The sequence below is a fragment of the Dermacentor variabilis genome, chromosome 2, assembly GCF_050947875.1.
Source record: "Dermacentor variabilis isolate Ectoservices chromosome 2, ASM5094787v1, whole genome shotgun sequence".
Classification (NCBI taxonomy): domain Eukaryota; kingdom Metazoa; phylum Arthropoda; class Arachnida; order Ixodida; family Ixodidae; genus Dermacentor; species Dermacentor variabilis.
This window is the reverse complement of record NC_134569.1, coordinates 118,821,567-118,946,995: the sequence shown is the minus strand read 5'-3', so window position 1 is coordinate 118,946,995 and position 125,429 is coordinate 118,821,567. Positions and strand designations below refer to the sequence as shown.

Sequence of the window (125,429 nt, the reverse complement as noted above, 5' to 3'; positions counted from 1 at the left end):
GACATGAACTGTTAGCCGGCATCACGCACATTAAAAGAAAAACAGAGTAGAGAATCTCTTTTTGCGAGTAGATATAAAACGTGAACTACCACCGAACGTATTCGTCAAGTCACCGCTGCCAAGACAGCATTTACGCAACATTCATAACTGTATCGAACGTGTGCTTTCGTTATTTGCTTCTATCGAATGATCGCGTATGGTAGCACCTGCGAACAGGTGCTTTTGTTTGGCGTGTTCGCCTTACTTTTCGGCCTTGACAAATATTTGTTCACATTGCGGCGTACGGGTAGTAAGCGTGAGTTGAGGTTATTTGTATCTAGTCATATTGGCGTGAACGACGTTGTTCTAGGCTTTCTACTATGCAGGCCGATACAAATAACATTCTTCTCTTCGTCTACCCTTTTTAATGAGCTTGTAATAGAGTGACTATGGGATGGCGGGCCGATTTCTTGACACACTGCTAGACCGACTTACATCGGTACCAAGATACAAACACCGCCACTTCTCGTGTATTCTAACCGTGAAAGTGACAGCATTTCTATCCGTATCGTATACTTAAAGACTGAAATGGGAATGTCTTCTTTTCAATTATTTACAGCACTAAGATAAACGTCCATGCGCGTGAATAAATCTTCAGAACACGTTGATGATGTTTGAGCAGCATTCTAACAGTGCTATGTCATGAGAGGATAACAGCGAGCGACCACTTCTTAAGTGGTCTTATAGGGATGACGTCGGAAGATTGCAGCTTTAGCTGCATTCACCTGCAGCGTTTAACGCATCTAAAAAGTGGGTAAAGAAAGCAAACCCTCCACCCTCCCCCCCTTCTGTTTTATAGGAACCTCGATAAAAAGAAATGCGGAAACGTATAACTTATAATGCCTTGATACTGGCATTTCTGTTCGGAAGCGCCTTCATTTATAAGCAGAATATTTCTTTGATTACTCCGAAATAGTGTCGCCTTCGGTCATCAAGTACCGGCGCGATATTACAGGACGTGCTGCGAGGGCACCAACGAATGACATCAAACAGACTGACTTCTCCGAACGGAAATGATGTAACTTTTTCTGTTATGTAGCGAGGCCTGTGTTGGATCAAGAGAAGTTGCGGTTTTGGCTAGTTTTCAGTTGCGCAGCGTCCGATGTAGATGCACAGACTCGTGCATAGTGCTATAACCGTGTTGGTTTTTTTTTTCATTTATTATTATTATTATTATTTTATACACGTAAGCACAGTATGGTCCACAGTAAAACTACTAAATAGAACGCAAGGGGCAAGGGGCGTCGGGATCAGGTCCCCGGGAAGGTCGGCGATGGTGAGATGAGGTCCCCTGTAAAATCTGTAAACTGTAAAAAAACTGATCGACAAGAGAAAAATAACTGACATTCGAAATCTCCGCAGTGGAAAGATCGAGGCAGCATGTAAGGCCGGGCCACCGTGTAACATAGGCAGGAGCGCCGGCTCACCTAATAAGGCGTTCCCTCTAGTTTCTCGGTGAGCCAGGTGTTTTGCGGCGCAAATAGGGTGTCTACGAACGCATTTTGCGGCATTTTAAAAGCTCCCTCGGTGAATGTCTTAAAATTGTGCCCGAGTCACCTAGACAGCAAGAAGAGAGAAAAAGGGGAAATTATGAAGGCGCAGGGCCAACTTATAGCAGTCAGTGGAAAAGTAGAAGACATCAAACTAATGCTCACGAAAAAGTAGGCTTTAGAATACGAATGAGAAGTTGGCAGAGATAAGAAGCGAGAGCTTAGCGGAAATCATTTGAGCGTCGTAATATAATCCGAAGGTGAGGCAGCAATATTGGAAGCAGGCAAGCTCGCCGAACATATGAAGAACCCAATAAAGAAACTGCAGGGCATGGAAATCTCAAGCACCAGAGATCCGGTCGAATTGAATGAAATATCAGAAATGACCAACAAGAGGAAAATAACTGACATTCGAAATTACACTGGAAAGATTAAGGAAGCATATGTAAGGCCGGGAAAAGCATGAAACCAACATAAAAGAGATTGACAATGGCATATAGAAAAAAAAGCGGTCAGAGAAAAATAGGCCGCGTCATCAGCAATTTAGACCACATTGCCAAGTGGCTGTGACGGCGCTCAGACAGGCAAGCAGGAATAAACATTAAACAATTTACTGGACGGTTTTGTGCTCTCCGAACAGTTCGGCAGCGGCATAGTCAACAAGTGCAGTGGTCTAATCGAATGATGGCCGCATGCGTTTGGCCGGTTTTATACGAGTGTCCTCATATATTCCAAATGGGCTCATACGTGGCGACGAGAGAAATTCTAAAGCGTGCCACACCTATCTAACGCACCTAAACACAAAATACCAACGGGCCTATCTTTCTGAAAAGTATTGTACTACATTCAAGGACCATGCGTCTAATATCGTGAGCTGGACCATATCTAATATCGTGAGGTGGTTCTCGCGCGCGAGCAGAAGTGTCATAAAAAAGCTGTGCATAGCGAGATCGAATGAAACTCACGTGGCAGTGCACGAATTTCACGTTCCGCCAGGTAATACGCACTGCCCCCTCCATTCTTCCTCCTTTTTAAATAAAAACATATCGTCCCGATGTTGCAAACAAAAAAAATTCACCGACGATTACGATACTCCGTAATAAGAATTTAGCGCAGCCATTTAGGTGTTTTGAATTCGCGTTATATTATGGCAAAGAATTTGATTCTGAAAAACACGGTGCTCTCGGCGGCGGCGCTGAGCCTCTGCTCGGGCAGCTAATTTAGCAACGACGGCCAACGAAGCATCTCTACCGGTTGCGTCGCTCATCGTTCAGAAAGAAAGCGTGAACACGGGAACGCACGGCTCGCGCGGAGCGTATTCTCTAGTGGCATGCGCAGTGGGTCCGAAGCCCACACCAGCGCTTTGTTTCTGCGCTAACCGCAACCCTGGTCGTGCCGGCACTCCGCTTTCCTTCTCACCCTTTTCGCCATACCCTCCTCCGCTTTCGTTCTCGCGTCTTTCATCCCCCCGCTGCGCTCCGCGTTCGCTTTCAGCTTTCGCTGTACTCGTTCACTCGGTTACGCCGCCAAGGCCGACGCTCGCCGCAGGAACCGGCGCCTAAGAGCTGCGCACTAAAATCACACGGCGGTTGCGGATTTGTAACACGAATGTCCAAGCGTTAGCTGCGGTGTGGGATTGTAGTTTTCGCTCGTGATCTCGAGCCCGCCGAATCACTTGGAGGTCTGAAGGTTCTGTTTCCTCCATGACATTTCGGTGAAAAAGATGGTATATAGCATTCTAGGTTAAACTATTACGCTCCTCTGCCATGCCCGAATGCTCGCCGGTTTCCTGAGCATACACTAGCGCACGCCGTCATGTTAAACACCATCTATAGGTGGCACGGTGGCAAACGCCCGCGCCGCCACGAAGGGTAAAGCGAAGCGCGACCGTGCCACTGCAAAACGCGGCAACCGGTGGATGCAGCCGCCCATGATGCGTGTAGCGCAACACTGGTAATATTGCAGGAAATCGAGTTTTGCTTCACGTCACCAGAATCTCCTCTTTAACTAATGTAAGTGCACGCGGCTTCCTTCAATGTACGTAAGCACCTTCTACTCGCATAGACGATGTCGCTGGGCGGTGGCAGTGTACGTAGTGTATCTGGGCATCTTGTAACCACTTCCAGAAAAATAATACGCCCATTTAGCACCTCCAGAACATCTTAACAACACAAAAAGCGAGAATTAGTCGCAGAGTAGGTAAGGTAATGGTACGGGCGTAGTTAGCGCCAACATAGTAAAAAATGAACCACATTATACACCTGTAAAGAGTGCATCGCTGTGCACACAGACATATTGAGGCAAAGCCGCTGTACGGCCCACTTTAGCAATCGGGGCGCGTTCGCTTGGACAAGCAAGGCTCGCGCTTGGCAGCGTTGTCTGAAAGGCGGCTTCACCGGTGATCACATGAAGCGAGAATTAGTCACAGAAAAGGTAAAATTAACGGTGTGGGTGTAATAAGCGCCAGATTTGCGGTGTGGGGCACTTCATTACATTCCCACTACATTCCGGAGACTGGAAATCCCATTAAATCCACTCCTTTTAACTCCTCGGAATGGTAAGAGTTGAACCATTCCAACTCCTAGAGCGGCTGAACTGAACCATGCAATTCCTCAAATCCGCATTTTCCACTTTTCTATGCTGACCTCTGCCGCATGCTACTGTAAGTGTTTTGGAAGGGTGCCAGGGCTTTCGCCGGTTGACTTGTGTACCTGCAACCCCTGTTGAGTGTGCGTCGGTTGAGTATTTCGTGGATCGCGATTAATTAATAATGGCTTCTCCGGGGCAGCATGTCGTTCCTGGAAGTCATGTAACGCTCACCGATTGCTGAGTAAGCAGGCCTCAGCGCGCTGTTGTGCGAACAGTGCCGCCGATAAAGACCCGCTGTGTTTCGTCTGCCGACGCGACTGCCTTGTACTTTGTTGTCGGTGATCTCTACACTTGCACTTCGCTTTTTGTATTCCTTTTACACATTCTTTAGAGATTTCGCATATTCAAGATTTCTTCGAGTGCAGCCTTCCTCGTCGGATTTATCAAAGCGATGAATTTGTCTACATCGACATATACAGCCACAGATCGTTGTTAGCTTCAGATATTGTGGAAACGGTGCATCGCTGATATTAAATAATGCCAAACGTAGCAAAACACACATAACTGCATATATGAGCGGCGTCGTTCCACCCTGAGGCGAGCCAGCGTGAACGGCTGATTTCGTGCACCTGGTAGCGGGTGCACGAACATGAGGGCGCCAGGCATAACCTTCGCTGACCAAGATCAACAATGGCTCGAACTTCATGGGCACGGCTTGAGAGGGCTGAAAGTTGCGAATTTAAATTTTGACGACATGTTTTCGATTCTATCTTGAGCGCGATTAATTATATATGCAAGCGAAGGCGCTACGGCTATCGCGTTGTCGACTTGACGGCCGATCGCGAAGGGATCGGTCGAACGATTGTCGGCACACTGATTCTTGCGGTGGCTTCCACAAGCCCGTCGCACTACGACAACTCATGCTCATCGGTTGCTTCGTCGTCGGCCTGATATGATAAAATGGTCTCAGCGACACACTGTGCTGAATAGTTAGTCAATCGTTAGCGTGACCAACCTCTTGTCGGTCGTCTTGTTCTCGTATAGACCCAGTGTTACAGCGCCTCAATCAAGCACGTGAAGTCAGGCATGCGCTGCCATTAAGTGAAGGCCGACGTCTTGATATCCATATTTCGAGTATAGGGGACGCGATAAAGAGGTGCAGGCAGGGAACAGCGCATCTACTATTGCGAAAGGTAGTGCTTTTCTAGAAAAATTAAAGATATGCTCCATGCTGAAACGAACTTTTAAAGAACGGCACGTCTCAACGACCGCTTTAAGAAAGTCTCAAGAGGCATCTGGTACATTCGCAAAGGTAGGTGTCACTACTAGGTGGAGAAAGTATTGGACAAATTGAAGCTACAACATCTTTCGCAAGAACGGATGCTCAACATTACGTAGGAAAAAGGGTACGGAACTCCGTGGCGCTAGGATAACACAACCAGAATTGCCGTGGTTGAACGCGGTTAAAACAAGTTTGTTGAGCGATAGCACGGTTTTGCTTGCTTTGGGAAAGGACACAGGCGCTGCTCGGCGCTGCAGCAGCAGCGAGTGAATTGACCTTCATGCTGTGTCTCGCTTCAACGCGTACTAAGCGTAAGCTCTAGGACATTGGTCCAGACGGGCTTCGGCACTCAAGGCCTTAAGGGCTTTGTTGAAGTTTTTAAGGAACTGCGAATTGTGCGACCGTCTTTGAACGTTGTAGCGCGTAGTTTCGCGTTACTGTGTGAATTTTCTCTTTTTTTTCCATTTTTTTCCCTCTTCTTCTTTCTCCTTTTATTCCCTTTACCCCTTTCCCCAGCACAGGGTAGCCAGCCGGTACTTACACTGGCTAACCTCCCTGTCTTTCCTCTCCTTTGTCTCCTCCTCCTCCTTCAACGCGTACTATAGGCATCGAAAGCAGAGCGCATACTGCCAGCACTCGGCGCAATTTGTACACATCGCAGATCGTTTTGAAGATGAGGCCCGCGCGACACATCGCAGATCGCATTCAAGATATGGGCGTCCACGCGGCCTACGCAGCAGCCGACGGTAGTGGCAGGCTAAGTCCCAGTTTGACTTTAGCTGAGCTTGAAGGTCGGATTTACGGAACCAGGCATTTTCCGAGTTTGTACCTGGAGTAGCAGAGCAATCGCTCTAAAATATGCGGGAGACCAGCTGCCTTAAAGAAAGGTGGACCAGGCTTAGACCACCACGATCGAAGATTATCCCGTCCCATTGCAATCGCGCGTGCACTTCTATCATGCCAACGCCAACTAGCGCTTTTGAGATGATTGCCGCATGGGTCACATTGCGCAGCTCGAGTGTGAAAGAACACATGCGCAGGCGCCTGTTCCCTTTATACCGAAGACGCAGGAATGATATGGGCAGATTTATACTATTTGATTACCTGCTCCACATACATTCCTAGATGGGTGTTGGATTATAATTTTTTTTTAAGAAGCGTTTTGTGAATTTTGGTTTCTGCTGTGAAAAGGTTCATCAGCCTTCAAAAGAAGCATTGCGTAAACACTCAGATGGCAGAGCACATGCTTATGGTCAATAAAGTGCCCATACATAAGGAACCGTATTTAGAAAATACATCCATTCCCATTCCATCTGTCCGACTGGTGCCATCATTTCATCCCCATTCCATTTAGGGTGTTTAAAATTGTGGAATGATTCCGGAATCAATTCAACTCCGGAGTCGCCACTCCGCAACTCTGATGAACGCCGATATACTCGAAAATGAACCACATTCCACCATGGACTGCACTATCTCCGGGATCGGCCCACCTGGCCTCTTGGTAAGGAAAGGTTAATCAAGTCTCGAAACTAAAGACAAGGTCGACGTGATGGCGGGCGAGATGCGATGCGAATAAGATATGAAACGAGTGAATAATGAACAAGCGTCGAGCCACACGCCAAGGGGGCGGCGTTTTTCTTGTTGAAGCATTGGCATTCAATCTAATCTTGAATTTTTTTTTTTGGCGCAGCATTAACTGCTGGGCATCTCAAAGTTATCATCGGCGTATGCTATCGACCTCCGTCCGCTACAATCACTTTCCAGGCCAACTTCACAATGCCATTGATTCCGTTCATACCCGTTTTCCTTCATCGCCTTTGTTATTACTTGGCGACTTCAATTTCACCAAACATACCATGGAATGCTCAGCCACCATGCTTATCCCCATCCTCCACTGATGCCATAACGTTTTGAGATTTGTGTTCTATACTTTCACTAAAACAGCTCGTGATTGAACCTATAATAATATTAACCAACGTAACATGCAGGACTTAATCTTGACCACTTGACTTGCACTGACTTCTCCGATTACACACCTACCCTGCATTAGTGATCATGCATTGCTCTCGCTTTCCAATTCCGCAACTACAGTAAAGACAAAGTGAAGAAGATCATTCTTGACTGCAAGAGAGCTAACTTTAATGACATACATTGTGAATTCAATCTGAGTTTATTGATGTTTCTTCCAAGCTTTGGAAGAACTCACCATTCAATCTAACTGGAGAATGTTAATAGATGAAGTCGAACGATTAACAAAGGAAGCACATCGCTATTCGTGCCATCACTTCTATCCTCGGGCACCATGGTATAACACCAGCATCAAGCGTTTACCTAATAAAAAAAGCGTATTTATCGTTTAGATAACTAAGCATCAAGCGAATCACGATGGGCAAAATACATGCCAGTGTTTTGACAGTGAGCGCCCGTGGCCAAGAGCGAGATGTGTTTATGTTTGCCTGTGCGTGCTTGACACCATGCTTGTTAAGTTATTAAAATTTTTACAAGTTTATATGGCCGATAAAGCTACTATCCTTACTTTGCATAGGCATCTAATAATTTTCTGTCGCAATCAATGCATCACCTTTAGGGCAAAACTCCGACATTTTTCAATAAACCATAACCATGCCTTTAACCAAGCATTAACTGATACTGTATAAGCAGTGATTCGTACTACCCATTGTACATCGCTTATTAATCTGTTCAATACTTTTTCATTTGCTTTAAGCTTACATTTCTAGTTATTAGAAATTATAGAGCTTTGTATTAGCAGCCAAGCTTTTTGTATATACTTTAGAGAGAGAGAGAGAGAGGAAAGGGGAAAGGCAGGGAGGTTAAACAGAGAAAAAGATCCGGTTTGCTACCCTACGCTGGGGAGAGAGGGGATGGCAAGGTAAAGTGGTAACAAAGTAGAGATAAGGAAAGAAAGGAACGTAGACACACAATGACAGTCGGTAACTGTCACCGCATACTGTCACCGCACAGCAGAGTAACACTTGCAGCACTACCAACATCTGTTCAGGCTACAGCCGCTTGTCCAATTCTGTCGGCCTCAAAAACCGCAACAGTGCCCTCGTCGCCCTCTGCTGGGATGGCTTGTGATGGCGGCATTTTAAAATAAGTTCATCTGTGAGAGGTCTTTGGTCAAAGCGCGCTATCGCGATTGCGAGTGATTGTCTCTGTAAATTATAGCGAGGACAGTCACAAAGAAGGTGTTGAAGAGTCTCCTCGTTACCACAGTCCTCACACGAGGCGTCGTCGGCCCATCCAACTCGGTAAGCAAAAGACTTGGTGAAAGCCACCCCTAGCCATATTCGACAAAGCAGGGTAGCTTCGCGACGGCAGAGTCTAGCTGGAATGCAAAGGCGTAGAGAGCAGTCAAGATTGTGGAGTCGGTTGTTTTGAAAACTTCCTGCGTTCCACAAGGAGAACTTGATGTCACGGCCGAGCATTCGGAGCTTTCTAGCGGCATCTATCCTTGATAACGGTATCGGCTCCTCTTCGTCCCCTTGAAGAGCCGACCGAGCAGCGTTATCGCGTGTTCGTTCCCTATGACTCCGCAGTGACTTGGAAGCCACTGAAATGTCACGTGGTGTCCTTTCTCAGTTAAGGTGTGGATTAGTTCTCTAATCTCAAATACCAGTTGTTCGTGTGGTCCGCACCGCAGGGCTGATAGCAAAGATTGCAGTGCTGCCTTAGAGTCACTGAATATTGACCATCTTCGAGGTTGTTCTTGGCTGACGAGACGAAGGGCAGCGCGAAGAGCTGTAAGTTCCGCAGCCATGGGTGTCGTTGGGTGACATGTCTTGAAACTGATGGCGGTGGCTTTCGCTGGGAAGACCACGGCTCCAGAGGAACACTGGAGAGTTGCCGATCCATCAGTATAAATATGTACGTGTTCGGCGTACCTCTCGTGCAAAAGAAGCAGAGTTAGTTGTTTAAGAGCAGGTGATGACAGCTCAGATTTTTTCCTGATTCCTGGTACGGTGAGGTGTACTGCGGGTCGAGCCAAACACCATGGAGGAATTGATGGCTTAGTTGCGGGAGTGAAGCCAGATGGAAGGCAGGTGTAATACTCCGAAATCGTAGTACAAAATGATGCCTGCGGCCTTTCTGACGGTAGTGTTGCCAGATGGTGGGAACGGGCACGGGCAACGTGCCTAATGTGCACTCTCAACACTTCTACCGCAATGTGTGTTTGTATAGGTTGGTCCCGGGTCCCGTGTATAGGTTGGTCCCAATCGCAATAGTCGCTGCTGTCGATGTGCATTTTGGCAAACCAAGACAAACCCTGAGAGCCCGAGCTTGAATAGCCTGTAGAGCACGAAGATTTGTCTGGCAGGTGTTGGTCAGTACGGGCAAACTGTATCTCAAGAAGCCCAGAAAAAGAGCCGTGTACAATTCCAACGTTGCATGCACTGACATTCCCCAAGTCTTTCCTCCCAGAAACTTGAAAAGTTGGGAGATTGCTGTCAGACGCTGTTTCAAGTAGGTCACGTGCGGGCTCCATGAGAGATCTCTATCAATGATTATGCCAAGAAATTTGTGAGTCTTCTCATAAGAAATTATCTGGCCATTTATTGAGATGGCGTAGGGTGTCATTGGTTTGCGAGTGAACGCCATCAGTGCACATTTGTCTGACGAGATTTCAAGACCTTGGTTGCGGAGGTATATAGCTGTTAGAGTGGCAGCTTTTTGAAGTCTTGCACGTATCTGAGGACGTGTCACACCTGAGGTCCGTATACATATGTCGTTGGCGTACATTGATATCTTGATTGCTGCTGGCAGATGATCAACGAGACCAATGAGCGTGAGGTTGAATAGGGTAGGGCTTAGTACACCGCCCTGAGGAACACCTCGGTACGTGTAGTGTCGTGCGGTTTTACCATCACCGGTACAGACAAAGAACGATCTCATAAAAAGGTAATGAGAAATCCATTGGAAAACTTGACCACCTAGGCCAACCATCTCAAGAGCATCGAGGATAGCCTCGTGAGATACGTTATCGTATGCCCCATTGACATCCAAGAACAAAGCTGCAGATAATCTTTTGCGTGACTTTTGAAGTTGGACGTACGTAGCGAGATCAACAACACTGTCTACTGAAGAGCGATCTCGACGAAAACCAGCCATGCAATTTGGTAACATGTTGTAGTGTTCCAGGTACCACTCCAAGCTGGCAAGGATCATGTTTTCCATTATTTTTCCCACACAGCTGGCCAGCGCTATTGGGCGGTATGAGGTGAGTTCAATTGGGGACTTGCCTTGCTTCAGGAGAGGAACCAAGCGGCTTATCTTCCATTCTTCGAGAACCATGCCATCCTGCCAAGATAAGTTGTAGAGATGTAACAGTTCTCTCCGTGTGCCATCACTCGGGTTGTTCAAGGCGCGGTGGCATATTCCATCTGGTCTCGCGGATGAAGAACGCCTGCATAGAGCAAGAGCCGCTTCTAGTTTCTCCATTATGAAAGGAAGATCCATGCGGCCGTCAAGTGAAACAGTGATGCGACTGGGGGCTAGAAAGCCTGGACCGGTTGCTTGGCCAGCGATCCTAGCACAAAAGTCTTCTGCAACATCAGCCTCTAGCCGCCCCTGGAAGAGCGCCAGCGCTTTGAATGGGAAGCGTTGTTCAGGGAGGGAACGTAGACCACGTATGGTTCTCCAGGTGTGGGAAAGTGGCTTTCGGGGGTCTAGTGACTGGCAAAACTTTGTCCAACGTCGAGATGCCAATCTATCCATGCGACGTTGAAGTTTCTTTTGTAGTCGTCTGGCTGTCCTAAGGTCTTCGATGGATTTTGTACGCCGGTAACGCCGCTCCGCACGACGACGGAGTGCACGAAGTCGCTCCAACTCTATATCCAATTCCGTGTGCTTCGATGAAACTGTGACCGTGCGCGCGGCGTGTAGCATTGCAGACTTGATTGTTTCCTCTAATCCAGAGGACAAGCCCTCTCGACAAGCGTCTTCCATGGTGGAAGTAAAATTGGTCCATTCAATTAATCGAATGGTGTTCCGTGGGATGGGCCTGGACATCCCTTTGATGACAAGGTACGTGGGAATGTGATCACTCCCGTGTGTCTCGATATCCGAAATCCATTTAACATATCTTGTGAGAGAGCTGGAGACGAAAGCTAGGTCAAGACAGCTGCCATAATTCACGCCTCGTATAAACGTTGTGCTGCCGTCATTCAGGAGTGAAAGGCCGTGGTTGCAGGCGAAGTTTGCACGCCTTTGCCCTCTTGCATTTGTCCTTGCGCTTCCCCATGCTATATGGTGCGCATTAATATCTCCGATGATGACATATGGAGCAGGGCACACAGACAAGATGTTCGTTAATCGTTTGGGATCAAAAATACTTGAAGGCGATATATAAACGCCGACAAGTGTAAACATGAGTTTGCTCTTTTTAATTGTTAGGCAAACGTATTGATTCTTATCATGAGGCGCAATCGGCTGGCGAACATAGGTCAGTTCTCGACGAATAAAAACGATGACTTTGCTGCATGCATCAGTTGTTCCGGATATAACAGCTTCGTATCCCGATAATCTGACTGGTTTTGACACATTAGGCTCACATATGACAATGATTGGGAACAAATTAGCATATATATATATATATATATATATATATATATATATATATATATATATATATATATATATATATATACTGACGAAAGTCTGAAAGGCGTGATTTTAGTTGCTTCCATTGTAGCACCCACATTCTCCAATCAGGCCAAAAAGAGGCTGAACAGCACAAGAAAGTCGCCTGAAAGGAATTTGTCTCAAGAAGAATGGCCTGCACTTCCGAGCCAGCAATCTCCCACAGAACTACAAGTTGTCAAGCCCGCTCCGGAGCCTACTCCTGCCGCTGATGACACGCCCAAAGCAGATCGTCAAGTCCTTTCAATGCTGCGTCCCCTCATAGATGCCATTCGAGTGATTCTGTCGAACCTTGGAACTACGTCTGCTCGAAGTGCACTGAAAGTACTGGATGCCTTAAGCCCAGTACTTCAGTCCCTCGAATAGAGACATGGAAACCATCGCCCATCGTTTCGAGAAGAAGCCAAGGCAGCGTCAATCATACAGTGTATATACTTTAGGTAGTGACTACAGTGACAGGGCCCGGTGCTTTAACATCTGCACTACAGTGACGGGCCCGGTACTTTAACATCTACACTACAGAGACGGAGTCCGGCTCTTTAACCACATTGACATATGACAAAAATACGAACATATATATGGACATGTTGATATAAGAACGGCAATCGAGGTCCCATGACCATGATCGTATACGACAAAAGGTGGAGAATAGCGTTATTGCGATTTCGTTATGTTCCATGTTTGGGGCCCTCCTACATACACAATACATTTTTGTTGCGCATGAATATTTTCTCAGCGATCAGTGATCAAATCTCGATACATCTTGCGTGAAGGTTAGGCTGAAAAGTGGCTTCTTCGTAGCGCGTAGCTCGTGGAGAAATCTTTAGGAATCTTTCCCAGAATAAGAAGACAACAAAAGAAATATTACTTAGTGTTTGAAACAATACAAGTTGTTAGGCTTACATGAGAAAATACACAAGCTTGACAAAAAAAAACTGTGCCTCCAGGAGGGCCCTAGACTTGGAACTTTGCGAAATCGCAAAAATAGCATGCTCCATTTCTTGTCATATAAGACGTTTTCCCAAGAAAACTAGAGCGTTTCATGCAGAGCTAAGGGTTATTCCTTTGTATCAACATATTCGCCCATCACATATAAAATTCTATAGAAAACAAAAAGAAATGGTAATGGAACTTTCATTAGCGTAATCAGAACACGCCCATATTAAGAAAACTTTGCATAATTTCGAAAATTTCAAACAATTCCGACAAAACCACACCTTACTTTTTGGCGCAGATGTGACAGACACACATTTAAAGTGCAGCCACTTCAGGCACATGTCACACCCAATGGCGTTATCATAAACCCTTTGCCGACATTCACTACATGTCCACAAACTATGATTACGCTTCTGAGTAATTGTTGCAGTGAGCGCGGCCCACCCATCATCGGTGAAATAGTTCCAGATTTCACCTATCTCAACTCTGTCATCCAGAACTGCTGAAGGAACTTTCTCAGGGGCGACTTAATTTCTTTTTCACCAATCTTGTGTCCCCTGATAGCCTTTGGAGACATGGAACAACATACCCTCCAAAAAAAGCACAAAATTTCGGCAAAGCACTACAATCATATTTATTAGCTATAAACCACTGATTTGGTGCCTGTATTCTTGCTTAGCGTTCTCTTCTTTGCGGTTTGATAATTTATGTAACTGGTGATAATTTTTATGCATGCTGTAAAAAAATCTTTTTTTTCTGTTTTTAATGTGCTAATGTGTTGCATTCATCCTCTGCATTGATCCCCCTATGCTTGTACCGAATGTGTATTATATTTAGCATCCGGACCCATCCACTAGCCTGCGGCTATTGGGTCCAACAGTCTTTTGCGTATGCACTGTGACACCTATGATGATGATAATAAAGAAAGAAAGAAAGAAAGAAAGAAAGAAAGAAAGAAAGAAAGTTTACTGTAATGGAAAGGGAACGGCACAAAGCGCGTTAAAAGAAAGGCATGGCACATGTTGATGCTTGTGTAGCACCAGACAATGAATACTGTACTGGATTAAGAAAAAGAAGCAGCGGGTAATTGCTCACTTAGAAGACCGATAAGCATCCAGTGTGATGCTACTTGAGAAATAATGATATTGAAGCTTCGAAAACTTTAGAAGAAAAGAAAAAGAACAGACTGAATCATCGCGACGGCACAGCACAAGTCCCTAGATATAACGACATTATTTTTGAACAGCTCTGATAGTGTACATGCAACAATGGTTGCTTGCGTACGGTCAAATGCTCATTTACTGCGGCATAAAGCTCACGGCACGGTGCGAAAACGCTCTCGCAGCGAAATCGAAACATTGTGTGCGGATATGCATGCAGACGCGCAGTCGGTCACCGCGAACCCGTGCGATCGCTGCATTGAAGCTTCATCTATGATGCTCCATTTAGTTACACAGACGGCCCACTATAAGAACATATTTAACATAGTTTTCTCTCAGCTATTGCTACCTTTAACGCAAGAAACCGGTACGGGAAAATCGATCGCGGTGGCCGCGCACAGTGTTCCAGCTTACCGCACGTACCGTAGTAGGTAGAGAGATAGCGTCTGTAAACCATTCTATGCCTTCTGTTTGACCAAGATTATTATTTTAAAGGTAAGATGCTTCTGTCATTTCGAGAGCACTTGCAAAAATGTCCAGGAGAGCTCCCGCGTAGTATGTTTATTTAGCGCTGATAGCCAAACCTATGCGGAGCGCGCCGCGTTATCCCTCAGACTACGCAAGTGAGGCGCTTCCGACAGATGGCGACTCCAGGTAAGTCCTCGCCCCCAATACCGACATCGTTATAGTGACGGCCCCGTCGCTACAGTGTTGTTAAAGTACCGGGCCCCGTCACTGTAGTCACTATACCTATACGGTAACCTACTGTGCATTTCATTGTTTCTTGTGATTGTACTATAACCACTCCTCTCTGTAATGTCAAATAAATAGATACCAAATAAATAAAGAAAGAGGCAGAGGGAGAGAATGTAATAACTATAATCAACATGTATACCTGAATAATTTTAACCACCATAAATGTCATCCTTTGTCTTCTTCAGAGTCAATACTTGACTGACCCTCTCTTTTTTTTTAATCCAGCAGCCATGTTGGTAGAGAGAGAGAGAGAGTAAAACTTTATTCAATGTAAATAAAATAAGGCACGATGGTTGGAGCCCCTATTCCAGGGCCCCACTGGCACGAGCGGCTCGCTGGGCTTGGTCCAGAAGAGCCAACTGGCTCTCCCGACCCTCGTCCGCAAGCCATGCCACGCCATGCCTCCCACTGCCTATTCCTCATTAGTGGATGTTGGTGTAATATGGGACTCTCTATGTGCGGAGGCCTCCTGGGGCACTCCCATGTGATGTGTTTTAGTGTGGGTGTGTCTGTGCACCACGGGCACTCGTCAGTGAACCTCGTGGGGTGTATTCTGTGTAGGTGGTGCAGGTTGGGGTATGTATTCGTCTGAATACGACGCCAGTCCCTTTCCTGTTCGCTGTTTAAATCAGAGTGAGGATGTCCAAAACGTCTCCGCTCCTGCCTTTGCTGTAGGAGGATGTCACGAGAATTCGGTGGAAGGACGTCGCTAGGCCATGCCGTTGCTCGGACGTTCAAACCTCGAGCAATACGGTCTGCCCTAGCGTTTCCTGCCAGTCGCTCGTGTGCCGGACACCAGACGATAGTGTGGTGCCCCTCTAGTTGAGTGCCTAAAATTTTGATTATTGATTTGGGTGCCGTTCCTTGTAAAAACAGGCGGCAAGCCGCTTGTGAGTCGGATAATATGACAGCCGAATTGGTTTGGCGCTCGGCGTCCTGAATGGCCAAGGCGATGGCTGCAGCCTCTGCCACGCATGCCGAGGAGGTTTTGAAGGATGCCGTTGTTATGTTGTTGTTGCATGTAGAGACTATGCTGAAAGTGTCTGAGCTGGCTCGACTGGCATCCGTATAATACACCCCCGGTCCCATGCCGAAACGTTTGTGAAGGGTCTTTGCCCTTGCTCTGCGTCGTCCGGGATGGTACTTGGGGTGCATGTTTTGGGGAATTGGGGCCACCGCGATGTGCGATCGAACATTGCGGTAACGCCTGTGAACGGTAGGCCCGTAGAGTAGTAGGCCTGGCTATTCACTTTCATTACAAGTACAGTAGCACAAGATAAGACGACGACAAGGAAGGAAACGGGAAGGACACTAGTCTGATTGTCAGTGTAATTATGTTCGATGGTTTCTGCATGAATTTTGGTAAAGGAAAGCTTTCTGCTTGAGCCCTCTGGCATTACACTAACCGTGGCTGCAGCTGTCTTGAGGAATAGGCTCAGAGGACAGCATTCATATATTTAATTAGCTTTTCTTTTGTCTCCATAAATTAAAGCTTGCCCTGCGCCATACAGATATGGTGTTTGCCGGCTCTATTCTCTAAAGAACTGCGCAATGAAAAAAACACAACCTAAATATCCTCACTGCAACAAACATATGCATTCAAGCCCATGATTATATTATTAAAGGGCCCCTCATCAGGTCTGGCCATTTTGAGCTGACAAGCGCAGAGCATACATTGCGCGATAACAATCGTGTCTGCAAAGTATTACATCGCTACGCGCCGCGGAAAGATCTGAAATTTCGAACCTAACGCCGATTTTCCTTGTCCTCAGGGCCGCCGCGCTCCAAGCCGGACAATGACGTACGTGTGTGCCTGCGCCTACGTACTGGTGTCCGCAGTGTAACGTCGCTCGTAGTGACACGTGACTTCGAGAATTATTCAACACATCTGTTATCTGTGCGATCTGTTGCTTGAATTGACGAATTGAAGTTTAAAGAAATATTAAAACACAGGGAATGTCTGCGTGTTTTTTTTTTGTTTTACTTCGCACCGAAGCAAGAGAGATGTACTTCCGCTTCGTCGGCTTGTTCCCACGGTAGTACGGTCACGTGCGCAGGTGCCGAAAATGCCATTTTCTACCGTGTTCCAGCGTTTGATCATGCTCTGCGATCCGCTTGTTCTGCCTCAGTATTCGTGTAGCACTGAATTATACCGCTAGTCATGTTTCCTTGTGCACAGCCCGCAAAATCGTGCGCTGCGCGAACGAGACAACAGCTCGCGCGCGACGCCGTCAGCATAAGTGCCTAGCGCTGAAAAAAAAAAAAAAACGGAGAAAAAAATGAAGGCGGGGCCTGTGACGTATGCGTCAAGCGATCCTCGAGGTCATGTATGGGAGAACGCAGGGAAGGAATTTCGCTTGCAGAAGCTAGACGGGGCGAGTAGAGAGAGCGTCTTGCTTGGCACTGGAGCCCGCCTGCTGAAATCATGGGTTCACAGCACTGAAGTATTTCTCTCAGCTATTAATGAACCGATTTGAAAAAAATTTTGCGGCAGAACGCTCCCTAGAGGACACGTAACAACTTACAGGGTATAACCAAAATTTGCTATGGCACCTGGTGAGGACCCCTTTAAAGAAAAACTTTCTGCCTTGTTTCCTGAGGGTTGGCACATCTGCTTGCTCAGTCTCTCGCAGAAGAAGTGGGCCAATTTTGGAGATAAGTGCAATAGCAAAGTGGGCTGATCCAAGAGACAGTTTCATAGTAAAGTGAGCTGAACCAGAAGAGAGTGTATTCCGTGGTCGCGTAGTGGAGGTCTCCACGTCTTGGTGTCACGCATCTAGTTACTGTGATGCAAGATTCTGTGCTGAAGATGAACATTTGTGTAGCATTTAACTGCTTCATGAACGCTTTGCTTCAAGTGCCCCTCAGCAGAACCTACTGAAAATTTTGGTTATAAATTGTAAGTTGTAGGGTGCCATCCAGGATGCGTTTTACCACAAGAATTTATCAAGTTGGCCAATTATTAGATAGGATAGGAGAAATTGAATTGCTGCATTGCCATGGCTGCCAGGAGGTGAGCTTCACTGTCAATGTAGCAGCTCTTCCCCTTTGCCCTGATTATAACGTCCACAAGACATTCCTTGCCTGCCTTTGCCCATACTGTCACTGAGGGACCGCACTCCATTTACTTTATGAGCACCGCCTCCTTTTTTGCTGCATAGTGCACCGTACACATGTCCAGATGTTGCATTGGTTGTATTGCGCGTCCTGTATCAGATGACTTACCAAAGTCATGTGCTATATTCAGTGATATTGCCGGCACTGCATCTTATGCAGAAGCATTTGCGTGTGTGTGACTTTGACACTGGCTGGAAGCGTGGCTCTCTTTGGAAGAAGGGCGCGCAGGCTTATATGAAATTCTAGCTTTCTGAGCCATGCAGGCAGTCTACCATTTGCAGATCTGACTTCCACCGTGTGATCTATTCATTGCGCTTGTCTGTCTGCAATGCACAAACCTAGTGAAGGGCCCTTTCACATTGATTCGAAAATGTGCGTTGGTTCTGCATATTTTATTTATTTTTTTTTTGCTCTGGAGTCTCTGGTAGGGAATTGACGGGTATGTTCTTTGTCGTGCTTCGAAAGGTTAACTGGTGCACCAAATGAGTGCCTAGACAGCTGGCTGATGCGGCGTATATGTCACCGAGAGCTCAGGAAATTTCACTGCAACTGAGCGATGCCGACTCTTGCACCACGGTTGGCATGACATCATCACAACATACGTGGAGGAGACACACAGGGATCTTCTACGGGTTACATAGGCGCATGCGCCAACAAATCCCGAAGCTGTCACCAACAGCTGAGGAATTGTTTAGTAAGGCAATGAACGGGGCTAGTTGATAGACATTCATGATTGTATTGCGCTTAGTGTTACACTGACGAACATAAGGGACAAGATGTGGACGTACGTGGTGCAAACTACCAACTGTTTAATACTGTTAAAAAACAAGCTTACACACAAGGAGACGACATGTGATGATACTTTGGGCTGGAAATACATCGCTCACTTGCACCTGTCCGCCCTGGCAAACTCGACCTAAGCTTCGATAAGTGCGATGAACACAGTGATTAAGCACATCTATTTTTCTTTTGCTATCGCAAGCGCCTCCCATATTTCTCGCTCCGTCTTGGTTTTGATGTGCCAATGCAAATGGGAGGCACTTGCAATAGCAAAAGGAAGAGGGATGTGCATAAGCACTCCGTCCATCACGCTTATCGAAGCTGAGGTCGAGTTTTCCAGGGCGAATGGGTGCAAGTGAATGATGTATTTCCGGCCCAATATATCATCACATGTCATCACCTTGCCATATCTTTTTCTATCTCCTCCACCCCCACCTCCCCACCCCCCTGCACACCACTTCTCTGTGTATGTAAGCGTGTTCTTCAACAGTATTAAACAGCTGGTAGTTTGCGCTACGTACGTCCGTGTCTTGTCCCCTATGTTCGTCAGTGTAACACTATGCACAATACAATCATGAATGACAAATTTTTACTGCAGTCATGTGGCACCGCCGCTCATGCCACAGCTGACATAGCCTGTATAGCAGCTGCGCATTGGTACTGGCTTTCCACTCGTAACGTCACCATGCGTCCAGCCAATCCTGGTACGGATTTCTCCACACTAGTGTTACCCTCTCCACTCACATCCCTCCTTCTTTTACTGCGTTACTCTCTCCCTAACCTCTACTCATTCTCCCCTCCCCACTCTTGCAGGCCAGAATGACTGCAATAATCCGGGGCAGTACCCAACAATATCTATTGCCGTAAAACGTTTTGCCGTAAACTTTTAAGTGAGCCCCTAAATCACCCTGCCTTTCTTTCTCCCTTTTCTTGCATGTTGTAGAAGCCAAGTGATATGGTCAAAAATAAATTAAAAGGGTGCAATAAAGACATGGAAAACACAGGGAACAAACAGTACAAGGGGCATCTGTGCTGTTCCGTCCATGTCCTTTCTTTGTGCTATTTTAATTTATCCCATATCATGAACTTACAACACATCCAACAACACATATTGAGAAATGGTACTATCCAGCCAGGTAAGAGGAGCAGCTAATGCTGCTTAACCCCTGAACTGCCACAAATATATTTTTTCAAATTGATGAAATGTGCAAAGCTTTCAAAATCCACATTTATTTTGCCATTGGTTTCTAAAGGTATCATACCAAGAAAGCCTAATGCTCTTGTAGGAAAAAAAACAGTAAAAGACATGGCGTATAATTCATGCATAAAAATTAGAAGGTAGTACATAAACCTTTGTCATGACGAATTAACTCATCATTAGAAGGGGTTTAAAAGAACTCTTGTGAAGGCGCACACCGATCTTAGCAGCACCACCAAAGAGGGTGCAACAGCAGTTGAAAGCCTTTGAGAAATTCAACAGTTCAGACTGCTTTTGTTTGCCCACAGGAAAGTACCAACATAAGTATTCCAAAACGTTTCATTTTGACCTGAAGGATGGGCAAAGAAAAAAAAGGAAGTGACTACAGCACTAGTGCCAGGCGCGAGAGAAATAGAGAAAAATTTATGGAAAGGCCTGAGCTATAGCTTGCTCTGGCATGCTACTCTACACTGGGGAAAAGGGACGAGGAGGAAAAGGACTGATTAATGATGATGATGATATGAAGAGAAGGCGCGCATATACAAGTCCATAACGTTGTGGCATCTCTAACACCATGCATCTAGCCCAGTGGCTTGTAGAAAGCCTATAGCAGTACAGTTTAACCTCGATATAAAGAAGTTCAATATAATGAAGTCTGTCCGTATGTGATTTCAATATAACAAAATTTCACTTCCGCAGCAAAGGAATGCAGAAACAATAAACGGAAGCTTCAGTGGACGCAGATGGCCAAATAATTGAATTTCAAGCGACTGCTTGCAAACGCACCTCTTAAATCATGCGCGGCGTGACAAAAGCGACCGCAGAAGTGAAGTCGCACAGTGTTACATATAAAGTCGAAGTGTGATAAGAACCTATCGCGCCCCGCGCACTTTGTGTATTAGGTGCGAGTGAAAATGTGCGACGGTGAAAAATAAAGATGGCGATTTCATACACGAGTGCCACCTGCCCGCGCGAGCAAAGGGAAAGAGGGGGAGGGGGAGCGAGTGCGCGGCAAAACGATCAAGCGTGCATGAAGGGCGGGGCGAGAAAGGAGGGAAGGGGGAGTAAGTTGGCATGCGTCTCGGCCGTGGCTGCGCATAGCTATAAACATCACTGTGTGCATACGCAGCTGCGCACCCTGGTTTAGAGGTACATCTGCTGTGTGTGCAAAGAGTGGGCGCGCCGAGATGGCGTGGCATCACGTAAACTGTCTTCCCACGCGCTTAGTATTGAAGGTTGCTTAATCTTGAATTTCGGTGATTCGTTGGAGTGAGAGGCAGATGAAGCATTTGCTCCCTGCTGCTGGCACTTTTCATGATAGCGTTGCCCCAGTGCGGGCGATGCTATCAGCTGCAGGGACAGAGTGCATACGAAAGCGTGGCTGGCTTTGCTTAATTCGTACTACCTATGTGAAGATATCATAGACGTCGCATGAAACTGTATCATTCGTCGCCGACTCCCAAATTCATCAAAATTAATTGTTTTCTCATTCTAATTTGCTTTCTTCAATTGACCGATAATTCGAAAAATTCTGCGGCACCTTTCCGTGCAAGAAAAATCGATCGGTGACTGTACTTATTTGCATAAAAAGGTCAAATTTCAATACAAAGAAATTTCGATACCACGAAGCAAATTGCCGATTTATCTACTTCGTTACATCGGGGTTTAACTGTACTTGTAATCAAGGCTGCGCTGTTGACATTAGGTCAATGGCCCAAAAAAAACTTGTCTGATAGCGGCCTCTTATCCACACAAGCAATGTAAGCTGTTGGAAAAATGTGCTTGGAGGTTGGTGCTGTAACCCCAATTAACGCCAGCTCATCATTAAAATCTTCAATTATGGTGACTGCTCATTTATAGCACTTCTGTTAAACGTACCACCATGCACTGTTGACCAAAGACAAATTATTTCAGTACTGTGAGTCAAGTGTCCCATACAAAGTATGGAAAGATGATGCATTTATTCTGTGAAACTGATGAGAAAAGGAAACTATACACATAATATTCTGGTAGTTTACAATGGGTACGACAGCATGACATCCTGCCTTGCAAGCTCCAGCAACATAGGGTCGTCGAAGAACTTGTTGATGCTGACATCCTCACTCAGCCCCTATAGAAAAAGACCAAGGAGTTTGGTGCACATATTTCAGAATACAAAAAGTACACACTGGAGTATGAAAATGCAGTAAAGAAGCAAGTCTGGAAACCTTCAAATATACGATTCTACATATAGCAAGTGTTGGCAGGGGCACACGACTCTTCCAGATAAACTGATGGCGGGTTTCTGATCAAATTTTGCACAGAGGTAGCATTTTGCGGGGCTCACTATTTAATTAATATACTAATATGTTTGTTTGCGCGTTGCTTGTTCTTTTTGCAATAAAGCCGAAGTGGGTGTCATCTGTGGCGACACCACAGGTGATTTGGTGGAGCTATCTGACACTGGTATGGTGGAATGAGCTTTTGGCTGTAGCAGTTCCAGATGGCACACTGTTCAACTCCATCAAAATCAACACTTTTTTTTTTAGAAACGCCCAGTACTTCCAGAAAGCACTGACAGAACTGCAAGCCAAACACAGTGAATGTGTAGTGCATATTTGTGCTGCTATGTCAGAAATACAATCGAGTTTATTTTAAGGGGGGATGCGGGTCTTAAAAACTGAAAATTATGAAAAAAAAAATTTTTTTGGAACTACTTGTTTCGGCATTTGTAATGTTTAATCTACACCGTATCAAAACGATTTGCCCCGAAACGCACCCTAAGTGTCCGAAAAACATTTCTGTCAGTGGGGATGGTGAGAACTCCAAAATCGTGCAGAAACACCGCAGTTGATGAACAGGGTGTCTACCAAGTTGACATTTCCAAATTCCCTGAGTTTTCCAGGTTTTCCCTGAGTGCCTTTGCCCATTTCCCTGAGTGATGCAGAACTATGTTTTATGTCAAGACGTGCTGAAACCATATCGCCTGATGCTGTCACTCTCGAGTAAGCACATGAAAAAAATTTAAAAGCGACTTAATCCAATTTGAATACTAAGGAATAATGTTTATGTTATTCAAAAAGAGGATAGAAGGCAGGGGTTAGTAAAATGCACAGCAAATAAAGTGTCTTCGAAAAAAATTGCGAGTAAGTCGGACATTCACAAATACGAATAAAAAGGAGACGCACATAGAAGCAAATACATTCGAATAGGAGCTATTTCTATCAACTGGTAGCAAGCTCAGTGGTATGAGACCCGAACTCAGTCACCAATTGAGATTCTCCCTCAACCGCTCGTAAGTCAACCTCAACTGTCCTGACATACTTTCAGCCTGCGCACGACGCCAGAGTGTTGTGTTTCACTGCTTTAAAGAGTTTATTTTGGTTTGGATGCGGGACACCTGCATCTCGGCATCAGTCAAAACTTTGTTTTTTGAGCTCAAGCTCCTTCAAAACGGCGGCAGCAAGCTTCCTTTCCCGTTTATTCCTCAATGCGTACATCATTTCTGTTCTTATCCTCCTTCTGCCACTCATTCGCCCCAATGACCATTTGAAGCATCTTGGTCGGTTGCACAGTCCATGGCCGATTTTTAGAACTCCCTAGGGGTCGCGAAAACATTCGAAAAATCGGCCAGTTGGAAAAAAATAAATGCGTGTCATTTACTGCCCTTAGGGGCTCAAACCGCCACAGGCACGTTCGAAAACGCTCTGATGGACTGTCGGTACACATATTAGGCACATCTGCGCTCGTAGTGTGACAGGAAATACCGGATGCACGTGTGTATAATTAAGGAATACATACTGTTTTCTGTGGCAATAGCCCCTTCCCACGCTTGTTATGCTTCACTGCAATACTTTGGCGTATGTTTCACCATGTAACATTTCTGTACAGAGGCGAAGCTGACTTTCGGGACCCGGCATTATGCAACGCACCGTGTTTTCTAAGTTTCTAAGCCAATCGCGAGTACCACAAAAGCGGAGTCCGTGCCATTGCTGACAGCAGCTAATTCTTTCAATAAAAACTCGGGACCTAAACGGCAAGAAGCTTCATAGCGAACGTCGAAGCAGCTAGGCCTACAGTTGCCGCAGTGGTGGCAACGGCTGCCAGCGGATCTGCGTGCGAGAGTGCCGGTTCGAGGTGGCGAAGTAATCAAAACGGCAGCGGTGGTGCCTTTGATTATTGGCGTTTCGGACATGCGGTCACGGAAAACGTCCGGAAAATCCGACGGCGAAGGGTTCTTGCGTGTGAAATTTCACACGTTCTGATACGTTGACTCTATGGGGTACGTGGCGGTGCCGCGAAGCCGTCCAAATTATCGGGAATCCGGAAAGTCGGTCGTTGACTGCACACTGGCAGCTCATCCAGCCGACGACAGGGCTTCAAAGACAATTCATTGCGATTCCTGTCTGTTGCTCGAGCCAGCCTTACCGCGACTTTCGACCCTTCCAATAAAATTGCCACTAATTTTCCCTGATAGAGGCCCAAATTCCCTGAGTTTTTCCTGACTTTTTCCAGACTACTCAAAATCCCTGAGAATTCCCGGTTTTCCCGGTTGGTAGACACCCTGATAGAGCTATTCCTTGTCTTTCCCGCTACTGAGCTCCACCATCTCGATATTGTTCGAAAGCTCAAAGTTCCACCTTTTAGTTTGCCTCATCGTCGCCGACAATGGCCGCGTAGAAAAAGCGCAAACATAAGACAATCGGGGGCCGGTCTGACGAAGCTCGTGATGAGCGCCTGCTATTGGCTCAGTGCGCCAACGCGCTGAGAGGCACCTTCTGAATGGCTGTTGCTATGGCAACTAGGCCTAGCAGACGAGCTTGTCTGCTAGGCCTGGCAGTGAGTCGCTTCGAAAACCACTGATGCGCCGTTTCTTTGTTCACCGTATTACGAACTTAAGCGACAAATCGACTCTTCCTTTAAAAAAAAAAGAAAATTGAAACTGCACATGAATCCACGAAAAGTGACGTGCAAGCTGTCTGCTTCCTACGGCAAGAAAGAAGAGGCGATTACCCCAAGGTTCAGACTAGCCGACAAGATCGTGCCGGAGATAAGTTACTGCACTGCGCAATCTCATACTGCATTGGCAACAATGCAGCCGTCAAAGCTAACCATTGCCACAAGTCACATTGCAAGTCGCATGTCAAATTTTTAACACAGGAAGAATTGTAACTATTTTTTTTATTGGCTTTAGAAAAAACTTAATTGCATGTTTGTAAGCAGCACACAAGATTAGATGTGTCCTGAAAGTTTGATGTTTCAAGAGCATTGCATGAATACAAAACCAACCAATCATGAAGCTCGTGTTCTATTCAGGCAGCAGTTCCATTTAAGGGGCGACGCTTGAAAGTGAAAACTTGCAAGTGACTTGCTGGATGTGTTTTCTCGTCAAATGTCTCTGCCTTATGAAAGGTGTGATAATGTTTTCATGAATCGATTTCAGTAAATTTGGTGTTATTGTGCTCAGCAACATCTGGGACACAAGCTAGAGCCTAAAGGTTCTCCCTATGTTCAAGAGACAAAAGAGGTAGTGGCAGTAAAACTTTAAATGCAATTTTATCAACCTTCTTTTTTCTGTCAAGTGCTTTTGCCTTACGGAAGTTTTGATAATGTTTACATCAACTGATTTCAGTGAACTAGGTATAATTTTTTTTAGTAATATCACAGCTGGAACCTAAAGCTTTCCATTCTTTCTTAAATATGATAGATTATTAATTAGATCAAATGTAAGCTAGGTAATTACTGCTACATTGCTTTTCCTTCCCAACTTTGGTATCTATTTGTGATAATCACAATTACTTTATTGGTATTTGCTTAGCTTTAGGATGTGCAGTGGGCCTTTGGAAATGTCTGCATATTCTTAAGAACATTTTTTTAATGAGAAATTACTACAAAGTCTCGTAAGAAATGACCTGATTAGGACTATTCTATTCTGTCATATCTTTTCTTCCAAGTGAGATATTTGAAATCTAAATACATATTTGAAATCAGCATTCTACAATATATCTGTGCACAAAAATTAAGCAACATATGTTGAAAAATGAAAAATAAAATGCTTTCATGACCTTCATCCCCCTTAATTGTAATGGCATTGGTTTTCTGATACAGGAACCAAAATCTATGTCAACCACTTTGAGAATTGGTTTTATCTTGTTCAGTGTTCCTGCCTGTGCGTTCCTGTAACGTTGCTGGGACAGATATTTACAATGACAAGACACAGAGCACTGAAACAGGTGCAAGGCAACACATACCTTCCTCCTGCGTGTCTTGATCATGAACTCTCTTGCAAGGTGAGGAGCTGGTTGGGGCTCAAGGGGACGGATCACAATACTTTTGTCCAAGGGATCACCAGGCACAATCTGATAAGAGCGCAAGCAAAAGTATCATTACTGATCGGCCCCATAAAGCTTTGCTTGAGATATACTTGACTCCTTTAGAAACTTAGAAAACACAAACCTCCATTTTGGCAGTGGAGGTTTGTGAGTGGTGGCACTGGCTAGCACTCCTAGGGTTAGTTCTCGTAGTAACACATAAATACCCCAGAAAGTGGATGGGAAAATGGTGCCACGGTAGCTCAATTGATAAAGCATCGCACGCGTTATGTGAAGACGTGGGATCGTTTCCCACCTGCAGAAAGTTGTTTTTTCATCCACTTTCACTTCCATTAATTTGTCATTTCTTTAATTCAATTATTAAGAGGAAGCTTTAGCTCGGGCCCAACTCTGACGCGGTTTAGTCAAATACATGTAAAACGTGAAAATGTTTTTCTGAAGTAACCCCTGAACCGATCTTAATGAAATTTGTTGCATTTGAGAGAGAAAGTTAAATTCTAGCGACTGTTGGAAGCGGAATTTTGATTTAGGGCCTGAATTTTGTTAAAAAGATTTTCAAGTATTTGGAAGTTTGAACAAAATAGAAGCACGAAGTTTACAAGTTAATAGCTCTGCATCAAGAACAGATATTGTGGTTCTGCAAACGGCATCTGTTAGGTAATTTAAAGCGGACAAATTGGATATGTCAATTTATATCTTACGTGAATTCGTTAAGTTGTGTACAAGGGTTCTGCAAAAGCTGTATTTACATATTACAAATTTTTTTTAGATTCATGTGTGACTTGTCAATTTTGTCCACTTTAAATGTATTATGATATGCAATTCACATAATTGTGATATCATTTTTCATTGCTGAGTTACAGAGTTGTAAACTTGATAGTTTCGTTTTCTGAAAATTTTTGATTTTTGCCAATTTTTTATAAAAAATTGACGATCTAAATCGAAAATTCAACACCAAGAGTCACTATACTTCAAGTTTTTCTTTTAAGTACAACAAACCTTGTCAAATTCGGTGCAGTGGTTGGGGAGAAAAACAAATTCTCCTTTCACATGTATTTATATAGGAGCACCTGAGCTAAAGCTTCCTCTTAAGTACAAATAATTTTCCCTGTGTTGTCTTTATTTGTTGGCCTTTTATTGTATTGCTTTGAATACCGTATTTATTCGCGTATAACCCGCACCAAAATGTGAAAAAACGCGTTTAAAAAGTGGGGGTGCGGGTTATCTGCGAATTTTTTCCTTGGGAGGGGGGGGGTCGGCTTCACCGCAATGTGCGGTGGCCTCCCCGTGTAGTCCGCCATCCCCATCGTCATCGACGCTTGTCAAGCCGATGAAGGGCCAACGAAAGGCCAGCATTGTTGAGCCTCGCGTTAGGCGCTGTTTAGTGTACTTACCCCAGTTTGCACTGTTTGCCTGCTTTGTTTTGGCATCATGAGTGCGACTCGACGGCAGTGTTTCACAGCGAAAGAGAAGCTAAAGATTATAGCCGCTGCCGAAGAAATCGGCAACAGAGCTGCTGCAAGACAGCATGACGTCGACGAGTCGTGCATTCGCGACTGGAGGAAGAAAAAAAAGAGAGTCTCGAAGCAACGAACCGGAACAGGCGAGCGTTTCGGGGTCCGAAGACTGGCGCGTACCCCCACCTCGAGACGCAGCTTGCGAAGTTCATTGAGGAGCAGAGAAGTCGTGGCCACGCTGTTTCGACTGAGATGGCGCAAATGGAAGCCCTGAAGTTGGCCCGGGAATTGAACATTCCACGTGAGTTTCGTGCAAGCCGTGGATGGCTTCAGCGCTTCATGCGAAGACATGGATTTTCTATGCGGCGGCGAACAACCATGTGCCAGCGGCTTCCTGAAGCCTACGAGGAAAAGTTGTTGAACTTTCAACGATATGTGATCGCACTTCGGAAGGAGCACAGCTATTTGCTGTCTCAGGTGGGAAATGCTGATCAAACACCTGTGTACTTTGAGATGCCGATGGACACGACCATGGAAAAGAAGGGCTCCAAATCAGTCAGCGTGCTGACCGGCGGAAATGCCAAGCTGCGCTGCACAGTCATGCTATGCGCTTTGGCTGACGGCACGAAACTGCGCCCGTATGTGATTTTCAAACGCAAGACGCTACCTAGCATTCCACTGCCCCCAGGAATCGTTGTGCGTGCGGAAGAAAATTCGTGGATGAACAGTGGCCTAGTCGGTGACTGGCTTCGAGTAATCTGGGAGCGAAGACCAGGTGCCTTGCTGGCACGCCGGTCGATGCTCGTACTAGATTCCTTCAGAGGCCACTGCACTGATGTGGTGAAGGCTCGCCTTGCCGAGACCAGCACCGACCTCGTCATAATACCTGGCGGCATGACGTCCATGCTACAGCCACTCGACGTGTGCCTGAACAAGCCGTTCAAGGCACACGTGAAGCGGCTGTATGCCCAGTGGATGGCCGACGGCATGTACGCCCTCACACCGACGGGACGCGTGCGAAGGCCTGATATTCCATTGCTGTGCCAGTGGATCGTGGATGCGTGGAAAGCGATACCGGCCGATTTGGTGCGCAAAAGCTTTAAAAAAGGTGCGATCAGTAATAGTCTGGATGGTTCCGAGGACGACTACGTCTTTGAGAGTGGCGATGAAGCCTCGGATGGCAGTAGTGAGAGCGGCGTCGATTAAGAATCGGATAACCAGTGACGTGGTGGCGGTCGTTTGAATAAATGTTCTGAAAACGAAATGATCACTGAGTGTGAGTTGCATCTTTCTAGCGCTCATTTTTTTTTTTTTTTCAGGTAAACGTGCGGGTTATACGCGAGTTTTTTTTTTTTTTTTCCCGCCGAGTTCAAAGTTAGGGGTGCGGGTTATACGCAGGGGCGGGTTATACGCGGGTAAATACGGTAGTTACTTCGCAGTTAAGCTGGCTACTCTACAAACAACTGTTAAAGAGATGAAGTGCTCTCTCACCTGCCAATGGTGAAACATCGAGAGGCAGAAGGCTTGGCCTTGGGTGTGTGTCCGGAGGTCAGTCTCAAACCCAAATGAGTCAATGGCTGGAATGAAAGCCTTGATTGTGTATAGTGGAGACCCAGGGACAGGCGCATCCTGTGTGACGTGACCTCTGCAAACCAGAAAAAAAAAAACATTTACAATGTGCCTTGTACGTCAAGTCAAAGTTCATAACTGTCAGCAAATGACGAAAGATATCAATACAGATAGCACTACACTATGTATTAAAGGGACCCTGAAACGATTTTAACTATGTATGAATGTAGTCTTAGGGGAGGTCGTTCCGATCATTAAGTGACATATTTAGGCGCCCTGCATAAAGTGTGTAATGTATTATAAGGATTTGAAATGTGCATCACTACCGATCGCAGCGGCGCTCCCCTGGGTTTTTAGTTGCCCTGTTACAACCCATGTAGCTGGTGGGCGCGATGTTAGTTGGATGAGTTATCTGATTGGCTACCTATGTTGCGTCACCAATAAATTTTCCAACTTTATGGTGAACAAATGTTTGTAAAATAGTCAATGTTTGATTTTTTGGACTCCCTAGAGGCTTTGAGAAGTCCGAAAAATTGGACATTCCAAAAACAAGAATGCAAGCCTTTTACTGCTCCCAAGGGCTCAAGTTGACACAGGCACGTCCGAAATAGCTCTGAAGGCCTGCCAGTACTCTTATCGGTGCTTGTGCTATGACAGGAGATGGCGGGTGCACACGTGTATAGTTAAGGAATACATAATGTGTCCCGTGACAATTGCCCCTTTACACATTTGGTATGCTTCACCGCAATAGTTTGCGTATGCTTAACCGCGAAACAACTGTATTCAGGCGAAGCTGACTTTCGGGAACCACAAGCGCGTCTTGCTTTCCGTGCTTCGAAACCATTAGCAAGGATTACCAAGGCGGAGTCAGCGCCATTGCTGACAGTGACGAATTCTTTAAATGAAAAAATTTCACCGACGATTACAATACTCCGTAATGCGAATTTTGAGTGCAGGTGTTTGGGTGTTTTCAATTTACGATATATTATGGCGAAGAATTTGATTCTAAAGTACAAGGTGCTCGGCGGCAGCGCTGAGCCTCTGCTCGGGCAGTTTGTTCAGCCGCAGCGGCAGACAAAGCATTTCTTTCGGTTGCGTCGCTCGCTGTTCAGAAAGAGAGCTTGAACATGGGAATGCATGGCTTGCGCATTTTCTAGTGGCGGCAGTGCAGCAGATGAAGTAGCGGATGCACAGTGGGTCTGAAGCACATGCCAACACTTTGTTTCCGCACTGGCTGCATGCCTGGTCGTGCCGGCACTCCTTTCCTCCTCACCCTTTTTGCCATACACTCCTCCGCTTTCCACCTCCTGGTTGCACTGCACCTTCCTCTCCGCTTCCTTCCACACATCTTTCATCCCCCGATGCGCTTCGCATTCGCTTTCATCTTTCGCTACACACGTTCACTCGGTTACGCTGACGCCAAGGCCGATGCTCCCCACAGGACCAGGCACTTAAAAGCTGCGCTCTAAAACAAGGCATCGAACAGCAGGAAGCTTGATAACAAACACCGAAGCAGGTAGGGCTAGCGTTGCCGTGGTGGTGGCTACGGCTGCAAGCGGATCTGCATGAGAGTGTGTCGTTTCAAGGTGGCGAGATAATAAAAAAAGCCGGTGGTGGCTTCAATCGATGCCGTTTTGGACTTGCAGTCATGGCAAAAAGTCCTGAAAATCGGACAGCGAACAGTTCTTGCATCCGAAATTTCAGACATTCTTATACATTGACTCTTTGGGGTACGTGGTGGTGCCGTGAAGGCATCTGAATTATCGGGCATGTCCTAAAAACCCATTGTCTGAAAAATCGGTCATTGACTGTAGTTGGACTGTTATTTAATTTGATTATATACCACAAAAAAAGTAACAGAAATAGAACACACAACAAGAATTGTGGTGTGAACCTTTCTTCTTCTTTTGTGACTAGTTTTTTCCTTCAAGAATTTATCACTACCCTCAAGCACTTCCGGCATACAGCAAGTGTATTCTGTTTGAGTTAGAACATTCTCCGTGTTCATGTGAGCTGCGCAGTCAGTGGTGGTCTCAAAGTTTCCTTTCGCGAGTACCATGAATCGCCCTTGTTGCATTGTGGGCTGCAAATCTAGCGGATGGCGACATGTCAAGCAGCAGCATCGTGTCCAACCGCAAGGCAACAGGTGACTAGAGTGGCTGCAGTGCCATTGGCTAGACTGGCATTGTCTGCATCACTCCGCGGCCGCTGCACACACACTATTCATGCCAACGAGTTTTCCTACGCTCACAGCGATGTCAACCTCGACTTCGAAGTCTACTACAAAGTTCGAATATGGAAAAAAAAGGAAGAGGAAGTCGGCGAACAACTTCGAGAAACGGCGCTCTGCCGTGTTGCTTCCCGATGACATCGATAACGGCCCGCTCCCGCAGTCCAGCGAGACCGGAGATCCCAATGGCATGTTAGGACTAGTCCCCCAAAGCGCTCCTAACAATGCCCACGTTTCATAGACATTTCAGCACGACACTACTGTTCTGCAGCTGGAAGTTTTGCGGCGTATTGACAGTGAAGCTCAAGGAAGACTTCAAGCATTAGCGTCAACTCCTGCTACTGACTGAAAAGTGGAACTACTAGATCGCGTTGACAACACTGCTGCCGGGACAAATGAGCTGGCTATGCCTGCCGAGCATGTGTCTGCTGAATACTTGGAACGGGTGCTCAGATGTCATCACCGTAGTGACTCTAGCCAGACAGACTATATTCCTGGAGACTACTAATGCAATAGCACATGTAAATATTGAAATATTTTGTGGTGTACTGTTATAAAAATAGGCTCATTTTGTTTCTTCAAGTTTTCTCAGAATCTCATTTTTGGTGTTTCTTAAGCTTGCTGAAGTGCTATCTCGGTTTTCAGGGCACATAGAACCATAATTTTAGCAGCGGCATGTAGCTACATGTGTGTACTACACGGCGCTAGAATCACATTATTTTATTTAACTTTTGTAAATTTTAAATTGTGGCTACTAATAGGACCGCACGTTAGGCATGCCTGGAGATTGAATTTCAAGTTGCTGTAAAATTGGTAATACCTGCAATGTAAAAAAGTAGTTGTACATTTGTGTTCTTAACAATTTGCAGTACCCAGCCATATGTCTTTATAAACATTCTAGCTGATACTCTTCTTGCAATTGTTCCGATAAACAATAAGTGATTAATTTTAATTATATCTGGAACCTCAGTCAATCTTAAAAGTAATTATATTTTTGAAATGAACATGAAAAACTCTGTCTTGGTAACAATTTTTATTAAATTTAGTAAAAAAAATTTAAAAAAAGTTCGTGCTGTCTTCCTGCTGTCTTGCTTCAACGCAATGTAAACGTCAAAAGCACAGTGCATACGAAGCTGGGTACACTTTTTCCACATCGCAAATCGCTTTCAAGATACGGCGCCCGTGTGGGCAAGCACTTTATTCACATTGCAGGTCGCTTTCCAAATACGGCGGCTGCGCCGTAAGCAGCAGCCACCGGAATAGAACCCCCTTTGTCTCGCCTCCCCCTCGCCTCGTGATCTAAAGGAGACGGCGCATTTTCACCTTGTCTTCCTCTCTTGTGCGTGCAATATTGAGCTGCAATCGTCGGCTGGCCCTCGCAAGTCAGTTGTCAACCCGTGTCGACAAAGCAAAAGTATGTTTTATATGCCAGATTTTGAAAAAGATTGCCACTAATTTCATCCGCTGTAGCCGATAGTCCATTGTAGCAAAGTCCATTAAAAGCAAACTTCGTTGCATTAAAAAAATATGGAGAATAAACTAAAGCTGAAATATGGTCTGTTATATAGGAAAGTCTGTTGTACACTGGTTTGTTGTAACGAGCGTAGACTGTATTACAATTCTTAAATGTTCCTTTTGTCATATGCTCGCAACTTGCCAACTCAGTTGACATTCATAATAATTTGGCACTAAGGATTGCAAGTTTACAGCCACTTGGCAATCAAATAAAATGTGGTCACTTATAAGCAAAGCACTTTTCAGTATATGACCTGCCTTCGCATGCAAGCTGTGGGCCTAGTTACAATCGACAAAAAAGAAAAAAAAGGAGCATCTCCATGCACAACCCAAGTGACTGACTGCATGCAAGGAATTTCAAATTTTTAGAAAAGCAACCCAGCAGTTTCGGAAACACTCCTGCACTGCGTGTCTAGTCACCACAACTTCCGTCACTGCTCTCTGCTCAAGCACAGTAAGGCTTTAGGGAAAGTTGCGGTGCATTGCTGTGAAATCACACATAAAAGCAATGTTTACTTATGACCTGCAGAAATGTTAAAATTCTGGTTACAGTGCAAACAAAAATGTGCCAACCTGCCTGGCATGAAGCCACCATGTAGAATCAAAACACAATTAGGTTTCACAATCTCTGCACAGCTCTGTGTGAAAGCCTAACACCAGCCACAAAGGATCAATAGTGTTCAAACAAGAGGCGTCACTGAAGCCAACGCTTCGACAAGGGGACTTGTCTTTGCCAGGGTCTTCATTAACAAATTCACTAGTTGAAACGTCAGCGCCAATGACATCCCTTGTTTGGACAGTGTCGATCACTTGAAGTCTCCATCTTCTGTGATCCTCATTTTTTTTTTAACCACGAGAGAAAAGTACTACAAAAAGCAGAGGAAAGCACAATGCAATTATAGTGAATTGTTAGTCAAATACTTGAATGAAGCATGTGACTGACCAAGGTCAAAAATATACAATGACTTCATGGGACCCCTAAGGATCCCAGAACATTGTTTTATCTTTACTCTCACCTTTTTCAGTGGCCTGCTTCATTTTTAACGATGCTTGCACCTGACCAGACAGTATTCTGTCAAACTCTTGACTACAACTATAGCGAATGCAGCAACCAAACATGGGCACCAACCTCCTCCTAGCGAGAACTGTGTAGACAGCCGAGACACAGTCAGCAGGGGCCTGCACTTCCACAAAGTAATATGGCTCCATGAGTCGCGGAGTAGCCATCAAGAATGCAGAATATGCCACACGTCGAGCTGTTGGGATGATTTGGCCACCTCCACGGTGAATTGGCTCATTTGCTATTACAGCATCCAAGATCTTGAACTTGCAGTTACGGATGGCTGTGACAAAAGTGTCAGCAAATTAGCACAGTGCAGGTTGCTAGCACCCAGAAACACAGTCCTGTCTACTGGAACATGTTAGAGAAATGGTATGAGCAAAATAATGTCTCTAATCTTGACGGCAGAGTTGCAGATGGAACATCAGAAGGCCCCACATATTGTAACGCTTTGGCAGACCTTGCAACAAAGACAGCGTAAAATCTATTAGATGTAATGGAAAAGCTCCTAAGATGGCCAGCACTGCACAAGAAAAAAATTTAAAAATTAATGGCAAAGCTCATGAACCTAGCCCTGATGCTTTGATGTTCCCAGGGAAACCATAGATGATGTATGCAGTACAATGATACACCAGGTATCACGTGACATTTATCATCTTCTGTTGAAAATCCCTTCGGAGGGAGTAAATAACAATACAAGAAGACAGTAACAGCTTACGTTCTTCACAAAGAGGCCCTTCTCGTGTGGCCCACTGAAAACCTTGGACGATGCTGTCTTTCACCATACTGAGAAGCCCTTTGTCAACCTGGAAAAGGAAAACAGCAATGTGCACTATAGTGTTTAGCAATGAAGAGATAAACGATTACTATACATGTCAAATCAACACTTTTGGCAATAAAGTTTGCCCAGAAAAGTGATACTGCTTAGCCAAAATGGTTAAACTGAAAACATGCATGGACAACACTGTTCACTTTTCTTGCCTTCGTTCTATGTTTTGGTATCTACGTGTCTAAACAGGGAGTTCCATTGGTGGAAATCTTATTTGCCCCATGCAAATTTCAATATTCCGGCCTTTGTAGACTTCTACATTTCTGTCTTAATCACTGTATCAATTTGCTGAGAAAAAAAAATTATTGAAAGAAAGGTTTCTTAAGTTGCTGACCAGCTCGAGACAATGCTTGGTGCCACCGTTAAGCATATCTCTTTCCTTACCACGGCACTAGGCATCGTTCAGTGGTGAACGTAGTTTTTGAGCGTGCACTAAAAAAAACTGCTGCGCCCCTGGACTCGTGGCGCCATCTCGGTGATTGTACACAAATTAGAGTTTCCGTTTCTGCACGCTTAACTTTTTCACCGTGCGGCGGCGATTTTTAAAGGGCACGCAAGCTCAAGGGTTGACGCGCACTTGAGTGGCGCGATGGCGTCGACATCCAGAACCGTGCGCGCTCGAAAGATAGCAGTTTCGCTCGATTCCAATGATCCGGCAAGTGATCTTTTAGACTCATTGAGCACAGATGACCCACACATCGATATCGAGTCGTCGGAGTTCCGCTGAGGTGAGAAAGATGCAGCCGATCAGCTGTGACCCGCACGTGACTTTCGGATTCGCCGTCCACTTTGTGTATGGATATGTAGAGCCGGTTCAATTGCCCTGTTGGTGTCCAAACTATTATTTTCTTTATGTATAGGGTGTCCACTTCATTTAGGCAAGACGTGCTTCCACCAGCTCAAAGAAGCGTGGAGTTTCGACCCCAGAGAGATCCGGGCATTGACCGCGGAATGACGCTCAGTATCGGTCCGAAGCGGCTATCGTTATTATTATTGAGCTATGACTTTCAATTTTGCTGTGATATTCTGCTATGGAGTGTTAACTATTTTGTATCTGTCATAAGCTTTGTAGTATTTTTCGCTCTGAAAATATGAGTTAATCATTAGGAAAGCTTGCAGTGAATTTCATTAATTATTTGTGTTTGATAATTTTTATTATGCATTTTGTTATTACTGCTCCTTTTTTCGAATGTGCTTTTGCAATGTGCATTTAGTACACGCTTTTTGGTATATAATGTTGTGCTATCAGTCAATTTTTTCCTTGAAAAAAAAAAAATCGTAAGTAGGACCAATCAAGAACTTGGATACTTCATTATGCGTCTTGTAATTTTTCGTAACTCAAAGAGTACTTAATATACGGGTATAATTTTTAAAGAAATGTTGCCTAGTGATATATCCACAATTTGTATACTTTGGAATTCCACTAAAAAAAAATTTTCCCAGAGGTATTACACCTTACTCAAAATTTTTTTGTTTTGTTTTGTTCAAGAAATTTTTTATGTGACTAAATTTTTTGTAATTTTTAAATATAAACACTATTTGAAAGCATGTTCATTTACCTTCACTTTTATGTACTGCATGACACTAAACTTAGTAGCTGTTGCACAAAAAATTCCTAACTAAACCATACAAAAAACAGCCAATTTCCCCCTGGTAAAGAAAGAGATATGGACATGGGAGCTATATGGTACAGTAAACCCTTGTTATAACGAAATAATTTACTATGATTATCACTTTGTTCAACATTTCTCCCAGTCCCAACACAAACACATGCATTTTAAACCGGATTACTCGAAGCATATCAATAAGCCGCTCCACTTAGAGCGAATAAGTAAGGGGTGTGTGTGCAATCATGGCAGCACTCAGTGTGTTTTGCACCGGGAGAGCGAGTGACCCTCTCAGTCTGCAGCTATCGCCATCACGGTGCCTGCGCCCCTTTTTTCTTCAAGCTGTGCTGGTGTGCGATGATGCTTATTGGCATCCTTTGTTGAAATGGGACGGGCGATAAATCGTTTCCGAGCCTGCTTGGTTTTACTACATCTATTACTATCTAGCCGCTTGTCTATCTGATCTCAATCTTGACTTTGTATTTAAAACCTCTATAACTATACTGTACCATTACTTACACTTGCAATGACTCCGATTCTATCAATCTCTTGACTGTTTTTCTTCCACCGATACTCTAATCATCTCTTTCTTATCTCGACTACAGACCAGTTAATCCTTCCATATTCTTTGAATCCCAATGCTTCTGGGAGATGGACACTCCCTATAGGTCTCGCTGGATGAATATCTTGACATTTCATTACAATGTGCCGAGTCATTTCCATGCTTTGTTTTGTGTTTTTTTTAAGCATGCACATGCCTCATTTTGTGGTGCATGTTCTTGTATGTACTTGTGGTGCATGTTCCAGTATGTTCCTGTCCTCAAGCGGCCAGCTTGGACATCAAATAGCAAGGCACTCCCCATTGTGCTTTCATATAGATTTTCCTTCCTGATTTCTTTCTTTCCGTTTTCGTAAATCTCCACTGTCTTTCTTTGCTTACGTCCTTTGCATCCAATTTACTGTTTAACCGTATTGCAATGGTTTCGGTATCCATACCAGACAGCTGGCTGAAAAGCACCTGGCTATAGCAGTATTAGACATTAGATGTTTAATAAGAGCAAAGTGAGCAAATCTGAAACCTGTGTCAAGCCAAACACAAAGATCCAAGTTACCTCAGAGGGCAAGGTGTCATCCACAAGAATATTGGGGCCTGTAGCATCTGGTCCAAATGCCCAGATGGAACGAGCTGCAAGCAGATCCCAGTCGTATTTTGTCTGGAAGAACTCTCCTAGGCGCTTCCGGTTCCACGTGATCTGCACTACCTCGTTCTCAATGTCCTCTGCCAAGCCTTTTTCCAGCGGCTCAGCAATCATGGTGATTTTGTTCCTGCCAAGAATAATGATATACACAGAAGCACATAACACAGTAAATATATACTCAGTTTCATACACAGCAGGCAACGCTACAAAGACTGGAGAGGCTTCCCTCACTGTTTGCATCTGAGGCCAAGAAGTAGTGTGTCACACATGAAATAAAAATATTATTAGGTATGCACCACATTATTGGATGTAAGATTAAGTTTTGCACTTGTACACCACAAAATATGACATATGTATTATATGAGAGGCATTGAAGATCCAAATCTATTTACCACCAAATGAGCAGAGTAAGATGTTTCTGCAACCAGTGGTCACAGCGCATCACTTGCATTCGTGATGAAAACATAGTATGTTGCCTATTAGAAGCACAAATATGCACAAGTAATACCGTATTTATTCAAATATAAGGCAAGGCTTTGTTCTCCAGAATCTTCAGCCTCGAAACAAACAATCGCCATAAGATTACACGCCCGTTGGCGGTTGAACAACGGAAGGAGCGTCAGCAGAGGAGGAATGACACATGGGTAGAGCGACGAAGAAGAGAGGGTAGTAGCAGACAGGCGTGCCCGAGGTTATTCGAGTACAAATCACAATGGCAGACAGACCTGTGCTGACAACATGGCTGCCAATGGAAGTGCATGCTGTTATCCAGTGTGAATGGGAACATGTTCCTTGCATTGATAGCTGCACTTTTGGGACGTCACTTGAAAAACAATGCCGAGGTGGAGTAGGTTGTGCAACAATTCCTTGCATCGTAGGGCACCGAGTTTTACCGGAGTGGTTTCTTCAAACTGATTGCACGCTACAACAAATGTCTCAATATTGGTGGTGACTACGTGGAAAAATTGTGCAAGGCGTATAGTTCATGATGACATGGTGTATTTTCTTTTTTTTTTTCAATAAAGATTCGGTGCCAAATAAATGGCGCAACTTACTTTCGGAATGTCCCTCATATAGTAAAATAAACCGCTTACTACAACGCTCCCATGTCATGTTATCGGTTATAACAATGAAGTCTGGCTACTGGGTGTGCGCCAAGAGAAAAATACAAAATCCTCTGGGGGAAGAAAAGTGATATGCTTTGTTACACCTGCTGCTGTGCCGGACACGCCCACTTTGTCGCATTTTTTCGAAAAAAAGAAACAAAAAAACACGAGCAGCTTCGCTTTTTTTTTTTTTCTTGTGCTGCGCACCCTGCAAGGCATGCCTTCATCCAATTGCATAGCCAGCCTTGCACACCCCTTTCCTGTGTCTCTTCCACCCTCTCACTGAGATCGGGAGGTTGGAAGGGGGACCAGAGAGGGGCAACTAAGGCATGCACTGTGGGGTGTGGGGCACAAAGGTGGGTGTATTAAGTGGGTCGCATATTTTTTTTTCAGCTTCCTAGATGTTGTGATTTCTTTCTCTTTGGCGCCGATATCATAGCCAATAATGCAGCATGGGAACATTGTAGCAAGTGGTTTATTTTACCACAGAACACATAGTTCGGGGTGGGGCAGCTGCTCATTGTTACATTCGAGTAATGTTAACACCAGTAATGCTATAAGTGGGACTGTGCTTCTGTCTAAAAAAAAAGTTTGAATGTTTGTCCCCTCAGCTTTTTTTCATGCAACCCGGTTATAACAATGGGCGTTTGTTGGTGCATGAATATTGTTACAGTCGACTTCTGTTCATTATACCCTGACGTGACCGACGAAAGCAACAAAACAGATCTAATTAGCTGGTGGGTCGAATTAAACAAAAGGTGGAAAAAAACGCCGAAACACGTTGATTCACTTGGCAGTATTTGCTTCTAAAGTTAGCTTCGCTGCAAAACACAGCTATATTGCGGCGAAATATACTTGGTGCAGAAAAGGGGCCATTGTTACACGACACAGAACGAGCTCCTTAATTTTCACACGCACATGCGCCATCTCCGGTCGCAGTGCGAGCACCTCATCATCATCATCATCATAAGCCTGGTTACGCCCACTGCAGGGCAAAGGCCTCTCCCATACTTCTCCAACAACCCCGGTCATGTACTAATTGTGGCCATGCCGTCCCTGCAAACTTCCGCGAGCACCTAGACGCCTTATAAGACAGCAGCAGGCCTGCAGATTTATAGAAAGACCCCCGCTATTTTATTGCATTTACAACGTCCTCTCCGAGTTTTTTCGTCTGATCCTCTTTCTTTTCACTTGATTTTCAAAAATACTGATGGTCTTTCTCTGCTTTTAGGTGCACGGCATATGCGTGCGCGTGTAATCAGGGAATGCGCCCTAGGCCCTGTTAACAGTCTCTTATACGAGACATGCATGGCGAGCAAAACGAGGGCTCAAATCACCACAGCAACGTCAGAAACAGCTCTGAATGGCTTCCAGTATGCTTATTAGACGTCTAGATCAGGATTCGTACAGGCTTTGAAGGCACAAATTCAAGGGTTTTTAAGGACTTTCAAGGCCCCCAAAAGTTTTTTTCATGGACTCATTTCAATACTCAATTTAGTACCCTTTATAGTAAAACAACTTTTTCAAACACGCTGCAAGAAATTTATTGAACACTAAGAAAAAGACGCACTTACAGACTAGACTAGTTTAATAGTAAACTAAGACAGGTCGTAACTAGCGCTCATGAAAGCTCCTGAAGCTCTGTGATTATTTCTTGCTTGATGTTTAGAAGTTCTTCTGTCTTGCTTTTTGCCGTTTTCCCAAGGCAATTCGACTTCACAATGTGCACGACGTCGCCTGTCTCTTCTACTTTCTCAGCCAAGTTGTCTGCTGAAGCTGTCAGATCAGCAACGGTTGCTTCAAGTCTTGCTTTCTTTCGCTTTAAGGTATCAATTTCTTCCTCAACAAGGCGTCTCTTTGACTCCGTTGCTTCTTCAAGTTGCTCCTTCTTCTACGCCTCCAGATATGCATGATAACGATGCCTTACAGCTGAAACGGAGGTCCTCAACTCCTTTGTTATAGAAATGTTAAGGATGCCACCTGCCTTATCAATGGCGTCACATATAACACGTTGTGAGACATATGACAGACTTTTCAGGTTTTCCACACAGACCTGCCGGTTGACACTAAATCCTCTTTCCACAGTTGCCTAGCCGTGGCTGAGCCCAAGCAAAAGTTGGACTATTGTCCAGAGCTCAGCATAGGATGAATTGAACTTTAAAAGTTCTAAGAAAAAAATGTCTAGCCTGTCAGAGCTCTTTTCAAACAATCGCAGCTTGTGCTTCTCCATCTGCAGCATTTCGGCGTACTCAGAGAGAGCAGAGTCCCGTTGGTGATCGCTCAACCTTTTTGCAGCGATGAGGGCATTCAAAACATTCTTGAGTCCTGCTAGGCACTGGTCTGGCTTGGTGCACATTTGACGAGGATCCAGTGAGCAAAGGCCTCTAACCAAAGGGAATCTTAAAGGACTCTTCTCAATAACTTTTTTAAACACACTGACAAGGAACTGCTTGCATTCCATTTTAAATGCAAATGCATCTTTTGCACTGACCTTGTAATTTTTCAAAATTTGTTCAGTTGCATAACCAATGTCCACTTTCTCAAGTGCTGTGTGACTGTTCACGTCTTCAATGTTTATTTTCAACAGGCCTGTAGTCCCAACTGACGCAGAGAGAACTGAACACTTCACAAACTTTGTGAGAAGCTTCCTGACAATCGTTTCGAGGTCCCATGCCAGAAAAAACACAAGTGATTGGTCTGCCTGATAGTCCGTCAGGAAAGGTTTCAGAATTAGTGCAATCCCAAGGGCAAAGTTAAGCTTTGCTGGGACTAGTGGGTCACTGGAGAAACTGAGCAAGTTCTGAAAGGAGGCACATTTCGGCTGGTTCACTTCTTTCTTTCTTGCAGACTCAATGTAAATTCGCACACCAGGCCACAGCGAAGGGCTCGTTCAATTACCGGAACGTTTTCAACCCAGCGATGGGCGACATACTTAAGGGGAAATGTAGCCTGACCAGTCACCGCTACGAAGTCCTCTCGCCTCGCCGGGGAATCTTCAAACAATGCACTTAGACTAGACAACAGAATGTCCACTCCCCACTTGCTGGCAGTTACACCCGCCCTGTAGGCGTTGTGCACAACGTGCAGACCGCAAGTGCCTAAATCTAGGCATTGTACTTGATAGTTTTTTTGCAGGTGCTCCTGAAAGCTTCTGAAAAATTTCAAGTTGACATTCGGTCCGTCCATGGACACTTGTAGGATCTTAACAAGTGGTAATGGCTCCAGTGCCTTCAACAATTTATCCTCGATGTCATCTGCGATCGCGTGGCCCATAAAAACGGATGTGAAGTACCTTGTTATTTTTTTAGATGCATCCCAGTACCTGACGTGTATATCCATCTGCTTCTGATGGAGGTAATCATTTGCGGATTCATCAAACAGAACGATGTAATAGTCTCACTTATCTATCGCCCGATGAATGGATGATAGAAAGAACAATCCAAGACCATGACACGCCAGGTACGCACACTTTTTCTCTCCACATGTGAAGACCTTCGCCACTTCGCTATCAGGAAACATTCTCTTGAACAGACTGCTTGTGTGGGCGGATGAGCTGTACGAGTAATGACATGTGACAACTTTCAAAGCCCACAATATTTCTGCTTCTGTCACTGAATCGTGAGCCTTGCTTGCGGCATTCAAATTCGAGGACTGCGTTTCGACCACACGAACGGATTCGCCACACTTGCGCGATGTGACGTAGTTCAACATGGAGTGACCTGCTGCATTCTTCATGCTCGCGCTGTGTTTCGAACTCCTCTTGCGGCTCTTCAACGCAGACTCTCCCATCGACGAGATGTCAAACACTTTTCCACACGGTCTGCATCTAGCACGATGCGAACTTGCGGTGTCCGGCGCAATCCAGTCTTTGTGCTCATCATGGCTAGGCCACGATCGCTGGAAATTGCACTTCCCGGGCATTGCGCACACGCACAATTACGTCCACGTCCAGCGCGTGCTGCAATACACGTGCTCTGAATAAGTCAATGGGAGGCGATTAACAAGCGGTATGAGGACAGCAACTATAAAAAGTGCGTGACCGCAGCGAAAAAACAAAAACAAAACAAAACATGAAGAACGAACGCCAAAAACGGACTGGATTTTCTTGGCTTGGATCGGAAGGCAACCCTCGCTTTCAATGTGGCCAGTTGATCAACGGGCAATCGCTGAACAGCGCCAATGACTATCATCACGGAATTCAAGGGTTTTTCAGGCACCACTAAATATTTCAAGGTTTTCAAGGCCTTGGAAATCACATTTTCAAATTCAAGGGTTTTCAAGGACTCGTGCGAACCCTGCTAGATGCTCGTGCTGTGGCCGAAGATTCGTTGAATGCCAAGTGGTGCAAGGAGTAATCTTGGGCTAACTCTATGATGAATGCCAGAAATGATTGCCAAATGTACAGTGTGGTGCACTGTCTGTTATGTAAGAACTACTGGCAGATGTAGTTTGCAGGAATGGTACTGAGGACTTGTGATTTGGAGCAATTCTTGGAGTAGCGAAATTTTCATTTTGGGGCACCTTGGAGCAGCTAATTTTGCATCTCCGAATACTTCGGAGCAATAAATTTTACATTTTGGAGAAATTAGAGCAGCCAATTTTTCATTTCAGAGCACTTCGGAGGAGCAAGTTGCATTTTACACGTTTTTAGCTACCTTAAAATTTATTATGCAGCACTTAGGTTGAGCTAAATAAAACACTTCCAGCCAAAGCAGACCTCACGGAGAAAATGTTCTCGAGTAGGAGTAGTAGCACTCCATTTTATTTCGCCCCAATACTGTTGAAAATGGGGAAATCCAGTCATACAGTTGATGGTTGTGGATTAACCTTGTCAGCCATTTTCTCAACACAAATAAGTAAGCCGAAGATACTGACTCAAAGAACAAATATATTTAAAGAATACTGTACTTTCAAGGTACAGGCATGGCCACTGCTAGTGGGAACACTGGAACCCGTGACAGTGCTCCGCGGCGTGGCACCACCGCCGCTTCGTGAAGTCTTGGCAGACGACTCACCGGGATTTTCACCAATCAATTAGATTGCGGCTGCGTCGCAAGACCTTATGAGGCGCCGGGGTGGCGCGCTCCCATGTTCCCGCTAGCAGTGGCCGTGCCTGTACACACTATGTGGTCGTCAACATCCAGAGATCTTGCCCCAAGCTATTAGATTTATGATCCCAATAAGATATTGCACCCAGTATCGCTTAGCCATCACATAAAGTTCACATGTAGAACTTCTGCCACAAAGTTCTAATGTTGCTACAGCTTTTGGTTCATGTACCTGAGGCTAGTAATGCTCTCAGCCAGAAGCACTTGGCCAAGTTCCATCTCCTCGACGGAAGTAGTGTTACGTCACTTAGCTAGCCTCTCTTGGAAGTGTAAATGAGCTGTGGTTCAGGGGAATGATTATCTTCCATGGTTGCCAGACCGTTTAGAAGGCTGGAAGCTACCGATCGCCTACAATGTGAAGAAGGCCTATTTCTCCTTTATATTTTTTATGATTAGGATCGTCACACGATGCTCCCTCCTAGCTTTTGCTTCCTCTGCGGTGTCTACGGAGCTGTTGGCAACATTGAAAAAAAGCTGGGCAACACTGTTGATCGCCCATTACAAGAAAATGGCCGTTAGCATCATCATCATCAACAGTTCTGTGCAGTGCAGAAAAACCAGGTCATGCCAGCCACCTGAGCGCTAGAATGGGCTGCGCATTATTTTGAGACTGGAGGAAGGCTTTTACATCATCCACTGTCAATACAGTAAACCCAGTCAACTCGAAGCTGTAAAAAACTGGAAGAAATTTCAGATAAGTGGAGTTTCGAGATAAATGAAGTCGTGAAAATAGAAGCCCCACTGGACATACATGTACAACGTAGAGCCTTTCCAAAGTGCTGCTGGTAATAATCTCGGTAACTTTTGCATGCATTGGCAATGGACACGTCGGCATCTATGGGCAACGGCATTACTAGCACTGTGCCAAGACAGCGTGCTTGGGACAGAATAAAGGTGATTGATCATAAAGCAATATTTGAAGCCAATCGTCCAAGCATAACCACCTCCAGAGATCAAAAAAAGATGACACAGCTACTTTCTGCACTGTAATGAATTCCAGCCAATTTCGCTTTGAAAACTGAAACTGAAATGTGAAAAAACGAAAATGCCATGCATTTATCAGACAGGCATGAGTGATGCAGCATTTACATTTCCCTATAGCACAAGGTTGAACATGGCATCCTTATCAAGCCCCAATCTTGCTGAAACACTGTGAGATTGCATGCTGGCTTCTTTTGGGCAAGCTACATGGGCTGATTGTGCCTGCTCGAAAGTGCCAATCATCTTACTCAAGGTCCTTATTATTAAGCTCTGACCACATTTATGCATCAGTGACAGCGTCCTAAATAAGTGAGAGAAAAAAAAAAAACCTTTTGAGTCTCAGCTCACCTCTTCTGTGTGAGGCCACAACAAAGTGGCATAGAGCAGATGAGTAAGTATGCGAGTGGTGAGAGATGGAAAGGGGAAAATATCAGCATAAAGTGTGGCACGGCGGGGCTAGTGACCTACCGCGGGGTGAAAAGGGAGTGTAAGCAATGCTGCTGACACTGCCGTATACCTTTTTCCCTGGTATTTTCGAAGTCAAGCTCTTAAGGTATCTAGAATCTGGTGCAAAAACTTTCAAGATAAGCTTTAAAAAACACAGTTGTCCTCACGGCCGTACAAAAAATTTGATTTAGGGTAACCAATATTTCGAGATGCCAGAGTTCGAGTTAATGAGGGTTTACTGTTATTTCGTGACCATTGTCTAGCGCTACCAGCTACAAAGAAATTAGGATTTCAGGCGGCATGAGGAGGATCAACAAAAACACACAGTACAAAGCTGGTCAGGCTGTGCCGGTTTTATCACAGTGGTGGTAGAGTTGCCGGCAGTAGAGGCCATCAAATTCTGAGACTTGTTTTGGCTCAGTTTGGTGCAATTGTGGTCTACTTCTTTTTATTTGGTACAATTAGCCCAGGAGTGGAGTCGTTTTCAGTGGAAGTGGCCCACCCCTGTTTCCAAGAAGGCATTCCAAAATGCACTGTAACAACGACAGCAGATTTATAACAATCTTGAAAAGGCCGTAGGGATTCCCCTATTTCAATCGAAGTTCGCTGCCTATTTATCAGAAAGAAACCAATTAAAGATCCCCAAAACTATTTCACATATTCAAAAATTCGGAAGATGACACTTCATCTTAAGGTCAGTTTAGAGTAAATAAATAAGGACAAGAGAGTTCAATTTACAAGAATAAATCCAGCTCACTTTTTGTTGGGAGTTTCTGCAAAACACTTCAGCGATGAAGTTTCCACAACTGTCTCACAGAAGCAGACTACTGGGTCAGCAACCTTGATATCTGCAAGTTAAATGTGAGAAGAAAAAGGCCAATTTGTCATGACAGTCACGAAGAACAAATGAGAAAATGTGAACAACATGAAAATAAAGTGCTTTTGCTAACCTGCACATCGAAAAGAAAGAACAAGAACGAATGAAAAAATAAACAGCTTCTTTATCTAGAGCAACCGAAAGATTCAATATGATACTACCACTGTATCTCAACGAATGCTTGCTCCACTAGTAAGAATGAAGTTTTCGGTTCATGACTTAGCCACAAAACCCAATTGATCAGAACAAAAAGTTCTTATGTGCTAAAGCACCATGTAAAAATTACACTAAAAATTTTGTTGCAGTGTTTGTTGCACCCTTAGAAACAATGAGACGATTTAATAAATCAAGACAGACTGCCGTCACATATACATGCTATTTAAATAAGCAAAAGAAGAAAAAAACACAATCCATGCATGAGCTGCTACCCAATATTAACATGAAAAAAGCTCTGTAGAGAACCAAAATATCCTACCAATTTCTGAATACATCTTCCTCAAGTCGTGCATCACACAGTCGAGATACAGTTCTCCTGTCCCGAAGATGACATGTTCGCCAGATTCTTCCACCTGCAATCGGCACGTTCAAGTTTAAAAACAAAATCTAATTAATTAGAATAAACAAGAAACCTTAGTTAATGAAGTTTGAGCACAACTGGAACAAGCATATTGTCACTCGCTTCTGTTTCTTTGCTTTCAAGAAGCACCGCATGAACACTGAACAATAATAACCAAAGTGATTCATACTACAATTACTTCTGGTTAAGCCACAACCTCACAAATCTATGTTACCTAATGCCCTTAGTTCCATTAAATATAAGAGAAAGAAATCCAAGTGTTTCATTAAATTTGGAAGTGTGTGCAAGTTGAAGGGGAAGAGAAATATGAAGAGAAGCTGGCTTGGTAAGAAAGAGAAGGTACAAAATCAGGAAGCAGGTGCTGACATAGCCTGGAAATATGTGCACGAGCTTTTTATAACGTCATAGATTTTGAGAGCACCTGCTGTGCACCTAATTTAGCTTTTATCAATAACGAATTCATTACCTCACCTGAGCCTGCAAGCACTCAGCCTGGCAAGTTTCAGAAACTTTGGTGTGAAAACTTTCGAAAACATGTAACAGAGTCTATGACATCAGAGATTCCTTCAGCACCACGGCTTTGCCATACAATTTAGAAAGCCAATGCAAGTTTGACCTTCATTCTCTATGCTATAATAACAATTGTTCTGCCAAATTTGAAAAATTGGATAATTCAGACTCATCCTTAGGTCACGGCAGGTGTTTGCATTATTTAATGGAATGAAACTCGTGTTAATTCAGATGTATTTGGCCACACATCGGTTAATTCAGACAACTCTTGCAGAGCGGCAAGCGTGGAGCACCACAAATGTGCAACGCTAAAGGGCAAAAGCAGCACTAATGTCTAAATGAAACAAAGCAGCAAAGTCCGCATCACCATAGTCATCAGCGGAAATCATAAGAGGGACGCTTCGTGCCTATCTGTGTAATACTGTATTTACTCGCATAATGATCCCACTTTTTCGTCAAAAAATATTGACACAAATTCAAGGGTGCGATCATTACACAGGTTAAATTTCCCGTAAAAAGAAAAATTTTTTTTTTCATCCCGCATTTGCTGCGGGATGACAACAGGTCAACAAACAGTCAGTTGCCACTTTATGTAGTGCGGGACACCAAAACAAAAATGGCGGTCGGTGGAGCAAGCCAAACGCGCAGAACACAATTCTTTTTCTTCTCGTGAGTACATTACGTGCATTGAAACAGTTTCTTCCATATCAGTAATAAATAATATTATTAATACCGGCAAGTTTGCGGCAATAACGTAGCCATGTCCACTTTGCGGGGACAGAAACAGATGGGCGCGCTTAGCTGCCAGTGACATAGAAACACACAGTGGGCATGCTGTGGAAACAGCGGCATTTGTCTTCACTACTATCCTAACACGGCACATTTCCGCTAAGGGTGGGCGAATATCTTAGCTGTGTTACAAGCGTCGGCGTATGAATAGGGTACACTTCTAACGTATCAGTGTAAAACGTGGCTATTATCGTTGGCACTCGCGATTTGTTGCGTGCCCATGAGTGCAGACGAGAAGAATCGAAAGGGGCCTTTTTTGTTGTTGTTGTTGACCACAACCATTATAAAGCCCACAAATAATAAAGCTAAGGCAAGTTTGGTGGTAGCTTTTCTTTTCTTTTTTTGTCATGGAAGTGTGGAAAGTGATGAAAGGAATGAAATGAGGCATTTTCATAAGAATTTTGGTGCATGCAGACCACTTGGTTTGTCTTGAAGAGTCGTTCGTTTAGTATTCGACAGATGGTAAGCCCGATCATTATTAGCTAGACTTGGCACACCGCGTATCGCTTCGGCAAGTTCGGGGTGCGATCATTACACGGGAAATATAAAAAAATCAAATTTTGACGACAAAATTCAGGGGTGCGATCATTACGCGAGTGCGATCATTATGCGAGTAAATATGGTATATTGCTTAGTGAGGAGGTAAAATGAGGTTTGTACGTATCAAGTCTAAAGCAAATTCGTTAAAAATGCTGTAGATGTGTTTTGGAGGAAGTGAAAATACAGTCGAACGAACTTATAACAACATTCAAGTGCCACGAAAATTCCATTGTTATGACCGGGTTGCCTGAAAAAATCAAAATAAGGGGATAGCAGAACTGACGTGAGAAAACTATAATGGCGGGGAGGCTAGTGCCCCTCCCCGCCACCTTCCTCCTCACGGCTGCTGATGTGTTCCCTCATTTAACTGCTTCCTGGTCGCTCCGATTGCGTGTAACAAGGTGCGGCTGTCGGCGTTAAAGAATGGCACTGCCAGAACTGCAAGAACTGAGGACTGCAAAGAGGTGTCACGGGTGGCAAGTGATATGCGAGCACCGCAAAGGCATCGCTTTGGTGGCCCCAAAAGGGGCCTTTTAAGAATTGCGAGAAGGCTGCGGCAGCAGCCTGTCAGCTTAAGAAATCCAAAATAAACGCTGAGGAGAGATCGCCACAAGCATCTCACCACATACTTCTCACTGGCTTGCACGAGAAAAGTCTATGTCCGTTAGCCTTGCATGCTTTATGCAAAGCTTGTCGACATCCTCCTCCAAGGCATCCAAGTGCTCCACATAGTGCAGCAGAAGGTTCCTTGCGAAAACAAAGCCCCAGAGGAGCTGAATCATCTGCCGAGCCTCCTGTGAGGACAATGTTGAGGCAGCCTGCCCTGCGCCATTGCTGCCGCCGTTGCTATTTGATGCAAGCACATTCGCGACGATCGTCTCATCGGTCAGAAGCACTTAGTTTCCGAATCTACAGTTGTGCGCTTTCTTTTTACCGGCAACGTTGTGCATTGCTGATGGTCGGTGGGAGGATCAGCCATCTTCCGTTTTGTCGGTGAGTCAAGCGAGGGTGAGAAACCACCTGGCCAGGAACGACCTCGACGCAACCAACAAAGACGAACAATTAAGCTGTTTGCTGAACTGTGCTAAATGAGCAGCCAGCGAGCAACATGCAAGCAATCTGCTTGAGGCGCAGCTGGCGCGGTCTATTCGTGTTCGGAGAGGTGAATGGGCGATGAGAGAGAGCCGCGCCGAGATGGCTGGAAAATGAGCGCGCGGCGGCTGTTGGAGCAGCGGCCCATCGTGCAGTGGCTCGAATTTCTCGTTTTCTTTTCAAGGATTTCTCATTTCACTGCATTTCGGCTTGGAGACCCAGCAGCCGCACTTCATCGTTATAACCTATAATGCGGCAACGGGGCATTGTAGTAAGTGTGTTATTTCACCATGGAAAACATACAAAAGTCGACGGTGCAGCAGGTTCTCACTGTTATAATCGATATAGAGTCGAACCTCGTTATATTGAACACAGTGATCGCTAAATAGTTCGATATATAAAATCACGTAAAAAATGCATCAGAAACTTCTGCAAATCAATCGATGAACCAAGGGCGCAATAGGGGATCGTTGTTCGGAGCATGTGTTTGGTTGCGCCGCACGCAATTGGCCTAGGCCGTGCCAACTTCGGCAGCCGGGAGCGCGCGGTCGAGTGCGCCGTATGCAATTAGTGTAGGCCATGCCTATTTCGTCAGCCATGCGAAGTCGGCGCGGTCTATGCCAATCGCACCCCAATCGTGGCGCAGTAAGTACTCCCATAAAGCTTCACGCAAAGTCTTCTTATTCGCCTGAAAGTGCTGCAACAGTGTAGCCTGCTTCTTATTGGCAGCCGGTGCTTAAACACGAAGCCCTCAACATAGCCTTAAAAGATACACAAGCGATAAGACTGCAGCAGCATAGAAGGGCCAAAAACGCTACACCCTCAGTTGAAGTCGGAAGCGGGGCAACATCAGCGCTTGCGAGATCAACCTCGGCAGCCCCTTCGTTTGGCCGATATTTCTGCTGCGATCTCCACGTCCGTCAATCGAAGCATTTTGAAACACTGTCAATAACAAAGTGTGAAGTGGCAGCTGCCAAGGTGCGTGTGAGTGAGCCCAGTGAGGCCGCACTGTTGCACGTTTTTGCAGATGCAAATCGCCATTCCTCGTGAGGCATGGCAGGTGCAGAGTATGGCACCAAGGAGGAGTCAGTACAGCAAATGCAACACGTGGTTGCCATTGTCGAACTAGCCAAGCCACCACGTGTGTATGCCATTACGTTCAAATGGCACCCTCGGCGCCATCAATGTGTGCAGCTATAGTCCACAGCAGTCGACTGCGCCACCACTATCTTTGAGAGTATTGCGGGAAAGCTCACCTTCTGTCAACAGAGCGCACGTGGTCTAGTGTGGCGGAGTTCAATATCTCCATTTTACGTCAGATCCCGTTCGAAGTAAAAAATTAAATATACATGCGATTTTCCAGGTAATACAGAAAGTGTTCAATACATGTATATGCAATAATGGTTTCCTTTAGGGCACCTTTAACCCCTTACCAGCCAACACATCTGGGAGAATACAAAATGTGCCAATGTGGGCTCAAAGATTTATGTCTCTAAGCAATGAATTTTGTCTCCACAGCTTCCTTTATGGGCTGGCCCAAGCTAGACATGTATGGACTTGCGCTACCATCTGTTGCATTCAATGGTAACTATGAAGCTATTCAAAGTGCTCAATTGATCAAAAGTACTGAAACCAGCTCCAAAATAAACTTGACAAGGCAGACTCACCAAAAGCCTAAAAAGTAGCTTTGGGCAGAAACGAACTGAGCTTGCCTAAGGTCTTTAAATGGTTAAACTAAAACCAACGTAACGATGCTTGTGCTAAGTCCCAAGAGGAGAGAAGAAAGGTTTAAAGTGCCACAATGCTCACTTGCCTTGGTGTTCACAAGGGGATATGATTTGTTGACTTTCCGTAAGCCGTCCAGCATTTTCGGCAGCTCGGATGGGTTCACAGGCTCCACAGCAATTTTTATGACAGAATGCGTGCAGAAGCGTAAGGGATGAAAGATGAAAAGCTCCTCTTGAATGCCAATGTCTACTATGGTTGAGGTCTTCACCACTGGTTGGTCGATGCCTTCCATGAGCACCCAGTTGCCAGCTGGAACCCTGTTCACTTCAACCTTGTACCTAGAACAAACACAGGAAGGATGCACATATAGTAACAGAAAGCACACACATTCAGTGTCTGTCAAGCTGCGAACGTAGCATACTTTGTCAATTTAAACCCACCCAACATCTCAGAACAATGATGTCTAAGCAGAATGAGGCTTCTGTGCAGTTTGAATGCATTACCATTAGAAGTGTCAAAGTGGAAGAAAGTGTATGTATGCTAAGAGTGTGTTAAGCGTGTCAAGCTGGTTTGAGGTGTCTGAAGCCAGTCATGCAGTAGAGGTAGAGAGGGGATGGGAGACCTTAGAAGAGCGTGGGCGATCCAGCAGCCAGTCATAGCTGGGAAGGAGGAAGGGAGAAGGCAGCTGCAAATGGGAGCTCAAGAGAAGGAAAGGGGGGTGGCACTGAAGCATCGTCGCCTCAGTCTGCTCTGAACCACTGTCAGTTGCACTTTACTCCTCGAAGACGTAGGGCTTGTTTCAAGCGAGCTAAAATTATCTACAAAGCTAAAGAGGTGCGATGTGATGCCTAATGCATTTCTCTCACATTTACCGCTATATTGTCACTTACCTTTTGTTCTTTTAGGTCCACTAATGCAGTATCCTATTCCAATGCTATTATTCCTTTTATTGCTTAGTAAGTGGTTAAAGTGACCGGCCATTAATGGTGGATGGGAGGAAAGTAATAGAAGTGAGCGAGAGGAATGCTTGCGTTATACCAGCCCCAAGCTCGTAACCCTGGCAGCACACCAAGAGATCATTTCCCATTATCCATGCCTTTTTTTATAGGGGTGTGTGAATACGGAATAGTAGATTTCGAATCGAATGTTGCATAGAATTATGGAAAAAGAAAGCCAAATATTGAATTGAATATCCACAAATGTTTGGCAAGAAACTATGGTGCTGCAAGTACTTGAGAGTCTCCTAGCACTGCAGAACAATGTTGCAACCTATCGGTAACTTAGGTACATAGAAATCAAAGTGTACAGTACGATCGAACTTTATTAACACCAAGTTAGTATGCCAGTATTTATTACAGCTCAATCCTAGAATATGAAGGTCTAGAAAACATTTTTTTTTCAATAGAATTGTTAAATGCAAAGCCCAGGCTCGGTGATTGGTGGGACTAGGTTGAAAGTATTTGGTCACACTGAGACACAAGACGTCAACACTAGAACTGCTCGATGAATGTTGACATTACTCAGTGTAGAAACTGGCAATGCCGGCAAAGATATTGTGCAAAATCATATGTTAATGAAGCGTGCATGTGTTAACTGGGAGGCAAAAAATGAGTGCTACTGCTACTTTGGACATTGATGTGGGCCTCCATTGCCCAGAGAGGTGTAGAAGACTGGTGCACCTGGATCAGCACAAGAGCTAATGAGAGCAGAGGCAACTTCAGAGGGCATCCTTCAATGCTTCGCATTGAAAGGCATCACCTCACGAATCTTTTCCAATAAGCACTTTAATCCAATCTGTATGGGCAGAGTTTAAAAAAGCAAACAATCTTGCCCCATTTTTGTATCACTTCCTACCTTTTGTTGTTTCAGGTAAAAAAGTGTGTGCGTGTGTGTGTGTGCGTGTGTGTGCGTGCGTGTGCATGCGTGCATATATACAGTTGATTCCGGATATATCCAACTCGAAGGGGATCGCGAAATAGTTCGACATATCGATAATTCGAAATATAAAATATGCATCTCAAAAGCTTCTCTAACAACTCCATACATCTCAAGGCAGTTTCCAGATGTCGTGACTAACGGGAACTTACCGATCTGTGCCTCCAAGGCGCGTAAAAAAACAAAAACACAGCGCGATGACCCAGAGCACTTTACCTCGGAAGAAAAAAATCTGTGACCTCTGCTTGCTTTTTCTTCTGCACCATTAAGTTCATTAAGCTGTCCTCAAGCTTGTTGACAGTGTCTAAATGAGAAAAGCCAGCTCCTTCCATTGTGCCACAACAGTGGCGAATGACACTGAAAGCTGGCGCAAGTTCAGCTGCAGTGCATGGTGCTTGGTCCTCTTCATCGGAACCTTCACCGCTGCTCGAGTCTGCGTCCTCGTCACCCATGATGTCAGCCACAATCTCCGCATCAGCGTGATCCGCTACAGCTTGCACGCTGTCATCAGCGCTGACGAAATCGCGTGTTGTAACGCGAGTTCGGCATCCCACGCCTGTAGCCACTCAACGAAAAAAATCGCGTGTCATCCAAGCTTTCTTATTGGACGCGTATCGAACCGGGTGACCTTTCACATTCTTAAAGCAGTGTGGTGACCTGCTCCTTCTGATAACAAACGGCCGTAGTTTGCATGACCCATCCATATTTGCAGCAAGCAAAATCGATACACGCACTTTGCTGTTCTTTCCACCATGGCATGCAGTGCCCTTCAGATGCAGAGTCTTGTTTGGCAGCATTTGCCAAAACAGTGCTGTCTCATCTGCGTTGAATATTTGTGACGGCGGAAAGCTGTCGGAAATATTTGGCCACTCTTCGGACAACCACTTTTTTATGTGAATTGTGCTAGTCGCCTCGCTTTCGCCCGAAAGGGTCTTTCTGACGATGCTGTAGCGACTCTTAAATCGCTGCTGCCAACCAGTGCCACCAGTGAAGCTTTCTTCTCCGAAGGCCACAGTAAACCATTAGGTCTTCTCCATGAGCATTGGGCCATCAACAGGTATGTTCTTGGCACATGTCTCCAAAAACGAGGTGTACAATGCCTTCTCGACCTTGTCAAAGGTTGGGACGCGCACACGACACACTCCAGGGCAACTGCCTTCAGCTTAACATCGGCTTTGTTCTTGAGGATCGTACTCAGGGTGTTGCGAGGAATTTCAAGTGCCGCGGTAACCGGTGACTTTTTCTCGCCAGCCTCCACCTGTCAAATGATGTCCGCCTTTGCCCGAAAAATCCAAATTATTGCGTTTTCGTGAGGTGAAACGCACTTGCGGGGGTGGGATGCGATGGGAGAAGCGCCCTTGCAGGGATGGGGTATGATGGGAGAAGCGCACTTGCCGGGGCGCAGCTCAGCATAGAATTTGATACATCGATATGCTGGTGCATGGGAATTCTGTATAAGCAAACAATAGCGCTATACTTTTGCATGGGATTCCCAAGGGGATTTTTCAACTGTTCAATATAGGCAATAATTCGATATATCTGGGTTCTATATATTCGGGATCTACTGTATATATTATATATTGTCACGTAGTAGTGACAGCAAAGAAGGTAGCAATACCTTGAATGACGAAACTGACTTTTATTGGGCGAACTTGCGCCCTCAAAAGCAGGCTACACTCAAAGAACGATAATGGCGAACACAGTCAGCGATCGGCGAAAATCTGATCAGCGTGTCAAGCGCATCGGCTTTTATACGTCAATCGTCAAATATGCAGAGTCATCGCTGGGACCCACGTGTCTTCCACAAAGTTCTACACCATTCGCGTCGTGCGATTAAATCAGATTACACAAGGTTTGGTGACAACAGACAGCGGATAGAACCATCGATAACTTTTGAGAAACTTCCAATACATGCAGGCGCGTCCTGCGCTGCTCCACAACATTTGTAAGGTGGTGAAATGTGGGCACCCCATAAAGATAAAGTGGTACACGTGTCAATATTGCACTTGAAGAAGCTTCGTGTGACCTCGAACAATTGAGCACTAAACTGGTGGCTTTTGTGAAAGTTTTAACAATATATAGATTACAACAATGAGAAGCAGCTGCACCGTCGACTTTTGTGTGTTTTCCATGGTGAAATGACCTGTTTACTACAATGACCCGACCACGCATTATCGATTATAACGATGAAGTCTGGCTGTTGGGTGTCTGAGCCAAAAGGTAGCAAAATGCGAAATCCTTGAAAAGAAAAAAAAAGGAAACGAGAAATTCGAGCCACTGCACGATGGGCCGCTGCTCCAACAGCCGCTGTGCGCTCATTTTCCAGCCATCTCCGCGCGGCTCTCTCCCGCCCTTCCACCCCTCCGAACACAAATGGGCTGCGCCCATAGCGCTACGCCGCCCCACACTCAGAAACACAAACGGACCGCGCCAACTGTGCCGCAAGCAGATCGCTCGCATGTTGCTCGTTGGCTCCTCATTCAGTGCAGTTCTGCAAAGAGCTTAATCCCTCGCATTCATTTTTGTTGGTTGTGTCGAAGTCGTTCCTGGCCAAATGGTTTCTCAACTTCGCTTGACTCGCCGCTGAAACGGAAGATGGCTGATCCGCCCGCTGATCATCGGCAATGCACGCCGTTGCCATTGAAAAGAAAATGCACGGCTATAGATTTGGAAACTAAGTGCTTTTAACCGATGAGACGATCGTCGTGAGCGTGCTTGCATCGGCTAGCGACGGCGACGACAGTAGCGATGACACAGTAGGGCAGGCTGCCTCAACATTGTCCTCACAGGAGGCCCGGCCTGATTCAGTCCCTCTGGGGCTTCTTTTTAATGAGGAACCTTCCGTTGCACTACATGGAGCGCTTTGATGCCTTGGAGAAGGATGTCGGCAAGCTTCGCGTAACGCATTCATGGCTGATGGACAGAGGCTTTTCTCGTGCGAGCCAGTGAGAAATACGTGGCGAGATGCCACGTATTTGCCACGTATGCACTGCCTGTCGAAAAAACCGAAGAGACGGCGCATCACCTTGATAAGGGTACGAAGGAGCACCAACAGCAGGTTTCACGGCTTCGCAGCTTTTCATTCCTCTTAATTCTACGTCACACTTATTTTCTGTCTCTCAAGGCAGACTGATCACATTAATAACAAAAGCCCCTTGATAAAGTGGCCGAAATGCCGCTTTGACCACGCATGAAATGCGAAAAGCAATGTAACAGGGATAGAATGCTTCAAAATCTTGGCTTTGCTCGCACTGCATCGAAATAGTGCGCACAGAGCTATATTTCATGCCAGAAACTTCCTTTGCACCAAAGCCAAATTAAAATGACCATTTTATTTTTGATGAAAGTGTATACATACTGTAAAAACAGGTTCATGTAAAAAAATAAAAGTGAAATAAACAGACCGGGAAGCGACCAATGTGTAGAGAAAAGGCACAACCGATGCGCTCAAGAAAGTAAATATACCACCCATAAATGAGCTGAATCGGCAATCAGAATGTCTGCAAAAAAAAAAAAAAAAAAAAAAAAAAAAAACAGATTTCAGTGTGGCCTTATTAACTATGAATTCATAAGCTCCGTTGAACACCAGCTGCTGCCGAGAAGACATGTTCGAATAGATCTCCTTTTGCAGTTACACAGTACTGAGTCCGCTTTATCCCATATTCAGTGGCTTTCTTGATGACTGACGCCAGAATTCTATGGCAGACATCCGTTATCCTTGCCTTGAACTAAGCTGACTTCCGTCTCGATCATGTAAGCACAATATTTCACATAACCTCAAAGAAAGAAATCGAGTGGCGAGAGGTCAGGTGGCCTAGCTGGCCAATTCACACGCCTGTGCCTTCTAATCTAATGCTCATGGAAAATCGCATCCAGCCAGTTTCGTGCTCGGCTGCTGCTTTGTGCGGGTGCCCCATCTTGCTGATACCACAGAAGTGGAACATGTGACAGCAGGACTTCGCTGAGAAACTTATCCACCATTTATTCAAGGATTTCCTTCACATGACGCTGTCTAATTAATGTGTGATTGAAGAAAATGGGACCGATTATAGCACCGGCGTAAATTCCGAACTGCACATTGAGCGACCACTGGTACTACTGGTGTTGAATGCACTTTAGCCAGTGTGGATTGGAGTCACTCCAATAGTGTGGATTGTGCAAATTTGCCCAGGCGTTTCTTCGAAAATTGGCTGCATCTGTGCACATGATGCTGCTCAAAAAGTCCGGTGACTCATTGGCTTTTGTGAGGGACCAATCTGAGAAATCTAGCCGATTCTACGGGTCCCTATTTTTTAAGAATCGGTGCTGGTTAAGGTGGTACGAGTGAAAGGCCGTTGTTTACAATTCTCCAAACTGATGCCTTGGAAATTGGTGTATGGCTGTCTGTAATTTGTAAATACCTGTGAATAAATCTTGTGGAACTTCCCACTGATGTGTTAGCTCAGTGCACATGTGCCACTGCAGGTAAGTCCTCCATTCAATTAGCTTCTTTTAATTCAAAAACATTTTTGGGCCCCTTCGAGTTCAAATTATCGAGATTTAACGGTATTAGAATTCGGGCCGCACATATAAACATTGCCTCCATAGAAAATGTGCGACATTGGACAGTAGAAAAATTTTTCGTCAACAGGAATTGTGATGGTAGCACCACTGCATATTTTAAAAATAATCAATGTGAAATCTTTTAAATCTAAGTAAAAGTGAACAGTAAAAGCTTTTCCTAGGATATCTTAGCCCTTTTTAGAAGCCCTAGCTGTGACGTTTAAAGAAATCTAGCCAGTAGCCAGCATGTTTCCATGACTGTCATAGTAAGGGTGAAAAATGTTGAGGTTTTAAGAGAGTTGTAGGGGAGTGCAGGCAGCCTTTTCGAGCAAAACTACAGGCTCGATGATAAAATGTGGCAACGGTATCTACAACAGCATGCGTGTACCTTGATTCATGGACCCAGAGTCTGCCGACAGCCAACACACGGGAGTCCTCTTCATCTGTGGAGGTATAATTCTCACCAAGGATGCGTACATCTTGATTGGCATTAAGCGTGCCACTCATTACACGCCCAAACACATGAAAACTCGTGGCATCCTGAGTTGAGTATTGCTTCGTGGTGTGCACAATCAGTGGGCCCTGTTGACAGAAGACAAAAATGTTCTCATTATGCTTACAGTTGTCATAGCACGTGGGCTTGCAGGAAGATTAAAGAACATAGAGCCCATGAAACAGTAGCAATTTCCCACAGTATCTGACTCCGAATCAAGGAGTACCTTCAGTTCGCAAGCTGAGTAAGTTGGAAAATATTCATGGTCATAGAGCAAGAAGACAGACAGGAAACCTAGACAAATGAGCATCATGGGTACACTTCATGGTCATCCATGGGGCCCATGTAGGTGTGGCGTCTCTCAATCTCAGGCTAGACACCCATAGTGCAAGGAACTTCAGTGTTCTTACGGCTTCCATCTTTGAAAGCACTTCTTTTAGCAACTGTACTATGATGTGCAAAGCCTGCTTGATTGCTTTGTGCTCAGAGAAAGGCAGTCGGTTTTTAGAAATAGTGATTTGGTTCAAATTGTCCAATGTTCAAACAGCTGCCTCTTGCTATGTGTTACCAGGTAGCATGGTATGTCAGTGACTTAAAATGTAGTAAGCAGTGACCTATTGTCACATATTAATAGCTATTAATTCTCTCTATGAGAATTGAGGATATTACAATATTTTTAAGGGGGTACACTGCTACTGAAATAATGTTCATCATCTTTTCATCAATATTTATGAAACTTTCCAGTATTATTAAGATTTTTGTGCTGATTTCAAATATGTAATTAGTTTTGTTGTAAGTCAATTAGTTTCTAGAATAATTAACATTTCACTTCCGTTGTTTATTGTTTAAGGCCACAATGGAAAATAAATGGCACAATAAAAAATTATTTGTAAGGCATGTTTAGATAGCATAAAGACTAAGGAATGAAAGATAGCAAGCACATTTTTTATCTGACCCTTAAATAGATATTTTACAGCCCATTGAATACAAGCCCACAAAATATGGCAACCATGCGGCACAAGTTGTAGCAAAATAATCAATTTTTAAAGTGAAAAAAAAAAAGTGCTTGCTATACTGCATAGTGTTACGTTAGGCTCCATTCTGCAAAAAAAAAAAAAAAAAAGCTAGTTCTATCTGTTCTTGGTGTTCAGATATCGAGGCCTGGATATTACATGGAGCCCAAAATTTGTGTTTTGAGAAAAGTACAAAAAACAAACAGTATTAAATATGAGGGGACATGGCAACCAGAACAACCATTTTCGATAGGTACTTGCTATAGACACATGAAACTTTCAGGACACATTCAATCTTGTTGGCTGCTTATAAATATCCAATTAGATTTTTTCTGAGGCCAATAACAAAAAGTACTGTATTTTAGCGATTCTAAGCCCCCCCTCTATTTTCGCGAAAGAGTTAGGAAAAAAGTTTGCATGCGAATCTAAGCACCCCCCTATTTGTTAGGAAGAGCGTGTAGCCAAGGCCACCAAACGCGCTTGCTCACTCTGGAGCCGCTATTTTGTAGCAATGCCTTATGCCTTATTCTATGCTATTCTTATCGTCCACCACACACGGCCGCCTGATCGCGTTGATAATGTGGGCAGACCGTCGCTCTGACCAGTGGCCAAGCGCGAAAAGCCTGAAAAAGCATAGAATAGGAAAAGGCATCGCTACAAAATACCGGCCTGGAATCATTGCTGGGCGGACCTGCAGGCACATGGTCGATGCTTTTGTTGGACGCGTTTCGCAGCCAGCTGACCCCGGAGGTAAATACAAAGCTTCGGAACATCAATAGCGACGTGGTTGGGATTCTGGGTGGCATGACGCCAGTGCTGCAACCCTTCGACATTTCAGTCAACAAGGCCTTCAAAGTCAATCTCCGGCAGGAGTACGAAGAGTGGGTGCGAAACCCTGACCGGAAGATGCCGACGGGAAAGCTGCAGAAAGCGTCCCCATCAACCATCGCAAAGTGGATTTCGGACGCGTGGAAGAGGGTCCTAGTGGACGTTGTGGTCAAATCATTTAAGAAGTGCTCGATCACAAACAAGTTCGACGGATCGGAAGACGACCTGCTGTGGGATACTGACAGCAGCGGTTCAAGCGGTGCGACGAACTCGAGTGGCAGTGATAGTGACTGAGCAGCCTAAACAAGCGGTGGGTTTACTGTCTGCACTGATTTTCTTTTTTGAATGTTTGCAAATTAAAATGTTGTTTCTCGCACCCATCTCCTCGTGATGTCGCAGCGAAAAGAGGGAGGGTGGGGTCATTCTAGATTTTTTTGTGTCTAAGCACCCCCCCTCACTTTGGGCATCGCGATCGTGAAAAAAAGGGGGTGCTTAGAATCGAGTACTAAATACGGTAGTTACAATTCTTCTTGTGTTAAAAACTTGGGACATGAGTTGCAAAAAAATGTACTACAACAACGTAGCTAAAATGAAGCAGGTATATCCCTGGATGTTCACATACTGCAAGTTAGCACTTGGATGTTTGTATCTATACTTTAGCCAAAGTTACGAAATTCTAAAGTTGCAGCTTTACAAATGTGGGTTCTTGTTGGTGATTTTATACAGGATTTCAAAATATTTCAGTGTCCTAAGATTATATATTATAGCTTTTGTATACTCTCTGACTCGCCTGCATTCAGGGAAGAAAAGCATGACGAGAACTGAAGGAGTAGAACGGACACAGTGCTGATCCCAAAATTTGAGACTAAAAAAGTTATACTAGAGAAAAAAAAAAAAAAACTAATGAAACTGGGAAAATATAAACTTCAAGCTTCAAAACCGAGAAATAATAAATACAATATAATTAAAAATGCAAAATTCTTCCACTGATGCAGACATTAGGCTCACGAGAGGCTCGTAACAGAATCTGGAATGCAACAACCCGAACCCACATACGCGCGAGGGGCACGGGAATAGGCATTGGCACATTGGCTGCGGCCTCCAAAGTAAACCTACACGTGGGGATAAAGGGCAATGGTTAGCTTCGCTGCTATGTTATTGCCGATGCAGTATGAGGTAGTGCGACGCAGCGACTAATCTCTGGCGCGATCTTGTCAGCTTGGCTGAACCTTGGGATAACCGCCTCCTCTAAGGGAAGGTCGATTTGCCGCTTAAGTTTGCAATATGATGAACAAAGAAACAGCATATCAGCGGTTTTCAGAGCAACCCACTGCCACGCCTAGCAGACGAACTCGTCTGCTAGGTTTAGTCGCCATAGCAACAGCCAGTCAGAAGACACCTCTCAGCGCGCAGCACACTGAGCCAATAGGAGGGCAGCGTGCATCCCGTCAGACCGGCCCATCGTCGGCGAGGATGCGGGGAACTGAAAAGTGGAACTTTGAGCTTTCGAACGATATCAAGATGGCGGCGCTCACCAGCGGGAAAGATGACATATAGCTCCGTGAACTCCAGTGTTCTGCACGATTTTGGGGTCGTTTCACGGTGTCCGCGCTGACAAAATAACTTCTTTAGGGCACCTAGGGTGCATTTTGGGGTAAATTGTTTTTGAAATGGCGTAGATTAGGCATTACAGATGCCGAAACAAGAAGTTCCCAATTATTGATTTTTTTTTCGATTTTCGATTCTTAAGACTCATGTCCCCCTTAAGTACAAAGATCAGGCAGCAATAGGTACATCACCTTTTCTTCCTCAGTTAGGCAATTGCATCAAGTGTGGCCTCGCATGGCTCTGGTGTCAAATGAAAGGGCTCCCCCTTGTGACCTGTGCTGCTTAAGGGCTATGTAGCCTGCCTCGTGTAGAATCACTGGCACCATGAGAGCATACAAATGAGCAAGCAGTGCTCTTCTCACATTCTAGGTGTTTGGCACGCCATTGGTGCTATAGATGACCAACTGCACAGCTCCGAGTAATCTTTGAACTTTTGACAAGAATGGTACTTCACTGCAACAATTAACCCTCCAATGACGAGACAAAAATACCTGAAGGAAATGTTTACAATAGAGCCTCATTGATACAATCCCGTTACATACAATTTCTCGGCGACAACGTTCGTGATTGAAAAAAAAAAAATCCAATTGAGTTGCACTTATTTTTTACTGGTTCATACGTTCCAGGAAAACACAACATTTGGCACCATCGTTCAATATATTGGTAAAGTTGCTGGAGGTATTGGAGTTGCTGTGCCGGTAATGTGGACGGGCCCTTACACGTTGAGTGTAACACTAGCCGGCCGACTCCGAAAGGGACCAGGATATGCGGAGTTCGTGTTGTCCGCCTCTCTCCTCTTGTGTCCGTGACTGAACGCAATTGCACCTTAATTTGCATTATGAATCCTAACCAACTAGCTCAGCTTCCTGTCATCCTAAAAATCCTTTCTCTATGCTGCAGGCTTCTAGAACACTGTAACCGAGCTAACCCTGGCCCCTGGCTAACCGAGACATGCACAGTGCTGTCGCAGAGAGCAGTTGATGTAGCGTCTGCCAGTTGCATAGTTTGGCAGCTCGGAGCGGTCTCTCATTCGCTTGGCCTTTCTCAGTGTAAAGGCCCGTCCACGTTATCGGCACGGAAACTTGCCGCACGCCGTTTGCCATTCGCAGGCCCCCTGCAACAGCGGTTTTGCTCGCGAACGGCGAGATTTCCTTGCTGTAGAGAGGATGGGCCCGGGACCCATTTGTGCAGCAGCCGTACGGTGAAGCGGCAAATCAGAGACCGAGGAGTGGTCACTCTGGCACCGACGACAGCCTCACCGCCTCTGATCGTTCGGCACCGCCGATATCGTTGCTAGGCCTTTTCCGGTTCACTTCGCAGCTAGAGCTTACAGCGCTTCAGAATGAATCACCGACTCTCACAAGCCGCAATATTTTCTTACCGTTGTTGTCGCTCTTCGCAATATTTATAATAATCGCAACATGCACTTCGAATCGCCAGTTGTTTACCTCTACTGGCAGAGCACACGTATGCGCGAGCAGACGACGCAGCATAGTTTTACGTCACTATTTTTTTGACCCACTTGACCAAGCCGTGTTGCGTTTCCTCTCCTATGACGTCATAGCATCACCCGGAGCCCATAAACTGAAACCGAAATCGCTCGGTATAATACATAATGCTATTATTAAATTATTTATCAGGTATATGTGAATCCTGTGGTGTGTATCGTGCTTCCTGAAGCAGTACGCAACGCTTGAATTGAAGAACGCCTGAACGAAAATTTTGATGTCTCCACCCCTTTAAGCCCAAAACGCTGCACTCAAAACTGAAATTCGGCAAGAACAAAAAAATTCTTTTTGGTTTGATGCCCGTAGGCAACAGTCGCCCATAAAAGGTTAATATAAGCACAATGCACAACTGCTTTCGACAAAGGCTCACCTCAGGGTCACACTTAAGCATGGCCTCCCCAAGCTCGGATTCCAGAGGGCCCGTATAGATGCATTCAATCTTCTCTCGAGTGACGTGAGCAGGTGACGGCACATGATTGACACACATGTCAACAAAGCCTGTTGAAAATGGAGGCAAAGAGATAAAGTTTTTTGCCATAAATTGCCAACTCTCCCAAGCTTCCACTCTTGTATGCTAGACCAAGCCCGAGAGCAAGAGCAGCTTGTGTGTGTGTGTGGACAATATAAACATCTATACAAACCACCGATTCTGAAAATTTTGCACTGCACAGGGCACGCCACACAAGAACAGGACCAACAGAGCCCTCTTTTGCTGCGTGTGTTTGTCCTTTGCACTCCGAAATTTTCAGAATATGTGATAGCTCACTATAATCCATGTGCAAATGAAATGGCAAGAAAAATTAAAACACACAGCAGTGCCGTGTGGTGCCCTCGCATTTACAAAATTCATTGGTGCACGCTTCACGTGAACTCAGCATGAATTTTAAATGGTAGACTATGCAAGTAAACTCCCACAATGAATTTTTTTTTTCCCACTTTCTACCAGTTCTCACTATAATGTAAACACTCTTCAAAGCTTCTGTGCCTGGATTTTAATGCAACCAATAAAAGCAGTGAGAGAGCATTTATCACACGGGAGTGTAATATCATGAAGCTGTCTATGACTGTTCTGCCATAGATGGCCTTCAAAAACAAACAGACCCTTTTCGTGGCGATTCCGTGGGCGACACCATGCATGATCACATGGTGGTGCGTCCACGGCTTGCCTCAGCTGCCTTCATTGCCTCTGTTTACAATGGATGTGCATGATGGCAATGGGGCTCCGCAAACCTGTTTTGGCATATATCGTGGACGGTGATCGAGTAGACGACACGAAACTTTGGCCACAGCTTCAGAGAACATGTAAGTGCTCTTGGATCTCAATGTGCCTTGTCCAAATGCCACAAACAGCGTACAGGGTGCTTGTCCTAGAAGCGGGACCAAATGTTTATTCCCCAAGCTGTCCAAATTTCCCACTTGTGAACTAAATCAGGAGTGTATTTTGCTCTTTGTTCTTTATTTGGCTAACACTATAATGCTTTGAAGGAGTGGACTGTCATAATTCTGACTCAGTAGAGTTTCTCGGTGCAGTCATTATCTAATCATTTACTTTCTGCCTACTTGCTCACAGTTGTGCTCAGTTGTGATAGATTTGTTCTTGCGGCATACAAGGCTTGAGACACAGATTTTCTGTATGTTGTTATCGCTTGTAGCAAGCAATTATTATCGCTAGTCACTTGCTTACTCTGCGACCGTCGCATTCAAACATTTGTGTTATTAGTGCAGTCACTGTCAAGTATGCTTCGGTGCATTGATTCAAGCCTGCGGACATTCACTTATTCTTGAAGCATTAGCGATAGAGTTAGCGTAAGTTTGCATGCAAGTTGGAGTGGATATGTGTAGATAACATGCAAGAAACTTATTATGCTATGCAGTGGCGCTATTCCTTTTGTCACTATGCAACGAACGGTATGCTCACTCTTTCTGACATTCCGGAGTTAAAGGTTTTTCTATGGAGGCTAGCGATACAATGCTAGTGGATCAGTGAATGTTTTTATCCTCGAGAAAAGCCAAGCATCACAAAGAGCTGGCAACACGGACATTCTTTAAGTAGCAGTTTTCTGCGGCCTTTGTCACACAAATTCATTTTATTTCTTAATATACCAGTCACTATTCTTGCAGCAAATTACTGCACTTCTCCCCTCTACCATTCCACATTTATCAGCGTGAATGCAACACAGTGTGTTAATGAACATCCAATTGCATTTGCAGCAGCTGATTGCACAGTAGCAGAGCAGGAGTGGTAATGGTTTTGTATTCATGCACTTTTGCTTAAGGCAACGTGTGGTACGCTGGCAAAAATGCCATGTCATTCCTCTAAAGCAAACTGCTCCGCGAAAAGGGTCTGTAGAACTATAGTGCTCAAGTTCTATAGCATGACACAACCCAGAGTGTTTGTAACTGCTTGTAGAGCAAGGATGGAGTGCAAATACAGGGAGTCAACCAACCAGCAAATTCCCCAACGAAACGGGAGCATATGAGACGCAGCAGAGGTCTGACGTTCAGCTTCATCTCCGTCTTGGACAGCTTGACTCCCAACTCATCAAGGAGCTTGGGCAGACACTCATCCACATCGCCAACCACCTACAAGCAGTGTACCACAGCAATTATGACAAGGCACGGTATCCAATAGTTTTTCACAACTGCTTCATAACACAGTGGCAGACACTATAGCTTCGGCACTCCAATTTTTTGTGAGAAGCAGACATGATCGAAATATTTAGCCACTAAATTTTGTAGCATTTCTGACCTGAGGTGTCAAGTTCCCTCTATCTATACACTATGTATGCTTCCAAGCTTGGCAATTTTTTTTTTTTAATTTCATAAATTTGCAAAACATGCTCTTACCTGGGCAAAAAGCTTGTACAAAGGCTCCAGAATGAACTCCACAAAGCTCCTCTGCGCTGAGCTGTGAGGGGGCTTCCTTGTAAACTTCCGTCTGCAGTTTGATATAGAAACCAGCAAAATTTATGGCTTATGTAAATGTTTCAGTCAACACATGAAAGAGCATTAGGACAGAAGTTTCATGCCAACACATTTAATACAGCAACACAACCGAGAATTTTCGTTATTTGTGATACACCCTTACGTTTTGTTGCTGAAGTAGATGTCTCCCCAGAGCCGCCTTGCAAATTCTGTAACATTTACTCCACCAAAGGTTTGTGAGTACATGCAGGCAAATGAACGCAGTGTGAAACAGAGGCTGTAGAGAGAGCTGGCAAAGCAAACATTGCCCAAAAGTGGTGACACCTGCTGCTGTTCAGGGTCCTCAGAGTATAGCCTGGAAAGAAAATTCATGAAAATGCTCAAGAATCTTAGGCTTAGGGGCACATTCAAAAGCACAAGGTCATTAAAATTATAGCCGCCCACTACAGTGACGCTCAAAGGCCGATGTTTAGCGTATGGGTGTATATGTGACATTCATCACGTAATCAAGCACTCAAATTTTTCTTTCTTTTCTTTTTAATTTTTTTTTACCCAAAACACATCGATAGGTCGTAGCCCCTCTCTCCAGTGAAGAGTCTTGAGGCTTCTATAGTAAGTATACAAGTGAGGACTGTAGCTACAATAAATGTAATTAAATAAATAAGTAGTTCCTTGCAACAACCAATTCACCTTTCTCTCAACTCATCAAAGTCTGAAGCACATTTTGAAGCGAGAGATCGACTGATTCAAAACAGTTTTCAATTCTCATTCATAAGATTAGCACTAGCTTCTGGCAATGTTGTAAGCTAATTATTTCGCAGATGCTCTGTCTATGTTGCGAGTTTGACTGACCTTGAGTAAAGTTCCTGGCTTTGCCACTGAACACTTAATTTAATCGCACAATGCATGCTAGGTAAAGATAGGTTCAAATGAATGCAACAGCAGCGATATAGTGGTGTGACTCACGTGATCAAAGAATTGATTTCGTCAATGACGTTCCTCAGCTTGTAATAAGCATCTTGGGGCGGCAATTTTAGCTCAAGCATGAGCCTGTCAATCTTGTTGATGCAAATGCAGATGGCCAACTTCTCTTGCACAGCATGCTTGAGCAGCTGTTCTGTGTTTAGACAGACCTGAATGAAGAAGGCATAATCTTAAGATTGTTTCTCTTATTCTAGGCCAGCTCACGCCTACTAGCTCACTCAAGCCAAAACAGAGCAGAAGGCAGACGCTCGTGAGAGACCATCATGCACTAGGTTCCAGCAAGGTCGCAATCTCAAGTCATGTTGTCACCCCTTATCACACCGGTCAACTCGTCTCTGACGATGCCCTCGAGATACTGGCTATGACGAGAGGACACATCACCATGGTATGCGATAGCATGATTGCCCCTTCAAAGTAATACAAAAACTCCTGTGTTCCCACAAAGCATTTTTTCTTAAATATAGAATTACTAGGCACACTTGTTAAAAGGAGGGGGCAAGTGTGTTGTTACATCGTCGGTGTTGTGACAATGTCACAGCATGGTACTTAAGCAAATTAACTTAATACGTTGGAGCAAATCTCTCTTTGAACAGAGGCACGAATACCATGCCCTCTGTTACACCTACTAGTTATTTTAACAGCAGCTCCAAGTGCCGCCTTCTTACGACGCTGATGCGTAATGCAAAAGACTTCTCTTTACACCAACAATACAGAGTATTTAGGACCAGTTAACAAAGCATAAGACAGCCCTACAAACCTTACTTTTCTTGTGCATGCTTGAAACAAGCCCTGCTAATTGAATAAACAGAAAGATCATGTTATCGATTGCCTGGCATTCAAAGTGACACCACTCGGGAATAAAAATGATATACATATGCTGACAGCCTTAAACTTCTAATGACCCACTCTCTTTTCTTTCTTTTTTTTTTGTCAGTAGAAAAAAAACAATTGGATTGCATTTAACAATGCTTTTAAATGCGTGGTGAGAGTATCCAAAATTAATTGCACACCATTTCTGGCCCAGGGCAAAGTTTGTAGGCTCATTACAAAGGAAAAGAATGGGTGCCTATTACAAGAGAATAGAGAGCTTTAGATTATGGTTCCCAAGCATTGGGGGATGCAAACCACTGGGCGTATAAAGGAATACAAAGACAGCACAAAAGAACACAGACGGCCTACAATGGAGTGCACACGCTACAGAATTCAGAGGCCCATTAACCAGCAAATACATCTTCTACACTGCCATCTACACTTTTCCCTCAGTACTAGAAAATAAACATAGAAAGGTATTTCTGAAAATTGAACAATTTGGAAGGTATCACTGCACACCAACTGCAATGAGGATTCATCCAACTCACTCCTTCAGCTGCATCAATGAAGATCACAACACCATCACACAGCCTAATAGCTGCAGTCACCTCATCAGAAAAATTGACATGACCTGAAAGAGAAGCGAGATGGAGCATTATATGTGACAACTCTATTAATGGAGCACTGAAAAGCAATTCTGGAAATTTTTTAGCTGTACAGATCCAGATAACAAAAATTGTAAGTACTCTATTGTACTTTAGTCATATGCGCTAAATGGTGCAGCTCAGTGTTGTGTGGTTTTGTTACCAAATTAATGTTAAACCCAAGCATGCACACTGCCTATTCGTGCCATCAAATGGAATATTTCTTTTGGCCACTCCGCCCATTCCAGTTATGGCATCAGCATGGGAGGTGCAGTAAGGTCTTGCAAAAGTTTTACTAAGCAAAGCATGTTAGGCTCTTTGCCACAAATGACAGTGTACTACATAATCAATGGAATATAAACCTGGCAGGCAGATAAGATGTTATTACGATTATTATTATTACATAAGAATGTCTGTTTCTTTGCCAAGAAGAATAGCGTGACACAAGAATGTTTAGAATTCATAGTAGCAGTTAAACACACTGTCCCAGAATGTTGCTACTAACTCTCTGTGGGATGCCCAGTACACCTTCAGTTTCAGACTAGCGTTCTTCTGCTTGACGATCAAGGAATTCATTGACTACTGTATGTAAAATGTGAACGAACCTGGTGTGTCAAAGACGTTCAAAATAAAAGATTTCTGTTTGAGGTCTTGCAGCAGAAGTGTGACAGGGCTGGCTTTGATGCTCACTCCTCTCTACAAGAAAAAAACCAAAAACACAATGCTGACATTTAAAGTCCTTTGGTTTGAGGCAAGTATAACATGCATGAGATGCAAAAGCAGGGAGCAGCCTAAAAAACAACAAAGGTGCAAAACTTGCCTCTTGCTCTGTGTACAGCGTGTCAGTGTACCTGAGCTGTAAAGGAATGTTTGATAAATTGATTAGAAATAAGAAAACCACATGTCACTGAATATACCAGAAAAAGTAAAAGCACTGAACTTACATTTTTGCACTCCTTTGCTCGCAAGTGAGGATGCGTTTGCTCTATCAGGCAGTCAACAAATGAAGTCTAAAAGAAAGAAAAATGTCGCAGATCCACGAAACCATATTCAAATAAGCATTCTGACCAGGTTCAGAAAGCTCAGCAGGATCGTTAAATGTTATGCCACAGAGCCTAAGCTCACTCTAAAGGTTTCCTCATAGCTAAAGCAAACACATGGAATATAACCAGAGGGATACTTACAAAAGTTGTTGTAAGATAAATGTTGAGGAAAGAAAATCAATTCATAGTCATTCGTGTTTAAAAACACAACATTCCGACATGGTTTTACATTGCCATGTGCCAACAAAAGTTTTACAATTTTAGCCCTAAATATGTACCCCTGGTTTGCATAACAGCTTCACACAAGAACTTGCTAAGCACTTTAGGCAACACAGTGAAAAGAAAAGCTCTCTATGCATAATGTGACTGACTGATGAATGCAGTTGTGAGACAGATGAACTGTTATCTGTGCTAGCCGCAAGAAAATGAGCACCCATGCATTTCCCATATACATTAGCAGTGCGTCGAAACAAAACGAAAATCAAAACGAAAAAAAAAATTTTTACCAGTACGAAAACGTAACCGAAACATTATTATTTTGTTTCAAAGTGAAACAAAAACACTTTTTATCCATTTTCAGTTCAAGGGGAAAGTTGGCAATCTGAAACAACTGATGTCAGGCAACTTCAGCATTAGCGCATACCTCAGGCATCTGCATTGGCATGTATCTCAGGCAGGAATAGTGCAAGCAATAGCCGGTCAAGCGCTCCATTAAACTAAGCCTGCCACTCGGTGCACTAGCACATCGGCATTGTAGCAGAACTGAGGGCTTGTGAACTGAAGAGCTTATTTCATTTTCTACAGGTACTACAATGGTTTGTTACTGAAGTTTTATCATTCGTTTATGTTCGGTCAAGTTCGTTTTATCAGAGCAGCAATCTCGCATTTCGGCGAGTACACTCGACGACATGCTACGTCTGAGATTATGCTCTTATCGAGAAAAATTAATACTGTTTTTATTGTTACTTTGCTTCGACAATTTTTGCATGCAAACTAAAACTGACATGAACTGTATCGGATCCCCCTTTCTTTTGTTCCTAGAGCAGAACTGGAACAGAACTTTTTTCAGTAGAATGAAACTAAAACCAGAATGAAAAACATTTCGTTCCGACACCCTGCACATGAGCACCAACACCACTGCAAAGCACATTCTTAACGTAGAAGTGCGCCAATGTTCCCTGTCAACTCAATTTAGCAGTTGTCATGTTGCTGAAGCCCGGTCTCCGTGATAACACCATGTTAGCATAACACATATTCCCAGCTACTACGTTACACTGCTGCAATATCATAAAAATAGATTAAAGGGATATTGTTACGAGTAGATCGAAGCGTGAGTGGGAGACATGGACGACAGAGCAGACATGGACAAGTGCTATTGTTCGTGTCTGTCCAGTCATCACCGTCTCTGAAGTTCCTCCACATACAAAAACATTTGTCTTGCATTGGTGTCATAAGTACAAGGAGCGCACAGGATTGGCATTTCTTGAATAGAATGTGGTGAACACAATGGGAATGTGTAGAGCTGTGCAACTGATGTCCTTAGGATTCAAAAGTCATGAAAAGAAGTTTTTCTTTGTAAACAGGAATACAGAGCCTGGAATTGCAGGAGGCAGTGGCCATACTCCATCTCACCAATTTCATGTTGTGCAATGAAAGTAACGAGTAGCGTCAGCCAATTGCAAACAAGAGCCAATCATGTATCTCATTCACTGTGCACCACTAATCCTACCATGCATGATGTATGAACGGAACACTCATGAGAGAATCAGCAACAGCAAATAGGCGAGTCCTTCTTCCTCCCTCAGCATATGCAGGTAGTTTTTGATCTATATCTAGACTGGCTGACACAAACCGCTCATTTCACTGTTCATCAGAGAGTTGGTAAGACAGCACATAGCTTTGCGATGGCATGCACAAAATAACCCTTGAGTTTTTTTCTTTTCTTTTTGCTGTATGGTCAGACAAGAAAAAAGCTTTTTTGTAGCAAATGCATTCCAAATGCTTTTGTGGACCGGTATGCATCAGCTAATGCCGTGAGGAATTACGCTGGAACAGGAAATGAATAGAAAACAATATATCTCAAAGTAGCTAATGCCACTGAGAGGTCAGTTCACTGTATGCAATCAACAGTGAATTCGCAAGTTTTTAATTAAAATTTAGCAAAGTGATTGAAGCACTTTCAAAGGGAGCCCAGTTGTTGTCCCTACCTTGCCATGGTGAAGGTGCCCAACAAGAGCCACATTACGTATCAGTTCAGAGTTGTCCATCAGATCAGTCAGGAACCTAAATGCAACAAATAAGAAGTTCCTTATCAGTGAACAAGCTGTTACACAACAAACAAGGCTCTTACTCAAGATCGTAGGTTGTCAAGGGCAGGTCCTGCTCCACAAAGGAAAACTTTCGGTGCTTTATGGGAGCAATGATGGGCTCTGAAAGGCAACACAAAGCTCATATGTGTACACCTACTTTATTCCCTTGAGCAAAGAATACTATGAAATGTCTTTTATGCATCTATATTTGAAAGCTTGCCCTGAGAACACACCTTTTGTGGGATACATACAAAGCTTAATTATGATAAGGGTGGGCAAATATTCAAAGTTTCAAATATGAATCAGATCATGAGAAGCCAACAAACAAGGACACCAAGGAAAACATAGGGGAAATTAGTTGTACATATTAATTGAATTAAAGAAATGATAAATTAATGGCAATGAAAGTGGATGAAAAAACAACTTGCCACAGGTGGGGAACGATCTCACGTCTTTGCATTACGCCTGCGATTGGAATTGCAGGAAGCGGTGGCCATACTCCATCTCACCAATTTCATGTTGTGCAATGAAAGGTAATGCGAAGACAGGGGATCATTCCCCACCTCCGGCAAGCTGTTTCTTCATCCACTTTTATGCCATTAATTTACTATTTTCCTCATTTAATTATTAAGTACAAGTGATTACCCCTATGTTTTCCTTGTGTCTTTGTTTGTTGGCTTCTCGTGATACCATTAATAAAAATCGGACCCCTCGATTAACCCCCTTTCTTCTAGTTCTTAAATATGAATAAAATATTGTACGCAAATGATTTGTATTCGAAAAGAAAATATTCAGTATGTTAGAATATTCAAAACAAACCAAATATTTGGTAACAACTGACTGCTAAAGTCTGGTTACTGTTCTTCATCTGCTAAACAAAGTTGCACAAGTTATAAGAAGTGAAACAACAACAAACACTTTCGAAGCAATGCAGACACAAAATTGATAATACAAGCTTCGTTTTTGGTTTTACGGTGCAAGCCTGCATGACAAGATGTGATTTTTGCTTTTTGTGTTTTTGGCCATCTAGTCATGTAGCAGTTTTCTTTCATGTTACAACCAGTAATACTTCTGCCACATGGGGACAAAAACAGACATTGGTTTGTTAATGCCTTCAGTTCGCTAATGACATTTTTTTCGGACGAGCTGCCACACGTCTAAATTTAATCAGACTTGATGTGGTGATGTCGATGACGACGTTTTCTGAAGTGAGCAATTTTAAGGCACTAAATAAAAAATAAATATGCATTCACAAAGTTTCCTTTGCACCTTCATGAACAGTGAATCATAAACGCAAGCATACTATAGAGTCGTTAGCTTGAGTTTGTTGCTATCTTTTGCAATGTTGCAACTGACAATTGCAGCTTCAGCCATTCCAAGTCAAATCCGAAAACCCAAAATAAAGATGGCACTTGGCACCTCGAAGTTGTTTCAACGCTGACCTCGGAATGTTCACCAAGTACAACTCCTTGCAGGAACGTTTTGGTTGAAAGTTATGTATAAATTATTTTTTACATGGTAGAGACTGTTTCAAACACTTCAATTATACTGCACTGAGCAAGCTATGAAGTCGAGGGCATGCATTTTTCCGTCAAATGGGTTCTATTGAATGCATCAGATAATGAACGACATTACGGCAAATGCCATTCACATTTAAGGCATTAGCAAGTTAACGTCATTTTAAGCTTTCTTTGCAAAGGGCCCATTTAGATGTGCCTACAGCACGCAAGTCCTTTAGCATCTTTTTTCGGCAACCATTCATTTAGTGTTTGGAAAGCGTCATACAGCAGCCATTAATTCCTGGAAAGCGTGTTTGTTACTGGACACTATAAAGATGTTGAAAGACTACTTGGGTAGCTTTTTTAATTACAATTAGTGGTACTGTGTTTAAAACTGATCCTCTGTCACTGATGGCTTTCTACATTGGCCAGTGTAGGCGTGGTACTTAATTACATTGAAATAAACATCCCTGTGGTAAATATATGCGTCTGCGTTTGACTATTCTATATTCAATACTTACTATTAATATTCGAAAAAGCTGACATTCGCCCACCTCTAATTTGTTATGATTTACCTTTAGATGCAACACAAGAGCAACAGCAAACTAGCAACAGTAGAGACTGAGCTTTTTTAGATCACAGTGACTTTCTCAGTTATTAACAAGGGTTGAACAAGGATTGTCACAAAGGCAACATTTCAACATGGGACTTTTCTTCATTTGGGCTTTTTCAGAAACACTGATGTTGCTGATTTCGTCTGCTTCAGGAATGTGTCAAAATAAACTTGCTCAAAGCAAGTAGGTATATGGATTCATGTGCTGTTACAAAAAAGGTATCAGGTGTTATCTCAATTTCTTTTTTGCAAGCACTTTTTGCAATCTTGGGCCATCGCATCCTATAACACCTTCAAAACTTTTCTCATGAAGAGGATCTCAATCTATCTTTTGCGAGACGTTTCCATAAAATTTTTTGTAAACTTTCTAAAATTGCAGTATGAGCCCAAATTTGTAAATTATACTAAACATTTTGGAGTAGGCTGATATGGCATTGCAGGATCTATATTTTCACAAACCATAACACTCCAGAAGCATCTGACAACTGTATACAGAAGAGGTTGTGAACAAATGTGTGTCTCGATTTGGCAATGTTTCTTTCAACAACCAGGAACTTGTCTATCCATATCGTATACTTTTACACAATCGTGTAGTTGACTGTAATTTGGACGTGCTGCGTTAGGACTGTATTAGAAACAAATTCACTGTAACGAACAGTGTACACAAATAAGAAGTCACCTGTCAATGGTTGGGCGTCTTCTTCTTGCACAATTGTTTCAACATCAGGTCCATACACTTCCACTGCAGAAGGGTAGTACTTTTTATCTTCATGCAACACAACCTGCATGTCTCCCATGTCGTCGTCATCTCTGCCGCCATCCATATCATCATCCTACATACACAAAGCAATTTCAAGCATTATCAAACTCCACCACGATTTATGACACACAAACATTATAAAGTCAAGGTCATTACCTCTTGCATCTCTTGAGCATCAGCATCTTGGCGCTCGTACCGATCTGTTTCATCATCGTCTGAATCGCTTTCAAGCTCCGGTCCTATGTAATTGCCGAACTCGTCATACAAGTCGGCATCCATGGTGCCTAGGTACGACAAGCAAGCAATTAATACATTAGTCATGCTACATTCATATTTGCTTCAATCCGACGAAATGCCCATGAATGCTGACACTGTGGGTTACTGTCATGTGCTTCCCGTCTTTACAGACACACCACAGTGCTGCGATGTCTGTACTGTTACGCCATTGGTTTTCGCTCTTGTTAAAACTACGCACGGCTTCAGCTGAGATTTCATGTGTCCTGCGTGTTCGTTATTCTTGATTGTTAGCATTGTTCTCTAGCATCAATAAAGGGCCACAACATAATGTGCTGACTGGTTCCGTAAGAAGTAGATCACATAAAGTTAGGCGGCTCTTCCGAGACGTCATCGCTGGCTCAGGTGCTGCACGTGCAGAAATCGCTACAACATCCAGAATAATTCAGCACGTAAACACATTTTGCTAGTTATTTACACACAACATTACAAGAAGGAGTATATTTCAACATACGTGTTCAGCAAATGCCGACGAATGCCAAACAGCGCAAACTAAAAATTCGACAGGCGTGCGTTGCCCAGTGTTGACACTAAAGTAGGTGCCACCACCCTATTGCCGCTAAAACAAGATAATTTCAATTTATCCTGAATATGTTACCACTATTAATTTTAACACACATTAAAAATAAGTTTATTGCTCTTAAAAAGAACATTAGTTGTATAAGTATTTTTACAGAAATCAAAATGAGGATAAGAGCGGACTTGACCAAGCCTGAGGTCCCAAGGCAAGCCATACCATACTTAGCGTCATCAAGCGAAGCGCGGGCGGACGTTGGAACCCGGCATCCACCCGGGGGCGGGCAATGCTAGGGTCGATAGTTAATAATTACGTATGTGTTGTACTGCTGTGTTTTTTTCCCTTTTCCTCGTAACTAGCTTTCGTATCAATAAGAAACATTTCCGGTGACAGCTTGAACTTGCGTTGCGCAGTTAAAATATATAACATTGTAGGACGTTGCCACATTCGGAACCCGTTGGCGCGAAACTGTATCTTCGAACGAACGTAACATGTCTCGTGCGTGCGCTATAAATCGGACTTTTCGTCACCTTGAGAGATAGCAACTCATAAATGGGGATCGCAATGTGAAACCTCCGCAAGCCTCGGCCATCTGCGAGCTCGTTATGTCTTCTCGTACTGAAGCTCGCCGGATCCTGTGAGTCTCCTTTACGGGTTAACATTCCTTTTTTATTTTTGGTCGTGTGTTTTGATCGTATGGAAGTGGCGCGAAGTTCTGCGGCATAATTGAAGAAAATTTCTGCTCTGTTCTGCAGTGCAGTGAGCAAAAAGAAAACAGATGGCCAGCGGTACTCCAGGCCACTCGAGAACAAAAAGTTCTATCTTCACTTCAAGAACCGTCGACCTCCTCCCCAACTCGGCCAAGACCTCTCGAGTCTGGGAGCTGTAAGTCATGTTCGAATAAAACTAATTTATTTAAACGTGGCTCGATCTCTTAATAATTGGCGTGTGTGTTTCTTTCAGAGGGTAGAGCCATTTTTCGGGAAGGATGTCTCGTGCGTCATTACTGATCAGCAGGATCTCAGGCCTGCTTCAACACCGCCGAAGCCAAATTCGGTGGACTCCAGTGGCCCATCCACTAGTCCGTCTGTTTTTGCCGGGTACGCACTGTTAGCTTTCTGTTTGAATCTTTTGGTCCATCTATTTCTTTCTGAACCGCACTTCATTTTCTGCACACTACAATTGCAACTCCTTTTCAGACCTTCTACATCAACGGGGCGATCGAGTGATCTGAAGAGTAGTCGTCACACAGTAAGCACGAAAATGAAGCGTCGTGGTTATAGCCTTAAATGAGCTAAATGAGAACTGCTGTGTTCTCTTAGCTGCAGTTTTGTAGAAAGCTCATGTTTAATTTGTTCTCTCCTGTAGGGTCGTGGACAAGCTCTTGTCCAAAAGGCGATGCAAAATGCGGTAAGTATCGCTCAGTCTGCTTTAGCAGACCAGTTATTTCAAGATGTTACAAGTGCATTATTCTGCATTTGTCCATGTTGCAGTCTGGCTCAACAGATGTTCTGGAATTGTGTCGACAGTGGCAGATAGAGGTCTGTTACATTAAAAGCTTCCTTCCGTGGCTGCAGAAGCTCAAGGAGAAAGCCCTGCTGGAAAGTGCAAAGCATGGGAAAGAAAATGCAAAAACAAAAAAATCTGACCTTCCACAAAAAATTGTACCACCTTTCATCAAGATAGAGGACATGCGGTGGTTAGTACTCATTTCCTTATGTAGTTCAGGGAGTCATTTGAATTGAGATGGGAAATAGCCAGGCAATTCTTTGCCTTTAGGTGTGGCCCCTAAGACAATTTGAATATTGTATTAAATAAATCAATAAAGATGCCTGGCTTATTTTTGAAAAGTTCAGTGTCACTAACACTAGGCACAGTAAATTATAGTGTTCATGGAATGAAATGTGTCAAGTTAGGGCTAAAGAACGCACATACTTTTATTGCCACCATATTTAATTTGTGTGACATTAGCATAATTTTTACTCCACTAAGAGCCCACATCACTTTAGTGATGATTCATGGCGACATGATATTGCGTAATTTCACATACGGAGCGCTCCAGTTGAAATTTCCCTGTTCCCTTTCAATCGTTGAGCACTGTACGTGCAGTCACAGACAGTTGTAGTATGCTGGTATTGTTTCAATTTCTGCATGTCTTGCGTAACATAACTAGTCTGTGTACCCTTTTCCACTAGTAATTCATTGCTTCCCCCTTGCTAAGTACATCGATACACACATCACTGAAGCCTGCAAATGATGAAACATTGACTGCAACATCGTGTGAGGCCCATAGTTTTGTATATGGGCTTGTCTCATCAGCAAGATTTGCCAAAGTTATTTTAGTACATGTACATGGAGTTGGTTATTGCCTACCTCGTGATAGCCCATTGAAGTAGTTTCAGTGCAGTAATTTTGAATCGAAGGCAGAACTTCATTTATGTGGCCTTATGTCATGCACAACAGACATTTGAACTATTCGATCCTTTATTTCTTGATAAAGTTGTTGTCCAGTAAAACATTGCCCATTACAGTGTCTATGGCATCTTGCTGCTGAGCATTTCGATGCAGTCGAAATGCCAAACTCTCATATACATAGATATAGGTGCACAATAAAGCACTCCAGGTGGTCAAAGTTAATCCAGAGCCCTCTGCTATACCTTCTCTCATAGCTTCAGTGTTGCTTTGGGACATTAAACCGATGTAAGGTCAGTGGGCTGTTATGTTCATTATGTCACATTGACTTGCTCAACGACATTTAGAAAATGCTAATTAATCTGAACAAACATTGCAGGAATAACTAAGTAAATTTCCTGGCCAAGTTGTCACGAGAGTACGCAGGTGCACCAAGTGACCAGTGTTCAAACATTCTGAAACTGGAAGTTGCATCTTCTAACATGCTGGAACTAATAATATCTTGCTACTGGCAACTGCCCAGTGATTTGTAGCAGTTTTCCGGCCTTTTGTAATTGGGCTCTCTCTTCTCTTGGAACCGAAGACGCTAGGCAGCAACAAGTATCTCGGGCTCTAAAGATGGTGTTCATTCTCTTCCCTTTCCAGCGTGTTCAAGCCACTTTATCGGAGCCTTAAACAGTGGCCAGACGTCACTGCTGAACGTTGCCAACAGAGGGTACCTAAGACCAAGGAATCTGCCCCTGTGCCCAAGGAACCTGCACCTTTACCCAAGGAACCTGCTGAACCTGTTGCTGACAGTCATCTAAAAGGGGTTCCGCTGAGGTGCATTCTTACTTTATTTTTATTACTTTATTTTTACATATTTTTACTTTATGCTAAAAACAGTAGTCATTCAGGCATTCCGGAGACACATATGTGCTTTTTAGCTTTACTGCAAAACACAACTGTACTGCAGCGAAGCTGGCTTTAAAATCTGCGTCGTGAAGCTCTTTAAAAAAAGACGGCTACCATTGTGCCGTTTATATCAGACCATTACCCATTTTGTATTGATAAATAATCGGGTGTGCCATAGATTTTTACTTTGTTTAAAAGCTTTAATATCATTTATGTTAGTTTTCTGCCTTGGAATAAAGAAAGTGTGTGCATGCTCGACTCGGGAGCATGTTAGAATTTGTCAAATTTTCCAAAGGGTCGAATTAAACAAGATGCTGCAGAATCACCAATTCAATGCTGCCAAAGGAATTGGTGATGTGTTTTGATGTTTTTTCTGCATCTTGTCTAGTTCGACCCGCCAGATAACTTGATTAATATTGTTGGTCCCGCCAGCATTGAATTAAGAAAAGTCAAATGGATCAGTCTTGGCAAAGCCGCAGGGCTGGCAGTTGTCTGATATTTCTAGCAGCCTTTATATAGCACCTAATCAGGCGACGCGTGCACCATGTGATTAGCAGATATAACGAAAATCCTAGCATGTAACCTCAGAGATATTTCAGCGTGCTGTGGGCGGCACCTGATCTCAACAGGCAGGCCGAGGAGTCATTTTCAATGTCGTACGTCATTTCTGGCTAGTGATGATGCTGTCTTTATGCAGTTTGGGTATCAAAAATGTCTACTTCTATCAGTCTTCTGTAACATTTCCACTTGTATTTTAAAGTAAAATTTCTCACAGAGGCTGCTCTATACCTGCACTATCTGAATCTAGGCTTCTTGCGTTGCCCAAAATTTTGTTGCTGTTGGTCTTTAAGATGTGTTCTGTCTAAACTATTCCTGAGACAGGCCAGCGATAACCATTGCAAAATAAAAAAGTAAATGGGACATCTGATGAGGCCTTTACTGCAACCTTTGTGTGCCACTTGACCAGCTTCAGTTCAGATGAAGTTTTTAAGAATCAGTAAACTTCAGCGATTCCCTCCAGCTCCGCACTTCTTTACTGTGACAGCAGCAGGCTCTCACAGTGGACATTGCCATCATGCTTGCTTGCTCCTGCTATGACGACACTGTCTTCTCAATTATTTGCAATGCATGCGTCATCTTCGTCTGCTACAGGATATTGCTTACTGTGCTCTCCAAAGTACAGTAAGTACAGTATGAAGATGCCAGCGCTCTGTATCGAACTGTATGGCACACAGAACCCTGCACAAATAGCCTAATGTTAACGCCGACTTAGGCTCAAACCACATGGGTGCGGTCATGCGGAAACTACACCTGTGTGTAACATGTGCAGTTGTTCGCATGACCGCACACGTTTAACAAGTGTGCAGCTTGAGCGTAAGTTGGCCCTTAGCACTGCGTGATAACGCATTCATTTCCCAACTGTACTATTCGATAGGATCATGACTGAGATCCCCGTTCTTGGCAGTGGCCAAATTTCTATTTTTCACCATGCAGTGAGGGTAAAGCTGATTATGTGGAGGTGGCATAATGATGCAAGCACATTAACAACAATGGCTATTTTAATACAAAGGTCAGGCAGATACAGCTAAATTAGTTTCGAGTGTTTAGTAATGTAGTAAAAACAAATATTTTTGAGCAAGCTTTAATAGAACCTGACATGGAAGTTGGCTTCCTGTACGCAAGGTACAAAGCACCTAAATTGCAGTACTGACACTAAAATTTTGTGTCTTGCTTAAAGTGGCACAAAAGGCAAATACTAAGTTGAGCTAGATCGATAAAATGTTCGTTTAAAAGTCTGTTGTCCTTTTCTGTATGCCAATATATCACTTTGTTGCATACAAAATTGTCACTGATGGTCTCGCTGCTGCTCTTCAATATGAACCGCCCGAGCCAAAACTGAGGAGCTGACGTAATCTCCATGTGACCTCTCTATGCCACAGTTATGTCCTTTAGAAACTCTTTATTTAGCTCTGTATATGAAACTTGGTGGCTGCAGGTATTCTGCTTGGGTTGAGAATACCAGATACGGTCGCTTGAATCTTGGCACCGGAGTGTGCGAGGGCAGTTCTGCATTGGCGGTTATAAGCAGAGAAAGCAGTGCTGCTCACAGTGGTGGTAAATAGCAGCTGCTTTCTGTGAATCGAGTAACTGATGTAACATACAAGAAGTACCATAGTCTACAATAGGCGGCACCACTCTGATTTCTTTATTTGCATCATTTTATTGCTTACAAAAGCTCAGTTATTGTTAGGAATGATGAATTCATTATTACAGAAGCGTAGTCTTTCAGTGTAGCTCAATTTAATATTTTCCCTTAGTGCCGCTTTAAGTCTTGGAACAGTGTGCAACAAAACCTGACATGGAACCTGGCTTCCTGCATGCAATACAAAAAGCACTGTCATTAATATTTTATGTCCCACTTTTCTTGCTTCTTTAGGTATCTGCTGGTTCCATAATTACAGTATGAAACCTCAATTTCTCGAGAGTGCCGCAAATAATTCATTGCGTCGCCTTTTATGGAAACACTCCAAAACTTAGGCAAAGTGCAGCATGGCTTCAGATGTGAAGCAGGCGACTACAGTTGAGCCCACATATAACAGCCCCACTTAAGGCGAACTTTCGCTTAAAATGAACGAGAGCCATGCGACCATCAAAATATACATTATATCAATGGCATAAAATTCTACATATAACGAACGTATCTGAACCGTGCCGATCGGTTACAGCGAACGAACGGTATAGACCCGCCACAATGATGCGAAATAACGGTGACCTCCGACCTTTTTGCATGCACATTCTGTTTTCCCAGGCCTCCTTGGAGGCGAACTATCCATTTCGTGCCCTTCTACCCCCTCCCCGCCGTCACACGCTGCCCATGAGTGTCGGCGTGTGGCTTCCAAAATCACCCTCCCACCCATCCTCGCGACTCTGCTCGCCTCTCCTCACTCTTCCTTGCAACACCCTCGCTGTCTCAGTGCGTGCGCTACGGCGCCAACTACAGTTCAGAAGTTTTGTTTCTTGGCCGTTACCGGCGAAGCAGGCCTCTCCACACTAATCTCCATGCTTCCGCGCTTCATTCTAGTCGGGACCAAGTTGTAATTCAGGGTGGTGGACAAGAATGTCGTGCCTACAGCAGTCACGAAACGACAAGTGCTGAACATGGCAACAAAGCGAGCAATATTTAAGGAAGTGTGTCAAGGTGTTAAAAACTATGAGTTGGTGAAGAAGTACCATGTCCAAACCAACCATCTCGATGATTCTAAAGAACAAGGAAAAGATCGCCAGCTCTGCCGCCGAGTTGACGAACAGAAAGCACCTGCGGAAGGCCACCTGTGTGAATGTAGACGCCGCGCTGCTTAACCCTTTCAGGGCCGCCTGTATGCAACCGCCCAGGGTCGATTTTTTTTATTGCAGATTCCAATTCTTCTTAGGGACTTATTTTGAAAAAAATTTACCGTCATTTTTCTATGGTGACCGTAAAGTGGCAAAAAAATATTTTGCATCGGTATATATGTACTCTTCATTCATGAATAACAATAAAAAAGAAAAAAACACTTATAAGAATTAAAAATTTGATGCACTCTTATACACATAGTTCAAGGCTTTGAAAATGCGCACGCGAGAATATTTTGCAACTCTTACCTGTTCCTGCTGTTACACTATTTACGTCCATAGCATAATTGAACTGCGTAGGTGCGCGCACTCAAGAAAACTGTGTGGTTATGTGCCTGTCAAAAAAGCAAAACGGGTCACAAACTTCCGCTAATCTTCATCTTATCACCAACCAGAGGCAATTAGTTTTCGCGAGTGCCAAAAAAGAAAAAGAGAAGCTACGGAAGCGCATGCACGGCGGCATCCTTCCTATGCGCAGCCTTGTGAGCACTAAACAAGCGAGAAACAAGTGGTCGCCCTTTGAGCGATTAGTAACGAGATAGCCATCAGTTTTGCAAGCGCGCGAAGCCAAAACTGCCCGCGGAACAAAACCCCAACCGCCGCCTGCCCACGCGCCAATGCGCGAGCGGTAGTATATAGACGCGCGGGAGCAAACTAGTTCTAAAACAAACCATGCAACGAAAACTGAGAGAGGAGGTGCGCTGAAAAAATTCCCTGTATTCCCACATAGTGGCAGCACATGATAGAAAAGAAAAAGTTAGGAAATTGGTGCGATTTTTAAACATAGAGACGGCAGTGTAACTATATGTTGTTGACCCTCAAAGGTTTAAGGGGTTCACCAACGCACGGGCTCGCAACATTCCAATAAGTGGACCATTGATGCTGGGCAAAGCCAAAAACTTTGCGTTCCTGCTAGATTTTCCTGACTTCTGCCCAGGCAAGGGCTGGCTACATAGATTCAAAGTGCGGCATGGGATTGTTCTTAAATCGATTGTCGGTGAGGTGGCTTCGGTAAGTGACCAAGACGTTGCCACTTGTAAGAAACCGAGCCATTAATGCAAGCTACACGGAGCAGGACACGTATAACACAGACGAACCTGCATTATCAGATGCTCCCGGACAAGACACACGACATGAAAGGCGACTCGTGCTGGTGGCAAGCACAGTAAAGTGCGCGTTACAGTGCTTCTGTGCACTAATATGGATGGGAGTGACTGCCATGTGCCCATGGAGCTGTGCACCTCTGCACTACAGGCCTGATACTAAAGCATGGATGACGCATAATTTATTCGCAGAGTGGCTGGACGGGTTTGACCGCGACATGCAGAGGCAAGGAAGGCGCCTGCTGCTCATGCTCAACAACTGCTCAGCGCACAACGTCCAAACTTCTCTGACAGCAGTTACTCTACTTTTCCTGCCACCCAATACCACTTCGAAGGTGCAGTCGCTTGATTTGGGCTTAATGCGCACATTTAAGGTATCATATAGGCACCGCATTGTGGAGTGCTTGCTGTTGTATCATACTACAAGCACCATGTGGCTACCACGAGGCGACGGGAGATCCTACTTCTCCGCGACAAATCAAGAATTTGACACGGGAGGCGACTTCAAGAAGCGCCCAGCCATCTCCACGACGAATAAAAAATTCGACGCGGGCGACGTCATCGCCCTGCCCCGCTTGGTTCCTGCTGACGAGGGGTTGCCGGAGGGATTTAAGGGAGAACCGGCACATTGTGAGAAGAGAGAGTTGCTTCCAGCCACCCAGTCGGTCTGATGCGCTCTTACTACTACCTGTACGCTATCATCCACTATCTGTAAATATTGAATAAAGTTTTTTCTTCGTCTACGGAACGAGTCAGTCTTTCGTCCTCCACCCCGAAGTCACACCATCGCTCATCGCTGTTGACCGCCTGGCTGCCAACCTGCCGCTTCGAGTTTCACTGTATGCAGCCATTTGACATGGCGAAAGCGGCCTGGGCGGAGGTGATGGCTGCTTGCATGCGGAACTGTTTCCACAAGGCCAGCTTCATCGATGCACTGCCTGATGCCGAGCCTGATGCTTTCGAAGATGATCGCTCCGGCGGCGGTTTGTGGCAGCGCATTGTCGACTCCGACATAGGGGCTACGACACTGGTTGGGATGACTATTTCTGCTGATGAAGACGCTGATATTGCAGAACCATGCATGGATGAGGACATCGCTTGCGAAGTGCGGGCGTAGGGTGACTCGGACGAATCGGATGACGATGAAACTTCAGAGCCACCACCCATAAGCATGCCTGTAGCAATGGGCTACATAGAGAGCCTCAGGCAACTTGTCTCTGCCAAGGGCCTCGGCAAAGAGCACGCTTCTGCTTTAAATAAACTGGAGATCGCCCGCATCGAATCTGCACTGTGGAAACAGATGAGCATCACAAACTTCTTTGCAAAGAAGTAACTTTTGTGTTTTGATTAGCCACTTTTTTTCTTTTTAAGCTGTCGTCCACTTACTACGAACTTCGGGGTATAACAGACGCCGCGTAATGCTCAGCTTTGTTATAAGTGGGCTCAATTGTATTTACATCACTGAAACCAAAGATAGAAGTCACATAGTATTACAGGCAACTCAAACATGTGCCAGGTAATCTGGTGCAGTGGTTCAAGGCTCTACAATGACCGTGTTGCCGAAAGCTGCCAAGTTGGCCCTTCTGATTGTCTGTGCACTTCTCTTGGAAATGCAGGGATTTCCTGTCTTTCCTGTTATATTGTGTGCTCAATGGTCATTGCTTTCAGCAGCATGGTCATGTAGTATGCCTGTACATTTCACTGTTTTATGGCACTGCAAAACTGGCACACATTAGGTTTTGGTGACATGAATAGCCTTCTGCTTCATGTCAGAATGTGTACTGTACTTGGTGGTCATTTTCAAGACTGTGCTTAACATAATTATTCGTTGCACTCTTGAGGAATTGAGGCTCCATAGCTTAAGCACTGGGTCAACAGTCATTCATCATTGATATAAACTATGAGACAAAATTTTCCAGTAATTCTTGAAAACCTAATGCCCAAAGACTGAGATATGCTATTCTATACAGTATTAGTTTCTGTGACCACAAAATGTGAATGATTTTTCTTTAACTCGTTAACTGCGGCACGACTTTTTGAAGTCCGTAGGAGTACTTGTTGAGCTTGTCGCTGATGCATAGCTGTCAGGTGAGGGGTGCAAATTAACAGACTCCTGTCCTGTCTCCTTCTTCCATGCATGTGTTAATTTGCACCCTTAAACTCGCTATTCCTGTACGTGATGACCCATCGGTGAGTCACCAGGGAGTTGTGCCCTTTTGAAACTTCTCATGACCCATGTCACAGTGAACGTGTTAAAGAATGAACTTACTCAAAAATATCCTAACGTGAATAAGCCCTTGACTAATTCCCACTTGATTAAAAGACCCCTCACCAGGCCCCATCAGAAATGTTTATCATATACGCTCAAGGCAAAGGGTGCACAGGCCTTTGTTCAAAATTTCAGCTATTTTCGTGCTGTGTAGTGGTTTGAAACCTTAAAGACACCATCGTCAATGCAGGATCTACACACCGTGCTTGTCTGTTTCCAATGCCCAAACCTGGTGAGGGGCCCTTTAAGAACCCTGTGACAACTAAACATTTCAGAAGCACCGAGTACGGTACTCCTGAATTTCACTGACATTACATGTGTACTGCATTCCAGTTCCGAATCTCTGAAGTCAAACTGCAGTAAAGGCTCAGCACTATGATAACTATTGCTGTGAATATGTACACAGGTTGATTTGTAGTACAGTAAATGTATTTATCTGCATATGTTTTGCATACATTTTGCCTTGCTACTCTGTCGTGCCATGTAATTGATGTTGTATTTGATCTTGCTATGGATCTAGTTTCGGAATATACAGTTGAGCCCAGTTATAATGATACTGGTTTTAACAATATATTGGGTACTATAACAATGAGCAGCTGATGCACTGTTAGCTTTTGTATGTGCTCTATGGTGAAATAAACCGCTTACTACAATGCTCCTATGCAGTGTTATTGGTTATAACAATGAAATATGTTTACTGAGTGTGTGCGCCAAAACAAAAAAAGGAAAATCCTTGAAAAGGGAATGTGAGCCTTGCCCCCACACCTTCACCACACCCTTCGTGCTACTCACGCAGCATGGTCGTCGCATCACCCTACCCATTGTGAGCCTCGCGCACCTCTCTCCTGTCTCCCTTCCACTTCTTCGATGTCAGCGAACTCGACTCGTGTACTGTGGCGAAGGTGTGAGGCACGCAGACCAACGTGATAGCTCGCACTTTCTTCTTTTTTATCTTTCTTTTTTTCCTGGATTTCACATTCCTTTTCTTTTTGGCACTGACACCAAACTTAATTGTTATAGCCAATAATGCAGCATGGACATAGGGCTGTGCAAACAAAGGAAACTTTCGAATAATGGATCGAATAATATCCTATGTGGTTTGGTCTTCGAATGGAATAGTCATTATTCGTAAATGTGAATCTTTTTGAATACTTTTTGAGTATTTCAGAATGTCAACTGTGCCCAAATAAACATACAATTGGAGCAAAAGTGGTAAATTATCCCCCGCAAAATAATCTTACAGCATTTAGGTTTTGTCCGATCTATAAAACTGTGTGTGTACATGGGTTATCAATCGTTAATGGAATTCTGGAGCTGTGTTCAACTGTACACTTAATGGCAGCCTTATATAAATCATTTTGGGCACTCAATTAAGTAGTATATTTTTGTTGCGCAATCGACTTCTGTTAATTCGACCTTGACAGGACCGACAAAATTGATCAAATGATCTGGCGAGTCGGAACTACTCAAGATGTTTAAAAAACCCCCAAACACACAGCTGATTCATTTGGTAGTATTTTCCCAATTCTAACATGCCCCCGAATCAAACGCGCTCCACTCCAAAGTAACTAACATAGATATAACATTGCAGCTCTTAAACAAAGTAGAGATCTAAGGCGCATCCGACTTTTTGGCAAGAAAAATGGGCAAGTATCAAATATATGCTGCGCAAGGGCGATCTGCATTTTAAAGTTGGCTTCGCCGCAATAGAGACATGTCATGCGGCAAAACACGAACGCGGTTTCCGTTCAATGTTGGGGGGGGGGAGAAGAGTGCACATTATAATCGACCAAACACTGTAACCGGGCATTGTGAGCTACCATTATTGCTTGCAAAGCTTCCTAGGGCAGGATGAAAATAAGCATTTTCAGTGGGATATGACATTTGATAAATGATTTCACTATCCCCTAAGTTCTGCCGAGACAGATGCTGCCACTAAAGGGGTCATCATAGGGGATAGGCATGCTCACTAGTCAAGTTCGAATTATCCGGGGAAGACCAGTTTTAGGATCGAAGTAATGATGGTTTTGCCCATATAAATAAACGCATGGGGGCTGGTACCTTTGGTCAGAATCGAATTAAGGGAAGTCTACTATATGCGACGATTGCAAAGGAGTTCACGCTATTGTCTGGATCTGTTTTATTCTATTGTTGTAACCGTCAGTCTTTATTCTCTTTTCTGCCTACAGGCCAGGCACTTCAAAAGTAGCACCCCGGGTCAAGGTCACTGAGCAGAAGAAGCTAAATTGTGAAATTTGTGGTTGTTCCTATATGTGCCTACAGAAAGTGAGCTATGTTTAATTTTTTTCTCTCGTTAGGTAAGTTTCCAAAGTGTTGTTTTGCTTATACTCTTTCTTTTTGTGATGTCGCAGCACTTGGAATCTGAGAAGCACCAGAAGTTCATGCAAAATGCTAACAACTTCAGCATCGTCAGTGACATAATTTCTACGCTCCCATGCACCTTGCCAAATCGTCTGGCTCATCCTTTGTCGGAGATAAATGGTCAAGACTGGTCATTGGCAGGCCCTGCCTTCCCATCGACCTCCGGTGACGAAGAAAATGTGCTCGGTCTTACTGCAGGTCGGCCCTGGTCGTCTCCTCCTCAAGCGGTATCTGTCATGAAGGGCCATCCTGGTGCAGTCAAGCAGTCTGGATTTTCTGGCACCATCTCTGCCCTCCGGCATCTGAAAGTTACGCGCAAGAAATCTGTCCCCATTGCTGAAAATCCAGAAGAGGTGTCTGCTGCTGGTGGCTCACGTCTGAGGAAAAGGCCCGCAACGTTTTCTGATTTTGAGACTCAGGCCGTCGTGAAGGACGCCCGTATGTTTTTGTGTTGCAGTGACTCGTGCAGCAAGAAAGAGGAATGTGTCCCTCCCAGCTTCTCATCCGAACCCAGTGGAACAACTAACAATCTCTTGGTTGGCTTCAACATTGTGAGAGGTCATCCAGGATGCACATCTGTCAATAGTGCTGGAAACTTCGTCCACGGCATGAGTGAAGTTTTTGACAAAGCATCGGAAAGCTTATTCAGTGACAGTTCCACAATGGAATATTCGTGGACCGATGTTGTGAGTGGTGTAATTCCCGAGCCAACCCTTTCCAGAAGACAGTGTGATGCAGCATCAGATCCAGACAGTGATGACAGTTTTTTGCAGTTTGTGTCTCGTGCCATCACTGAAGAACAGCCACAAACTAGTTGTGCTGCAGGAGAAGATACACACAAATCAAGCACAGCCAACAATGAGGGCTTGTGTTTGGGAAATGATGTACATACTGCTGTTGAACCAGAGCCCGTGACAATGCGTTTTTAATGCATGTAGAGTTAACTGCTGTGCAAGTGCATGATTAACTTAAATTGGTTTGGTGCAATTCGGTTAGAAGTAGAACTTGCACAGATGTGGGTTGATGTAAGGAATCTTTTTTTACCTTTTGAACTTGTGAAGTGTGCACTTGTGAAGCTCCAAAAGGAGCAACTGTTTTTCATTCAGTCAGATTATTTGTAACTTATTCCTTATTTTCATAATGTATGAAACCATCTCTGTACATAAATTCATGGGCAATAAAGTATTTTTCATGATGTGATTGGTACAAACCTTGTACAAGTCGCTCAACTATTGACCATTTTGGACGCTTTTAGAGTGCCAGAGTACTGTTTCATAATTCTATTTTCGTTACAATTTCATGATGACGATTAAGAGGGGCAGACGAAGGTCAAACTACAGTATTTTAAAGTTTTTGTGTCTGTACATCTGTGGGAAACCACTGATCTCAGAGCACTTATTTTGTCACATCTGGACCATTATGGAATACTAAACATTCTCGAAACTTTGTACATTCAGTGTTCAGCTCCTTTAAAATACAGTGTGCTAGTCTATTTTTACCACCTGCTGTGGTTGCTTAGTTGCTTGGCAATGCGCTGCTAAGCACGAGGTCGCGGGATCGAACCTCAGCTCTATTTTAATGGGGGTGAAATGTAAAAGCACCTGTGGTACTGTACGTTGATTGCATGTTAAAGAAACCCAGGTGATCTAAATTCGTCTGGAGTCCCCCACAACGGCATGCCTCCTAATTACATCATGGTTTTGGCATGTGAAACCTTCAGAATTTAATTTGTCTGTATTTACCTATAAACTACTGTACTCAATCAAATGCTCACCAATTGTCGTTGCTTAGTGGCTATGGTTCTGGGCTGCTAAGCACGAGGTCACGGGATCGAATCCCGGCCATGGCGGCCACAATTCGATAGGGGCAAAATGCGAAAACGCCTATGTGCTTAGATTTAGGTGCATGTTAAAGATCCCCAGATGGTCCAAATTATTCTGGAGTCCCTCAATACACCGTGCCCCATAATCAGATGGTGGTTTGGCATGTAAAACAACAATTTTTTAAATCAAATGCTGTCCAAATTTATGACATCACAGAGAGTTCACACAGGAGCTTCAAGGCATAGTCGGCTACCCTCTCATTTTTGTCTTTTCTGACTTGTCAAGCACCCTCGCATGACAGAGAAGGCTTTGTTTTTTTTTTTTTTTTAATCGTAGATAAGCAACTTACTCATGCTGGTGAGCTTACGTTTCTCTTTAGTGTCACTTTATAGGATGTTGCTGCTGGCTTATGGGAGCACAAGTGCTCGTTTCTAATTACTAGATCTATGGTTTTCACCACATGAACTGCTGCCACAGTCAATGGCATCTAGTGGTGGCAGTGACCATTGAAGTGAACAAGGTTAAAGAAATACATGTGTCGAAAAATCAAATTTTTCTTTAAGACTTCATTTCTTAGATTCTGGTTGAAAAATTACCCCAATTCACGGCCAGGGGTGGGACTCCTGCGCTGATTGTGCCATTTTGATACAAGCGCAAGTTGTCGCACCTTCGGCATGTGTGCTCCGGCATTGTCCGCGAACAGCGAGCGGATTCGTTCTTTGAAAAAGTGTGCAGTCGTTCACATTCCTCACATCGCGCGATCGCGCCTCTCGCACAGTTTGTTGTGATTTTCGCAATGGGAAGTGGTCGGCGTGGCCACTCCCGGCTGTCGTCGCTGCCTTCGGAATGGTCAGGATGGCTGTATTTATAGTGTACTAGAATACGGTTGGGGGGGGGGGGGGGAGCGACTCGAGTGGTGCAATGCTCCCTAGCTGAGGCACTGCAAGCAAACGGGAGGCATGCACTGCAGTGGCTTCAGCAGGCGGGTGTTGCTGTCCCAAGGCCGGTATAGCATAAAATTATTCCAACCTGTTTTTACCCTCGTTATGAGGCACAGAACAAATCAATGAAGACAAGTGGCCCTCCGCTATCAAGAGCCCCGATGCCGGGGTGCAACTATGGGCTGTCCAGAGGGCCCACGATGCGGCGGTCGGGCATGGCCTGACTGTCCCAACGTGGGAGCGGCCCGCAGCGCGCTGAGTCGCGTACCTCGGGACCTTTATTAAAGTTTTGCATCCATCCATCCATCAACCTGTTTTTATGCCCATACAGGCAAGGCCTGAGCCATTCTGACCTATCACGAAGGGCTAATGGCGGATCTGAAGTAAAAGAGATTGGAATACTTTTACGTTAAACGAGAAAGTTAAGCAAATTTTTCATCAGAATTGCCCCAGTTTATTATGTAGAAAGAGCTTTCAGAAAAAGTTGCGATAGCAAATTAGTAGGCAGCTATACGGAGTAAGGATAGCAATTTTACTGGCCATATTAACTTGTATAAGCATTCGCTTACTAAATTACAAACATGCATAGTGTCATGCATACACAAGCGGACAGGAACACGTTTCACTCTATCACCACACTGACTCGCTATCAAAACGCTGGAGGAAGCACGGCAGCAGCAGTGAGTGAAGTGACCCTCGTGCTACCTCTTGCTTCAACGTGATCTAAGCGACGAAAACGCAGCACACATGAAGCTATCAGCATTCAGCGTATGCACTGTCCCCATCACAGATCGCTTTCAAGATGGGGCCCGTGCAGCCACGCCATACGCAGCAGCTGCAGGAGTAGAACGCCTCTTCCACCCGATGACTTATGCGTGACGGAAAACGGTGCGCTTTCTTCCTGCTTTCTTTTCTTGTGGGCGTGAGATTGAGCCGCCATCTTCGGATCACCCTCGCACGATTTCACTTTTTTTACAGCATACGGCGCGCAACTACAATGTTCCCAGCCGTGGACTTTATTCAGAACACCATGGTGATGATGATGGCAGAAATGCACCTGAAATATCCATATAATTGGCATTGCGATAGCTACCGTACTTCATGCTCTGGCTTCTTCGTACACTGTTGGTGAAGATCATTTCCAGGCACTTCACCCATACTGTCGAGACATGCAAAAAAATTTATGAAAAATGTCATGGGCTACTTTTCGAAATTTTGTAACCACTATTGCAGAAAGCATGTTTTTGTGATTGTCACCACAAATTAAAAGATCTACAGGCACTACTACCAAAATTTGCATGTACTTGACGGTTTCAGTATCTGAATAATCTGCTTCAAAATTCAGCTTAAGACAGTGTCAGTACAGCGCTGGTGTTGCGTGCTGCCATATGTCTTATTCTATTATTCTACCAAAAATTCTGATTGGCCTGCTCCAGGCTACTCCAAAATGCAATTTGGCCGCTCTAAACTGCTCCAAAACACAATTTTACTTGCTCCAAAAATTGCTCCCAAGTGACTTTCGGCACCCACATCCCTGCACAAGTAAAAAGATTGAGGTGTTTTTTCTTTTAGCCAAAAGACTGAAAAATAGGTTCTACTCAAGGAATAGTAGCTATAGGGGCCCTATTTCTCCATGCCTACTGAAGGGGCTCGCAACCACAAGTTTTGCCCAAATGGTGAGTTTTCCTCGTGAAAGTACATGCGAGCACTAGCCCAGGCTCTGCTGGCACTGGCTCACTCCACAATTTTCACTAATGCTCATGAAAAGGCCATGCTTTCTACATAGAGACTGACAAAGAAAAAGCTGTTGTTTCAGGGTAAAGCCTAAAATATGGCTGCTCTCGACATAAAAAGTTGGTTGCTGTGCGCCAAAACAGTAGTTGCTTTACACGTTGTGGAGATAGCCACTCAACATAGCCATATCCTTCAGTAGATTATATAGAAGTCAGGTGTCCTTCCAGCTCGGAAGTTGATAGCTCTGAGCAACCACGGAAGGATGAAAGGAATGCCTGGAAAAAGAGACAGTTGAAGCCAAATCTTGTTGCAGTGCATAGAAGAAAGCCCAGATAGAGGAAGGCGCTTGGAAGGCTCCACGAGTATCGCCTGTATAGGCAGCAGAAGGATTTTGAAGTTTTACACTTCCATAAAAACTGGTCAAATTTCATGCAAATTGATCATGTGCAATATTCACAAGCAAATTTGCGAATGTTCAATTCTGCTTTCCTCTTTGTCAGTTTTAGGCTATTTTTAGTGTGCGTGGAAATCCTTGTATTAGTATGTTGTGTGTGATTGTGGAAAAAGCGAGTGTTATCTGTACTTGCTGGAAGAATTTTAAGAGCGCAACTCTCTTGGCCACACAGATGATGGTTGACGCCTAGATCTAGATACAAGAGCAGTGGGGGGTGCGATAAAGAGGGACCAGAATAAGGGAATGTGAAGACTGAGAAGAAAAATAATGAGGGCATATATGGCATATGTGAAGTATTTACAATAGCGACTAATAGCGCAATTTACTCAAATCATGAGTACATACCAGCTAGCAGGGGGGTATGCCATCCTCCCGCAATGGGTCATCATGAGATTCCAGAAATTTGCAAGGTCGCCATGTTTTGTTCGCGGGCCAGTGTGGAGGCGTTTTTGAAGTGGCGACACAAGTTATACCCTGTTCACCCTTAACTCCCACGCATGTACAGATATGGGCACCACTCACGCACTGATTCAGGCAGAGAGAGAGAACTTTATTGCATGAATTGGTTCGGTTCCAGAAGCTGCTTGTCTAGAAGTAATAAACCTCGACTAAGTGGCTGGGCCTGCTGAGAGTGTCCTCATTGTTAAAATTTTTCTTTTTGCGGTCGCATCACCGCGCTGCTGTGCATTGTCTCTACAAATGTCAAGTGCATTGCACCCATCAGCAACAATATCTTCTGCAACATCAAGCTTGAAGTATACAGCAATGCAATACAAAAGAAGCCACCATGCCTAGAAAGCGTGAAACAAGAGTAAGTACTGTTTGTTTATTTATTTTCGATGTGACGCACACTCATGTCATTCCTGGGTGGTGGTCATATTTTTGGTAGGTGAATCTGTATGCAAGCAATAATTCTTACAGCGAAGCTGTTTATCACTAGGTTCTGGCAGATCTCGTTTCTGTGGACATAGACCAACAATTTTCCTGAATTTAGTGCAATGCCGGCCTGACCCGCGACAGAAGTGAAGCCGGCGTTAAGCACTCCCCATATGTGGACCGATCCCAAAGATAGTGCAATGTCAGCAAGGCCGGATTAACAAAAATGGGGGCCCTGGGCTAATGCGCATACTGATACCCCCCCCACCCCCCCATCCCCACTGTCGCCTGCTACGCTACTGGAAGTATGCCATGTTTCATTTTAATTTCACCAAATTAAAAAGAACGAAGTGCAATCAACACAATTACTATTATTGTTATTATTATAAGGAAAACAACAAAAATTGCTTGAAATGCGTGCTGTTGTAAACACCAACACATATGTTCACTTTGTGGTTAATCTGCATTCTGTTTTCAGCAAAAGCTAGGCTTTAAGGAAAAGTTTAGTGCACTCAAACGAACAGGAACGTAGAAAAGACAACAGAGTTCAGATGTCAATCCTTCTGAAGCTTGGCTTTGTTTGCATCACTAAGTTTAATCCCGTGAGGAGACGCATGGTTGCATCCAAAACATTCTTTAATAAAATTCAAGCATCGGACTGCAGTAATCATTATACACGTTACTCTATATATATGCAATAGATATATACAATACTTAAGGCAATACAAACACCATAAAAATGGACTAGAATACAGATGAAAATTACCAAATGTAATTACAAAATATTATTTGAAAATATTTTCATTAAAGGTAAGACAAGCAAGGACGACACCAAATAAACGTGGGACTATCAAAAACAACATAAATACAGTTCTTTATAAGCACGCTAAATATCACAAGAAGAACAAACAAGAGACGAACAACGAAAATTTGCATATCTTGAATTACACTGCTCAGCGTTTCATTGGAAACGTGGAGGCTGGGAGGCGACACAACGAACTTATAGGAACTATTCATGTATAGCGCAAACAGTCCTCTTTTAAAATGGCATCTTTCGCGCCTTCGCTTTGGCGAAATCAGATATAGTCTGCTCGAAGGATAGATCGCGGAGGAGGTCACTTTCAATGGACATGATAGCAAGCGAGTTCACCTTGTCGTCAAGGAGGCTCGAACGAAGGCGATTTTTTATCAGCGACAACTTGGAAAATGATCGTTCAGTCTCACAGTTTGTCACAGGTATGCTTAAGTACATTCACAAAGCAATAGAAAGGTTTGGTAACACATCGATAAGCTTTCTTTCGTGCAGCAACTTCATTATTCCCAGGGGATTCATGTCCTGAAAGTTGGCAAACTGCATGATTTCAGCGGGAAATGCTGGCTCCAAATCATTTTTGTAGGTTTTCACCAACTTCTCAGCCTACTGTGCCAGAAAGGCCTCGCTCCCAACTTCTGTCAGCAATTTTAAGAATCCGAACCTTTTGCAGAGCTCAGTGTAGGCAGCCTTTCGCAGTCGCAAAGCAGAGCCTAGACTGTCAAGTACAACATTGTACGTCTCTACTATAAACTTTTTTCTACCTTGTAGGGCACTATCGCTTTTTCTGTCTGGGTGCTTACTTAAAACGATGCATTTGCCCTCATCCTGATAACATTGATTGGTACTTAGCATGCGTGCTCTCTCTTCAAAGGTATCGAAGAGAGGTCGCAAAGAATTAACAAAGCCTTCTAGAGAGCTCAGCAGGTCTACAGCAGTTGAAATGTCTAGGCCTGGTTTCTGAAGTGCTACGCTCGTTTTGTCAAAGTGCTCCACGATTTCACTCCAGAAAATTGCCATGAATGCAGCCTCTAGTTTTGTCATTTTCTTGAAGAGAGAGCGCGCTTCGTTCCTAGTGTCACCGTTTTCTTTCTCGTTCTTTGATGTAGCTTCAAGGCAACACAAGACTGCTTTGAAATTTTTCAGAATGGCCTTACATGATTCAGCGTGTCTTTACCACATGGTCTCAGAGAGTCTTTTCAAAACAAGCTGCTGGCCAGTTCTACCCATGCTGTCCAAAAGATACCTCCATCGCTTAGGTGAGGCAGCAAAGAACACATACAGTCTCTGAATTACAGTGAAAAATTTGACTGCCTCAAGGCAACTGTCAACGCTACATGCGCCAACTAAGTTCAGTCAATGACTAGCACACGGGACGTAGACTGCCAATTCGTTCGGGTGTTTGATTTGAGCTTGCTGTCCTTTGTATTTTCCTGACATATTACTCGCATTATCATACGCTTGGCCTCTACAATCATAAATTGAGATGCCATTAGTCGTCAAGAGGGACATCACGGTATCGAAAAGATACAAGCCGGTATGCGATTCAAATTGGAACAAATCCAAGAAAGCGTTCGTACACTTTCCCATTTAAATAGTATCATAAAATAACTGAGAGCTGATCAGCGTGAGTAAGGTCTGGAGTCGAATCAACAATTAAAGAGAAGTATTTTGCTCGTTTCACTTCGTCAACGAGACGTTCCTTGACAGCCTTTGCCATATGCTCGATAAATTCATCACAAATGGTTTTTGACAGATACGATGGGTGACCTTTTCCTTTGTTCCCATAGCGTTTGATGTGCTCCTCTAGAAAGGGATCAAACTTGGCAATGGCCTCAAGCACTCCCATATAATTGCCATTTCTCGGTGAACCAAAAATCTCCTCACTGCCCCTAAACCCTAGGTTGCGCTCAGCTAGAAGCTTAACTACAACGACTACGCGCTTCAACACCTCTGTCCAGTAAGCGATCTCAGTGACAAGATGCTTAACCAGCTCCTTGTCAATTGTGCTGCTCGAGTTAGAGCGGGCGAGCCATGCTGCCACGTAGTTCCGGTGCTCGACGCTATTTTCATGTGCACCAACCTTCTGCGCTTTTCCAATCAGAAAATCCGTGCGTGGTGAAAGCACTGGGGTTGCTTGAAATCGAAAATAGTTTGCACATGAAACAGTAAACGGAACCTTTGGACTCCAAGTACATTAACCAGTGTCGCTCGTACGCTTCCCCATGCACAGCCTTTCACACGAAAAGATGAGGTGACATATAGCATTGCTGAGTTTTGTATTGCCTTTCGGAATACGGAACATTTTCTGCCCGATTTTGAAAATACAATGGCATTTTCTCAAGGCAAACACCCCGAAAGCTGTCAGCAATAACGTGCGGCCACTTAGCAGAGTCACTTCGGAGAACCTCGCAACGTACCTCTTGCTGTGGGTGTGTCTGTATATCTCTGTTGCCACAACGAGAAGCCGTCTCATTCGTCCTCTCGAGGCACACTTTGTGGGTGGGAACATGATTATTTGAAGCCAAGCTAACAGGAAACAAGTGAGTCGGTTCTTGTAGTGTTGTTTCCTGGCACTCGTCAGTAGAAGGAGGCTCATCGAGGATGTTTGGCACCTGTTGATCAGCAGTAGTAGAAATAGGGCGTGGCGGACCGGACACCTTTGTCTGGTCTGTGGCAGGAACCCGGCCGAGTAGCATAGACGTTGCTGACTCAGGAACAGGACAGGGCTCGGTTAGCGTCGGTTGCTCAGAAATATGGATGACCGAGGTTGGCACCGTTTTCACAGGATCCAGACAACCAAGATGAGTCAAACCTTGCTTCTTGCCAGGAAAGCGTGGTGATGGAGTTGGCAAGTCTTCCACAGGAGCACAGTCGGTACTACTGGGAGTTTGACACGGACTCTGGGTAGAATGATCATACTGCTCCGCGGAAGCTGCATTCAGTAGGTGCTTTGTCATCTTTGGTAGCTTCTTTTCACGCTCTTCTCTTTCTAACTTCGCCTTTCGTTTAGACGCACCACTTTGATGCTTCCGACCGAGCATTTTCGCATGAATGGATGCTAGTTGTTCGCCGGGCACTTCGTCAGTCCGACGCGACCGCAGGTGTCCAGTGGTGGCCGTCCCGATGTCTCGCGCATGCCGCCTGGATGGTCCGTGGCTGGCCGATCGAGAGTGGTGCGTCCCCTGGGAGCTCCTCAGCGGGCGGGCTTATGCAAGCTTAACCGGCGGCTCGGGGCTGAATCGTAGTCCGCGATCAACATCCTTTTATAGACGCTCGCCGCGTCTGTCTGTTACTAGCGCCAAAGCAGGCGTTCACATACGCATAGAGTTCCTTGTACAAATTCCCTCCTTCTCCCGTTCCGGTCTCATCTTCCTATTGGCTAGGAGCAATCGTCTGCTCTGGGAGGTTCTCGATTTTCCTTTCGCCCCGTCGACGCCGAGGGCGAGAACGAAGGGGAGGGGGCGACTCCTAGCGCGAGCGAGGTTACGCGCCTTCCATCGCCTCTGAGTCATATTTTCTACTTATTTCTGGAAAGTTCGGCGGCCAGTCTGACCTACTTTTTCCGTCGAGCGCGCGCGAGGGTGCGCCGCCACTAGGCAGGAATTGGCCCAGGAGACAGGCCTTTGTATCCAGAAAGCATATTTAGCGCCAGCAAACAAGGACGGAAGGGAGACGACACCACAATGCGTCGTCTCCCTTCCGTCCTTGTTTGCTGGCGCTAAATATGCTTTCAGTTTACCAACAGGCCCAACAAATGGCAATGCTTTGTGTCCAGCTCTCCAACTTCCCCCTTCACTTTTCCACAACCCTAGCCCGAACAGTGAACATTCCATGCCCCACGGCACGCGGACAAAAGCACGTGTGACGTCTTCTTTCCTTTCCTGCCTAGACTCTGCCATCAGACTCATCATCATCTGCTATCGGACTCATCCTCCCCCACCCAAATTACCATCACGGTAAAGGAAAGTCGAATGGGAGGCACTGTTGGGTGCTTCAGCCCATCCTTTCTATGAGAAGGACAGCGGTGGAACTATTTGAGAGGTGGAGGGTGGCCGTGGTGTTGACGAGGGGCAAGCGAGCTTTAGGTCCTCATCCCACATTACATGTTTTAGGTATTTCCCCCTTGCCCCTCCTCTCCAGACAGCATTGGACAGACGGACTGACAGGAAACCACGAAACCTCTTCCAAGCAAGCGCACCTCGCTTCGTAAGAAAGAGGGCCCCGCCGGGGTGGCGGGGGATTCCTGTTTTTGCAGCTCGACATCATCATCATCATCATCATCATCATCAGCCTAGTTACGCCCACTGCAGGGCAAAGGCCTCTCCCATACTTCTCCAACTACCCCGGTCATGGACTAATTGTGGCCATGTTGTCCCTGCAAACATCTTAATTTCATCCGCCCACCTAACTTTCTGCCGCCCCCTGCTACGCTTCCCTTCCCTTGGAATCCAGTCCGTAACCCTTAATGACCATCGGTTATCTTCCCTCCTCATTACATGTCCTGCCCATGCCCATTTCTTTTTCTTGATTTCAACTAAGATGTCGTTTACCCGCGTTTGTTGCCTCACCCAATCTGCTCTTTTCTTATCCCTTAACGTTACACCCATCATTCTTCTTTCCATAGCTCGTTGCGTCGTCCTCAATTTCAGCAGAACCCTTTTCGTAAGCCTCCAGGTATCTGCCCCATATGTGAGTACTGGTAACACACAGCTGTTATACACTTTCCTTTTGAGGGATAGTGGCAACCTGCTGTTCATGATTTGAGAATGCCTGCCAAACGCACCCCAGCCCATTCTTATTCTTCTGGTTATTTCAGTCTCATGATCCGGATCCGTGGTCACTACCTGCCCTAAGTAGATGTATTCCCTTACCACTTCCAGTGCTTCGCTACCTATCGTAAACTGCTGTTCTCTTCCGAGACTGTTAAACAATACTTTAGTTTTCTGCAGATTAATTTTCAGACCCACCCTTCTGCTTTGCCTCTCCAGGTCAGTGAGCATGCATTGCAATTGGCCTCCTGAGTTACTAAGCAAGGCAATATCATCAGCGAATCGCAAGTTGCTAAGGTATTCTCCATCAACTTTTATCCCCAATTCTTCCCACTCCAGGCCTCTGAATACCTCCTGTAAACATGCTGTGAATAGCATTGGAGATATCGTATCTCCCTGTCTGACGCCTTTCTTTATAGGGATTTTGTTACTTTCTTTGTGGAGGACTACGGTGGCTGTGGAGCCGCTATAGATATCTTCCAGTATTTTTACATATGGCTCATCTACACCCTGATTCCGTAATGCCTCCATGACTGCTGAGGTTTCGACTGAATCAAACGCTTTCTCGTAATCAATGAAAGCTATATATAAGGGTTGGTTATATTCTGCACATTTCTCTATCACTTGATTGACAGTGTGAATATGGTCTATTGTTGAGTAGCCTTTACGGAATCCTGCCTGGTCCTTTGGTTGACAGAAGTCTAAGGTGTTCCTGATTCTATTTGCGATTACCTTAGTAAATACTTTGTAGGCAACGGACAGTAAGCTGATCGGTCTATAATTTTTCAAGTCTTTGGCGTCCCCTTTCTTATGGATTAGGATTATGTTAGCGTTCTTCCAAGATTCCGGTACGCTTGAGGTTATGAGGCATTGCGTATACAGGGTGGCCAGTTTCTCTAGAACAATCTGACCACCATCCTTCAACAAATCTGCTGTTACCTGATCCTCCCCAGCTGCCTTCCCCCTTTGCATAGCTCCTAAGGCTTTCTTTACTTCTTCTGGCGTTACCTGTGGGATTTCGAATTCCTCTAGGCTATTCTCTCTTCCACTATCGTCGTGGGTACCACTGGTACTGTATAAATCTCTATAGAACTCCTCAGCCACTTGAACTATCTCATCCATATTGGTAACGATATTGCCGGCTTTGTCTCTTAACGCACACGTCTGATTCTTGCCTATTCCTAGTTTCTTCTTCACTGTTTTTAGGCTTCCTCCGTTCCTGAGAGCCTGTTCAATTCTATCCATATTATAGTTTCTGATGTCCGCTGTCTTACTAAGCTTGTTGATTAACTTAGAAAGTTCTGCCAGTTATATTCTAGCTGTAGGGTTAGAGGCTTTCATACATTGGCGTTTCTTGATCAGATCTTTCGTCTCCTGCGATAGCTTACTGGTTTCCTGTATAACGGCGTTACCACCGACTTCTATTGCGCACTCCTTAATGATGCCCATGAGATTGTCGTGCATTGCTGCACCACTAAGGTCCTCTTCCTGAGTTAAAGCCGAGTACCTGTTCTGTAGCTTGATCCGGAATTCCTCTAGTTTCCCTCTTATAGCTAACTCATGGATTGGCTTCTTGTGTACCAGTTTCTTCCGTTCCCTCCTCAAGTCTAGGCTAATTCGAGTTCTTACCATTCTATGGTCACTGCAGCGTACCTTGCCGAGCACGTCTACATCTTGTATGATGCCAGGGTTCGCGCAGAGTATGAAGTCGATTTCATTTCTAGTCTCACCATTCGGGCTCCTCCACGTCCACTTTCGACTAACCCGCTTGCGGAAAAAGGTGTTCATTATCCGCATATTATTCTGTTCTGCAAACTCTACTAATAATTCTCCTCTGCTATTCCTAGAGCCAATGCCATATTCCCCCACTGACTTGTCTCCAGCCTGCTTCTTGCCTACCCTGGCATTGAAGTCGCCCATCAGTATAGTGTATTTTGTTTTGACTTTACCCATCGCCGATTCCACGTCTTCATAAAAGCTTTCGACTTCCTGGTCATCATGACTGCATGTAGGGGCATACACTTGTACCACCTTCAATTTGTACATCTTATTAAGCTTCACAACAAGACCTGCCACCCTCTCGTTAATGCTATAGAATTCCTGTATGTTACCAGCTATTTCCTTATTAATCAGGAATCCGACTCCTAGTTCTCGTCTCTCTGCTAAGCCCCGGTAACACAGTACATGCCCGCTTTTTAGCACTGTATATGCTTCTTTTGTCCTCCTAACCTCACTGAGCCCTATTATATCCCATTTACTACCCTCTAATTCCTCCAATAACACTGCTAGACTCGCCTCGCTAGATAGCGTTCTAACGTTAAACGTTGCCAGGTTCAGATTCCAATGGCGGCCTGTCCGGAGCCAGGTATTCTTAGCACCCTCTGCAGCGTCACAGATCTGACCGCCGCCGTGGTCAGTTGCTTCGCGGCTGCTGGGGACTGAGGGCCGGGGTTTGATTGTTGTATTCATATAGGAGGTTGTGGCCCAGTACTGCACCAGGGTGGCCAATCCTGCTCTGGTGAGAGAGTGCGTTACCGGTTCTGGTCACCGGGACCAGGCCGCACTCCAGGCCTGTTTGTGCAATTTTCTCAACACACGTTTTTTTTTGTATTTTCCGATGGAGAATTGCGCTGCACCGGGATTTGAATCACGGTCCTTTTGCACTGGAGACGGATACTCTACCGTCCCCGCAGGAGTTAAATTAAATATTGGAGAATGGGGATTTGCGTGACAAAACCACTTTCTGATTATGCACGCCTTAGTGGAGGACTCCGAAAATTTCGACCACCTGGGGTTCTTCAACGTGCACCAAATTCTAAGTACACGGGTGTTTTCGCATTTCGCCCCCATCGAAATGCGGCCGCCGTGGCCGGGGTCCGATCCCGCGACCTCGTGCTCAGCAGTCTAACACCATGACCACTGAGCAACCACGGCGGGTCCTGCAGGAGTTGTACGCCTCATTTAACCTACAGTGGTGCCCAATTTGATCAGTCAAGGTGGGCCAATCTGAGCTCGGTTATACCGCATGGATGGCACTCGGCTAGAGAACCTGGTATTTATGACCTGCACATGTGTGGCCACACATAATTGAGGATATAGAATTTTTTTCTTTTAGGAGGGTTTCCGTACAGTGATAAAATGAAGGAAAAGACATTAAAAAAAGAAGAAAAAAAGAAAGGGAAAAAAAAAAGGAACATAACTTGTGATTTGAACTCGTGATCCTTCAATGTTGCCCGGAAAGGTAGCTCAGTCGGTTGGTTCGTCAAGCCAGCGGTTACTTTTTTTTTTCTTTCTTTCTTTCATGGTATTTATTATAGTTGCATTCAACCAATCAACCAGACGTTCACCAGTTCAGCATAGTCAGAGAATGGAGGGCACAGTGAAAGTCACACACAGAAAAGGTAGCGTTCATACTGTGAGTAGAAAAGTTCGTGTCACTTTAGAAGGGTGGCAAGGATAAGCACCTCAACAAAATAGGGTACCAGTCCGGTTGTACACCGAGTCCATCATAAACCTGCTTTAGCTGTAGTGTCATTTGGATGAAATTTGCCCTTGTAGGTACAACCGTTTCGGCGTTGCGGTCCATCATTCGCGTTTTCCACAAACTGTGCATTCCCATTACAAAAAACATATCGAAAGGCGCACTATTATCACAGGTTGGTAGCAGGTATCGCACGGTATGAGCGTTAATCTCAAAGTCTTTCTTTAAAGTCCGTTGGAGGACATCCCAAAATAGGATGGCGTCGATGTTTTCTATGTCAACAATGTAAGTGCCTGGCATTTCGCATTCAATCTCATAAAGGCTACATAGGCTCTTAAGAAGCGTTTTTTCTTCATTCTTTCTATAGAATGATTTCACCGATCCAATTTCTATAGCCACTGCACGAACCTCTTGTTTAAAGAGTTCCCAAGCAGCAAATAATGGCAAGTCACTAGAAAGAGAATTGGTTAGAGCCATGCGCACGCGATTAATAAATTCCTGATCATTTAGGAGCTCAGAGTTAAGCTTCCAGAGTGCCCACTGTGGTCTGAAATTAGTTACAAATTTTTCACCAATGTTTGCGATAACCATACAATGATCAGAGAATGAAACGGGGATAGTAATGCAGGATAGTCCTCGAGAGAGGAGCGATGAAGAAACATAAATCCGATCAAAGGCGGGCGTAGGAATGACCTTGAATTCTTGTAAAGCCAGCGGTTACTTTCAAGCGCTATAGCTCCTGCTCCGAGCCTCATACTTATGTGGAAAGGGCCTGGTGTTGTCCGCGACAGTCGATTTTTGCTTCTGAGTGGTTGGAAGGCATAATTTCTTGGAAAAATGGCCGCCAGAGGAGCAGCGTGAACTCGAGCGGCTTTAGAGACTAGGAAAACTGCCTTAAAGTATTTAGACTTGAGGGGAAGCTTCGTTAACAAACTATAACACGGCAATCAGCACTCGAATATAATTATAACATTAATATTAATTGTAAATATTCATCTCATCTATAGGATCTAAAGCGCGCGCTGTTTCTTGCCTCTGCGTGTAGTAGTTAAGAGAGCCAGTTTAAGGGCGGAGAAGAGGGAAGGAAAAGAAAGCAAACTTGCAGCGCCGTGGTTTTAAGGCGCAACCGTGGTAGAGAAACGGAAAGGCGATATAAGCATGCGTGGCCATGATACGCACACGACAAACTGCCTTACAATATTTAGACTTGAGGGGAAGCTTCGTTAACAAACTATAACACGGCAATGAGCACTCGAATACGACGAGAGAAATAATTGAGACGTGGAAAATTCCCTTGAAATAAATCTGGTTTGCGAGACAAATGCTTGTATGTATTGAATCTCTTAAAAGATGAGGGGGGAAATATGCGCTCACCGAGAGGGCATCGTCAGCGCGAGACCACCACCAGGCTCCTTACGGGGATGTGGAGAGCTTCGCGGCCGGAACGAAGCCTCCCCTCTCCGCCGGCCAGGCGTGGAAAACGCGCTTTCCGATCGCTCAAGGTTGCGTAGGAATAGTATAGTTCTAGCGTCTAGGAAAAGCTTTAACAGGTGCGAGGACGGCACGCATAGCGTGGGAAGCTAGCCGCCGGAATATCTATCTTCGAGAGCTATTCTATATTATATTATATTATACTTCGAGAGCTATGACTGATGCTTTTCTATATATATGTATTCATCTCATCTATGCGATCGCATGCGCGTGCTGTTTCTTTGTCTCTGCGTGTAGTAGTTAAGAGAGCCAGTTTAAGGGCGGAGAAGAGGGAAGGAAAGGAAAGCAAACTTGCAGCGCCGTGGTTTTAAAGCGCAACCGTGGTAGAGAAACGGAAAGGCGATATAAGCATGCGTGGCCATGATACGCACACGACAAACTGCCTTACAATATTTAGAATTGAGGGGAAGCTTCGTTAACAAACTATAACACGGCAATCAGCACTCGAATATAATTATAACCCTAATAATAATTGTAAATATTCATCTCATCTATAGGATCTAAAGCGCGCGCTGTTTCTTGCCTCTGCGTGTAGTAGTTAAGAGAGCCAGTTTAAGGGCGGAGAAGAGGGAAGGAAAAGAAAGCAAACTTGCAGCGCCGTGGTTTTAAGGCGCAACCGTGGCAACCGTGGAGAGCTCGACAAGCTCTCCCCAAATGATCAGGCTAAACGCATGCTGTTACATTAGGCGTGGGGCCCGTCTGCTCGTTCTAGTTTTCTCGCTTCATACATGTCACTCGAAGTTCCGTTGCCCATGGTGCCATATACTAAGCAGGTAAGAATAAATGGCCCCCCTTCTACTGTCCTCGGTGAGGCCCTGGGCTGTAGCCCCCTTAGCACCCCCCCCCCCCCCCCCCCCCAATCCAGCGCTGAATATCGGGCGACCCGCGGCGGAGGTGAAGCGGGCGTTAACCATGCACTCCCCTTACATGGGCTGATTCCGAGGATAGTACAATGTCGGGCCGACCCGCGGCGGAGGTGAAGCAGGTGTTAAGCACTCCCCTTACGTGGGCCGATCCCGAAAATAGCGCAATACTGGGCCGACCCGCGGTGGAGGTGCAGTTCGCCATTAAGGGGCCCACACTCATAGCTTCGCTGGTCATCCTTTTCCATAGAGTGGAAGGGCACTGAATGTTTTTGCATGCTGATTTGCTTCAGAAACATGGGAACACGGGTGCAATATGTCTTGCGATAATGGCATATCATATGAAATTCTGTTTTGTGATTGTAACGTCGTTAGGTGTGTGCTTTTTTATAAAAAGGAGACGTTAAGCAGCTCGTACTCCCGATCGCGCGTTGTTCAAAAATGATTAGCATCACTTAGTAGGTGAACATTTGAAAGAATAATAAATTACCATAGTTTTGGTGACATCTGCGTGCAAAGGTTAAAATAAGTGCTTTATGATGAACAGTGTTGAATTTCCAATTGTGTGTACTACTGCAGCTGTTGTTGTTTCACGCTGCCGTCTCACAGGCTCGCAAACCACGGTTACAATTTCTAAAGCAACCTGTCGTGGTTGCCTAGTGGCTATGGTGTTGGGCTGCGAGGTAGCGGGAGCGAATCCTGGTCACGGCGGCCACATTTCGATGGGGGCGAAATGCGAAAACACCCGTTTACTTATATTTAGGTGTACTTTAAATAACCCCAGGGGGTCCGAATTTCCGCAGTCCCGCACGACGGCGTGCCACATAACCAGATAGTGATTTTGGCACGTAAAACCCCATAAATTTATGAATTTTTTTAATTTCTGTACGGGACCCATGAGATATGTCCTTTTCATCATCATCATCGTAATCATCATCAGCCTGGTTACGCCCACTGCAGGGCAAAGGCCTCTCCCATACTTCTCCAACTACCCCGGTCATGTACTAATTGTGGCCATGTTGTTCCTGCAAACTTCTTAATCTCATCCGCCCACCTAACTTTCTGCCGCCCTCTGCTACGCTTCCCTTCCCTTGCAATCCATTCTGTAACTCTTAATGACCATCGGTTATCTTTCCTCCTCATTACGTGTTCTGCCCATGCCCCCATTTCTTTTTCTTGATTTCAACTAAGATATCATTAACTCACGTTTGTGTCCTTTTCATGGCTACCAAAACGTGCATGATATTGCATTTACTTCGTCACTGCCCACTTAACCATGACAACGTTCCTGATCAGCTGGTCCTATAACGTGCTTTTCTCAAAAGGGGTCAAAATTGAGTGAACACGCCCGTATGTACGAATCTTACTAAAATTTATCGCTTTTCACGAACGGGCCACTCGGTTTATTACAAGGCACGTATCAATAGAAGGCACAAGATAAGAAATATGCTCGATTTGACTCCGTGTCCAGCGCACCGCTTGTCACACCTGCAAATTTCCCTGGAATAATCGATTTCACGGGTTGTACCCAGTGTTTTGTATTTTCGAGGGTGTTGTACGTGGCACTCAACAATACACAATTGCTATGTGCCAAGCTTGCGCGGGATGATGAGGTTACGCTTGCCTATTTGTAAACACAATAACCACCAGTACAGCACGCGCTTCAACGCTAACGGGCACGCGGTTGTTTTGACGGTACGCAGTTGCTGCTTGTACTCGGCTGCACGAGCTTTTTCTTGTGCCCTGGCTTCAGCATCGGTACGGTACAGACGAACGAGTTCGTTCTTGGTTCCGCTGGCGACGTTGCTGATTGAAAGCTGCCTGCTCCTCAAGAGTGCGTATAACGCGCGGCCTGCCCATTTAATTTCTAATAAAATTGGCGTGCCATTAATTGTGACGCTCTACAACTTTCCACATAAACTGCCCTCAAGTAAAAAATGAAAGAAGTGAATGATTTGTTTTTGTGAATCAATTTTTTTCAGAATAATTAACTTATAGAGCGGTAAATTATTTCCACCTTGCGGTACAGCTCTTATGCGAAGGGGACTGGTGTCTCACGGTCGTAGACTTCTTTAAAAATCTGTATTGTCAAGAAAAAATTGCAGGGTCTCTTAAGATCTCTCTTAAGAGATGAACGGCGAAGGCCTACTCTTTCTCCTCTTATCATTCGCCTCTTTCTCTTTGCCTCTTCTCTTCTTTCTTTTAGTAATTACTGCTTACTGCTAAGCATGAATGCTTAGCAGTAAGCAGTAATTACTAAAACATGTTTAGTCATTTGTAATCAATTGCGGTCATTGCAAGCCGTCTTTAGACATTTTGGTCATATCATAGTCATCAGTAGTCATTACAAGTCATTTTAGTCATTATTGGTCATTACTAAGCATTTTTAGTATTTTCTAGTCAATTGTAGTCGTTACAAGTTGTCGTTAGACATATTAGTCATTTCATAGTCATTACTAGTCATTACAAGTCATTTAAGTCATTATTAGTCGTTGCTGCTCACTATTAAGCATATTTAGTCATTTGTAATAAATTGTGGTCATTACAAGCCGTCGTTAGACATACTGGTTATATCGTAGTCATTAGTAGTCATTACAAGTCATTAGTAGTCACGTTAGTCATTACTGCTCATTACTAGACATTTCTGGTCATTTCTAATCAATTATGGTCATTACAAGCCGTCGTTAAGCATATTGGTCATTTCGGAGTCATCAGTAGTCATTATTAGTCGTCATTAACCTCTACCAATCTCTATTATAATGTTATCATTCACTAACTGTCACTATCAATCGTTTTTCATTCCCTAATCTGTCTTTAATCTGTCTTCACATGGCGTGATGATGCTTCGGCGGACACTCCGACGATCAGGTCTGCTGACACAAACTTCACCATGAGCCTAGAAAGGCTTTCGCCTTAAAAAAAAACACACACACACACACCTTTTATACAACGCCTCTACACCACTGGTCCGTGCATCTAATTGACCTTCTTACATTTCCTCTCTGCACGAAAGCCCCCGTCCGGTCGTGCTAGTTCGACACATTCTTTAACACTCACCGTCGGCGACATGATAAGATCAGAAAGTCACCGCTTTGCAGTAAGCAATCGTTGTAAGTTGCCGTAGCAACTGTAGTAACTACCCATTTCCAAGGTCATGCTGGTGAGCGTTTCATCTTTAGCAAGGCAGGCTTCACGGCATAGAAGCCATGCTTCTTGTGATGCCGCAACGAAGGAGCACTGCTCGGACGCAGCATTGGTTCGTCCTCGTCAGCATCATCGTCGTCATAATAATAATTATCACTTTAATTGAGCCCATTGCAAGATAAAGGCTCAGAGGTTTTGGGCCACATCTCTCTCACGTCTGGCAAACCGACCATATATAGGCGAAGGGCAGCGGATTGGGCGAGTTGGTGTTGCATGGTAACAATAAAATTCAAACAGCGCTAAACGAACGGGACCAGAATGTGGTTTTCTTTGACGATACAACCTTGTTATTTTTTCATAGTGACAAGACTACCAGAGAAGTCGCTGAAGCATTTCATATAATCAGAAAATCTAATAGTTGCGTTAGCAAAACATCTTTAATCTTGTCCGCGAAAGAAATGGCATTGCTGCATAAAGGGTAGATTGCAAGGCAGCTACAGCGCGCACGAATGTTGGCTGTCCGGAGTTTGCATTTGATCATCGATGTATGACCGGGCGCATGCGTGCCCAGTTTTGCATGTATAAATGTTGACTTCTTACTTCAAATAAATCAGTTGTAAGATCAGCGCCGTGTTTGTCTCCTCCTCATTCTGGTCCCGTTCGTTTAGCGCTGTTTGAATTTTATAGTTACTATATAGGCGAATTCTAATGATTTGCCTGCCTCAGTTGCTTATTTATTCCCTTAAGTACACTCTGTAGTGATATTTTACCGCTGGTTTTCTGTTGCGCGCGTTATACAGCATGTGCAGGTGGACATTCCTTTAATTTCACTTATACTACCGTCTACAATCGCGCTTGGGTGCTTATTTTAGGGTTCTTTTAAGTTTACGTGTTCGAATTTCGCATTGGGTTATCCACAAAAGACGGTACACATTATTAAGAAAAGGAAATAAAGAGGTCAGAAGTTTTGAATCAAATAACCGGCCCCGAGTTTTCGCGCAGCAGTTAAACAGTCTTTTTTTTTTTTTCCTGTGTCACTGTTCCTTAATTTGCGACAAGAGTCCATGCGAAGAGCCTCCCCATTCTTTCTTATTGGGACATCCCAAATCAGGATATTTTATGCTTCCGCTTACCCACAGCGCCTGTCTGATATTTTTTTTCTTTCCTCGTGCAAAATAATATGTCTATAAGAAATGGTGTCTTTATTCAAATTTTCAGTGTGCTCTGTCTCACCTCGCTAAAAAAATAAAAATGTGCCGTTTGCGTTATCGTTTAACAGTACTGCAATCGCGAAACTGCCAGCACTATTTGAAGTGTGGCTGAGTGAGTTAAACGCTTTTTATGGGGCATATTAAAGGCTGGATTTTTAATTAGGCCTGCTGATAAAGCAATGGCGATTGTAGTGAAAGTGGTGCAGATACACTTCCGAACGCAGAAAACGTCCTGGTATGCAACAGTGACTTCAATTTCGGCAATCCTGGTGCAGTATCTACAGAGCATTGTACCTCCGATGTCGTTACAAATGTACATGCATATCATCACCCGTCGGATTCCATCAAATTTGGCTACGCGTTCAATGGGAAAATTTGCTGCAATACGTCAACTCTAAGGATTGCTCGTAAAAGGAAAGAAACATTGCGTATTCACCAGTCGATACGAATGGATCATTTATTGAGAACAAAAGGAATAGGGGGGGGGGGGCAATTGAAAAACGTACCACATCCTGTAAACGAAGAAGAAGAAGATGATGATGCTGATGAAGAAACATTTACTGGGCCCGAAATAAATAGGTGGTGCACGCAGGCACCAGACGGGACGGGACCCATATGTTACAGGAACCATATGTTTCCAGCAGCTCCTGGCCCCTGTCCGTCAGTGCGAGCTGAATCGGTAGGGCGGGGCTGGATAACAAGGTCTCCCATCGCTCAAGGGGTTGGGGATTGGGGGTGTTGGTGGGAAGGGGAGGAGATGGGGTCTTGAGTTCTGTGCACTCTGCCAAGACGTGCGGCAGGGTGCCCTTTTCTCTTCTACAAAAAGGACAGAGCATATCGTATTCCGCAGGGTACATGCGGTTCATCAGTACGGGATGCGCAAGCGATCCCGCCTGCGCTCGACGCAGGATCGTCTGTTGTTGCCTGGTGAGTTTGGGGTGTGGTTCTGGCAGTCTGCACCTTTCCTCTCGGTACATCCGGGTAATGTCCTGAAAGCTGGTAACCGGATGCGGTAGCTCTTCCGGCTCGTGCTCGGCACGGATTGACATTTCTTGGGCATGGTAGTCGGCGATGGTGTTGCCTACTACCTGCGAGTGAGCCGGGACCCACACGAGCTCTATGGCTCTTCCCGGAGGCTTGTACTTGGCTAGAATGGCTCGGGTCGCGGAGGAGATTACCCCCCTGCGGAAGCTTCTGTAGGCTGTCTTTGAGTCGGTGACTATGGTGTCCACGCTCGGCTGTGCGAGTGCGAGGGCCACGGCCGCTTCTTTGGCAACTGCGGGGTCTGTTGTCTTCAGAGACGCGCTGACACTCAGCCTGCCCTTTGATGTAACCACCAGCGCTGCACGGTCACTGTGTTTTCGGAGCGAGGCGTCCGTGCACATGTAGAGGACCCTGGGGTTCTCTTCGAGCTTCCGGGCTAGGGCTTTGGCTCGCACGGTGCGCCTCTCGTCGTCCTTGCCCGCCGTCATGTTCCGGGGAAGGGGTTTTGTCCGAATGATCGTTTTCCAGTCTTCCGGAAGGGCCGTCTTGATGGGTACTGACTCGATCTGCCATCCTATCTTGCGTATAGGACGGCTCGTCCGTGTTCCGTGTGACTGAGCCGGATTTTCTGATTAGAGAGATGGACCTCGATGAGCTCCTCCACCGTGTTGTGGGCGCCCATGTCTAGTAGTTTTTGCGTGGACGAGTATATGGGCATGCCCAGTGCTTGTTTCGTTGCCTTACGAAGCATCGGGTTTAGGGTGTCCCTATTCGCCTTCGTCAGCTGGAGATACGGGGCGGAGTAGGTAACACGCGACATGACGAACGCGCGTACCCGGCGCAAGGCATCGTCCTCTTTAAGGCCTCGGTTTCTGTTGGATACCCCCCGAATCATACCAAGTATCTGTTCGGTTGTAGTCTTGATCTTTGTGATGGCGGCCATTGCCTTTCCGTCGCTCTGAAGTAGTAGGCCGAGAATCATAATCTGCTGTGTTGGCTTGATGGTCGTTCCGGCAATCGTGATAATCACGTTCGGCGGCAGCTCCTTCTTGGATTTTCCCGGTTGGATCATGAGCAGCTCTGATTTCTGGGGAGCGCAGCTCAGTCCGCACGACTTTGCGTACTCGTGCATGGTCGTTGCCGCCCGCTGCAAGACTTCCTCAATCCATCCTAACGGAAGAAGAAAACTAAACATTGGAACAGTGCAGTAATTCAAACAGTGCCTCTTCTACAATCCCTTTCTACCTGGTCCAATATTCTAAGATGCGCCGATAATGTATACTTAACTGTGAGCAGGATGATCGAATGTTTTCTTTCTTTCGTTGCAAATAAATCTCGTTCTCTATCGCTCTCGCGACAATGAAACAAAACAAAAAATGGCAAGAATCGGAAGCGGTGGTACTTTTTGCTCACACCACCCGAATATCAGGCTATCCTACCCAGTGGGCATGTGTTTCAGATTCTCAAGTCGTGTTCATTATCTTCTTCTCCAATGTTTGACGGGTTGAACCAACTGCAACATAACTATCACTGTGGTCCAGAGATCCCTTGTTTGAAACAGCGCGCCAGAAACAATTCACCAGAACAATGAATGGGACAGTTTCCATTGTATTCATTGCAGGCATCTATAGCTTTGTTCCACATATTACTTTGTTTATCAGAAACGCAGTTCCATCGTGATAGGAGAGAAATATTAGCGAAAAATGTTTAAGCTACTAAGTAGGTTCATGTAACTGGAACCTGACACTGTCACACTTTCGCACTTAAGCGATACTGCTTACGTTCTTCCCTGCTTAATAAATACGTATTCCAATTACCTCATCTGTGTCAATGTAATTTGAATGGTTGTGTTGATTGCAGCACACTGAAGTATAGCGACAGGGCCTCGCCTTGCACGTACGTTTCTATCAATGTGGGACTCAATAAGTGTAATAGTGACGTGTCTCTCGGAGAAGTCAACGCGCACATTGTGACGGGGTCTGCGTGTCTTCTGCCTAAGGATTGGCCGGATATACCGCTGACGTGTGATGGCCGTTACAAGACGAACTGGCCAAGCGCGTTATATCGTTGTGTGCTTCCCGTCACCTATCGCTCCGCTGGTTCGATTAAATTCACCAAAATAGCTTGGTGTAGTACTCTGGATGTGAAAGCTTGGGATACATCTGTAGATATTTTGTCGGCGTTCTCAAAGATATGTTAAGGAATAATGATAGGCTAAGCCATGAATGAGGAAAAAAAATAATCCTAAGTTTCTAGTGCCATAAAACCATACAAGGTCTGACGAGTGTAAGGCAGTGCAGCGGTGAAGCGTGTATGAGCGCTCCAAACCATTCATGAATGGCGAAATGCCGCACACCCTGGTGTTTAAAACGACGAGATTTGTGTTGGCATGTATGCTTGGCTGTTCCGGTTGGTGTATTTGTTTTATTGAATAACGCGACTTTATGAGGAATATACATATATTTAGTTTATTAGTGTTTGTTAGTTGTCTGTCACTGTAAACTTTCATCGTAGGAGGGCTGTTGTAGTGCATTGTGTAAAAGTCACCGTTCATGCAGGGTGTCCTATCACGCACCACAATTTAAAGTTATGCAAATACCACGTATCTGCACAGAACCAAAATAATGTTGTTTGCCATCGCTTGGAGATACTCAGATTATTTTTTGCAGTCTGCCTAACTGCATAATTAATGAATGAATGAATGAATGAATGAATATATCTTTATTTCCAATAGATTGGGGGAGACAGGGAAGAAAAGCTGCAAGCGCAGCTTGAAAAAACACCCTGCCCCCTATGACCACAAGACATGGGCAGCGCGGAGCTGCCGCGTGTTTTTAACAAAAAAAAAATATACACAGTTTTGCAAGAATGCATAAAAAGTGAGTAGTTGTGCGTAAAGAAGCTACAAAACGTTTCACATATGACAGACAAAAAAAACATATATACACATATATATGTAATATAAATGTGAACAAAAAGCTGTAAAACTCAGCTAAACTGCACTTCTGAAATAGCTGGCCATATAAACATTAATATTAGTCACACTGAATTAGTCGAGAAAATTCTGATGGAGTAAGGGCATATATATCAATGCCAGATTTGTTGTAAGCATTTAAAAGCCTTGGTAAGTTGTTTTTTAGCATTTGTGAGCTGTAATAAGTCCTAAAATGGTGCACAGTCCATTGTAATCTTGATTAATTAATCAACTTCGCGAACATCATAATTAGATGAAAAGTGTCACGAGAAAATTGTGGAGCAACATGAAAAACTACCGATACAGCTTTCTGTTGCTCGATACGTGCTATATAAAAGTGTTTTTCTGAGCCTGAAGGAAGCCTGCGAATACACGCAAAGTGCCTCGAGCGGCCAGTCGCCCGACAATGTTACGTGTATTCGCTGGCTTCTTTCACTCTCGGAAAAACACTTTTATGTAGTACGTACTAAGCAACAGAAAGCTGTATCGCGAGTCTTTTATATTTCTCTACAATTGTCTCTTTGACACTTTTCTTCTAATTATAATATGTGAGAATATTTAATAATTAAGACTAATTATGCAGTTAACCGGAATGCAAAAACAATCTGAATATCTCCACGTGACGACAAACAACATTACTTTAGTGTTGTCCAGCTACGCAACATTTGTATTTTTTTAAATCTTGGTGCATGATAGTTGCGACATCCTGTACAACTAGCGATGAAGTTGGAATGGCATTGCAAGACATAATTATACTGGGGAAATGTGGCAGGAGAAGATGGAATAACAGTCAATTTAACCAAAGATATTGGAGATATTGTGCTTGAAAAGCTTGCGGCTTTTTGTACACAATGCCTTACAACTTCAAGTGTACCAGAGGGCTGCAAGAATGCCAGCATTATATTCATCCATAAGAAGGGAGGCGTTAAAGAATCGAAGAACTATGACCCATTAGCTTGGTTTCAGTATTGTGTAAAATATTCAGCAATATAATTTCCCATAGAATCAGGGCAACACTTGACTTCAGTCAACCAGGAGAACAGGCTGGCTTCAGGAAGGGATATTCTACAATGGGTCACATCCATGTCATCAATCAGACAACTGAGAAATCTGCGGAGTACAATCAGCCTCTCTATATGACTTTCATATATTATGAAAAGACATTTGAATCAGTAGAGATACCAGCAGTCATGGAGGCATTGCGTAATCAAGGAGAACAGGAGGTATACGTGAATATGTATATCTACAAGGATTCCACGGCTACCTGCGTTCTCCACAAAAAAAAGAAAGGCAGAAAATTTCCTATCAAGAATGGAGTCAGACAAGGAGACACAATCTCTCCAATCCTGTTATCTGCATGTATAGAAGGCGTAGTCAAGCTACTACACTGGGAAGGCTTAGGAGTGAGGATCAACAGCGAATATCTAAGCAACCTTCGGTTTGCAGATGACATCGTCCTGTTCAGCAACACTGGAGATGAATTACAACAAATGATTGAGGACTTTAAGCCAGAAAGTGCAAGAGTTGGGTTGAAGATTAATATGCACAAGACAAAGGTAATGTTCAACAGCCTGGCAAGGAAACGAAAATTCCTGATCGCCAGTCAGCCTCTAGATTTTGCGCAGGAGTACGTTTATCTAGGTCAATTACTCACAGACGACCGTGGCCGTGAGAAGGAAACTTACACAAAAAATTTCAGGGTCTCTTATAATCTCTCTTAAGAGGCGAACAGCGAAAGCCTACTATTCTTTCTCTTATCATTCGCCTCTTTCTCTTCTTTCTTTTAGTCATTACTGCTCGCTAATAAGCATTTTTAGTCAGTTGTAGTCAGTTGTGGTCATTACAAGCCGTCGGTAGACATGTTGGTCATATCATGGTCATTAGTAGTCATTACAAGTCATTTCAGTCATTATTAGTCATTACTGGTCATTACTAAGCATTTTAGTCATTTCTAATTAATTGTAGCAGTCACAAGTTGTCGTTAGACATTGTGGTCATTTCGTAGTCGTTACTAGTCAATATACAAGTCATTTCAGTCATTATTAGTCATTAATGCTCACTAGTAAGCATGTTTAGTCATTTGTAATCAATTGTGGTCATTACAAACCATCGTTAAACATATTGGTCATTTTGTAGTCAATAGTAGTCATTAAAAATTATTAGTAGAGAGAGAGAGAAATTTATTTACAGAAAGGCAGAGAGGTCGGCCTGAGCTATAACTTGCTCTGGCCTGCTACTCTACTCTGGGGAAAAGGGACGGGGAGGGAAAGGGCTGATGAATGATGATGGTATAAGGAAGAGATGCGTATATACAAATTCACAGAGTTGTGGTATCTCTAAAGGCGTGCGTCCAGCCCAGTGGCTTGGAGAAAAGCTACAGCGGCTCTTGTTACCAGGGCTGCGCTGGTTGCATTAGGCCAAGGACCTAAAAGAAACTCGTCCGATAGCGGTCTATCATGGATGTTTGCTATGGAAGAGACAAGTTGCTGTCGTTCTTGCGCGTACGCGGGACACACGCAAAATATATGTTCAAGTGTTTCTGGCACCTCACAGCATTCACAGTTTGGGCTAGTATCACCGTGGCACCTATCATATTTCTATAACGGTAGTTGAATGCGACACCAAAGCGAATCCGGTGCACCATGCTCGTGTGGTTTCTATTGAACTTGTGAGGCATACGAAATCTCATTTCTTGGTCCCATTTGTGTAATCGCTTGTGTCGTCGATCTGGTTGGGCCCAGTGTTCCAACGTAGAGTTGTGGTTTACGCGACGAAGTAGGGCGTTTGTGTCTGTTCGTGAGAACGGAATGCGTACTTCACAAGCATTATCTAAAGCAGTTTTTGCTTCAGCGTCTGCCTGTTCGTTCCATATCACGCCACAGTGTGATGGTATCCACTGAAAGGTGACATTGTGGCCATTTCTTGTTGCGTGGTCGAGATACTCTGTAATTTCTATAGCCATAGAATAATACGGGCCCCGTCTGAGGACACAGTCAATGGTTTGCAGAGCTGGCTTGCAATCGCAGAATATCGTCCATGCGTGAGGAGGCTCCTCGGAGAGAAATCGAAGTGCTTCCCGGATAGCAACAAGTTCTGCGGCAGTTGATGTTGAGCTATGGTCTAGTTTAAACCGGCGAGCGATGATCATATGTGGAATGACGAAGGCTGCAGTGGAGGCATATGGTGTGACAGAGCCATCGGTATACACATGTACAGTATCTCCGTACTCTGTAGAAATGTGCAACAGGGTGAGTTGCCTGAGGCCAATAGATGCAACGAAAGACTTTTTAGTAATTCCAGGGATCTGCAATGTAACGACAGGTTTAGGCAGAACCCACGGGGGTGTTCTCGGAATACAGTCGGGCGAGAATCTCGACGGCAAAACACTCTGATGCCGCGATATAGTCATTGAAAAGCTGGAACCTGGGTGTGTGGTAGGGAGCGATGACAGAGGATGGTGCCTGTGTCGGGTCAACACGCGGAGGTACATTCGAAGAGGCTCGCAGAGCAAGTACACCCGAATAGGACAAGCACGAGCTTCCGCTATTGTTCCATTGGTTGACGTGCATCGTGGGAGGCCCAAACATGTGCGCAATGCCTGAGCTTGAATGCTCTCCAGCGCGCGCACACAACTAAGTCCCATGCTTGAGAGCGCCGGCATGCTGTACCGTATGTACCCTACGAATAGTGCTCGGTACAATTGGAGTAATGACGACTCCGAGGGGCCCCATGTTGTTGCTGCCACGACGCGAAGGACGTGAACAAAACTCTTCAGCTTTGACTTCAGTGCGGCGACGTGTCTTGACCAAGATAATCCCCGGTCTATGACTAAGCCAAGGAATCTGTGGTGTGTAACCGTAGGTATCGCTACGCCGTCAACAATGATCGGATATCTGGTCATTCGTTTTCGCGTGAACGTAATCACAGAACATTTTTCAGTTGAGAGTCGGAGGCCTTGACGCCGAAGATACTTAGCTGTGATTGTCACTGCACGTTGAAGCCTAGCACGCATTTGGGGACGGGTGGCTCCAGATGCCCATATGCATATGTCGTCGGCATATGTGCTAATCTTTACTGTGCTAGGAAGTTCGGATGCAAGGCCAATCAATGCAACATTGAAAAGAGTTGGACTGAGAACTCCCCCTTGTGGAACACCTCGATGTATATGGTACTGTCCGGTGTCGCCATCACTTGTCGACATATACACCGTGCGGCCACTGAGGTAGCTAACAATCCTTGTATATAGTCGGCCACCGATGTCTAAATCTTCCAGTGCATCAAGGATTGCATAATGGAGTACATTGTCGTATGCACCCTTAATATCCAGAAAGACAGCTCCAACTAACCGACGTCGACTTCTTTCCTGTTCAACAGTGGAGACCAAGTCGATAACTCAGTCAATCGAAGAACGGCCTCTTCTAAATCCGTGCATAAAATCAGGAAAGCAATTATTTCTCTCTAGAAACCATTCATGTCTTGACAAAACCATTCTTTCCATTACTTTGCCGACGCAACTGGCTAAGGCGATCGGTCTGTAGGAGGAAAGCTCGTTGGGGCACTTTCCCGGTTTAAGCAGCGCTACAACGCGACTGCATTTCCAGCCATCTGGAACATTTCCTTTCTCCCACGTCGTATTATAAAAAGATAGGAGAAGACGTCGTGATTCGGTGCCAAGATGGCAGAGTGCAGCGTACGTGATTCCGTCTGGTCCTGGGGCCGAGGAGCGTCGAGAAACTGAAAGCGCAGCGTCAAGCTCTTGCATCGTAAACGGTACTTCGAGCCGCTCATCAGGTGACGGGGGTGCGATGGTGACAAGGGATGAAGTCACTGCATTAGATGCGTCCACAATCAGTTTACAGTAGTCCTCTCCTACCTCCAATTCGGTCCGGCGTTGATGTAGAGCCACCGCATGGAATGGGTGTCTTTGTTGTGGAGTTGCCTGGAGACTTCGTATGACCCGCCATATCTTAGATAGAGGCTGTCTTGGATCTAGGGATCCACAGAAAGCCCTCCAACGCTGTCTGTCAAGCTTCTCCAGATGTCGAAGAACATGTCGTTGAGCTCGGCGACTGCTCGAAAGATCGGACGGTGACTTTGTTCTTCTGTAAAAAAAAAAAAAAATCCGCGTGATGATAAAATTGCATAAACAGGCCTGGAGTGTGGCCTGATCCCGGTGACCAGAACCGGTAACGCACTCCCTCACCAGAGCAGGATTGGCCACCCTGGTGCAGTACTTGGCCACAACCTCCTATATGAACACGACAATCAAACCCCGGCCCTCAGTCCCCAGCAGCTGCGAAGCAACTGACCACGGCGGCGGTCAGACCTGCGACGCTGCAGAGGGTGCTAAGAATCCCTGGCTCCGGACAGGCCGCCATTGGAATATGAACCTGGCAACGTTTAACGCGAGAACGTTATCTAGTGAGGCGAGTCTAGAAGTGCTATTGGAGGAATTAGAGGGCAGTAAATGGGATATAATAGGGCTCAGTGAAGTTAGGAGGCCAAAAGAAGCATATACAGTGCTAAAAAGTGGGCACGTCCTGTGCTACCGGGGCTTAGCGGAGAGACGAGAACTAGGAGTCGGATTCCTGATTAATAAGAACATAGCTGGTAACATACAGGAATTCTATAGCATTAACGAGAGGGTGGCAGGTCTTGTGGTAAAACTTAATAAGAGGTACAAAATGAAGGTTGTACAGGTCTACGCCCCTACATCCAGTCATGATGACCAGGAAGTCGAAAGCTTCTATGAAGACGTGGAATCAGCGATGGGTAAAGTCAAAACAAAATACAGTATACTGATGGGCGACTTCAATGCCAAGGTAGGCAAGAAGCAGGCTGGAGACAAGGCAGTGGGGGAATATGGCATAGGCACTAGGAATAGCAGGGGAGAGTTATTAGTAGAGTTTGCGGAACAGAATAATATGCGGATAATGAATACCTTCTTCCGCAAGCGAGATAGCCGAAAGTGGACGTGGAGGAGCCCGAACGACGAGACTAGAAATGAAATAGACCTCATACTCTGCGCTAACCCAGGCATCATACAAGATGTGGACGTGCTCAGCAAGGTGCGCTGCAGTGACCATAGGATGGTAAGAACTCGAATTAGCCTAGACCTGAGGAGGGAACGGAAGAAACTGGTACATAAGAAGCCGATCAACGAGTTAGCGGTAAGAGGGAAAATAGAGGAATTCCAGATCAAGCTACAGAACAGGTATTCGGCTTGGACTCAGGAAGAGGACCTTAGTGTTGAAGCAATGAACGACAATCTTGTGGGCATCATTAAGGAGTGTGCCATAGAAGTCGGTGGTAACTCCGTTAGACAGGATACCAGTAAGCTATCACAGGAGACGAAAGATCTGATCAAGAAACGCCAGTGTATGAAAGCCTCTAACCCTACAGCTAGAATAGAACTGGCAGAACTTTCGAAGTTAATCAACAAGCGTAAGACAGCTGACATAAGGAAGTATAATATGGATAGAATTGAACATGCTCTCAGGAACGGAGGAAGCCTAAAAGCAGTGAAGAAGAAACTAGGAATTGGCAAGAATCAAATGTATGCGTTAAGCGACAAAGCAGGCAATATCATTACTAATATGGATGAGATAGTTCAAGTGGCTGAGGACTTCTATAGAGATTTATACAGTACCAGTGGCACCCACGACGATAATGAAAGAGAGAATAGTCTAGAGGAATTTGAAATCCCACAGGTAACACCGGAAGAAGTAAAGAAAGCCTTGGGAGCTATGCAAAGGGGGAAGGCAGCTGGGGAGGATCAGGTAACAGCAGATTTGTTGAAGGATGGTGGGCAGATAGTTCTAGAGAAACTGGCCACCCTGTATACGAAATGCCTCATGACTTCGAGCGTACCGGAATCTTGGAAAAACGCTAACATAATCCTAATCCATAAGAAAGGGGACGCCAAAGACCTGAAAAATTATAGACCGATCAGTTTACTGTCCGTTGCCTACAAAGTATTTACTAAGGTAATTGCAAATAGAATCAGGAACACCTTAGACTTCCGTCAACCAAAGGACCAGGCAGGATTCCGTAAAGGCTACTCAACAATAGACCATATTCACACTATCAATCAGGTGATAGAAAAATGTGCGGAATATAACCAACCTTTATATATAGCTTTCATTGATTACGAGAAAGCGTTTGATTCAGTCGAAAGCTCAGCAGTCATGGAGGCATTGCGGAATCAGGGTGTAGACGAGCCATATGTAAAAATACTGAAAGACATCTATAGCGGCTCCACAGCCACCGTAGTCCTCCATAAAGAAAGCAACAAAATCCCAATAAAGAAAGGCGTCAGGCAGGGAGATACGATATCTCCGATGCTATTCACAGCGTGCTTACAGGAGGTATTCAGAGACCTGGATTGGGAAGAATTGGGGATAAGAGTTAACGGAGAATACCTTAGTAACTTGCGATTCCCTGATGATATTGCCTTGCTCAGTAACTCAGGGGACCAACTGCAATGCATGCTCACTGACCTAGAGAGGCAAAGCCGAAGGGTGGGTCTAAAAATTAATCTGCAGAAAACTAAAGTAATGTTTAACAGTCTCGGAAGGGAACAGCAGTTTTCAATAGGTAGTGAGGCATTGGAAGTGGTAAGGGAATACATCTACTTAGGACAGGTAGTGACTGCGGATCCGGATCATGAGACTGAAATAATCAGAAGAATAAGAATGGGATGGGGTGCGTTTGGCAGGCATTCTCAGATCATGAACAGCAGGTTGCCATTATCCCTCAAGAGAAAAGTGTATGATAGCTGTGTCTTACCAGTACTCACATACGGGGCAGAAACCTGGAGGCTTACGAAAAGGGTTCTACTCAAATTGAGGACGACGCAACGAGCTATGGAAAGAAGAATGATAGGTGTTACGTTAAGGGATAAGAAAAGAGCAGATTGGGTGAGGGAACAAACGCGAGTTAATGATATCTTAGTTGAAATCAAGAAAAAGAAATGGACATGGGCAGGACACGTAATGAGGAGGGAAGATAACCGATGGTCATTAAGAGTTACGGAATGGATTCCAAGGGAAGGAAAGCGTAGCAGAGGGCGGCAGAAAGTTAGGTGGGCGGATGAAATTAAGAAGTTTGCAGGGACAACATGGCCACAATTAGCACATGACCGGGGTAGTTGGAGAAGTATGGGAGAGGCCTTTGCCCTGCAGTGGGCATAACCAGGCTGATGATGATGATGATGATGACACATAAAGTCAGCCAAATATTTGCCACGAGAATTCATCGAAGTGCCACCCCACAGGGGATGGTGCGCGTTAAAGTCACCAATCACAATATGAGGGCCTTGCGATGCTTGCAGCAGAGACATCAGGTGCGAGCAATCGATCCTAGCTCTTGGGTGGATATATCCTCCAATCACTGTAACCGTGCGACATCTGTATTTTATGGTGAGGCATACGTAATCATTAGTAGTATGCGATGGGACGTCATGTCTGAAATACACCAGGTCGTGACGTATACAAACTAATACTTTGCTCGAGGTTTGGTCGTTACGAGACCACATCTGGACATAACCAGAAATACGGAAAGAAGAATCCATATTAGGTTCACAGATAACAATAACTGGAAATTGGTATTTAAATACCCGCTGTCGGAAATCCGACAAACGACCACGCAGACCGCGAGCATTCCATTGCATAACAAACGATTGACGCAGCCGTTCTTCAAACATTATCGCCATACTTGCTTAGTGAAGAACCACTAGCAGTGGTTCCAAGACTTCAAGTAGCTGCACGGCAGCCTTGGCAGCCGGGGTATTTACGCCGGAAAGAATCCTGCGCATGGAGCCCATCAAATTTTTCACCATACTCGTGACGTCAATGTCATCCATCTTTTCATTTTCTTCAGTACGTGTAGGAGCGGTGCATAAGGGCGTTCCCACAGGCCTTGATGGTAACGAGGGCCACTGAGTCTCCGATGTGGCTAGTGCCGATGATGGGTCGCCTTGCACTTTTGCGGCATACAAAGGCTTTGAGGCACGTGCTTCTTCATTCCTGAGACGAAGAGGGGGTGGATGTTGCACTGGAGCTGTCGTCCCTCCAACGCGAGGAGGGCTGCGATCCCGTTGATGTCGGTTTCGTGAACGAAGTCTGCGGTGGCTGATAGCCCTTGCCGCTTCCCTGTGCGTGGAACGATCTCTACCCATCTTCTTCAGAATACCCATTTCCTTCCTGATCTTTGGGCACTCTTTTGACGTTGCGTCATGAGCACCAGAACAATTTGGACATTTCGCAGCAACGTTGCAATTGCTGTCTCCGTGAGGTCCACCACATCGTTTGCATGTTATTGCACCCTTGCAAACTGCACTGACATGCCCAAGTTTCATGCACCTGTGACACTGTAAAAGCCTCGGCACGTAAGGACGTACCGGATGCCTCACATATCCAACCTTGACGTGTGTTGGCAAAGTTTCCGATTGGAACACTAATTTCACACATCGGGAACGTCCAAAACGGTGAAAGCTGAGCACAGGAGCTGACGATGATAGTAGTTTGGCCAGGTCAGTGTCTGTAATGTCAATGTCCACATCGTAGATGACGCCTGTCGTCGCTTCCTTGCCGTATGTGGGGAATGCGCGAACAGGGATGCTTCCCAACTGAGTGATGTTTTTCAGTGTCTCCAGTATGGTCGGTGTATTGACTTCCACCGAGAGGATGTTCTTTCGAGCGTTTATACGTATTTCTTCTACTTGACCATGGGCAGTTCGTTCAAAATATTCCGACAGGCTCTGCCTGTTCAGTGAGTTGAGGTTGTCTGTTGTCGTTGTTGGTACATATGCAATAGTGTATGATTGCTTGCCACTTGCCTTTTTCGTCGCCTGGCGACTGGTCGGTGATGTTCTTCGTATCTTTCTCTTCAGACGTCGGCTGGACACCACGGTAAAATCGCTGTCCGAGCCCATCTCATCAGTAGAGGAGCCATCAGATGACTCAATCGGGACCATGCTGGGGTCGAAGCGGTCACTCACGTCACCGGCATAATGAACTGGCCGTTCAGGACGAAACTGCTGGGCGGGGTTTGGGTCCCCCATTGCAGAGGACGACGTCCCCCAGTTTTCTTGTCACTGATTGTAGAGATCACAGAAAATAAAATAGAAAATGCAGAGAGCTCGAAGCTGAAGCTGCTCGCTACGATCACTTCTTCTTCTTCCTTATTAGTAGTCATTTTAGTAATTACTGCTCATTACTAGAAATTTCTAGTTATTTCTAGTCAATTGTGGTCATTAGAAGCCGTCGTTAGACATATTGGTCATTTCGGAGTCATTAGTAGTAATTAGAAGTAATCAGTAGTCATTATTAGTCATTACTAGTCATTATTGACCTCTACCAATATATCATTCACGAACTGTCACTATCAATCATTTTTTTCATTCTTTAATCTGTCTCTAATCTGTCTTGATATGGCGCGATGACGCTTCGGCGGACACTCCGGCGGTCAGGTCTGTTGGCACAAATTTCACCATGAGTCTAGAAATGCTTTCGCCTTAATAAAATAGGGTTTGAGTGCATACGGCAGGTATTAACAAATCTTTACTGGGAGCTTAACACTGTCGTTGAAAAGAAAAGTTTCAGAGAGACCTGCAGTAGAACTTCCGGTTGCGTTGCTACAAAGGGTGACCCTTCCATAGCTGCAACACAACACCCTCGCTTTATAAGACGCCGTCTTGCTAATATTGAAGCCACTCCGCTCATAACTCACACTTTCCTGCCTACGGAGTGGTTGCGCCCGTGAAAACACGTGTTTTGCTTCTTTTTCGATTATGCTACTCTGGGGAAAGATTGAGAAGGTGAACTTTGAGAAGGTGAACTGCAAGATATATTGTAAGTTTACTTACACCCACCTGTAAATTTGAAAACTTGGTATTCGTTAATCTTGTAATACGTCCAGTATAACTGAGTATAATTAATAACCATGATGGCACACACCAGACAAAAGGACGAAAGAGCCCAACAGAAGATGTGTTCCATCGTGGTTAATATAGTTGCGCTTAGTTGAATTCAGCGCGCTACAAGATGGCAGCATTTGTCTCGTTGGCATGCATGAATTCTAAAGCGAATTTTCTTTCACGTATGTTTCATGCATGAAAGAACAGGAAAAGTTGTGAGCCCCCCAAGTGTCACAGGAAGTGGAGTTTACGTGGAATCCGGTCCCTGAGTATTTGGGACACTGTAAACAAAAATACGTACAGATGGGAGTCAATCAGTTGGCCTCTAGCGTAAAGTGACCAGCTTTTCCGGACCGCTAAGCAGGACGGGGCGGAGAGGAGGAACGGAAGCCGGAAGTTGCAGTTAGGTGCAGTATGCAGTAACCGATATGTGGGTCATCTTTGGTGTCTAGTTTCGTTTTCTCTCCACACCGAAAGCTGCTGAGGACTGCTCAGATTTCTGAACGGTCAAGTTCGTGGCTCGGGTGGCTTAGCGAAAGAGGTATGCTTGGTCTCAAGCACACCCAAGCTTCCCATTTGTTTGTTACGCATGAATGAAGTGTATGTTTGTCTGTTCAACCATCGCACTTTGGTTA

General features: G+C 44.6%; 2 protein-coding genes and 1 pseudogene across 2 annotated transcripts; 1 reads left to right on the top strand and 2 right to left on the bottom strand.

Moving 5' to 3' along the window:
- Positions 1 to 21,930: 21,930 nt before the first annotated feature.
- LOC142572611 (116 kDa U5 small nuclear ribonucleoprotein component) lies at positions 21,931 to 75,889 on the bottom strand. The gene is made up of 24 exons (XM_075681834.1): positions 75,802 to 75,889; positions 75,210 to 75,337; positions 74,973 to 75,126; positions 72,223 to 72,301; positions 72,080 to 72,155; positions 69,774 to 69,839; positions 69,650 to 69,685; positions 69,435 to 69,525; positions 68,734 to 68,816; positions 67,358 to 67,524; positions 66,555 to 66,746; positions 66,314 to 66,404; positions 65,914 to 66,049; positions 63,837 to 63,964; positions 58,405 to 58,598; positions 51,625 to 51,877; positions 46,779 to 46,872; positions 46,184 to 46,274; positions 37,698 to 37,911; positions 34,868 to 34,955; positions 34,219 to 34,432; positions 29,267 to 29,420; positions 26,238 to 26,345; positions 21,931 to 22,117 (listed from the first exon to the last, which is right to left on the bottom strand). The coding sequence occupies exons 2-24, from the start codon at positions 75,330 to 75,332 to the stop codon at positions 22,022 to 22,024; spliced, it is 2,928 nt and encodes a 975-aa protein (XP_075537949.1). The 5' UTR covers positions 75,333 to 75,337; positions 75,802 to 75,889; the 3' UTR covers positions 21,931 to 22,021.
- Positions 40,512 to 42,239, bottom strand: LOC142573339 (uncharacterized; annotated as a pseudogene).
- Positions 75,890 to 76,093: 204 nt separating the features above from the next.
- Positions 76,094 to 89,512, top strand: chif (DBF4-CDC7 kinase regulatory subunit chiffon). Its single transcript, XM_075681833.1, has 9 exons — positions 76,094 to 76,501; positions 76,620 to 76,749; positions 76,828 to 76,964; positions 77,064 to 77,115; positions 77,233 to 77,274; positions 77,358 to 77,563; positions 78,922 to 79,098; positions 88,125 to 88,221; positions 88,308 to 89,512. The coding sequence occupies exons 1-9, from the start codon at positions 76,470 to 76,472 to the stop codon at positions 89,244 to 89,246; spliced, it is 1,812 nt and encodes a 603-aa protein (XP_075537948.1). The 5' UTR covers positions 76,094 to 76,469; the 3' UTR covers positions 89,247 to 89,512.
- Positions 89,513 to 125,429: the final 35,917 nt, after the last annotated feature.

Coding starts and splice junctions, on each gene's coding strand:
- LOC142572611 (XM_075681834.1), bottom strand. CDS start 75,332: ATGGATGCCGACTTGTATGACGAGTTCGGCAATTACATAGGACCGGAG. Junction 58,599..63,836: donor TGCTTAAGTGTGACCCTGAG/GTGAGCCTTTGT, acceptor TTCTGTCAACAG/GGCCCACTGATTGTGCACAC. Junction 34,956..37,697: donor ATGACACCTTGCCCTCTGAG/GTAACTTGGATC, acceptor TTCCTTTTCCAG/GTTGACAAAGGGCTTCTCAG.
- chif (XM_075681833.1), top strand. CDS start 76,470: ATGTCTTCTCGTACTGAAGCTCGCCGGATCCT. Junction 76,502..76,619: donor ACTGAAGCTCGCCGGATCCT/GTGAGTCTCCTT, acceptor TCTGTTCTGCAG/TGCAGTGAGCAAAAAGAAAA. Junction 77,564..78,921: donor AAGATAGAGGACATGCGGTG/GTTAGTACTCAT, acceptor TTCCCTTTCCAG/CGTGTTCAAGCCACTTTATC.